The sequence below is a fragment of the Panicum virgatum genome, chromosome 8N (genome assembly GCF_016808335.1).
Source record: "Panicum virgatum strain AP13 chromosome 8N, P.virgatum_v5, whole genome shotgun sequence".
In the NCBI taxonomy this organism is placed as follows: Eukaryota; Viridiplantae; Streptophyta; class Magnoliopsida; order Poales; family Poaceae; genus Panicum; species Panicum virgatum.
Window position 1 is genome coordinate 45365075 of NC_053152.1, and position 140642 is coordinate 45505716.

A 140642-nucleotide genomic window follows, 5' to 3' on the forward strand; every position below is an offset into this window, starting at 1 on the left:
CTATTCGAATTCTTGATCAAGCGGAACGCAAGACTAGAAACAAAACCACCAAATTTGTGAAAGTCCAATGGAGTCGCCATTCCGAGCGAGAAGCGACATGGGAGCAAGAAGATCAATTTCGACAATCCTATCCGGATTTATTCGAAAACGAGTAGGTGCATTCGCAATACTCCCATTCATCTTACTCAATATCTTCTTATTGGTTCTAAGTTGATTGTCATCAAATCTGAGAAATTTCTATGTTGGATGCTCCATACTTTAATAATATATACTCTTAGCTGAGCTATTTCTGGGCATTTTTCGTGATATGCGGACGGTCCGGCCTTCTGCCGCGGACGGTCCGCCGTACAAAACTTCAATCCCAACAGAGAGCCTGCAATCTGTGTCTCCCAGCCAAAAACACCTGCGGACAGTCCGGCTTTCAACCGCAGACAGTCTGTCGTAGATCCCAAAAGTTGTACCAGAACCCTCCCAGAAACTTGTTGTCCCGCTAGTTTTATCGGCGGACAGTCCGCCATTACGTCGCGGACGGTCCGCAGTAGACTCGCCCAATTTTACACAGAACCAACCCAAAACTTACAGTTTTCAGCCTTTTAACTGCGGACGGTCCGCATATCTGGATTGGACAGTCCGCCGTGGATAAATCCCGAACCTCACCGAGCACACCCCTCTCTTGTAACTTTTCTCCTCTGATCTCCGGATAGTCCGCCCCACCTAGCGAACAGTCCGCCCTCTTTTTAGGTCCTTAGCCAAATCTCGGGACGAGATTTTCCCAACGGGGGGAGAATTTGTAACAGCCCTATGTTGATTAGCGAGCTAAATTTGTCATCATGTGCATCATTAAACATTAAACATAATTAGCTCACATTTAAGGAGAGAATCAACACTTAGGATAATCCACTGATTATGGTAGTGGCGGACAGTCCGCCCCTAAACGGCGGACGGTCCGCAGTTATGCCACGTGGCCGACCACAGTTAACCTCGGACACATCGACTTTACTGCCACATCACCCATCCACGGACGGTCCGCTCCTCACTCGCGGACGGTCCGCCAGTGCATCTCTGGTGCATGTCATGCGCGCAGAGTCGGGGCGCCACGTCCCACCCTCGAGCCCCAGTCGTCAGCCCGACCCCTCTTCACCTGGGAACCATCTCCCAGCCCTCTCTCTCTCCCTCCCACTCTCCCCAAGCACTTCTCTCTCTAGCCAAGCCATGGAGGAGCTCCCCTTCCTCCTCTCTTGCCATTGAAGCCCTACCTCGCCGGAGCATCGCCGGAGAATGCCAAGAAACGACGCCGATGAGCTACACCGCCCCGATCTCCTCTTTTTCCTTGGGGAGGAGCTTCCCCCAACGAGTTCTTCTTCTACTCCATCTCCTCCTTCAAGCCCCAAGCAAGGAAGACGACCCCAAGCTACTCCAAGCCTTCCCCGTCGCCTTGAAGCCCTTGCCTGTATCCTACTCGATGCCGGTGAGTGTTTCCCCTCTCCGATCCATTCCCCATTGCCATAGGATGTTAAGCTAAGAACTCACCTAGAGCCCAATCACCATTGTTGACCTAGAGCTTTGAGATCTTAATGCATGTGTGGTTTAGCTACCAAAGTGAACTCCCTAGGCTCCCAGGAACCTCTAGGATGAAACCCCGCCCCAAACCGTGGCCGGAATCGCTGGCGGCGAACTCGCCGTTGAGCCTCGGCCGTTTCACGGAAGGTCCGCCCGACATGGCCGGACGGTCCGCCAGATCCCCCCAAATCAACAATCTCTGCACGATTCCTAGCCTTTCAAAATTTGAGAGGCGGACGGTCCTCTTAACCTACGAGGACGGTCCGCGATTTAGTCAGAGAGTATGTTTTCACCCAACACGGTCCGCACCTGACCAGCGGACGGTCCGCCAAATGGTCCACCGTTTAGAGCCGGACGGTCCACTTCTCCCAAGCCGGACAGTCTGCATTTAGTTGTTCTTTACCCTTACACTTAGCTATAATTAATCCACATATGTACTACATGTCTAGCCCTTTTATCATAGTTTTGCAATGTTAAATCATACCTTCTCATACCATTTGCATACCATGTCAAACATTCATGGCATATTTATTTATCATGCATCATTGCACTCGTGTAGAGACTGTGCTGGGATGGAGCTCACATAGTTAGTCTTGCTTGAACACCTTTCCGTACAAACCACATACTTTATAATGGGACGGTAAGCCAACTAGCATGAGTCACACCTTACATTGATCGGATTCGGTACGAATTGTGATGAAGTGTGATCGGCGGGTCCGGTGCACTTGTCCTTCTCGACCGTTCGCTCATAGCTGGTTGTGTTTGTGTGAAAGGTTGAGGCATGAATCAACACTTATCCTTGGCCGTGAGTATGGTCGTTGGTCTTTTTCTCATGTGGGAAAAGTTGTACACCCCTGCAGGATTTTCGATCTATTGCAATAGCCGCGCTCTCGGACATTGAGCACGCTCTTGTACTTTGACTTTAACGTAGAGTTAACAAGGAAGTTCATGGAAGATTGAGCTTATGATTTATGAACACTTACTTATGTAATTGTTTGATGCATGCTTTAGAGATCATAGATGCTCTGTCTTTTGCTTATTACAACTTGATCAAAGTTAGATGCTTTTATGCAAAAGTTAAGTACCATACCCTATCTTTGCTACTAACCAAATGCATTCTCCTTGAGGTCGGGATAGTATATACCCATATTGGATAAGTCCTGTGAGTACCTTTTGTACTCATGGTGCTATCGTTAAAGTTGTTGCAGGTGATCCGCAGTCAGAGGCTGTCTTTGGTTACTTCTACCCCGTGGATGGAGGTGCGGGTGAGGAGTAGATGGCCGGTGGCTATGAGAAGGGCACTATCGGCATATAGTGTTAACCTTCTATTTTGTACTATGTATGGAATGAGCGCGATGTAGAACTTTCCGCTGCAAAAACTCTGAAACTTGATGTCCGTGTACTTGAACCTCTTTTATTTAATCTAAACTCTATGTACGGTTGTGCTTGTGTGATGATGTCTACATGTTGTGCAAGTGGTGTGTGTTTAAATTCTGGGTGGTGCTCATGATACATTCCAAGGACTACCGGGGTTGGTCCTTTTTAATCTAGTTGATCAATGGACGATTACTTAGTTAAACGGGATCATCTTGGACTGTTTCCTCACATTTCACGTGGACTGTTATTTTCGCTTGTCGTGTTGTTGTAAATTTCTATACACTTTGTCTTTGTAGAACTGTTCAAAAAGAACTGTGCAAGCTGTACGCATCGTGCTGGGCCAACACTAGACTACGGCTATCAGGCAAGACTAGGATAGTGCTGTGTTTTTTTTTTTGAGAGGGATAGTGCTGTGTTTCTCGTGCAGCCGTGCAGTCGATTAGGCCCGGCCCATTTGACCATGCATAGTCTCCTCCCAATTCCCAACCAAGGTTTTGGGGTTTGGACCGAATAGATCGAATTTTACCGAATTTCATCCATTCCGGAAAGACATGAGACAACATTAAACCGGTCAAAAAAATTTGGCCCAATTTGAATTTTGGCCCAACCCAACATCCAACCTAGCCCACTGATATCTCCCAAGGGTATAAAACTATGATCAAATTAGTTAAGAGCTTGATTATACTGGGGGATCCCCACAGTTTTCCTTCAAAAGAAAAATTAGTTAAGAGCTTGATTATCGATTTGTAGTGATAAGTATGGATTTGCTTTCTTGTATGTCAACCTTTCAATCATTCCAACTCATTTTTCAGTGAAAATTAAATTTCATTACCGAATTATATATGAATTATATCTAATTGCAAGCGGAAAAAATATCGTGGGATACCCTCCGTGAAATGCCGCATAGGCTGGAGCGTAGCACTTTGATTGTTTTGTGCCCACCGGAGAATGCAGAAAATTTAGATGACAGTTAAAAATGATTTAGACAGAAACGTAGGGAATTATTTTCATTTATTTTGGTAATGTACGAGGTAAGAAATTTAAGCTAATTTAGAGCTTAGGTAGTTAGCATAGTTAAGATTTCATAATAGCAGAAAATATGTGGTTTATAAGATTTATTGACGATGGTTACTTGAGCCTAATGCTTTGAGAATGGAAAATCGGGTAAGTGTTTAGATTCAAATATTTTTTTGACAATTAATCAGGATTAGTGTCGACCATATTGATGATTAGCTAGATGTTTCTATATTTTTATCTATTTTTAAATTTATTTTCATTTCTAGTGCATCTTGTGAGGGTTGACAATTAGTGTCAAAATGATTCTATAATCTGTAATACTAAGATATGATCAAGTTATGGACCCCCACGTTGATTAACATCCGTGCTTACACTAATGGAATCCCCACCTTTTTGTCGTGTGCCAGAGGCACACGCCAAAGGCACTTATACACATGGAAAATTGTTTGACATGGAAAATTGTTTGCCGTGTGCTGTACATGGCAAACAGCACACGGCAAATAGGCATCGGCAAAGAAGGCCTTTGCCGAGGGTCATTTTTCGGGCATTCGGCAAATAGTGTTTGCAGTGTATCAAGTTGACACTCGGTAAAAAATTTTGGAATAAATAAAAAAAGCCGCGGGTCCGCCACCGCACCGCCGCCGCCCTAGAGCAGCCCCGGCCGCACCCCCGTTGCGCCGCCCGCGGGCCATCGAGGGAAGGCCGGAGCCACACCATCGCCACTACACTCGGGGAGAGGTGGTGCCACCCGCTCCGCTGGGATCCGACGCTCGCCGTGGCCGTGGAGGGAGGGGACAATGCCGCCGTCGGATCCGCCCGTGCCGCCAGGGTCCACAGCTCACCGTGGCCATGGAGGGAAGGGTGGAGGCCGCCACCCGCCGGGGACAGATCCGCCCTCGCCGAGGCCGTATCCGCCCGTGCCGCCCCCTCTGCCGCCACCATTCGCGGCGTGCAGGAGGAGCTCCTCCAGGCGACCATCTTCCGCGGTGGCGTGGATGCAGTGCAGGCGGCCGGTGTGGCGTCAGCTAGATCAGGCGGAGGCCATGGCACTCGCATGTGGCGCGGACGGCCGGGGCATGGCGGCAGCGGCGAGGAGTCACTACAACAGAAATCTTTTCAGAGGCGGTTAAAAACTATTTACAGAGGCGGGCACCTCTAACTGCCTCTAGCACATCATCATAGAAAATAGACATTAACATAGACAGTTTTTTGCCAACCTCTATTAATAGTACAAAAAAACAAAAAAAAATAAAAGCCCACCGTGCCCATCGCCACCCCGCCGCCGCCGCCGCTCCTGGCCCTCCGCGCCCGCCCGCGCCCCCCGCCGCCGCCGGTGCTCGCCTCGTCCACCGCGCTCGCCCCGCAGCCCGCCATGGCACCGCAACGGCACCTTGCCCAGGCACCCCGCGGAGGAGGGGGCGGATCTAGCGGCCGCCGCCCGGCCAGCCCGGACGTGATCGGCCGCCACACCATGGGGAGAGGGACGGTGAGAATAGAGAGAGGGAGGGAGACCCCAGAGGAGGAGGAGGCCGGTGTCTGGAGGCCGCGCGCCGCGGTTTGAAGAGAGAGAGGGAGGGGGGTTGGGTGAGAAGGAAACCCTAAGTGTTATATATATATACTTGGGGCTTTCTATCGGGCCGAGTTGGGCTTGTGGGCTGGGTTTTTTTAACTGAGGCGGTTATATTACAACAACCGCCTCTGAAAATAAACTATTAACAGAGGCGGACAAATTAAAGTTGAACGTCTCTGTTAATCAATTTTGAGAGTCGGTTTCTTTAACCGCCTTAGTTAATAAAAGATGACCGCCTCTGTTAATGGTGGTCATTAACTGAGGTGTTTATTTTCTATGCTCGCCTCAGAGCACTTTCTTAAGTGTCTCGGTTAATCCCAAATTGTAGTAGTGAGTGCCGAGGCATGGCGATGGTTGCGAGGGGTGGTGGGGCGGCATGTGGAGGTGGAGAGCGCACATGACATCCATGGCGAGCGTTGGTGGTGAGCGTATACATTGTGCTTCTTCTGATGCTTCTTTGGTTGCAAATAGTCTCTTTAGCCTAGGTACCAATGGAAAATGCCTCTAACACTTTTTATGTTATCTTCTTTCTTCCTGGGTCTTTCCATCTTGACATACCACAAATGGAGCAATTGTCGTGTTTGGCATATTGCTTTTCTAAACAACACACAATTATTGAAGCACACATGTATTGATTCATATCCAAGACCTAACTCTTTTAGTAGATTCTTTGCTTTATTATATGAAGTGGGGAGTGCATTGCATTCTGTGAAAGCTTCAGAATTTGGCATTCTCTTTTGTGGTACAACTTCTTCATGTGAAATCACTAATTTTCAAGATTCTCTTTTGTGCTACAACTTCTTCATATTAAATCACTGTATAGAATAAGCAATTCTGCCTTTTCAGCAGAATGTGGGCCGAACTGTGACAGATTTGATAAAACATCACTAAGTTCTGGGCCTCACTATCCAGAATGCATATCAATAACAAGAAAACGTCATAGATTTCATGGCGTCCGTGACGTCCTCTAAAAATGTCACAAGAAATCCGTCATAGAAGGTTACATCTCTTGTAGTGGTAGGCGCAGGCGTTGAGGCCCTGCGCGGCGGGGACGGCGGCAGACTGGAGGCCGCGCTGGGGTGAGGTGGAGGCGACGCCGTGGATGCGGCGCCGAGGCAGGTGGACTGGGTGGATGTGCCTGGGTGTGTGGGTGTGGATGTGCCTGTGTGCGAGTGTGCTATTTAAATGTCTGGATATGGTCTTTGCCGTGTGGTATGATCTAGCACTCGTCAAAGTATTCGATTGTCGTGTGTTTCTAGTCCGGCACATGGCAAACAAACTATTTGCCGTGTGCTAGGAATCTGGTACATGACAAACAATCTATTTGCCGTGTGTTTTTTTTACCGTGTTTTTTTCTCAACGGCACATGACAAACGTCCTCTTTGCCATGTGTCCGATATAGTGCACACGACAAAACCGTGGGCACACGGCAACTATGCCGGCCGTTTCCGGTAGTGTTAAAATGTTAAATCATTTTTAACTTTTCCCCCAAAAGTACCGTTACACCCTTTGTTTTACATGGATTGTTATTTCCGTATATGATGAGGTGTCCCATTTAATTCTTTTTACAGTCGTCTTGTTGTAAATTCCTGTACATTTTGGTCTTTGTAAAATTGTGCAACCTGACCCATAATTGTTCTTCTTTTGTTGTGCTCAGCACGAGAGAATCCGAACGGCCCTTGCTCATGCGTGGTGGCGCCTCGGCTTCTGGTCCAGGAAATTTAGAAACCGCGTCTCCTTCTCCCATGTCTCCGAACTTCTCGTCTTCCACGCTTGGGCGCCTCATCGATCCCCGCGGCAACCTCCTTGATGACCGACGCCGCCGCAGTCTCCTCGGCACCTGCGCTGTCACCGTTCCGTTGGCCTCTGAAACGTTTCCGTTCCATCTCGCCTATAAAATCCTCCTCCTTCCTCCTGATTTTTTGCTGCGTCGTTCACATTCCAGTAGCTAGTGTACTAGTAGCATCCCCCTCCCACTACTCAATTCTCCAACTCTCGATCCACAGCATGTCAAGCTCGGCTGCGGCGGCTGGCGGCGAGGAGGCAATGAAGAGTGCGTCGGCCATTGTGGCGGAGGCCGTGCGCGGCTTACACGTGCTCAAGATCGAGGGGTACTCCCGGACCAAGGGACTCGGCAATGGCAACTTCATCGACTCCAGCACATTTGTTGTGGGAGGCCATCGCTGGTTTATCAGATACTACCCCGATGGTTACGGCTCGGATAGCGCTGGTTGGTTATCGTTCTATCTCAAACACCAACATACCAATGCTACGAGCGTGAAGGCAAGCACCAAATTCAGTCTACTCGACGAGATGGGAGAACCAGTCCCATCGCATACCACTAATTGGGGCGCTATAGCCACGCTCACCACGACACGCGAACAATTCGGATGTCAGAGATTCATCGAGAAGAAGGCTCTGGAGGAATCAGCCTATCTGAAAGATGACTGTTTTGCAATCAGGTGCGATGTCATCGTCTCCAAGGAGTTCCGAGCAGAGGCCACCCCACGGTTCGTCGCCGTGCCGCCGTCAGACCTGCACCAGCACCTCAGCCGTCTCCTCTCGTCCGGCGCGGAAGCGGACGTCACGTTCCGGGTCGGCGGCGAGACCTTCACCGCGCACCGGCTCGTGCTCGCCGCCCGGTCCCCGGTGTTCAGGGCGGAGCTCTTCGGCCCGATGAAGGAGAATCACACGACGAGCCGCCCCATCCAGATCGACGACATGGAGCCTGGGGTGTTCGGCGCCATGCTCCACTACATCTACACCGACTCCCTGCCGGAGGCAGCGGCGGACACGGGCGGCGATGCGGCAGCGGTCATGGCCCAGCATGTGCTCGTCGCGGCGGACAGGTACGGCCTGGAGAGGCTGAAGCTCATCTGCGAGGACAGGCTCTGCGACTTCATCAGCACTGGCACGGCGGCGGCGACGCTGGCGCTCGCGGAGCAGCATGGGTGTAGAGGGCTCAAGGAGGCGTGCTTCAGGTTCCTCAGGTCGCCGGGCAATTTGAAGACGATCATGGGTAGCGATGAGTTTCAGCACCTGACAAGCAGTTGCCCCTCTCTTCTCAACGAGCTGCTCGCCAACGTTGCTCCCTGAGCTCTCTACATTCTCTAAGCATCTTACTAGTACTACTATTTCTAGTCTACTGTTATATGGTTTGACTGTTTGGTTAAAGTTGCTTGATCAGTGCCATATGTATCAGACTATCAGTTATCAGAACTTATCATATATATAACTACTACTCGCACTTGTTCATCCACACGCCACGACCACCGGTGAATTAGTATGCGGCCAACCTGGCTTTCAATTTAAACTGTAAAATGATCCGATTTTCATTCGCAAGAAATTGTTTCACTAACACACCGATTGTTTGCTTGTTCTCCTTAAATAGTTCCTTGTTTATCCAAAATTGTTAGCTTCCTTGTACAAAAATTTTATTTCTATAAATTTGTTCCATTAGTTGAGGGACGAAATATGAATATTATGTGGAAAAAAGTACCCAAATCTTATGAATACTAGCAAGGTGGCCCGCATACGATAGGTTGATATGATAATAATTAAAATTTCAATATAATGAGTTGTAGTGATATTTTTATATGAATCTGTCAAAAAAATCACTTGTAACATTAAAATATTTTTGTTTATTCAAGCATATAGACGGGCAAATGTAACAACTGATAATGGTCGTTATGGCCATCTACACATGGCTATAATGGCCTCTTACTAATCTTAACTCCTAGACTCTGTGCTATACTTTCTTAACCAAACCGAAGAAATTAGTGGACTCGACAATTAACACTACAGGTCTTGCTTCCCAAACATGTCAACCTCAACACAGATGCAAACAAGTGCAAATAACTGAAAAATACCATCAAAAAATAGAGGCAATAACAATTTGCTAGGCAGAATCTTGTGGATAAGTGGATGAGGACACTATGCGTGCGCTTCAAGTCACGACCATACCAGCAAGATCTAAATAAATAATGTAAGACGAATCCGAAGGTCAATTACCCATGGGCGTCAAATCCACTCAATTTCTTCAGACTTCTGCTTAATTTTGGTCAGGATATCTCTGTTTTTTCCAATGGCTTCACGGATTCAGTGGGGATAGCTAGCCAAGAGTTTGGGTCGGTTTGACCTATGGATTAAAGTCGTGGCTTTGATTTGCTTATCATGATTATATTTTGTTTACGTAAACTAATCGCTAGTATTTTAAAAAGCTAATCGTGAGCAATCTATCACTATCCAAATCCTAATACTATTTTTTAGGGAGATATTTGTCGAGGACTGTATATATATTGAAGTCCTAATCTTTTCTTTTTTATGATGAGTCCTGACCGATGGAAGCAGCGGCCTTCTCCAGGACTTGAAAGAACTCTGCAAGGAATTGATCGGATAAGACATCTGCAAAGTCTAGAGGGATGCCCTGTGTTGTAGTTAACTTGGGCTGTTAGATTAAAAAAATTGCATGTAAGGTACCACGGGTATAGATGATGGGTATAATCACATATGGTGAAAAAAATTTAGTTTTTGGCAGAAACATTCTCTAACATCCAATTTCTATGAGTCTATACAACCCCTCACACCTCCCTTGGTCCTGACATGCAGATCCAGCATGAGGGGTATGGTGGATCCATTTTGAGTCTTTTACCTGTACACCATTACGAATTCGAAAGTTCGCGGTTATATGTATCCCATTAAAAAGTTCAAAGACACCTGTGTACTATCGAGCGAATTTCTTTTGACGTGTATGCCATTTCATCCACTATGTAAGGAAAATGGCCCCACTAGGCCATAGTTTTGTGATTTCGGTGATTGAGTAACAACGCAATCAATGAGACTAATGAGTTTGTTAAGTGAATATTAATAGATCACAGGGATGAAACAAAAAGGCCAAGCAAAGCAAACTCGAAGAAAGAACTCAAAGAAACGTTGAATTGGACGAGTTCTGCAGAAACAGTGGCACCGGATGCACCAGTCTAACCGGTTGGCATCGGATACACCCGTGCTATATCACCGGTGTAATGGGCTGAGCAATGCCCAGGCCAGGGGAGAAGTGCAAAGTAGCACTGGTTATACCGGTGGTACTAATTTTAGGCATCGGTGCAAGCACCATGCTATCACTCAGAGAGCATGTCAAAGCAGCCGAGGAGAAGTTCTTCAGCATCGGTTACACCAGTGGTCACCGGAGCAAGGCACCGGTGCAATGCCACATCAGCTGCAGGAGAAAGAAGCGGCACCGGTTGCACCGGTGACTAGGCGCCGGTCTATCCGGTGACAGCACGTCAGTTGTCAGAAGGCCAACGGCTAGTGCAGAAGTTGTGAGTGACCGGATACACCGGTGCCCCCTCACCGGTCTATCCGGTGTCCTCGCAGAAAAATGGCCAACGGCTCTATGGACTTGGAGGCCTATATATATGTGATCCCCCGGCCATTTGAAACTTGCTGGAGTTGCTACAAGCCTCAAACACACCTAAGAATATCTCTAAGCCATCCAAGTGCTTAATGATCATATCTTTAGTTCTTAGCACACATTTGAGAGTATTAGTACTAGGTTAGCTCTTTAGAGAGTGAACAAGCAAGGCTTTGTGCCCTTGTGCTCTGGTTCTTGAGTGAACCAAAAGAAGATTTCGATGCGCCGGGCCCTTGGAGCTTGGTGGCTCGCCGGCACATCATCTACCCTCCGACTTGGTGTGGAGCGGCGACGACAACTTTGTGCGGGGGACGTGGAGACCCCCATCCTTTGTGGAGAAGCTCCTTAGTGGAACCCGGGATCAAGATGACCGCGGTTGAGTCCGCGGAAGATACTTGATTTCTGAGAAGTGATACTCTTAGTGAGTGCTTCAACAACGTGGATGTAGATGTGCCTTTGTGGCTAACCGGACCACGGGATAAACACCCGCGTCGAAAGTATGCTTCCCTCTATCCCGCTCTTTAGGCTTCCCCATTTCATACTAGCAATTCTTGTTTGCCTTAACTTTCATAGAGTAGTTTCTTCATAGGAAAGGTTATAGGTTGCTAAACTCTTTTGGGATGGGGGTTTCACACTAGAACAACCTTAGTTGCACATATAGATAGCATGTTTGTTTAATATTGTGAAATTTAGTTGGAGCCATAGGTTAAGGTTTTAAGTTGCCTAATTAACCCTCTCCCCCTCTTAGGCTAGAGCACCCGATCCGGTCTTTCAATTGGAATCAGAGCCAGGACTCACTTCTCTCACAAAGAAACCCAATTCCATTGGCAATTTGTGTTTACCGGCTCACTCGATCGGTTAGGCTTCACTGCCTAGTGAGTTAGCTCTTTGGGAAGGGATGGATTCATTAGGACCTCCTCCACGGTTCGGTGGCACAGGCTTCCAACGTTGGAAGGTTTTAATGGAAGCTCACCTCCAAGCAAAAGGCCTATATTTTTGGAGGGTAACTAGTGAGGGAATGAAGGGTAAAAGTCAACAAGAGAGATATTATGATGCTATAGCCAAATGTTCTATTTTAAACTCTCTTAGTGACAATGTGTTCAACCATGTGTTTTCTTTTAAAAATGCTAAGGATTTATGGAAAACTATTAGTGAGAACCATGAAGGCACAAAAGATGTTGCAAATGAAAAATATCATGTTCTAATTGATAAACTTAATAGTTTCAAGCAACTTGATGAGAATGCCAAAACTATGTACTCACGATTGAATATTCTTGTGAATGAGATTAACTCTTTAGATGTAAAGAAGATTGATGATTTGGAGCACATTCACAAGATACTTCATTCACTACGAAGGCCGGAGTATGATTTGGTGATCACAATTCTTTATGAGAAAGAAATCAATACATTGACACAAAATCAAGTCCTCAACAAGGAGATCGCCCATGAGCTACGTCATAACATCAAGCCAAGAGCGCCACCTTCTTCACCAACTCATAGCGCACTTGCTTGCAAGCAAGTCAAAAAGTTAAAAAAATTGGCTATCAAAGGTAGCTCAAGTGAAGAGGAAGAAGAGGAGGCATGCCAAAGTTCCTTAAATGATGAAAAATAGCCAATGGACCCCAACCTCTACAAGCAAGTCAAGAAGATGAACAAATGCTTGAAGGAAATTAATTTTATGGGGTATATGGTCTTCCTCAAAGATGGGCATCACTATCAACTTATGAAGGTTGAGAAGAGGTTCAAAAAGAAGAAGCAACAAAAGAAGGAGAAGAACCCCAAGCATGAGTCATTTGCCATCTTTGGTGAATGGGTCAGTGGTGGTGAAGAATCAAGTGCCAACTCAAGTGATAAATCAAGCAAAAAATTCACCACCCACACTAATATGAGATCATCATCAAACACTTGCCTTATGCCCAAAGGTATGGAGAGCGATGTAAGTGATGATGACTCCGATTCTCCTTCATATGAAAAACTTCTTGAGCTAGTTCATGAGCACCAAAAAATTATAAAGAAGCAATTAAATGAAATTGAAAACATTAATGCTCTTAATGATCTTAATGCTATTTTCGCTACAAATTATGAAAAATTGTTATGCAAATTCAAATTGCTTAGCGAAGAGCATGAAGAGCTCAAGTTGTAAATTAAGAGCATTAATGATACTAATAGTTCTTCAACTTCTTGTTTCGTTCTAATTGATGAATCTAATCCTTGCAATGAGAAATGCTTTGAGGATATTGTTGTAGAATCATGTGATGATCTCATTGCCAAGAAAAATAATGAACTCAAGCAAAAAGTACAAAGGCTCATGAAGGACTTGGCTAGATTAAAAAAAAAAGGCATAGAGAGCAATGTCCAACCTTCTGAAGATAACTGTGAAAACATGGTGAAAAAGTTTGAGAAGGGGTCCACTGTGATTTGCTCAAACTGCCATAAAAAGGGCCACAAGTCCAACAAGTGCCCTCAACCAAAGAAGAAGCTTTCAGATGAGAAGAACAAGAAGGAGCTTACAATCAAGAGTTCTCTCATCTATACCAAGCCCAACCAGAGGAACAAAAGCATTAGCACCACCTATATGATCAAGAAGAAAACCAATGGCAAGGTGGTTGCTCACAAGGTTGGAAAGCAAAAAAGGAGTTGGAATCACTCTATTTGGGTGCCCAAGGATGTCATCACTAATATGAAGGGGCCTCAAATGGTGTGGGTTCCAAAGGAGACTTGAAGCTCAAGAAAGACTTCGAGGGATTTGGAGGCTTGGCTACCTAGAAGATGAAGGTTTCAAGCTAAAGAAGCCAAGCTCGCATCTTGGACACTTGTTGCCCAAGTCCCCTATAAGGTAATGGTAGCTAGATTTCAATTCAATCATCATGTAGCTCCATTACCCTTGCTAGGATGTTTGCAGTGCATCACCTAGTGTTATATATGGTGGGTTGCTTGTGTTATGTTTTAACTCATAAGCAACCTACATGGTTTGATAAGTGAGTAGAAAGCTACACAATATTATCTTTTATGGTACATGGACTTCATGAGGTATGTGTTTCATTTGTGTACCATGAACACGAGCTATAGGGTAAACTTCCCATTGTCGTCATAAACAATGTGCATACATTTGGTTGGTGATTCAAACACTAAATCTGACTTGGTGTGGAGCGACGACGACAACCTTGTGCGGGTGACGTGGAGACCCCCATCCTTTGTGGAGAAGCTCCTTAGTGGAACCCGGAATCAAGGTGACCGTGGTTGAGCTCGCGGAAGAGACTTGATTTCCGAGAAGCGATACTCTTAGTGAGTGCTTCAACAACGTGGATGTAGGTGTGCCTTTGTGGCAAACCGAACCACGGGATAAACACCCGCGTCGAGGGTTTGGTTCCTTCTATCCCGCTCTTTAAGCTTCCGCATTTCATACTAGCAATTTTTGTTTGTCTTAACTTTCATAAAGTAGTTTCTTGATAGAAAAGACTATAGGTTGCTAAACTCTTTTGGGATAGGAGTTTCACACTATAACAACTTTAGTTGCACATATAGATAGCATGTTTTGTTTAATATTGTGAAATTTAGTAGGAGCCATAGGTTAAGGTTTTAAGTTGCCTAATTCACCTCCTCCTCCTCTTAGGCTAGAGCACCCGATCTGGTTTTTCACACTATCCGTTAGGATTTAACGGTTACACATCCCTGACAGGTGGGAGCCACCAACGGAAATGTCTATTCTACCCTTGGGGTCTGGTCCCATCGATTGCTCCGATTGCTCTAGTCTGCTGACATGGCCTCCTGACGTGTGGGGTCCACTTGTAAGTGACACATGAGAAGAATTATGGACCTTTCTTCTTCCTCTGTTCTCATCCCGTGCGCGAGGCTCATCCATAGATCCACCGCTCTGACCACCTTGCCCCGACACCGCACTGTGCGGCAGCCGCCGGTGCCCTGTGCTTCGCCTGGCTCGGCAACCGCCGGTGCGGCCCTGCGGACTGCGTGCGCGGCCACGCCGGCGGCCATGCCGACCGTGGAGCTTCTGCTTGCCCGCGCTCTCGGGGAGGAGCGGCGGCCCGAGGCGCTTTCCGTCGGGTGAGCGCCCGCGCAGCCTCCGCGGCCGAGGCGCGGATGGTTGGGGCAATCGGGCGGAGTGTGCGGCGGAGCGTGCGGGCGAGCGGCGAGGCATGCGGGCAGAGCAGGCGAGCGGACAAGCAAGCGGATGGTGTGGTGCGCGGGTGTGCAGGCAGATGGCGCGGCGAGCGAGCGCGAGCAGGCCAACTTACAGTTGGCCCGCGCGCAGCGAGCGGTGCTTGCCTCCGATTCGGGACCGCACAAGCCAACGCGGGTAGTGGGATCCCGCCGCGCGGCATGGCGCTGATTGGGGGCGGCTTGCCGCGGCGGTGGCGCGTTGGCAGCGCTCGCCTGGCCGGCGCGGGGGGTAGGATGCTGCCGTAGGGGGCGGAGCTCCGCGTGGTGGCCGTGTCGCCGCAGCGCGGCGTGGTGCTGATTGGGGGCGACGGCACAGAGTTCACGAGGGAGTGCTCCGCGGCAGTGTTCAACCTCGAGCTGAGGCTCGCCGGAGAGGTCAGGTACCGCCCGGTGGATGTCGGCCGGGTAGGTGGCTGGAGGCGAATTGCCCGATAGGCCTGTGGGCGCCGCTGCTGGGCGCATCGCGGTGGAGGCCGGCGCAGTGGCGGCATCCGGGCCGGTGGGGGCGATTGGGAGCGCAGACTGGAGCTCTTGTGGATGGCCCTTGGCAGTGCCGCGGCAGTGCGGAGGAGGAACTCACGGCGCCGGTCTTGGCGCGAGCTGTGGAGGGGATGGAAGGCTGCGAGCGGGAATGTATCATCTACGAGGTTGAAGGAGGTGGCGGTGAGGAGGACGGGATCTCACTGCCGGAGGGTGCGGCGGCCGGCGAGGGAGCGAGCGAGCACAGACGAGTGAGGCAGCAGAGTGAGGAGAAGGGCAAAACTGCTTTTCCCACATCTGTTAATCTCTGTTAGGCCTCATCATCCGTTTAATATGGCATACAAAGTCTGTGTGATGGCACACTGGTGTCTCCGAACTTTTAAATGGTACATATGTAACCGCGAACTCTGGCAATGGTATATAAATAAAAGACTCATCCAGTTTGGGTGAGAAATATTTTTAATTATTTTTTGATCTTTATAGTACAATAATAATCAAGGATTCTGGTAATAGATGACATCCCACACCCAAACTGGCAAAGGAATATAATCAAGGATTCCAATTTTTGGGACCGTCAACATTGCATTCCTAATAATTGGATACAACTTGTATCCGAGTTCCTATCTTTTGCGTACACAAATATAGGTTCACTGCAAAACGTCGTCGATTATGCCGTATTGGATAGATCTCTGGTCAACAATGGCCTCCGCGGCGTCTTCGCCGTCTTTTGTAACCGGCGGTAGCAGCACGTCGGCCATCACCGCGGCGACGGTGACCGGGTCACACGTCCTCAGGATCAACGGCTACTCTGAAACCCTGGGACGCCCCACCGGCAGCTACATCAGCTCCAGCAAGTTCTTGGCCGCAGGCCACACCTGGTACATCCGAAACTACCCCCATGGCTACGACGAGGAGGCCGGCGATTGCATGTCCCTGTTCCTCGTCCTGGACGGCAGCCACACCGCCACGGTACAATTCACCTTCGGCTTGCTCGATCCGGAGGGCAATCAGGTCTACAGAAAAATCTCTCGCTGCCCGGTTGCCCTGCATGAGTCCAGATCAGCCATGGGTTTCCCAAGGTTCATCCGAAGAGAGTACTTCGAGAGATCAAAGTACCTGCAGGACAACTGCTTCAGGATCGTGTGCGGCATCACCGTTGTCAGTGGCTTCTGCAGAGAGGCCAGTAGGAGCTTCTTCGCCGCCCCGGTGCCGCCCTCCGACCTGCATCAGGATCTCGGCAGGCTCCTCGCGTCAGGCAAAGGGGCTGACGTGTAAGTTCAGGGTGCGCGACAAGGTGTTCTTGGCACACAGGAACGTGGTCGCGGCTCGATCACCGGTGTTCATGGCGGAGCTCTTCGGGGCGCTGAAAGAAAAGGCACCGGATCACTGCGTGCAGATCCATGACATGGAACCCAAGGTGTTCATGGCGATGCTCCAGTTTATCTACACTGACTCAGTACCTGAAACGCGAAGGGGAGAAGAAGTTGCCATGGCGCAACACTTGCTTGTTGCGGCGGACAGGTACGACCTCAAGAGGCTCAAGTTCATCGGCGAGGACAAGTTGTGCAGTCGCATTAGAAAATCAACAGCGGCGGTTACATTGGTACTGGCAGAGCAGCATGGCTGCCATGGGCTTAAGAAGGCTTGCTTTGCGTTCCTCTCATCCCTTAGCAATCTAAAGGCGGTCATGGACACTGACGGATATGAACATCTGAAGAGAAGGTGCCCCTCCTTTCATGAACAACTGCTTGCCAAGCTTGACGACTCCAAAAGAAAAAAGATTGGGTCATTCTGGTGTTTCTCTGTTCAATAGATATACTGGTTCAAGAGTTTGCTTTCCTAGGGGTGACATTTGGCTGATGATATCACGGAATACATCATTGCCCCTGATTTCTTTCACTCCTATTATTTGCACTTTTGAACATCCTTTCCCCCAAGCCTTCAAGACTAATGCATGGAAAAGTTCTGCCTATAAACTATCGATTGGTAGTTAAAAATCTTTTCAACTTCCAAATGAGAATATACAATTTACATATAAAATTTGTCTCTGTCCAAGTCCGTACGCTGAACTTACAAATTCCTGAATAACATACAGCCTTGAATAACTATAGAGTCAAATACCCCGGACCTTAAATTTGGCTCGAGGTGTCATCCAGGATTCCAAACTTTCAAATTGAACATTTAGATTCTTAAACTTGCTAATAGTAGCTCATGGGGTCCAAATCATAGTTGTTTAAGCTAAATTGAAAGTTATATTATTTTTTCAGATATGAAATTATATACAAAATATATACATAAAAAATATAACAAAATCTACTTGTACAAATACAAAAGATTTGTATAAAAGTTTTACAGGAAAATAAAACTCAAATGACAAAATTGTAAAAAAATTAAAAATAATAAATTTTGTAGAAAACATTAGAGTAAAATTTGAAACTATAAGAGGTGAGCACAAAAATTTTGAAAATAAAATTTGGACCCACATATAAGTTCCACATCAGCATAAATATTTAAGCTTTATAACTTCAAAATAGTAATTTGGACTTCACGTGACACAACTATTAGTAAGTTTGTAGATCTGGATGGGTAGTTTTAAAGTTTAGGGATCTAGATGATACTACGAGCCAAGTATGTGAACCGGTTGTGCATTTTACTCAAAATTATATGTGTCAGCAGGGGCTAAGCTACATTGTGTTTAGGGGGTGCCAATACACCCATAGAAATAAGCAAATCAGTGATTAAACCTAATTTTTCACCATATATGCACCCACAGCTCAACTCTATGCAGCCACAAGGCAGAGTGCACCCCCTTAAATTTGCTCTAATTTCACCACTATGGCAGCAATAATAATGAAGCCAGCTCTCGCATGGCTGGTGTACACCAAATTTGTTGCACGGGTGACTATTGTTAAAGTAGTGCAGATAAAAAAGATAGGCAATAAAGAACTTGATATCGTCTAATGTTACGGTGTGGTTGCACACCTTTTTTATTGGGCCACCTCTCGAACTTAATAACAAGCAGTCCATGACTACAAACTTCCTTGTTTCCATTTGTACTACTATCATTTTTCGTTGAGATAAGTGATATTTACAGTAGGAGGATGTTGTGATTCGCGCGTGAATGATGAAAGCCGGAACTCCTGCATATTATAAAAAGTGATATTTACAGGTTTCGTGCACTACACGGACAGGTTATACGTTCGACCGATTCATTTCAACAAACTCCATCAATTAAGATAGAGGCCATTTTAAACAGCCTACAGAATACAGATCCCTAACAAACTAGCTCCCAGGTCGCACCAAATTAAAAACCTACCCCGTTTGCAGCTTTGCATCTGCTCCATTGTTCATCGATCAAGTACTCAAGGCGCCGCCAGCTCGCAGAGCGAGCGATCGAGCACAAGTACGCATGGGAAACGCCCCAGCCACCAGCGGCGGCGGCAGCTGCAGCACATCGACGATCATCGCCGAGAAGTCGACCGGGTCGCACATCCTCCGTGTAGACGGCTACTCCGGCACCAAGGGGCTCGGCGTCGGCAAGAGCCTCAACTCCGGCACGTTCACCGCCGGCGGGCACAGCTGGTACATCGCCTACTTCCCCGACGGCGAAGACGAGGAGTGCGCCGATTGGGTCTCCGTCTACCTCTACCTGGATCGTCCTGGTCCTGGTGCCAAGGACAGCGCCGTCAAGGCACGGTTCGAGTTCAGTTTGCAGGACAGGAACGGGAGCCCCCTGTCCCCGTACAGGAACAAGAGCTCCGCCGTGACGACCTTCTCCTTGGCCGACGGCGGTGCACGATGTTCAGGGCACAAAAAGTTCATCCAGATGAAGGATTTCGTGTGGTGGTCGCAGGACAGCTTCCGGATCAGGTGCGACGTCACCGTCGTCAAAAACATCCGCATCGAGACCACCGCCGCGGAGTCCCGTGCAGTGCCGCCGCCGGACTTGGGCCGGAATCTCGGCGAGCTCCTGGACAGCCAGCTCGGAGCCGACGTGGAGTTCGTGGTCGGCGGCGAGGTGTTCATGGCGCATCGGATAGTGCTCGCGGCCCGGTCGTCGGTTTTCAAGGCGGAGCTCTACGGCCAGATGAAGGAGAAGTACAGGATGACCTGCATCCAGATCGACGACATGGACCCGAGGGTGTTCAACGCCATGCTGCACTTCATCTACACCGACTCGTTCCCTAACGTGGACAAGGATGAAAAGATTGCCATGGCGCAGCACCTTCTCGTGGCGGCGGACCGGTACAACCTGGAGAGGCTCAACCGCTCAAGTTGATCTCCGTGGACGTGCTGCGCCGCTACATCGACCCAGCGACGGCGGTGGCGACGATGGTGCTGGCAGAGCCCCACGGCTGCCGTGGGCTCAAGGAGGAGTGCTTCAGGTTCCTCAAGTCCCGCGACAACCTCACGGCTGTCACGGAGTCTGATGACTTTGAGAATCTGATGAGAAGTTGTCCCTCTCTTCTCAAGGAGCTACTTGCCAAGGTAGCTCCCTGATGACCTCCTCAACTTCTTCATTTCAAAGAAGAAATTAGTGACTTTGTATTTTTTTTAATTCTAGATACAGTAACTTGTAAAATTCTACCTCCGGTACTACCTTGGTGGTAGAAATAAGTGACTTGTATTTTGTTTGAATTCTAGATACAGTAGCTAGCTTTGTATTTTGTTTTACAACTGCGTCGAGCTGCTTCGCCGTCGACAAGCTAAGGGAAGCGGCGACTGGGTCAGCGTCTACCTCGCCCGCCGCCCGGTGACCTCTCGGGCCGCCGCCGCCGCCAAGGCGCGGTTCAAGCTCGGCCTGCTCGGCACGAAATAAATCCCATATAAACCAAAGACATCTAAATTGGCGTCACACGTGTGTTGTGTACAAATTAGCTAGGGGAGCAAAGGCACAAGTGCATCCAACATCGTACAAAGAGAATTGGTGTAACATGCTGACACGTGCGGGCGTGCATCCTTGAAACTCGATGTTCTATTTTTGTTTCTATATATGCAACTAGTAATCGTGAGGAAAAAACTTCTATACTAAACACAATCTATTACTTTGATCGACGAGACGATGTTGTTGCAGTGAACCTATATATTTGAGTGCGCAAAAGATAAGAACTCGGATACAAGTTGTATCCAATTATTAGGAACACAATGTTTTCTGACGGTCCCAAAAATTGAAATCTTGATTTCTTTGCCAATTTGGGTATGGGACGTCATCTATTACGGAAATAGATAATTTTTTTGAAACAAAAGATACTATAATACATATGGAAAAATTACTCGCATGCCATTGATTGAACTCTAAATTTCTTATATACCAGTGACTGTGCACGACCGACATGCCATAGATACAACGATGGCATACGAGCGATTACGAGTTTTCTCCTAGCATATATATAAGGAAATTGCCCTTGCACAATCTCACTGCCACCCTGTATCTAACATTTGGGTAATTTTTTTCTGTTCATAGAAAAAGATTTGGGCACTTTTTCCACATAATATTCATATTTCGTCCCTCAACTAACGGAACGAATTTACAGAAAATAAAAATTTTGTACAAGGAAGCTAACAATTTTGGATAAATAAAGCTAACAATTTTGGATAAATAAGGAACTATTTTAAGGCGAACAAGCAATTATTTTGAACAATCAGTGTTTTAGTGAAACGATTTCTTGCGAATGAAAATTTGATCATCTTACCGTTTAAATTGAAAGCCAGGTTGGTCATGGCGTGTGGGTGAATAAGTGCGACTAGTATATAAGACCCCGTTTGGTTTCCTAAAATACTAGGAAATTAACACTTTAACCGTTAATTACGGTATCAAACTAACTTAGTTTACAAAACCAACTCCAGAACCCCTGCGCTAGGAACCCTGAGGAATCTAATGAGGCTTTTAACCCCGTAATTAGATGATGGTTACTATAGCATCACTGTAGCCAATCATCGATTAATTACTATCATTAGATTCGTCGCAAAAAGTTACACCCATCTTTGAAAAAGTTTTGCAAATAAATTTCATTTAGTACTCCATGGATGCAAAATTCTTTTCTCGGTTTGCGTGTTTTAAAAAATGCTAGAAGGAAAAAAGCAGGAGCAAATTCAAATAACTGATAGTCATGGCACTGATATCAAGCGACTTTAACCAAACAGTCAAACCATAACAGTAGACTAGAAATAGTAGTACTAGTAAGATGCTCGGAGAATGTAGAGCTCGATCAGGGAGCAACGTTGGCAAGCAGCTCGTTGAGAAGAGAGGGGCAACTGCTTGTCAGGTACTGAAACTCATCGCTACCCATGATGGTCTTCAGATTGCCCGGCAACCTGAGGAACCTGAAGCACGCCTCCTTGAGCCCTCTGCACCCATGCTGCTCCGCGAGCGCCAGCGTGGTCGCCGCCGTGCCAGTGCTGATGAAGCCGCAGAGCTTGTCCTCGCAGATGAGCTTCAGCCTCTCCAGGCCGTACCTGTCTGCCGCGACGAGCACATGCTGGGCCATGACCGCCGCATCGCTGCCCGTACGTGTCCGCCGTCGCCGCCTCTGGCAGCGAGTCGGTGTAGATGTAGTGGAGCATGGCGCCGAACATCCCTGGCTCCATGTCGTCGATCTGGATGGGGCGGCTCGTCGTGTGCTTCTCCTTCATCGGGCCGAAGAGCTCCTCCATGAACACCGTGGACCGGGCGGCGAGCACGAGCCGGTGCGCCGTGAAGGTCTCGCCGCCGACGCGGAACGCGACGTCTGATTCTGCTCTGGACGAGAGGAGACGGCCGAGGTGCTGGTGCAGGACTGCAGGTCTGACGGCGGCACTGTGACGAACCGGGCCGTGTCCTCTGCTCGGAACCCCTTGGAGACGATGACATCGCACTGGACACTGAAACAATCATCTTTCAGATAGGTTGATTGCTCCAGAGCCTTCTTCTCGATGAATCTTTCATATCCCCAACTACTACCGGATCCTGAAGCCTTGAATGTTTGTCTGACGCCCCAAGGCTGGCTATACGATGGGACTGGTTGTCCCATCTCGTCGAGTAGACTGAATTTGAAGCTTGCCTTCACACTCGTAGCATCTGAATGTTGGAGATTGAGATCCAGATAGAACGATATCCAACCAGCGTTTTCCGAGCCGTTACCATCGGGGTAGTATCTGATAAACCACCGATGGGCCCCCAAAGCAAATGTGCTGGACTTGATGGATTCGCCATTCCCGAGTACCTTGGTCCCGGAGTACCCCTCGATCTTGAGCACGTGAGATCCGGTCACGGCCTCCGCCACAATGGCCGACGCACTCTTCATCGCCCCGCCGCCGACGAGCTTGACATGATGTGGATCGAGAGAGCTGGAGGGATTGAGTAGTGGCCTAGTGGGAGGAGGATTGTACTATATTATATGCTAGCTACTGGAATGTGGACGACGCAGCAAACTCAGGAGGAAGGAGGAGGATTTTATAGGCGAGATGGAACGGAAACGCTTCAGAGGCGAACGGAACGGTCGCAGCGCGCGCGCCAAGGAAGCGTGGAAGACGAGAAGTTCGGAGGGACACGGGAGAAGGAGATTCCTTGAAAAAGAAAGTACCAAACAAAAGTTGGAAATCAATTAATGCAGCCTATATATATATGTAACTAAACTTAGAGCAAATATTTCCTACCAAATATATACGAACTACAGGCCGTGTACATCTTTGTTGCAAAAGCCTATGCGAACCCGCAGACGAATCCGAATATAAAAAGTTTCCGGGCGCTCGATCTCCTCCTCCGTCCAGTGCATCATCGCATCGCCTTCCACGAACACATAATGCGCGTGTACCGGCCGGCCACCGCCATCGCACGTGATGTCGAGCTCTCCGGCGTGTGCCGGCGGCGGCGCGTCGACGACCGTGACGGCGAGAGGGTGGCACGTGCTCAAGGTCGAGGACTACTCCCGACTGAAGGGGATCAGCATCGCCAGGCGCATCAAATCGAGCCCGTTCATCGTCGGAGGCCACAGCTGTTGCGTCTTCTTCCCCGACGGCTCCAGCGAGGAGACCGCCGATTGGGTATGCTTCGGGCTCCGTCTCGAGCGTCGTCGTCGGGACGACAACGACGACGTGCTGGCACGAGCCAAGTACACTTTCCTCGACCAGGTCGGCGAGCCGGTGCCGTCCTCCACGGTCGTCGGACGCGCCAGCGTCCTCGAATTCTCGAGGACGGGCCAGGCATGGGTCCACCCCAAGTTCATCAAGAGCAAGGACATGGAGTCGTCCCGCGTCAGGGGCGACAAGTTCTGCATCAGGTGCGACGTCACGGTCGTCGAGACCACCGGCCGCCAGGTGCCGGCGACGGTGCCGCCGCCGGACCTGCGCCGGCACCTCGGGGACCTCCTGGCCGCCGGGGTCGGCGAGGACGTGGCGTTCGAGGTCGGCGGCGAGACGATCGCCGCGCACAGGGCCGTGCTCGCCGCGCGGTCGCCGGTGTTCAGGGCGGAGTTCTTCGGCGCTCCGTTGAAGGAGAACGCCGCGACTCGTGTGAGGATCCACGGCATGGAGCCGAGGGTGTTGAGGGCCATGCTCCACTTCGTCTACACCGACTCGCTGCCAGAGACCGACGACGGCGGCGAGAGGATGGCGATCGCGCAGCACCTGCTGGTGGCGGCGGACAGGTACGGCATGGAGAGGCTCAGATCGGTGTGCGAGTTCGCCCTCTGCGTGCATGTTAGCGAGGATGTGGCGGTGAGCACACTCGTGCTCGCCGAGCAGCATGGGTGCCACCATCTCAAGGAGGCGTGCTTCAAGATCCTCGGGTCCTCTGGCAAGTGCAGGGAGCTGCTGGTAGGGGATGACTTGGAGCATCTGGCCAGCAGTAGCCCCTCCCTTCTCGCCGAGCTCCGTGCAAGGCTTGGTCTTGATGACCTCTTCGTCGGAAACGTGGAAAGAAGCAGCAGAATAGCTAATTAAGGACCTGTCGCCTTACTACTGTAGAACACAAACAAATAGAAGAATTAATATTTATTGATATTTGTGTTCTAGTAATGATTTGCTCGATTCTCGTGATGTCAGAAAAAGTTTCAAATATGGTAGAAAATTAATCGAATTAGACTAAAGTATTCTTTTTTTAATAAAATTGTACTAAAGTATTCTTTTTTAATCAAATTGGACTACAGTATTCTTTTTTAATCAAATTGACTAAAGTAATAATCAAAAAGGTGGAAAGCATGTAGCTTTAGAAAAATACGACATTAAATATTTCTTAACTGAAGGCATTTGTGTATATTTTTTTTGAAACGATCCGGCAGGAGAGCTCCCGAATATATTATTAAAAAAGGATGAAAGCTCAGATTGAGCAATACAATAAAGAGGAAAATGCAACAGCCTAACACCAAGCCTCTTAACAACACATTTGTGTTTATTTGTGTATAAAAGGATTTTTCCACGAGAGAACAAGTATATACATGCCACGAAGTTCTTTTTGCAATTTAGCCATTTTTTAAAAAAAAATATTCACGTTTGGAACCTGAACGAAGTAATTTCATCTTCAATTTTAGACACTAGGGTCGGCGGAGGACCCTGAACTTTACCTGGGACAATTCTAATAATATTGAAGACAGGTTGTACCGTGCAAGAATAGTTAACGGGCAAGACTTTTTTTGCAGAACCAACGATGATCGCAGCATGGGAGCTCTCGAAGATGAGAAAAGATAAAATTTTTAATAGAGGAAATCCTAGTTTGCCCAGACGGGTATGTAATTTCAAATAGTAGGGTCTTGAGGGATCGAAACTGGCGACCAGAGGGGGGTGAATGGGAGCCGATCAAAATTTATTTCGAAATCGATCCGTCGGCCTATATCCCGAAAATCACCACAAACCCTCAAACCTAGGATATGAGAGAATAGCTATGGACTAGCTACCTCTTTGCAAAACGCCCAAGGAAGCTAAGCGGAGCAATATCGAGAAAACCACAAACAGCAGTGTCACTGGATCTGACCAGTCAAACCGCTTGCTCTTGCCGGTCAGACTGGTCGGGCCCAGACCGGTCAGACCGGTTGCTTCGACCGGTCAGACCAGTTGCTGCGACCGGTCAGACCGCCTCTGTCCAGAGCAGAGTTCCAGCCCACGAACTCGAGGTGATTTCAAAGATTACTCATTCAAATCATCACCAAACGATCTCAAAATTTACAGAGAAGTTCCTGTGATAGAGACGAACGTCTCCACAAAAAGAATCAACCCAAAACGCAAAGGATCACTAGAATTTCGTGGGGGAAAGAAGCAAAAGAGGGTTTTCCAAAAACTCCAAAAAACCTCAATCCGAGGGACTCGTGATTCTCGGGGGTTTAGCTCTAGGCTAGATGGTCGAGAAGCAAATCACGGAGTTCCTAAACCAATCAAAAGAAAGCTTCGAACCCAAAGATCACCAAAAGAGAGGAAATCAATCTATGACCAAAGGATGAACGAGTACACAAGAGAGCTGCTCAAAAAGGGTCCTCGATTTCATTCAAATTCATCGCGATTTACAGAGGACTTTACCTATACAAGAGCTAGACCTCCACCCATTCATCCACCCTCTCAAATTATTGGACTTTCGCCATGGAGACCTCGGCCTAACCCTAGAACAGAGGGAGGAGCAAGGAGAAACAGAAAATGACTCATGGCTTGGAGGCTCACCTATCCAAGGGGGCAGGTGAGATGTATATATACGCCCTCGGGGGTGACCGGCCAGACCGGTTTCCCAAACCGGTCAGACCGGTCCCTCCCAGATTTGACCTCCACCCTGACTCATACACTAAAACGCCCGTAGGGGCAAAACCGGAAAGGGTACAAGATCTCATCCGACGGCGGAGTTTCATTTTTCGACTCGAAGCCTTCTCCGCGATGCCGCCACGTCGATGCAGATTTGATCCGCGGTTTTGAAGGGTCCGCGAAACCCGGTGAGGTGGCCGATTTTGAGAAAACCGCCAAAACTCCACGCGCGGGAAGATTCTCGCCTCCATGTCGTGGCCCTAGACGCCGTTCCCGCCTCGGCCTCCTGACGGCCCTAGACGCCGCCCGACGCCCGTCACCTCCTCACCTGCAGCGAGGCCCTAGACGCCGTCGACGCCCATTCCTCCGCCAATCCCGAGACCGACGCCCGTGCCTCCACGACTTGGTGTCTTCAACCGCCGTCCGCCAACTTGGTTTTGTGGCGCAAACCAAGAAACCCGCCATCCACCGGTGCTTGCGCCCTCGATCCAGGAGTGGACGCCACAGCTGCCGCCCGGCCCGAGCTCCGGTCCCGGCTGCCCTTCACCGCCGTCCACCGCACGGTCCATCGGCCACAGCACCTCCACGGCAGCTCTCCGTCGACACTCGACGCCCGTGTACCTGCAACGAAAGACCAAGCACACGATCACACCGCACGGTTGACAATTCACTCATCACAGCTAGGAGAAGGTACTCAACATTCCTCATCCCAATCTCTTAGATTCAAGGCTGACCTGCGGTCAACCTTTTTCTTTTGGCTTGATGCTTTCAGTTAATTCTTGTATGTAAGAACATTCTAAACTCTCTGTTGTTTTAATATATTTTTGTTGTGGGGATCTCCCCCACAGTCTTCTCTCAAAAAAAAACACATATTGACACCGTGACTCATGGCACCACAAATCTCGGAGCTGAGCTGCCTGCTTGGCGCCACCTTAGATGCTTCAAAACAGGGGGCAGAAAACCTTGGTGCCATAATGAGCCTTGATGAGTTAGATGAGCATATACAGTGACGGAGGCGGTATTGAGCCCTAGTTTTTCGGGGGTGGGGGTGCTCCTGTTTTTCTTCCTCCTCCCGCACCGCTGGATCAGCCCTGAGCATAATAATAAGCAACAGAATCTATAAAAAAACACGTACTTATAGACCAAATTGCAGGCGGTTGTAAGGAAGTCAACATAATTGTCGTACTTAGCCGTAGAGCCTAGAATTGAGTTTAGTTTTTTTTTTTCTGTGAAAGAGAACACTTCTGCCACGATGACATTATATATTGGACTATATATACATATATGAATCATCGGGGAAATTTAATAGAACCTGCCACAAGTTGAAGTCATGTCCAACATGGCAGAGAAACAAGATTCCAAAGGTTGAATTGGTTACCGCAATCTTTCGCCAACAAAAAAAAAAGAATTGGTTACTGAAAAGACGGCAGAAGTCGCTATTCAGTTCGTCTGATGATAAGGAATAGGAGTACACGTGTGCACTTGCATTGCAGTACACGTCTGGGACGACAGCACCTTCGCTGAGTTTAGATCCGTAAAATGGTGGTAAAAAGGGTCACATCGGACACTATAGCACACTGTAGCATTTTTCGTTTGTTTGTGTTAATTGTTGTCCTACCATGACCTAACTAGCCTCAAAAGATTCGTCTCGTCGTGTGCATCAAAACTATGCAATTAGTTTTTTTATTTACCTATATTTAATGCTCCATGCATAAGGCAAAAGATTTGATGTGATAGGTGAATAGTGAAGTTTGGGGAGAGAAATTTTAGAACTAAACACAGCCCTTATCTATTAAAGTCTTCTTTTTAGGGAATTTATCTCGTAAGGTCAATGGAAACTTGTGCATTGGATTTGGTAAAGGTGAACAGACATAGAATCCTGGCCGTTCATGGCCAGTACGACGCATCGACGTCTGCTACAAATACACGACCATCTAGATCTCTCCCTGAACGTCAATCTCTTGTCACGGTTGCCTTCCATTGCCTTGCCTTCTACTCTACTTCGAGATAACAAGAAGGAAAGAGAGCACCTAGTCCACATGCCTTCGTCCTCCAAAGCCGCCGCCGCCGCCGCCATCGCCATGGCCGCCGCCAGCGGCGCCACGTCGACGATCTCCGCCGAGACGGTGTCCGGATGGCACGTCCTCAAGATCAAGAGGTACTCCCAGACCAAGGGCGTGGTCGGCGTCGGCAACGCCTACAGCTCCGCCGCTTTCGCCGTCGGCGGCCACCGCTGGCGCATCGAGTACTACTCGGACGGCTACACCGAGGCCGTCGACGACTGGATCTCCTTCGACCTCGCCCTCGACCACCCCGGCGCCGGCGCCAACGTCGTCAGGGCCAGGTACGTGTTCAGCTTGCTCGACCGGGCCGGCGCGCCGGTGCCGGAGTACTGTGGGACCGAAGCCGGCGACCAGAGGGAGGTGAATGAGAGCCGATTAAAATTTCTTCGAAATTCGAATCGTCGGCCTATATCCCAAAATCTCCCAAACCCTCAAGCGTTCTGACCAAGTTTTGGAATAGCTATTGAAAAGCTAAACAAATACAAAAGGCCTCGAACGAGCGAGCGAAACCACGAAGCAAATCGGAAGCGACTCGGAAAAACAGCCGACCTGATCTGCCTGGACCGGTCTGACCGGTGTACTGGACCGGTCTGACCGGTCTCGGCTGTTCAGGAACTAGCAGACCGGTCTGACCGGTCTTGCCTACCGGTCTGACCGGTGGCACCCAAAAAACCCCCGAAAACTTGGATTCAAACGATGAATCTCGACCAAACGACCATGAAAATCGATGAAACATGGGGGATTGCTTCGCCCCTACCCCGTGAACATATCCCCAAAAGACCTCGTCTTAAAGATCAATGAATCTTGAGAATTATGGGGGGATCAAAAGGGATTGGGGTTTTCTCGAAAACTCAAGAAATCTAATTCACAAGAGCTCGTGATTCTAGATGGTTTGGGACAGGATCAGAAGCACAAGAATCACAACAAAGAGCTCGTAGAAACCTCGCAATCATGTGCACCAAAAACGAAATCAAAATCCATCACACAAGACACAAAATGAGGGGATTGAATCGAATCAAAAGCCCAGAGGGCACGAGGAGGATAGTGCCTCCTTTCCTAATCAAATCCCTTACAATGTCTCAACAATCCATGGACAAAATCTACTCTAAAGAGAGGAACAAAGGGAGGGAGACGCAGGGGCGGCGACCTGGGGAAACAAAGAATTCACGGACAAGTTCTAAAAGCCGCTCTTGACCTAACACAAGTGAAGGGGTATTTATACCCGCGGAACTGGTCAGACCGGTACGCTGGACCGGTCAGACCGGTTGGTTAGACCGGTCAGACCGGTGCCAGGGACTGGTCAGACCGGTTGGCCTGCAGCACCCCCTATACACGATCTCATCCGACGGCCGAGGTTCTTTCTTCGAAACGAAGTCTTCTCCGAGATGCCGCCATCTTGATGAAGATCAGGTCTGCGGTTTTGGAGGGTCCGCGAAACCCGGGTCGGTGGCCGGTTTTGAGAAAACCGCCAAAACCTCATGCGCGGGAAGATTCCCGCCTCCACGCCGTGGCCCTAGACGCCGTTCCCGCCTCGGCTTCCTGACGGCCCTAGACGCCGCCCGACGCCCGTCACCTCCTCGCCCGCAGCGAGGCCCTAGATGCCGTCGACGCCCGTGCCTCCACGACTCGGCGTCTTCAACCGCCGTCCGCCTCCTTGGTTATGTGGCGCAAACCAAGAAACCCGCCTTCCGTCGCCGCTTGCGCCCTCGATCCAGGAGTGGACGCCACAGCTGCCGCCCGGTCTGAGCTCCGGTCCCGGCTGCCCTTCACCGCCGTCCACCGCACGGTCCATCGGTCACAGCACCTCCACGGCAGCTCCCCGTCGACACTCGACGCCCGTGTACCTGCAATCCAAAGACCAAGCGCACGATCACACCGCACGGTTGACAATTCACTCATCACAAGCAGGATAGAGTACTCAACATTCCTCAATCTCCCCCTTGATGAGTGTATTGTCAACACACCACCTGAAAGCAGAGAAGTGATAAAAAGAGAAGCAAGAAAGTGAAGAACTCAAGCAAGTGACACAAAGCTCAGAAAAGCAGAAACCGTCACTTACTCAAGCAGAGATCGATCCCCTAAGACAAGGGCAACGGCTCGACGCAATCGATCAAAAGCCAAAACATGACTCCTCAAAGACAGAGGTAACGCTCGACGCAGTCATGCTGAAAGAGAAGGGAAAATGAGGAAACCAGGTGCCAAATCAAAGCAAAAACTCCCATACCAAAGTTTTTCCCTCTCACATGTGCAACTCTCCCAAAATGATGCACTCTCAAAGCCCTGTGCACAACAAATTTTTCAAAAATCAAACAAGTCTCCCCCTTGTTCGATCACTTCTCTCAAAAAATTCTCCCCCTTGTTGGCACATGCACACATCAAGCCTCAAAAAGACCTAAAGCTCCCCCTGAAGCTGAAACTCCCCCTGAACAGATGCTATGCAATGAATGCAATGCAGGAGGTGTAAGTGAAAGCATTCAGGGATACAAAGATATGAGCAACATCTAGTGACAAGCACGTGTGCATCCATAAACAAGACCTGCATCTAGCTCAACAGGGTATATCAAATCAGTCTAGAGCTAGGCAAGTTCAGTTTAGGAGAAATAAAAGCATCACCCAAGATTGATCCTCCTTATGGCTGATTTGGCCATGCAATTTCTCTGCCCTTTCATTTGGTTTATCTTCACATGTCTATTACATCCACGAAGCATTTTCCAAACATAGAATCGGCCACCGTAGGCATGGACACCCATTTTCCCAACTATTGGAGGAAATGTGTCCGCGAAAGGAGGTTGACACTGGGTGTGGAGTCTGCAAGCACAGTGCATGTTCCCGATCAAGCGAGGAAAAGCATGTTGTGCAGGCACTAACAGTAGCAGAGGGCCAAGGTTAGGTCTACCCTACCATAATATTGGGATTCCTCTATCACTGCTCATCTTATTACCGTGACCTTCCTATGCTAACGTGGATTCACCACAAGATGTAAATGACAATGATAACAAATTTTCTGACAAATCTTGTCATGATCTCATACTAATAATAACACAATGTAAAAATGAACAGTAGTCGTACAACGCTCACCCACTCACACACCAATCATCCTAATACTTGGGCTTCTACCAACACTTTTGCATCAAGGGCTGAGACCTTGTCAATTGTTTCTCCGCAAGGTGTTACTGTGTGACCGCTCAAGGGGCTATGGAGCAAAAGGAAACCATATGTGGAACTAAATGTCTTCATTTTGTGGTATTGGTATCATTAATACATGTTGATGCCTCATCTTCAAGGGTAGACCTCCCAGTAGGCAAGGTAGGGCGACCAACCTACCTACTGCAAACCTTCTTATAGGCATCATTATGGGTCTCTCCTCCTTCACAACCAAAGAAATCTCCAAGCAAATCAAACTCAATTCTAGCAGACGATGGTGATGGCATTTTCAATGTTGCAGTGTGAGGACACAAGGGAGGTTGTCTGTTTGGTGAGTAAAAGCATTGGATTGTCGCTAAGAGTGGATTGAGAGGCAATAATAGACATTGCTTATGACTTTTCCTTTTATTTGTGCACTCTTTTCTCTTTTATTTGTGAACAACCATTGAGCTGAATACATTGTAAGAACTTGGCTATATGATCTGAGGTCACAAAGACTGGATATTTTTTCATTTTCTGAAAAAGCTAGAAATCCACCCAATGTCTTTGTGGCAAGAAATCCTTCAAGGCATCATCCCTTGTATAGATGTGATGTGTCATTAATGAATGAGTCTCGAATAATACAGGGCTAGCCATCTAGATGATTTGCCGTATATAGTGCAAACCTAAATCGTTGTGTGTCTATATTTACACCTCCTATGATGGTATGTCTTCAAGCTGATGTGGACGGATGGTTATCGTGTCCTTCTTTTGTGTCATTTTTTTGAAAAAATAGTTGGCATTACTACCCGACATTCATTGATAGAGAAGGATAAAAAAAAGTTGTACACAAAAGAAACGAAAAAGGAGGCATAAGGCAACAAGAACAAAACAAGACGCTCAATCCGACGGTCCGGGGATGATATCCTGTTTCACTCTTGCAGCACATCATGTTGCTGGCTCCTCCTTCATCTTCGCTAGAAGGCCTTCCACAATTGTGAACTTGTGCCTAAAGATCCTTGCATTGCGCTTGTTCCATATCTCTCATGCAACAAGTTAAATTAGCGATCGGACCGTCCGTATTGGCATGTTATCGGTATTCGCGACTGCACGCCTCCAATGGGAGACTTCATCAAAATGCGCCCACACCCCCATGAAGCGGCCTACTGTCCATTGTCGTACGCCATCCAAATCTTCCTACTATATATAGTAGCAATGGGCAAATAGATGGGTCATCTTACTAATTAGAGGATAGGTATTCATGCCTGACCATTGTAAGATAGGGATATTTCCAAAACTAATGTTTATCAATTTGACCCATTCCAAGGATAGGCGCATGTCCTCCCCAACAGTAGTGATTGCACGTCTTTTTTTCGAGAACACACAGAAGAAATGCGTATTTTTATACTAAGAATAAAAATTATTCTAAAAAGGTTACAACACAAGACACCCCCGTAGGTGCTCGCCAAATCAACAATACAATGTAAGGTGTACTCTATGAAAAATGAGACTAGCAATAAGTTGTAGGTATGCATCCAGCTAGGGATCCTGCTCCCACTATTGCCATAGTTCTTCTTTTTTCACCTGCATAAATCTTCCTCGTTGCCTTGCTAGCACCACTATGCGATGGTTTAGATACAACCATCATATCTCCTGGAATATATACGGCCTGTTTGGTTGGATGTGCAACTGCTGGCCAAGCTCTCAGCATGCAGGATCAGCTTGATTGAATGGCTGCCCAAGCGTCAGGCCAGGCTGGATAATTGCAGCCATACCACCAGAGCCAGGCCTGGAAGGAACGAGGAAATCAACCCTTTCTGTGCAGCCTGGCTAGCGCGGGCGCAGCAAATCGCATGGGTGCGACGTGTCAGTGAGCATGCATATATACAGGCAACATCAAAACAAACAACCAACCAACCAAAGCTTCATGCATGTGTTCAACCTGGCTAACAGGAGGCTGGCTCACTTGGTACGAGCCTGGCTCACCACACTACAGAAAAAGGTGGTTTGCCGAGTGCCTTAAGCACTTGCCGAGTGCCTTAGGCACTCGGCAAAGCCCCCAAAACATTCGGCAAATAGCCGGTTTCCGGTAGTGCCAGAACAAGAAACCAATTAGACCATAACCTCTCCAAGATGGAATTTGTAAATACAACTCCAATGAATGGTGGCCCCTTAATTATCTTGTTACATGTTGAGAGCCAATACTATTTTTGAAGTATAGGGCATTGTATTTTTCTTTGCACGATATGATTATGTGTTTTTCTTTTTTTTTTTAAAAAAAAGAGCAGGCCGGGATCTGATTTCATTGTATTATGGGAAACTGTAGATCTATTGTAGGAAAATTTTCTTTGAGAAGCTTGCCATTCATGTTGGATATGACTCATTATATATAGTACTAAACCGTTGATATTTCCTCCTCAGATTGATCCAAAGGCGTCTACAGCAGCTCAGGGCCAAATGAACAATGCTAAAATGCACACTGTGCCTACTTGTGGTCCTGTCGTCTTAGGCAGCAGTCAGGTTTCAGGTGCCCAGCAGGGAAATGTTGCTGAGCAAGACTGTGAAGAAGAAGCTCCGCTGAGAGAGGAGGATACCATGAAGATACACGAACATTTAATTGGGGTCCATTTGGACTGTTATTGTTCAGCGAATGACCTTGACAGAACCAGTGCAAGGCTCCTTCAGCAGGCTATTCAGGGCATGAACATACACTATGCTCCTGATGCTCCAGAGGCAAATTATGGGGACACTCCAGCAGATGCAGATACTACTGCAATAGTTGTTCGACAACCAAGAGCTTCTTATGTTCACCCTCAAGTCCAGCAGCATCATATACACAGGCACCGGCAGCAGATCATGACAGCTCCAGTGATGAACACTCTCAGTCTCAGGGACATTGAGGGCCAAGTAGCAGAATACTGGTGGGCGCCCTTATTAACTATACAACTCTTTAATTAATTGCATCATCATCTAATCTACTGCAGCTTATTATATGTATATCAACTTGTGATTATTTACCTTCAATTATTCCTTACTGCGACTTGTGAATGCATGCATGCAGTGTTCATCCCAAGGGGAGCCGTCTTGTACAGCAGGCAATTGAGGTGGCCACCCCGGAAGAGATCGACATGGTCTACAGGGAAATCACGCCACATGTCCGTTTGCTGGCCGTCGATGTCTTTGGAAATTACGCGGTCCAAAAGGTTAATTTCTGTGTGTATAGCACATTTACTATACACACTGAGCCTACATGAACAACTCCCATATATAACATTAACTCATCATTTGTTGGCATGGGTTTCACCAGATTCTTGAGTATGGACCGCAGTCCTGCAAGAGCAAGGCCATCAGCAATCTTATTGGGCATGTGTTACCCCTAAGTCTTCACATGTACGGCTGCCGGGTCATACAGAAGGTAAACTAATAACCATGTGCACTGTCTGTGTGTGTGGGCGCGCGCGTGTGAGAGAGAGAGAGAGTAGTGTGTGTGCATGTGTGTGTGAGCGTCTGTATACGAGTTGTGTGTGTGTGTGTGTGTGTGTGTGTGTGTGTGTGTGTGTGTGTGTGTGTGTGTGTGTGTGTGTGTGTGTGTGTGTGTGAATCACATTTCTAGATACATAGTCAGTAAATATGACAACGTTCTTTTACTTATTTGCTGTCTTTGTTTGATCATCAGGCCTTGGAAGTAGCAGAACTCGACGACAAGGTTGCGATGGCCAAAATGCTTGGTGGTGGTCACAAGCAGGTGCTGAGATGTGTTTATGACCAGTTCGCCAACCATGTCATTTAGAAGTGCATAGAGTGTGTGCCTCCAAAGCATATCATGTTCATCTACCGGAGCTTCTGCGGCAAGGCCAAGGACCTGTCCACCAACGTGTACGGCTGCCACGTGATTCAGGTCGGTTTCTCATCAGGTCCATCATCATCGTCTATCAGTTGGTTTCTGTCAGCCAGTGCACTTGGTATGATATTAACAATCTTGCATTGCATTGTGGTGTTTCCACTTCCCAGAGAGTGCTGGCCTACTGCGACAACAGTAAGATCACGTTGGCGGCGGAGATCATCGAGGCCGTCAACAACCTGTCTAAACACGAGTACGCAAACTACGTGGTGAAGTACCTGCTGGAGCATGGCAGCCAAGCCCATCGGTCAGCAATGGTGAAGAAATTCGCTGGGCGAGTGGTGGCCATGAGCTACCAAAAGTACGCCTCCAACATGATCGAGGCGTGCCTGAGCTTCGGGAGCGACGAGGACCAGCGGCTCATCACGAGCGAGATCGTCGACGACGACGCAGGCCAGCACTGCTTGGACATGATGATCAATCCCTACGCCAACTACGCCATCCAGAAGATGGTGTTCATGGTGGAGGAGGAGCAGGTGCGCTTGCTGGCGGACGTGAGCTTGGAGGCGCGTGCTTAGTTCTGCTTTCCAAAAGTTTGCACAAGGAAAATGAAGTAGATAAGTAAATAAGCACGCTCGAGAGAGGGGCGGGCACCTGGTGTGCAGATGCGATGCCGCTGCTGTCCCCCGGCCAAAGGAACCGAAGAGGGCATAGGAGAGGTCGTTGCTTTCCGACGGCCAAAGGAACGGAGATAGGGGCGGAGGCGGAGATCGGCGAGGCCGTGCTGGTGCTGTCTGCTTCCCTTCCCGTGAGGAGAGGCCGTGCTGGGGTTCCCTCCTCCTCGTCAATGACGGACGCCGTCGTGGTGAACGCAGTTGGCGGCGGGCGCCGCGGCTGATCTGGGGCTGGGGGTGGAGGAGGAAGGGCCGCTCGGGGCGGCGGCGGCCGCGGAGGTTGCGGGGCAGGGGCGCGTGGGGCGGAGGAGGTAGGGGCACGAGCGGCCACGGGAACCGTCGTGCAGGAAGAGACCCAATCGGATGAAAGGTGCGAGGGGGCCGCGGGAGGGAGGGCAGGAACGGGGTCCTCGTCGGCGGGGACGAGCGGAGGGTGAAGGCGTTGGGCGCCGCGGCGGGGGCGGCAGCTTGGGCATGGAGATGGGGAGGGCGGAGCGAGGGGGAAGGCGGCGGGGCTGCAGCGAGGGCGTTCGAGGCGTTCGGGGTGGGAGGCGAGTCGGGTGAGGGTCTGGATTTTTTTTATAGTAGTTTTTTTTCGCGGCCGTGCCTGGGCACGTTTTTCATTAAGAAGAGGTTAGAAAAAAAGTTTTACAAAGGGACCAGTATCCGGAGATGGACACCGGTCCTTTGAATCACAGTTTCATACGACTCTATTACCCTGTCCGAATCTCGCGACCGGGTGGGGCTACTAGCGGAGAAAAGAGACTTTCTAACTGCCTAAAACCTGCCTGAGACCACACTGTGATCTCATCATAGACACGAGCTACGACTTCCTAGAGCGTTCGCACAAGGCGATCGAAAGTTCTATCGTTCCTCTCCTTCCACAAAAGCCAAGAGATTAGGACCACTAAAGAATCGAAGCCACGACGTCCAGATTTCGGTATTAGCCTCCGAGCGCGAGACCACCAGTCCAGGAAAAGATCGGACTGGACTTGCTGAAGCACCCCTTCATGGCCAATCCTGCGCATAACCTGGAACCAAACCTCTCGAGAGAAAGGGCATGAAAGTAGAAGGTGATTGACGGTTTCAGAAGATTGATCACAGAGCGCGTAGGCGTCGTCATCTTGCAGTCCATGCCTCTTGCGCCGAGCAGCAGTCCAGCATCTGTCATGGAGGACGAGCCAAATGAAAAATTTGCACTTTGCCGGGGCTCGCACTTTGCGAAGCAGCTTGGCCCCCTCTACCGGATGCTGACCGATGAAGAAAGCCAAGTAAGCCGAAGAAGTGGAAAAGACCCTGTCCGCAGTCCATCGCCAGCAAATCTTGTCCGGTTGATCCTGAAGCAGCCGGGTCTGTCTGACGCGGTCCCAAATTTGGAGGTATTCCAACAGAACCTGCACGGTGAGCGCCCCTGAAATATCAGCAATCCATTGATCGTTGTGCAGAGCCTCCGCGACCGTCCGTTGCTGTTTGACTCGAGTGACAGCAGCATTACATAAGCAGGGCGCCAAATCAAGCAAAGATTGGCCCTGCAGCCAGCGGTCTGACCAGAACAACGCCTTATGACCATCTCCAAGCTCAACAAAAATTGAAGCCTGAAACATGGCCTCCACAATGTGTTCAACCTTGTCAGGAAGCTCAAGCCAAGGCCTCTGGTCGTCAGTTCTCCTTAGCCACAGCCAACGCATCCGCAGGGCGTAACCAAACTTTTGCAAATCAATAATTCCCAAACCTCCGAGCTCTAGCGGTCTGCATACCCGCGGCCAAGCCAGCAAGCAATAACCCCCTTTTGCATCACCATTCCCTTTCCACAGAAAATTCCTTCTACAATTGTCAATGCACTTGATCACCCAAGGAGAAAGATTGATAGCAAGGGCGGTATGTGTGGGAATGGCAGATAGCGTGCTCTTGATTAGCACAGCCCGACCAGCCTTGGTTAGAAACCTAGCCTTCCAGGTTTGAAGACGATTTGCAACTTTGTCCACTAAAGGTTGAAGATCATCCTTCGTGAGACACTTTAAGCCCAAGGGTATGCCTAAATAGCATATAGGAAAGGGCTCAATTTTTGCCGGGAAGTGAGTGAGTAATGTCACCGTAGACTCCAGATTGCAATGGATGGGAGACACCAAACATTTTGACATGTTGGTCTTTAACCCCGACGCTCCCGCAAAAATATCCAGAATTGTTTTTAGCATTGTGAGGTCTTGCTGATTTGCCGCGAGGAAGACCACCACATCATCAGCGTACAAGAATACCCTTTCCTTCATCTTGCAGTGTAGCGACCTTAGAAAGCCCAAGTTGTCAGCAAGCTTGATTAAGGCATTTAAAGCTTCCATGACAATGACAAACAGGAGGGGGGACAAGGGATCTCCCTGTCGTAGGCCCCTTGCATGACAAATCCTTCTACCCAACGATCCATTTAGGATAACCCTCGTGCTTGCCGAGGAGAGCAGAAGAGCAATCCAATCGATCCAACGTCTCGAGAAGCCGAGATGTTGCAGCAGACACAAAAGGAAAGACCAATTTACCGTATCGAAAGCCTTAGCAATATCCACCTTGATAAGTGCACTTGGGATTTTTGCACGTTGTAGCAATTTGGCACTTAACTGGACCGCCCTGTAATTCTTATGAATGAGCCTAGATTGGATGAAAGCGCTCTGATTATGCTTTACGAGTTGTTGCATGTGAGGGCCCAAGCGGCGTGCAAGCACCTTTGCCAGCAGTTTGGCGAAGCTGTGGATGAGGCTGAAGGCCGGTAGTCGCCTATACTTGACGGCGCATGCTTCTTGCGGAGTAGCACCGTATAGGCCTGATTTACGAGATAGAAGCTACGTCCATCGAGCGACCGCAGAGCATGAAACGCTCTTAAAATGTCTTCTTTGACGATCGGCCAGGCTGTTTTATAGAATAAACCCGTGAACCCATCGGGCCCCGGCGCCTTGTCTGATGGCATGTCCGCGATCGCTTGCCAAATCTCATCTTCAGTAAAGCACTGGTCCAGCCTTGAATCCTAAAGAGTTTTTAAATCTAGCTGGTCGAGATTGATGTGGACCGACTGGTCGCCTCTTGTGCCCAGGATAGCATTAAAGTGATTGAAAACAGCTTCCACCATCTCATCGTCCTTGAAGAGGACAGCGTCAGATGTACAAAGCTTGTGTATATAGTTTTTGCGGCTCCTATGACAGGCTTGAAGGTGGAAAAACTTGGTGCTAGCGTCGCCTTCAGCCAGGTAAGTGATGCGAGCTCGTTGGCGGATCAAAGTTCTTTGAAGAGAAGCTAGACCCAGAGAGCAAAGTTTGGCCTTCCTCCGGAGAGCCAACTCGTGCACGGCTAGCTCTCTATGATCCTGGGCGGAGTCCAGGCGGAGAACAATTTCTTTGGCAATCGCAAGCTGCAAGCGTATCGATCCGATTCTTTTCGCGCTCCAGCTTTTCAGAGCCTTTGCCAAGTTCCGCAGTTTAAAATCAAGGCACCTGAAAGCGTCGACCGCGCGTGTGCCCAAGGCAAGGGAGCATTCCAGGTCTCCTCCACCACCTGTAAGAAACCATCACATTTGGTCCAGAAAATTTCAAAACGGAAGCGCTTGAGGTGAGGAAGAGTGCAGTCCGTTCTGAGTAGAAGTGGTGCATGATCAGAGCACTCGGACGCCAAAGCCGAAAGGGCGTGGTCAGGGAAGTCGGCCACCCAGTCCTCGCAAGCAAAAACGCGGTCAAGTCGCTCGAGCGTCGGCCTGGCGCGCTCATTTGACCAGGTGAAATGGCGACCAAAGAGATGTAGTTCCTGGAGGTCCAGGTCATCCAGGAAGCAACGGAAAGCATTCATCATTCGCCGGTTAAGCCGTCCATTGTTTTTGTCCTGGGCCTAATAAATGAGGTTGAAATCGCCGCAAAGGAGCCACATGCCCGGACATGCCGCGCGCACTTCCTTGAGCTCGTCCAGGAAGAGCATTTTCTCCTGATCAGATTATGGTCCGTAGACAGAGGTAAACCACCAGGTCAAGTTGGACTGGAGCAACGTGAGCTTCACCGTCAGACTAAACGACCGAATTACCGGAGAAGTAACAGCCCACGTATCACGTCTCCAGGCAAGAAGGATGCCTCCGCAAGTATTCGCAGCCGGTTTAAACACGAAATCAAAATTGGCACCGCAAGTCTCCAGAACTACAGACTCGGTGCAATCTTGGAGCTTTGTTTCCTGTAGAGAGAGGAGGGAGATATTTTCTAGATCAACTAACTCCCGCACCACGTTGCGCCGTGCACGAGAATTCAAGCCAAGCACATTCCAAATCAAACAGTTTTCACCTAACATGGAGAACAAATTGTGCGACCAGTCATACAGGAACGACAAGGTTAGGACACCATCATTGGTGTAACCACCTCAGTTGCCAAAGCGCCCATTCCAACAGGCAGGAGCGCATCTAGAGCTTCACAATGCGTGGTTGTTAGAGTGGAGGAGAACGTAGCCGTAAACTCCTGGTAGGAGGAAGCATCCGGAGGCCGGCTGTCGGATGTAATGCCCAGCTTTTTCATCATCACATTTTGGGCTTGGACCGCGGGCTTCGTGGCCTGGTGTCGCGATTTCCGGGCGAGCCGCTCACTGCGCCTGATGGTGAAGCCCTGTTGAGGCCGTGATGTCCGGCGCGGCGGGGAGGCCAGCAGCACCGGAGGAGGTGCGGCCCTACAGACAGCACGAGTAAAATTAGCGACAGGCTCATTTGCAGGGCTTTAATCATCAGTTAAGAGATGAAGCGGGAGTGTTTGGCGAGTCCCCCGAGCGACCATTACATTTTGCAGATCAGCAGTTGTGTTGCGGAGTACCGGCGAGGAGTCCTGGACATCGAAGCGCACCGGCACGAACACAAGTGAGGACTCGGCAGCACGGTCGACAGTGGTGGAGGGAACCAGCACATGCAGGCCAGAATCCGGCCTGACCACATTCCGGGCAGGTGAAGAACGACCGACGGCCTCGGCTTCAATGCAGAGAGGGTCGAACTCACGGTGAAGAGCCGTAAAGGGTTGGTGAGTTACAGACGACTCAATCAGCATGGGGTCAGGTCGGCAGGGATTCAGAGACTCATCACGATCGACATAAGCCTGGACAGCAGCACCATCTTGAAACGAATCACCAGAGCAACAATCACGGGGAGCAGATGGATGGCACAAACAGTCGAAAGAACCAAAGTGAAGTGGGCAGGGAGGCGACCTTCCAGAAAAACTGTCGACCGGTATTACAGGAGCATCAGCAACATCACCTGGAGCAGGGTTAGACGCGACAGCATCAGCGCCAGCCCCACTAGGCCCATCACCATAACCAGGGGTCCTGAATATAGTCCACCGAGGCCATGGGCGGGAGCGAAGATTTGGAGTGACACCCGGGTAATCCTCGTCAGAATCAGAGTCACTGAGCACCCGGTCAGGCAAAGTGTCCCCCCCATCGGACGAGTCGGAGTCGTTCCAGCCATGAATTTCCAGGATCTCAATGTCGACCTTGTAGCAAAGAAGGCACTGCTCATGGTATCTAATATCCTCAGGCTGGAGGCAGAGGTTGTTTGGTCCGAAGTCAACCACTTTCTCAGGGATGCGAATCACAGCTTTATTAGGAATCAGATCAGGGTCGCTACACCAAACGACCGTCTGAAAACGACGCAGGTCCGCACGGGCAGCCGTGGTAGGAGTGAGCTCAGGAGCAGCACACGCATCACCAAGGATGGTCTGTGCAGTGGCAACCGACCAAGCATGAGCCGGGAAACCCCTGATTTCGAGCATAACCCTGAAACGCATGACATCGGCGTCAGCGGTGGAGAGGCGATTCCAGTGGCGGAATCGAAGAACCATGTCCGCCCGAGGGAGAGGAAGGGCGTCCAAGACCCGGCGAAGATCTGAAGCATTACGGAAGATGACCAAGAAATCCTCCGGCCAGTACCGATGAAGCGTGAAATCAGCGCCGACGACCCCAAAGTTGTCTTGGATGAACCGGCGCACCTGGTAAGGAGCAAAAGAAGGCCGGGTGCCAAGAACCAATACGACCAGAGCCTTTGCCGCCAGCTCGTCTTCATCATGTTGAAGTTCCTGAGTCCTGGGCACAGTACGGACCACCAGGGGGGGCGGGACGGGTGGCCCCGCGGGAAAGATGGAGGTGGTGAAGAGCATCCCGGATGCGACGTCGGAGAACGGGGGCGACCTGCCGGCGACGGAGAACGAGTCACCAGCGACGCCGCACAGATGGATGGAGGACCGGAATAAGCGCGACCAGTGGAAGCCGACCCTGAAGAAGCGACCCAAACCTCGGCGATTTGCGGCCACCGCCGCATCAGTTTCCGGACCGGCACACCGAACAGGCCGTCCACGACCCCGCAGTGGAGCGCCAGGGAAACGTGGCCGCTTGCAGTTCTTGGCGACATGGCCAGTCTCCTCGCAGCGCAGACATCGTGAAGGATTGTGGCACTGGGAGGCCACATGGTCGGTCGCGAGGCAGTTGAAGCATCGTCCCACCAGATCGGCGGGAACCGGCCGACGAACGCGGGGGGGGGGGGGGGGGGGGGGGGGGGGGGTGATGACGAGCTTGCTCCCGGAGGCGGCGCCGATTGACGATGCGACGGAACCCATCCTCGTCGACCAGAGGAGGGGGGGGGAGAATACGACCTGGGCCCCCTCCTAGCGGCTTGCGCGCCGGCCAAGGGAAGGGAAGACGACCTGGGTCCCCGACCCGCACGACGAGCGTCGGCCATGAATCCCCCCGAGCCGGGCGTTGGAGACGCGGATCTGCGCCTGTCGGCCGCCACAGCAGCCTTCCCCTTGGGAGATGCGTAGGGGGGATCCAGTGTAGCTCGTCATCCTCGTCCACATCCGCCTCCGAATCGGACGAGACGCTGAAGCAGATCCCCTCTGGGGAACCTTCGGACGGCCACGACGGGCCAGCTCCGGGGGAAGGGGAGAAGGGGGCGGCATCAGGGTTGAGCTGACGGCATAGATCTGGAGCAGACCTGGGGTTGGGGCGGAGAGAGGGTGGGGGTGGTGGAGGGGGGGAGGCGGCGGGCTACCCATCGGGGGAGAAGCGAGAGCAGCCCGGGGGAAGGTGGCCGCCAGGACCGGAGCGGTCGCCGGCGCGGGTTGCGGAGGTGGGAACGCCGGGGTCAATTCCTTTTTTATAGTAGTAGAGATAGAGATAGAGATTATTATTATTACTGTTATTATAGATTATTAGATATAGAAAAAAAATTATTATTCCCTAAAATATTACAGATCCCAGATGTACAACTACTCTAATCTCAATCTCATCGATCCAACCAAAGTGTCCTACGCATCCACGGCGCATGCCAATCAATCGATCCATCTATAGCAGCCCTACGCACGATCGCCCGTGAGACCCGGTCCCTCCGCATTGCTCCGGCCGCCGCCACGATCGGGTCCGTCGTGATGCCGATCTCCGCCTCTTCTGCCACCACCGGTGACGGCGGCGGCGGCGGCAGCACGTCGACCATCGTCTCCGAGACCACTTCCGGGTGGCACGAGCTCCGGGTCCCGGGCTACGCCCCGACCAAGGACGGCGTCGGCAAGTTCATCAACTCCGCCGCGTTCGTCGTCGGCGAGCACAGCTGGTACATCCGGTACTACCCCGACGGCAACAACGAGAAGAGCGCGGGCTGGGTATCCGTCTACCTCTGCCTCCACCAGGCTGCCGCCGCCGGCGACGGCAACGTCAAGGCGCGGTACAAGCTCAGCCTGATCGCCGACGACGACGCCGCCGGCGACGGTGAGGACCTCTTTTCCCAGACCAGGACCAGCGGCTACTCCTTCTGGAGCCCCAGCAAACTGCAAACCGCGCGGCTACTACAAGTTCATCAAAGGGACGGCCATGGAGTCCTCCCTCAAAGGCCACGGCTTCCGGATCAGATGCGACGTCACCGTCGTGAAGGAGACCTGCGTGGATCCCGCCGCTGCCGAGACTCTCGCCGTGCCGCCGCCGGAGCTGCACCGGCACCTCGGCGCGCTCCTGGACAGCGGGGTGGGAGCGGACGTGACCTTCGACGTCGGCGGCAAGCAGCTCACGGCGCACAGGTGCGTGCTCGGCGCGCGGTCGCCGGTGCTCATGGCGGAGCTTCTCGGCCCGATGAAGGAGAACACCAAAAGCAGCATACGGATCAGTGATGTCGAGCCGAGGGTGTTCAAGGCCATGCTCCACTTCGTCTACACCGACTCGCTCCCGGAGGTGGACGACGATGAGGACGGCAAGGTGGGGATGGCGCAGCACCTGCTGGTGGCGGCGGACAGATACGGCTTGCCGAGGCTGAAGGTGATGTGTGAGGCGACGCTGCTCGAGCACATCGACACAAGCGTCGTGGCGACGACGCTGACATTGGCAGAGCAGCATGGTTGCCATGGGCTCAAGGAGGGATGCTTCAGGTTCATGAGAACTCCTGGCAACACGAAGGCGGTCATGGCGAGCGAGGGATTCCAACATCTGAGGACCAGTTGCCCGTTTCTTATTGAAGAGATGCTTGCTAAGCTTGCTCCCTGACCTCTTCAATAGTCGAATTACTTGAAGGTGAGCAACTTGTAAGAGGGCTTGTCTGTGATTCTTGCTATATTCATGTAACCATATGTCCATATTATAGGCTTCAGTTTATGAAGCTATTGATCAATACTACAGGAACTCAGAATTAAATGGGATTTTTTTTTTACTTTCATGGTATTTTAATTGTTTTCAAAACAGAAGTTATATAGGATATGGAAGTAGTGGTCGAGTACTGAAAATCAATTATTTTATTTTATTACAAATTTCTAGTCATCATGTCACCTGAGTACAAAGAAAATATAACTCAGCTAATACACTCCCTCCATTTTAAATACAAGGCTTGATTTGACTAACATAGTCTCCTAATCGATTCTTTGACTCTGAGTTTATCACATTACAATATTTGTAGTAATAGAATCATAACCATAACTAAATTCTTTCAAAATGTTAAAGGGCAAAAGTAAATAAGAGACAAATGATTAGAGTGAATTATCATTGTATAATTTGTATTGATTAGAAAATGTGCTGATAAATTTCGCAATGATAGAAATCTTCAACACAACACTATAAAAACCAAAGGAAAACCAAAGGAATACGCAGATAAATTTCGCAGATGAGCTTGCAACTTGGTGGTTGAGCTCGATAGTTGGGAGCCAGCTGCCCGGGGCTTGAACCCCGGTCCTGCATGCCTTCAAGCAAAGCCTGGGACTTCAGTCTTTTCTTTAAAGAAAACATGCAATGATAAATAGATATTGAAGGAAGGTTTTCATGTAGTCCAATAGATTCAGTATCAAAAACAAAAAGAAATAATTTTCCATGATTTGATCAAATGATAGAGAGCCTAGTGAATAGAGAGCCTACTGAATCGTGGAGAAACGAACAGACTATATTTTTCATTCTTCAAAACCCAACTGATCCTTCAATTGTCCCCCTCTACACACACTGATGTGTGGGTCCCATGTGTCATCCCCTTCATTTCCCTTTCTTTATCCTCCCCGGCCTCCCCTCTCCGCCATGGGCTCCATGCTCACTGCGTCGCGCTACCACCGCCGCCTGGCCGCCGTGCTTACATCGCTACCGCGTTGCATCGCCGAGCTTTCAGTCCCAGAGAGGATGGCGGGTCGGTGGTGTCCGACGATGAGAACTCCAACGGCGATTCGAGTTCCCCTCCGTAAACAAGATGCCCGCGGCTGGAGGGGGCGCAGCAGCGAATGAACTCTTCGCAGGCAGCCGCATCCGCACGTTCTGCCCCGGTGTTCGGAGCAGACCTCCTCCATCGCGCCCACGTCCTCCACTTCGTCATCCTTGTAAGCGGCCCGCAGGCGCACCAGCACCAGGTGGTCAGGCTGAAACACCATGATGGTCACCTCATGCCGGACGTCCGTCACGTCCACCGTCATGCAAAGGTGCCGCTTCGAGATGGACTTGCACGCAAGCCGCTCCCGCGTGGTGCGGTCCGTGGTGAGCCGCATGAGGCCGAACTCGTCACGGCCCAGCTCCTGGCCTTGGTGGTGCTTGTCCGTCATGCGCAGGAGCGGGTGGTGCTCACCACGTCGTCTAGCAAGTGCGCCGCCATCGCCCCGCTGCCGCGACACGCCACACACTGCGGAAGGGGAGGGTGACGGGCGTGGTGGGGAGGTGCGCGGAAGGGGAGGAACACGCGTGGGAAGAAGGGATGGCGAGCGGGGAGTGACGGAGATGAGATGGCGAGCGAGAAAGCGAGCCGATCAAGCACTACCGGAGTCTGTCTGTTTACCGTGTGCTAGAGGCACATGGCAAAGGCTTTTTTTCACACGGCAAAGCTTTTGCCGTGTATTGCACACGGCAAACGGCACAAGACAAACAGGCATCGGCAAAGAGGTCTTTTGGTGTGTGCCATTGCCGAGTGCTAAAATGCACTCGGCAAAGAATTTTTCAGAAAACTGATTTTAAAAATAGGAAACAAAAAAGATTTAAAAATGGAGGACCTCACCAGCCAGCCACACACTCGCTCCACCGAAGTTGCAAGTTGCGGCATTTTTCGTGCACTATGCACCCTACGGGATTCGAACCTACGACCTCCTCCTTACTTGTAACCTTCTCTGTCACTGCACTACACACTCACTTGTATTTATACTGCATTTTCTTTCCCCACGTATTATACTAAACCGAGTGTAAATTGCTTGTTTGAGACCCTAAACAAAATCAAATAAAAAAGTTGTCAACTACAAAGTTTCATAACTTTTGAGATCTACAACTTTTATTTTGGGCATTTCCCATCCGAGGTCGTTTACAAAATTTGGATTTAACTTTGTCGTGTGCCAAATCTAGGGCACACGACAAAGCCTGGTCATTTGCCATGTGCCTTGATCTGGCACACGACAAGTTAAATTCAAATTTCGTAAACGACCTCGGATGGCACACGGCAAACGACAAGTTAAATTCAAATTTCGTAAACGACCTCGGATGGCACACGGCAAATTCTGTTTGAAATAATTAATTTTACCTTCAATTTTTACCATTCAATTTGTTTCACTATTTCATGTTCGCATAACTTTGTCATAATTTTTAGCTTATCAAAGTGACTCAACAATTCATGTTTGATGATTCTATGCGAAAAAATTATTATTTCATGCGTTTCAAGCTCAAATTCAAATTATATAGTAATTCTATAATTGCTCTTGTTACATTAAAATTATCAATTGGTTCTAAAAAACTACCAAAATTTTATATGAAACAATTTATATTGTCCATTGGCTATAGAAATTATTTCAAAGTCTAACCCGAATTCGATCGTTACTCTCACTTCAAACCTAACCACATCATTCTCAACTCTCTAATTCTTCTTCGCTGCTGCTTCTATTTGTAAGCATCGTAAATGAAAAAATTGTGAAACCCACTCAAATTTTTACCACAGCCTCCATATATAATATCATAAGATATTGACAAATCTCATAATTTTCAGACCTCATTTGCTTTTTCTAGAATTTTAAAATCATTCAAATACACGTTGATGGTCGTGTTTCCTGAACAAGATGTTCAAAATTTCTTTTTATTTGATGGGTAAGGCCACAAACTAGGTTAAATAACATGAATATCATTTTTCCCTTATTTTATTCTATTATTTGAATCACTTGCGGTTCAAATTTGATTTAATTCAAAAAATAGCTTGAAATGTAATTAATTAGTTAAATATAGCAAACAAATAGGAAAACATACCAAATTTTAACATAGAGTACCATATGTTGTATGTGAAGAGTAGAAAAGGTTTCGAGGTGAGAAGAGAAAAAAATTTACTTTTCCGTGTGCCTAAATGAAACACACATTGCCGTGTGTCAGAAAAAAGCACATGGCAAAGCATGACATTGCCGTGTTCCAAAAAAAGGCACACGGCAAAGCATGACTTTGCCGTGTGTTATTTTTTTGCTATGTGTGCACACGGCCAATAGTTTCTTTACCGTGTGCATGATATAAAGCACATTGCAAACTACCGGACACACGGCAAATACGCGTTTTCCCGTAGTGGAGGATAGCAATTTTGCCGGCTCTTTTCTATTTTTGCCTATCTATCTTCATTTATCTAGTCTCTTGGAGATGCTCTTAAGCATCGTACATGGTGTACCGTGTACCGGCCGGATGCAAGGGCGAATCTAGAGGGTCCCTAAAATTCAGCCCAAAAAGTTTAATCCTCTGATTTTTTATACACTTGATCTTATTTGCTACTAATAGACAAAATAGCTACCAATTGAATTGAGAGGGTAAAAAGTGAGTAATTATATCTTTATAAGATTAGATTGACTTATTCACTAATATATTTAAAAATATTGTTCTACTGGACGACTAACATGAAATGCTAGATTCGCCACTGGCTAGATGGTGTATGTACATATACATCAGGGGCGGATCCAGCGGTGGGTCTGGAGCCCCTCCAGACCAGACCCACCGCTGGATCCATGGAGCCCCTCCTAATAAGCCCCCCGATAGTTTTTTACATGAATACACTACGAGGAGAGGCTAAAGTTATCTAGAGGTAAAAGAAAACCCCTCCTAATAATTATCCTGGATCCGCCACTCCCACTGATATACATGCTACTATAAAAACCCAAAAAACAGAAACAATCTCCTCGTCTTCCTTCATGCACCGTGTTTACACAGCAGCTTAAGCGTCTCGTCTTTTCGTAATCCCAACAAGTCCTCGAACGTACGCACCACGCGCGACGACGGTCAAATCCATCCGTCTCCTCAGCTCCAACGACGCGACCACGCGTTGGCAACTTCATCAGATCCATAAAACCCGGCCGGCCTCCTCCGCTTCTCCATCTCAAACGCATCTGCCATTGCCGTTCACTAGCTACTAGTAGTACTATCCAATCGCATCCTTGCCATTGCCGTTCACTAGCTAGAGCACTAGCCCGTATGGCCACCTCGCCAGCTGCGTCGTCAGCCACAGCCGCGGCCGTCGTCGCCGGCGGCTCCACGGCTACCACCATCACCGAGACGATCGCCGGGTCGTACGTGTTCAGGATCGACGGCTTCTCCGGAACCAAGGATCTCGGCGTCGGCAAGAGCATCAAATCAAGTACGTTCCGCGTCGGCGGGCATGCCTGGTACATCGACTGCTATCCTTGCGGTGAGTTGGAAGAAGACAACGCCGGTTGGGTAACCCTATATCTGTACCTCGATCACCCTGGTCCTAACGACAAAGTCGAGGCAGAATGCTCTTTCACTGTGATGGGCAGTGCTGGAGATCCATTCCAAGAAACCACTGAAAAACACGTCTTCAAGAGTGGAGATACATCAGCAGGCCTATCCATCGAAAGAAAGGAGTTGGAGTCGCTCCTCAGGGACGACGACTGTTTCCAGCTCAGATGTGTTGTGTGCATCTTCAAGGAGTTCCCCGCGGTGCCGCCTCCGGACCTGCACCGGCACCTCGGCGACCTCCTAGCCAGCCGAGTGGGAGGGGATGTGACCTTCGAGGTTGGTGGCGAGCTCTTCACGGCGCACCGGTACATCCTCTCCGCCCGATCCTCGGTCTTCACAGCGGAGCTCTTCGATCCGTCGAAGGAGGCTGCCACGGCTGCTCGCATACGGATCGACGACATGGAACCCAAAGTGTTCAGAGCTTTGCTCCATTTCATCTACGCCGACTCGGTGAATGTCGTTGAAGATGATGATGACAAGGTGATGTTGCATCAGCATCTGCTTGTGGCGGCGGACAGGTACAACTTGGAGCGGTTGAAGTTGATTTGTGAGGAAATGTTGTGCAACTGCATCGACGCGAGCATGGCTGCAACTACTTTGCTGCTCGCAAGCAAGCATGGTTGTCAAAGGCTCAAGAAGGCATGCTCTACGTTCCTGACGGACCTGCTCGCCAGTGTTCAGGAACCTGATCAGCAGAGTTGCCACAGAGCGCCTTTGACTGGAAAGAGGCAAAGATCCTAGTTTTTATACTAAACGCACCTACCATCTAGACTACTGCTATAAAGTTTATTCAGCGATGCTGTGTTTATCAGGATGCTCATTTGGTTATTAACTTGCTTTTCATCCAGTGTTATGTACTACTGCTGTTTTAGGCAATTTTCTATGAATGAATTGGTCAATAATGTTACAAGTCAAATTGCGGTCTAACCTCATTTGAAACTCCATAGGATTATAAATCCAAGTGAATTACTCAGTCTTTAGTTTAGATCAGATTGAAAAAAAAAACACCTTCACAACAAAGACAATGTTATCATCATAGCAACACATCATTCAATTTAAAAGCAGTTCAGGTGTGTGTAGTCTAAAAAATACTGGTAAATCATTCCAACTATCTTTACAACAATATATTTTTGTGATGACATATGCATGTCAACTCCCTTCGTCTAAAACAATTGCACCAAATCAAGATACTCCTAAAAAAAATGCTAGCCAAAGGAAAACACAGAGTACCTGTGAACCAAACGCCCCCATAATTTCTGATTTATAGTAATAAAAGTTCAAATTTTAGACGAAAAGTTTGACAAACAGTAACTTTTTCAGTAGTCAAAAGTGATCAAAACTTTTACTAGAATGATTGGTTGCTACTTGTCCAATTGAACACATGCATTAGAGGAGCTAGTTGAAGAACGCAGAGAGAATAATATTCGTTTTTTATCAACCAGAAGGGCATTAGCTCCAACTTTATAAAAAAAGATGTTCTTCAGCAAAGTACCATCAAAATATACTCAAGGAGGGATCTTTTCTGAAGCTTTTATTGTGAGAAATACAAATGTGCAATCAGAGTTGAGTTTCGACAGTTCGTATAAAAACTATGATTTGTAGACACTTCAAAATTGTGGTACATTGACCTCAGTATTTGTTTTGTTTTACCGCTCGCCGTTAATCCTGTGTAACGATGGCCTCACGCCTGCTTAACTCTGCCCAAAATCAAGGACATGCTCTCAGCGATATTTCAGCCCAGCGTGAAACAGAAACATGAGAAAGTAATAAGGCTAAAGAATAGGAAAAAATTTCATAAGGATTTCTTCCCTTCCATGTAATCCTTGATTATTGGAAAGAATAGTTTCAACAAACTTGATTCCCAGCATTGCACATGTGATGTACAGTCGCCCCAAAAAAAATCCCTATGCGTCTTATGAAAAGTACAATCCTATGTTTGAAAAAAAAAGATCTGACTAATTTACGGCCGGCCATAATATTACCCACCCCTACGGCCGATCAATTTTTGGAAAGTCTATTATATTAGCAATTCCATTTCCGGTTCCCCGTCCTCGACAACTTGCATGTGCGCCAAAACAAAAGCCAAATGCCCCACGGAACTCTCCCGCCCCAACTCCTCTCGCCCCTCCCAAGCTAATTTGCCAGGAATGGTTTCCGCCAAAGGCAGCACAACAACACAGGAAATCATTAAGAAAAACAAAAGCAGACGGCCTGCATGAAACAAACGAGAGGAAAAAGAAGCGGATCAAGCGAGCAGATCAAGAGAGCTTTTTTTACTACTATGTACCCATCATTTGCAGCTTCGTTTTAGGTTTCTAGCAACATAATAGATCCATGGGGAAAATCACATCCTCCAGAGACAAAAACCCACAAATCTTCTTTGTTTTACCCCAACAAATTGCTATACACAGGGAATTTCTAGCAACAGTGAATTTATGGACAGAAGTGCTCAATACCCCCCTGGTTGCTTCCCTATCGTCCACACCATCAAATCCAATGTTATATTTGTTTTAAGTAGATCTATAGATTTGAAACTTGATTAGTTTTTTATGCTGAGTGAACCAGAAACATGCATGATTTGCCTGTGTAAAAAATGCCTTGTACTTCCTACTGAAAGTACAGAATTGCCTAACTGTGGAACCTGATGTCCTTTGGTCCTAACTAATTACTTTGTTTCCAGCTTTCCTGATCTCCCACCACCTCACCAAAAATGAAAAAACTGCAGTTTTTCAATAAAAAAAGGGGCTATTGAACACAGATGAAAATTGCATGGATAATATACTGGTATATGCCATACTCCCAGGAGATGTGGGAGGGGCAGGCACCCAGACCATAGCAGCCTTTTACTCTTTATAGTGAAATTAAAACATTCTAGATTCAGATTATTGCCCGACAAAGTAGCAAACATCAACAAAATTTGGGACCAATCAGACCCTGATTTGGAGGAGGGTGAGCATAGGGTAGCTGCTTCAGTCTTGCCCATACATGTGTGTGTGGTTCACCCATGTAGCAGCGTCTTCTCCTCACATCATTAGACAGAGATTGAGAAATGCTGTGATTTCTTTCTTGCTCCACTTCAGAAAAGAGGTAGGACCAACAGAAAAGAAGAGCAACAAACCTAGAAAGAAATAAAGAAAACTATCAATAACACTGAACCTCATGCTTATGGTAAGGTAGGCAGGATCAAAGAGTTTTGAACCAAACCACACCAATGATCGCTGTCCCCACTGCACGGCATATCTTTGTTGCATTGCAGGTTGTTTAATGCTGATTGCACATAGTAGTAAGGAGGGATCTAGTACAAGTGCTAGTAGTTGCATGTGGCATAATACTTGAGACTTGCCTAACAATTCTCCTTCAAAGCTTATGGCGAAGCTTATTATTCAAGACTTGCCTAACTAAAACTAATAATTTTTCTAATCGATAACAATAATTTGCCTACCTAAAAATACTACTTTGTCTGACTAAAAGCAGTACTTTGTCTGACTAATAACAATACTTTGCCTATCTAAGTACATTACTTTGCCAAAGCGAGAACAGTACTTTGCCTAACCAAGAACAACAATGTGCTAAACCAAAGCTAACAAAACCGATCGTGGCTTTGAAGTACTGTCATGACTTGACAAGGGTAAACTGGTGACAACTCTGCAGATTGGCGAATATGATGCTAGGCATGTGCAAGTCCTATGTCCATACGCCGTTTCAAGTGGTATACTACTTTTGCTACTCATGCTCTGCTCAGTGCTCACACTTCCTGAAAAAGCAGTAGCCTAGTTGATGCATGTGGATCAAATGTAACACCCTAATTGAACCATGACATCCAAACTTCCCACATCAAAAATGCACCCCGTCACTCGCCTATCTAGTAAACAAGACCTGTGTTATTTTCTAGCTAACATATGAATTGCAATATGCACCAAGAACAAATTAAATAAGTTGAAAAATGACAGATAAGCTTAACACAAAAAATGCTAATTAGAACACCCAAAATAGTAAACCAAAATACATAATTTCCATATAGATTTCACAGAAGTTGCCTATGAAAAAGTAAAAAGGCAAAATCATCCAAGGTACGAGAAAAAATGTTAAGGTATCATTATTCTGCAACAGTGGAATTTATTCATTGTCAGTAACCACTAACTAGTATCAAAATAGTTGGAGAAAAAATGTGTATATAATAATTGAAAGTGAGAAGTTCTGAAGAAAAAAATTAGTATATTGATGACTGACCATTGGGAGAACAGTTCGTCCAAGGTAGTTTACATAAACTATTTTGGAGCTTCTTCTGCATAATCATGGTGAATTCTTTGCTGGCCTGCAATATGATAGGAACATGCACACATAAAGCTGAAACTGTTAAATTACAAATTCTTTACTTTTGCATTGTACGTAATTGTAGAATAGTGGCCTAAATTGATCATACAACTAAATTTGCTTATCCATGGTTCCTAAATTTCTAAATTGCACAGCCTATAATGCTTCCTTGTGGATCCTAAATTGTTTAATTTAGAAGCTAATATCTTTACCATTGATTATTTAGAACCGACATATATACAGGTGGTTACCGGATAGCCCAAATGATGAATAATGTCTCAAGAATGATAAGACAAATAACATAGGTGCTTGTGATCTACCGAATGTAGAAGTAAAATATTGGATCTCATAACCATCATATAGAGTTATAGACAACCACAAAACTAGACTACCATATTTGCATAATAAACTAAATTGCCTAAATCCTAAATAGCCTACCCTTATTACATAACCATAACTACATAGTGGTAGTGGCTCATATAAAATTGCTTGTAAATTCAATATAAAATTCTTAGCATGGATAAACTAAATTGCTAAGAAAATGACCAAAATCTAAGCTACCGATCCCATGGCTTCTCGAACACAAGCGGTAGTACATACGAATCTGGTGGTGACAAACAGCACAAACTCCCTCCCACATTCACCATTGCGTCCCTAAATGGCATGGCTCCCACAGCACAAGCTTGCCTACACCCCAATTGCAACGGACAACTACAGCAAAAAAGTTCCATTCCTGAAAACACATCAGACAATGAAAATTGTGTACTCCAAAATCCTAAACACACCCATCCACATCTTTAGTTCTTCACTCACCATCCTCTAACTACAACACATGGATTGGTCTAGCACCAAAACAACAAGCGCAAAATTGATATGTAGAAATGGTAAAACTTAGAACCACGTATATCCATGGGGCCAGCATGCCTAGCCCCTCACCTCTAATCCTCGATGATGGAGAGGTTGAAGCATATCCATGGGGCTCCATGCCTAACCCCCACCATACCCCCAGCTCCAAATCCCCTAATCCTAACCCATCCATGCCTCAATCAGGGAGATGGAAGGGGAAGGGGGAGGAGGACCATTACTCAGTGGTGATAACCATGATCCATGAGGCGAAAACTGCCCTGCGCGCCGCAGCATCGCAGTCCCCCGCCGCAGCCCCGCGGATCCGTGCGCCGGTCCACGCCCCGCTCGCCGCCGCATCCGAGCCACCACACCTCGTCCCGCCCGCTGCCTCATAGTCGCCGCGCCGCGCCGCGCCGGCGTGTCGTCACGCATCACCTCAAAGGGAGTTCCTCACCGCGCGCCGTCGTGTCCTCGCACGCGGGCCCACGCGCCGCCGCGGAGGGAGGAGGCAGGGGGCGAGGGGAGGAGGGGAGGAGGCTGCGGTGGGGTGGGCAGAGAAGGGTAGGATGCGGTGGCATGGAAGATTGGAGGAGGCAATGGCGGGGTGGGAGGAGGAGGGGAAGAGGGAGAGAGAATGGATCGATGATTCGGTTCTGGACAGTGCGGAGGCGTGAGTTAGCGGCTCCAAATCGATAAGGCCGTACAGACAAACAAAAATACGACTGGTTGGTTAGTAGTCTTTACCGAAAAGAAATCCCACAAAAAATAAAAACTTATAAATTGATGTAAACTATTTGCCTAATTAAGTAGTCAGATTTGATTTGCATGTCAAAACTAACTAACTGTATCTGACCGGCCAACAAATAAGGGCATAGTATCATTTTGGCACCATCACTAATCTATTTGAAAAAACTAGAATTGTACTCTTCATGCAACGAAGAGGGGTAACTGTAACTAACATTATATTTTTCCTATCACATGTCAGGCCTCATCCAACAAGGCTATCTCAGCTAGCTCCTAGAGAAAAAAGTGGACAAATCACTTTATTAATGAGATAGGGAGGTTGTGGGCCCGAGATACTTTAAACAATGTGCTATAATCAATGAAGAGGTAATCTTTTTGCTATGACTTGTTGTATGAGGTGGACAAGCTTAGAGCTAGGGCACCTAGCTCAACCATTGGAGGTGGCCTCACAAATATTAGTTGGCTGGAATTTTCAAATAGTTCTAATCAGCAAGATGTGTACTCCTTCCGTCCTGAAATGTAGGTCCTTTTAAGACTCAAAATTTGTCCTCAAATATAAGACATTCTAGGTTGAAAGTAGACCCAACCATCTTAAGTGCATCATTTTCGGGTCTTTCTCAATAGAAAGACGTGCATACAACCATGTATGGAAGATGCATGTGGGGGAGGTGTATGGGGAAATGGCATGCTAGCTTAATTAGCACATATTTAACGACCCAAATAGAGTTCCAATACATAATAATTAGGGGTAGAATAGCCTTTTCTACATAACTATAATCTGTCCTAAAAACTCCAGAATGCTCTACATTTCAGGATGGAGGGAGTATACCACAAGTGAGCTTTCTCATATCTTACTTCCTCCATCAGGCCAGTCTCAGCATACATATATCAAAATTGAGAACTAGCTAGGTAACTGTACCAGCTGAATTTACGAGGATGAAACTCATCTTTCTTCCTATAAAACTCCCTCTTCTCACTATGTCTGCAAAATTGATAATATGATATGGAATTTAGTACCATGAAACCTCTATTAAAGCTCTCTCATATGAAAAGTACTCCACTATAGAAACTAGAGCATTCTTAAGCCAGTCTCAGTGGGAGTTTTATGGGCACAGTTACCTAGACTGGAAACTAAGTAACTGTGCCAGATGAGTTTCATGGTGATGAAACTCCTCTCACATCCCATGAAACTCCATACTTCTTCCTCCTTGCCATGTCAGCAAAAACGATGATATTTAATACCATAAAACTTTCCATGAAACCCTCATTGAGACTGGCCTTAGTGACTGCATTGGGACTTCCCTTGTCCAGAATTTGAAAGAGACGCACTCTTTTCGAAAGGGTGAGAACTCGCCTTTCCAACTCCTTCCCAAGTCCAGCGGATAACGCGCGCAATTATTCCTCTTCCTGCGTGAACGCTCATGTCGCCAGTCAAAGTTAAGGCCGCGTCTCCTGGGCACGCTCGCATTGCCGGTTCGTGTGACTCGCCCACGACCATAAAAGACCTTCTCCATTGCTGCAACCGCAACCTCCCCTCCGCGTCCGGCACATATGGCGGCCACCTCTGCCTCTCACGACGCTGCCGGCGTCGGCATCACGGCAGCAGCGACGGTGGCGGCTGGGTCCCACGTGCTCGAGGTCGAGGGTTACTCCAAAACCAAGGCTGCATTCCGCGTCGGCGAGTCTATTGAATCCGGCGAGTTCCAGGTCGGTGGCCACAGCTGGCTCTTCCGCTTCTACCCATCCGGTGAGGATGTGGGCGACGCTGACTGGGTCGTCGTGTTCCTCCGTCTCGATTGTACTGCTTGTGCTTGCTGGCACCAGGAAATCAAGGCATGGTTCAGCTTCGCCCTGCTGTCGGGCCACGATGGAGAGAGGGCTGATGAATCCATGATGACACGTCAGCACACCTTCGACCGCTGGAAACACCGGCGGACCGGCGGCGGCAAGTTCGTCGAGACGAAGCTGCTGGAGTCCCCGCGGTACCTGAAAGATGGTAGCCTCCGGATCAGGTGCGATGTCACCGTCGTCAGAGAGTTCCGGCCAGATCAGGCCACCACCGCCGTCCGGATTCCCACGGCGCCATCGCCGGATCTGAGCCGGGACCTCGGCGGACTGCTCGCCGGCGGCCAGGTGGGAGGGGACGTGACGTTCGAGGTCGGCGGCGAGCTGTTCACCGCGCACAGGTGCGTGCTCGCCGCTCGGTCCTCGGTCCTCGCGGCGGAGCTCTTCGGCGCCCCGAGGAATGACGGCGGCGGCGCTGCGTCGTCTCGCATCCGCATCGATGACATGGAGCCGGGAGTGTTCAAGGCGCTGCTCCGCTTCATCTACACCGACGCCTCGCCGGAGATGGAGGAAGGCTGCGACAAGGTCGGGATGGCTCGGAGCCTGCTTGCGGCGGCGGAGAGGTACGACATGGAGCGGCTCAAGTTGATCTGCGCGGACATGCTGTGCAGCTACGTCGACGCGAGCACGGCGGCGACGTCGCTGCAGCTGGCGAAGAAGCACGGCTGCCGCAGGCTCGAGGAAGCGTGCGTGAGGTTCCTCAGGGATTTGCTCGCCGGCGTTGATCCATGAGACCATGACTGGATGCTCAGGCATGAATTTACGAACTACTGCTATCTATATTCTAGTCTAGACGACCTAAACTAGACTACTACTATCTTCCTTTGAAGGTTTAGATGCAGATCAAGTCAAATTAAAGTTGATATTATTTTCATATGAATTACGTTAATGTAATGGATCGATGCTGTCATGGTGTGTTTGTCATGCTTGAATGCTTCATACCTGACCACTTTTGATGTTGCCCCTACTAGCTAGCAAATGAATGTTAATCACCAAGTGAGATTCTTCCTTTCAAATTACACCACTTGCCATGCAAAGTTGTCTTTGATGTTGCCCCTAGTATTTGCCATGTCGTATTTGCCGTGTGCAAGACACGGCAAAATTTTTGCCGTGTATTTTAGGACCTTTGTTGTGTGCCTGAGGCACAAGGCAAATTAGGTGAATCCCATAGTGTAAGATGGCGTGTGCACCTCGATTAAACAAAAGAAGATAAAGAACAGAAGAAGAACCGAACTACTGTATCTGCAAAATCCATTCTTCTGTAAGTGTTCGAGTCTTATAAAATGAAACCATCTGAATTGCTTGGAAAAATTAGAAATATTTTTGTAGCTACTTGCACTTCCGTCCCTGTAACGTTGACATCAATTCCTAGCTTTCTTAATAAGCAAAACAAATCGATGGCACATGTCAATCTAGGAGGAGCAAGAGTGAAGCAACATGTGCCTTGATGTTCATGTTTTGATCTTTATTATGTACTAACAATTTGCTTTCACCCATACTTGATATTCAGATCAGCACATGCAGTGGCGGAAGCAGCAGTGGGTCTAGGGGGGCTCCAGCCCCCCCTAGACCCAAAAACACCATGGAGCCCCCCCTTCATTTTGGAGAAGAAAAGATGAGAAAGAAGGAGAGGAAGAAGAGAGGAAAGAAGAAATCAGCCCCCCCTTTAAGAATTTCTGGATTCGCCACTGAGCACATGTGTTCTGATATAAACTCATGGCCTCATGCTACTCTTCATGGATGATTGCTCCTTTATTATCAGTTATTTTTTATAGAGAAACGAACCTGAATACTGGTGTACATGAGTTTTTAGCATGGTTGAACATAATTAGTCATTGGACAGAGTAGGAATATATAGCTTGGTTTGTGCCACCAGGCAGACGGATGGGAAGTGGATTTTGCTTCTCTTTCATTTCTGTACAATCTCTTTCTGAACTCTGATCATCTGTTGCCATGTAGTTACGAGTTGGAGTGGCATGTAGTTAAGGTAGAATAACCAATTTTTTTTTTGCCTCTTCTAGGTTCTCTTTGAACACAAATAAAATGTTCACACACTCGCAATGTACAAAAATACGAACACACAAGGATGAATGGAATGATAGATTTTGCCATTGAGACGAAGCCACAAACACTTAGCTACAGATGATAGATATATGATGCATGACTTAAAACCTCGCTATATGCAGGTTCTCTTGTCACCCTACAGCAGGTGACATTAGACTCGACCAACTTCGTCTAGCACATCCTTGAGAAACTTGGCGCATGCCTCCTCCAGGTTGTGGCAGCCATGCTTGTGAGCCAGCTGCAGTGTAGTCACCGCCGTGGTTGCATCGATGTAGCTGCCCAGCACGTCGCCGCAGGCCGACTTGAGCCCCTCCAACTTGTACCGATCCGCCGCCGCGAGCAGACCCTGAGCCATGGCGACCCTATCGCCGCCGTCGTCGTCTACCTCAGGAAAAGAGTCGGTGTAGATGAAGTGGAGGAACGCCTCGAACACCCTCGGCCCCATGCCGTCGATCCGTATGCGAGAGCCGTCGTCGGCAGCGTTCTGGTGCTGCTTCCCCCCCGGGCCGAAGAGCTCGGCCATGAAGACCGTTGAGCGGGCCGCGAGCACGCACCTGTGCGCCATGAACACCTCGCCGCCGACCTCGAAAGTCACGTCCCGGCCTGCCGGCTGGCCGGCGAGGAGGTCGCCGAGGCCGAGACGCGGTTGCGCTTGAGGAGCCTCCGCCCTGACGATGGCAACGTCACACCTGACCCGGAAGTAGTCGTTGTCCGTGAGAAGCGATGATTGCAACTCCGTGATCCGGATGATCTCGTCGACGCCCCATGAGTCGTCTGTGCTGGAGAAGGTGTTGGTGAAGGTCTGCAACTGCCTAGACCGGGCGGATAGAAATGCCTCTCCTGCACGGTCCAGCAGAACGAACTTGTACCTCGCCGTCACCGCCTCGACCTCGGCGCCATGGTGGTCGAGGCAGAGGAAGACGGACACGTCCTCGCTGCACGGGAAGCACTCGATGTACCAGCTGTGCCCTCCGACGCTGAACCGGCCGGATTCGACGCTGCCGCCGACGCCGACGGCTTCCATGGTTTTGGCGTACCCGTCGATGGTCAGCACGTGCGACCCGGCCACCGTCTTGCCGACGACCATGCCGGCCGATGATCGCGAGGGGGCGGCCATGCGGCGGCGGGCTCGTCCCTCTCAGGAACGTTGAGGGGGTATGGATAGCGATGAGGGGGCACGTGATCGTCGGCGCGTGGTTGGCAGTCGTACGTCGCGGACCCAAGGTGTAGAATGCGGTGGGTTTTTATGCAGGGCAAGGTCGGCGCGCCGATCGAGGAGACGCCGAGACGCGCGGTTGGCCGGCCTGCGGGTCGGCGGCGGCGCCGTGTTTAGGATGGGTTTAGATCCAAAATTTTAGACAAAAATTTAATGTAGCAGTTTTCAACCAAAGTTTAGAAGGACTAAATATGATATAATTATAAAACTAATTACACAGATGGATAGAAAATCACGAGACAAATTTATTAAGCCTAAGGTGGTGTTTGGTTGCCAAAAGTCCGTAGACTAATTTTAGTTCCTACCTGTTTGGTTCTAAGGACTAAAAAGACTAGAGGTTATTAAATGAGTGCACAAAATATAATATTACCCCTAATTTGAATGCATCCAGGAGGTGGGGACTGCTGGTAGGGGGTAGAATAGTAGGTCTCATGTAGGCTTTTAATTCCAAAAAACTCTTCAAGAGGGACTTCTGATTTTTTAGCCCCAACTACTAGTTTAGCCTCAAAAAGTCTCTCCTATTTGGTTCTTTAGCCCCAAAAATCCTGCATATAAGTCCCATAAATCAAACACCCTCTAATTAATTCATCATTAAAGATTGTTTACTGTAGCACGACATTATCTATTTTGGAAAAAAATAATTTCATTCCTCCTACTCTTCTTCTTGTGTCGTTGTTTCTCCTACTCGTCGAGTCATCGTGTCAAGAAACCATTCCGCCTTCATTTGAAAGAGCATATACTCCATCTATTCACTTTTGATAGCTATATTTCAAAAACTTAAATGTTCAAAAATGATAGCTATATTTACTATTAGCATGGGTATTGGCAATAAATAGCACTAGTTACAAAGAGTTCCTAGTTAAAACATTGGAGGACCAACAAAAAAGTCTGTGACATTTATTAGATTGATAAGCACACTTGTGGTGCACTTGGTCATTGTGTCATATGGAAATATATCTATCAAAACTGAATGGAGGCAGTATCTACGAGTAATTATCTTTTCCAAAGTTTCAAGAACAGTGTCTCCTCGTCTTCCCGAGACAGCATGATTATTAGCTCCTCGTCTTCCCCTTTTCCCCGTGTGCCCATCCGCGTGCCGCACGCGCACGATGGTCAAGCTAAAGCCTCTCCTCGGCCGGCGCGCGCGCGCCGCGACGGCTCGTGTAACGCCGACGCCGGCCACCACCCACATGGCGACGTTGCTATAAAACTACCCTATCCTACCCTACCCTGCGGCGCATCTCGTCTCTCCCAAGTCCCCATCGCCTTCAGCCCTTCACTAGAGCGCCGCCAGCTCATCTGCCACGAATGACCACCTCCCCAGCATCGGCCGCCGCCGCCGGCGGCCGCTTGACCACCGCCGTCACCGAGACCATAGCCGGGTGGCGCGTGCTGATGACGGTCGACGGGTACTCCAAACTCATAGAGGCCGGCATGGGCATTGAATCCGACTGGTTCAGCGCCGGAGGCCACAGATGGTGCATGTACATCCCGTAAGGCGAAGAGGAGCTTGCTGCCGCCGACTCGGTGACCGTCAGGTTTGGTCTCGACGACGACTGCGACGAAGTGAAGGTGCAGCACAAGATGACCCTGCTCAATCGTGCTGGAGACATAATCGCCTCGACCCAAGGCTTCGGCACCTTCCGAGGCACAGTCTATGGCAACTACATAGAAATGGACAAGATAAACACCCAGCATCTCCTCGAGGACAGCTTCAAGATAAGGTGCGAAGTCACCTTCGTCAACGAGATCACCGCGGCGCGGCCGCCGGACCTGCGCCGTCACCTCGCCGGCCTCCTGGAGAGCCAGGTCGGGGCGGACGTGGCGTTCCAGGTCGGCGGCGAGCGCTTCGCGGCGCACCGGTGCGTGCTCGCCGCCCGCTCCGCGGTCTTCATGGCCGAGCTCTTCGGCCCGGGGAAGGTGGCGAGCGCGCCCCCGTGCGGATCGACGGCGTGGAGCCGAGGCTGTTCCGGGTGAAAGTGATTGGGTGCTCTAGCCTAAGAGGGGGAGGGGGTGAATTAGGCACTAATAAAATCTTAGACCTATGGCTCCAACTAGTTTGCACAAAACTTAAACTAAAATATGCTATCTAAATGTGCAACTAGGTTGTTCTAGTGTGAAACCCCTATCCCAAAAGAGTTTAGCAACCTATAGCCTTTCCTATCAAGAAACTACTTTATAAAAGTAAAGGCATACAAATTGATAGTATGAAATGTGGAAGCTTAAAGAGCGGGATATGAGATAGCAAACTCTTGACGCGGGTGTTTATCCCGTGGTTCGGTTAGCCACAAAGGCACACCTACATCCACGTTGTTGTAGCACTCACTAAGAGTATTATTACTCGGCCACCAAGTCTCTTCCGTGAACACAATCACGATCACCTTGGCCCGGGTTCCACTAAGGAGCTTCTACACAAAGGATGGGGGTCTCCACGTCCCCCGCACAAAGATGTCGTCGCCGCTCCACACCAAGTCAGAGGGTCGATGACGTTGCCGGCGAGTTTCACGCTCCAAGGTGCCGGCACACCAAGCTCTTGTTTTGGTTCGCTAATGAACCATAGCATAAAGGCTCGAAGCCTTGCAATCTCACTCACTAAGAGCTAATCCTTTACACAACACTCTCAAAGTGTACTAAGGGCTAAGGATATGATTTTAATGCTTTTGTATGGCTTGGAGATGTTCTTGGGTGTGTGTGGGATGTCCAGCAACTGCAGCAATCTTCAAATGGCCGGGGTGAGGCGTATATATAGGCCACCAAGTCTTGTAACCGTTACTCCAACGGTCACCAAAATTCTACGTACCATCGGATGAACCGATGCCTCTGGAAGGGGTAGCGTCGGTTCATCCGGTCACTCATAATCCGAAGTAGCCGTTGAACTCCTGACAGCTGACACAGTGACCACCGGTTGAACCGATGCTTAGCCGTCCGTTAAACCGGTCACTCACAGCACTCAACTCTTCTACTGACATCATTACACCGATGGTATGCACCGATACTTCACCGGTTCAACCGGTGCTAAAGACTTGGCTCTTACGCGACTTGCATCGTCTCTGGAACATAGTACGCCCAATGCACTGATGCCCCTTTTTGACCCATCGGTTCATCCGGTACCCATAAGCTGACTTGGCTTCGATTCCCTTCTGGCATGGCGTCGGATCTTCTGCACTTCGTCTACACCGAGTCCCTGCCTGAGGTGGACGAAGGCGCCGACAAGGTCGCCATGGCCCGGGGTCTCCTCGCGGCGGCCGACAGGTTCGGCGTGGAGAGCCTCAAGCTGATCTGCGGCGACGTACTGTGCAACCACATCGACGCGCGCACGGCCATGGACTTGCTGGAGCTGGCTGACAAGCATGGCTGCCCTAGGCTCAAGGCGGCGTGCATCAAGGTCATCAAGGACCTGCTCGCCAAGGTTGCGCCATGATGGTCTCTAGTAATAATCTGGAAGAGGCAAAGGAGAGACGCTTCTAATTCTACTATTTCTATTCCAAGTACTGCTACTACTATAGTATGTTTAGGCCCTGTTTGAAACAGGGCCTTAGTCTCAGTATTACCGTTGGCTTAGGTTATTATCGATGCTATAAACTTTGTGATCAAATCCAAATGCAAATCAACTTGAGTTTGGGATATTTCTTAATGTGTTGCATTCATGTACCGGATCAGTGTTTTGCTTGACAATCTTGCTGATTCAACTGTTTGGTAATAGTGTAGTGGTACTCCAACTCGACAAACCAAGTTAGAGTTGCATTTGCTGAAGTTGGCAAGGCACGAAAGTTTTCATGAAGTCATGTCAAACTCCACCAGAGTAACATAACATGACTTGAATAAGCAAGATTCCAATGCACAAATCAATACATTCTCCATCAAGAGAAATTCCCAATTCTGTTCAATGACATGTTATGCTCAGCTATGCTCAAAATTCATACACCTCAACTTACATGAATCAATCAGGTATTCAGGTTCTGTTCTCACCAAAATCACTGACGGTAAAGTTACAACCCAAACAGTTGCACAAAAATTTGTATCAGAACATGTGCTGATTGGGTTTCGGTATGGCAACTTTAATTGTTACACATTAAACATCAAAACATGGGATATCAAGATACACTCTGCTTCACTATAAAACTGTGCCATGATAGATCAAAGCTTCCAGAAGTCAAGGGCCCAGCAGTTGCATACAAGTCTCTTGACATCTGCAATAGTAGGGATACATCTACTCTAGAGAAAACAAAAAGAAAGTTAGCACAAATGAATATTAGCGAGAGCCAGGTATTTTTTAAAAAAAAACAAAACTTACCTTTATTGAGACTGATTTGAATCAATCGAACCAAAACCCTCCAGTGGCCATACCTATGATTAGAAAATCACTGTCAATGCTCGTTTTCACATAGATGGCAAACATGCAGTGCTAATGTTCTGGGATGATGGATCATATGATTGATTTGGTAGCAATGTAGCAGTTAGATTTGTACTCCAGGAACATCAAAAAACAACAAGTTCAAGCAGGTAAATCTCCTGAACCCATAGGGAATGAAAAAAATAAGCTCCAAATTCTATGTCAAGAAAATGCACATTTGGATTTATATAAGCTTCAAACGAAGAAAGCTAGGCCTATCAATATCAGCCAAATGAATATTTCTTCCAGTTCAAACCAATACCCTGTTTTGTCCTATTTTTATCCTGGCACTGGGGACACCTGATGCCCAACACTCGGGGCATTTAGTGACCCTGCTGAAGTGCTGAACCTAGAGCAGTTACATTTATCGCCTAATATACGCCAGCAAATTGTATTTCTCCAGATTAGTATCATTTGAGAAAAAAACCTCAACACTTAAGAGGATTTAGTGACCCTGCTGAAGTGCTGAACCTGGAACAGTTACATTTATCGCTTAATATAAGCAAGCAAAATGTATTGCTCAAGATTATTATCGTTTGAGAAAAATTGAGGAGTAAATAATTCTGGGATTAAAACACGGGTTCATAACTTCATAAGATATTGAAGCGCTTGAACTCAATGCTTCACAAAAACTTAACATTAGTAACCAAGCAGTAGCAGAATGGAGTAATGGTGCAAATTTGTCCTTTTCTGAAAAATTATGGCAATTGCTAGTTGCTTGTGCCCTAGGCCCTAGCTCATGGAACCATAATTCTGCAAACAAAATTAATGAGGATGCAAAAGAAATAACTTTACCCGGCAAAAGATCTTCCCTGTAATGAGACCATAAGGCACCGCTCCAAATTGCCGTGAATCTCTAGAAGCATAAATATTATCTCCCTGCACCCAAACATGACCTTGTGGTACCTAGAATTATAGATCATCCAGGGTCAGAACATGAGGTTATTATACAATTGTTGAAGAAAATGATCATAACTGAGAAAGGAAAGAATTGGAAGCTAAACAACCATGGAACTCATCATGTCCCAACATTACACCTGGAACACACTGAAGCAGCAATAAATATGAACATAAAAAGATGGCAGAAGTTGAAGACAAGGACATTATTGTGGTAGCTATTTGAAGACCAAGACTTCAATAAGTCAAATTTTCTGCTATTGATTGCAGTCATTTGAAACACGACAGTAGGAATTGCATCTTCTGATATGGTATAATAGACTTCACAGACACACTAGCTTTTACCAACACATAATCCTAATGCAGCAAGTATGAAATATGAATGCAGTAGGGACTGTTTCAGGGTTAATAACACCATATCGCATACTGAACCAATACCAGTGGTTCAGACAAAATATAACCCAAAGACCATGCACAATTTTGAAGCGGAGCTCATAGAAATCCTCTCTCTAACTTCGGTGCCTAGAGTCTCTGAGTACCAATTACCAAAAACAGAATTCGCCACTTCAGCAAATGATGCAAAAAAGACTCCCCTTTCATGTAGGACTGGGCATAATTAACCGAGGACCGAAGACCGAACCGAAAAGACCGGGACCGAGACCGAAAAGACCGAGACCGAAATGTTCGGTCAGCAGTTCGGTCCTGGCCTCCAGGTAACCGAACTTTCTACGGTTAGTTCGGTCTTTGGGCTCGGTTAACCGAACTGAAAGAACTGACCGAACTATGTATAAGGTCCATTACGTAGCCCAAAAACAACCCAGTCCAATAGAAGTGTTAACCCTAGATATACCCTAGATATATAAACAATTGTAATTCTATGTTGGTCTTTTCATCTATAATGTACTGCTTGTGATTTGCGCTTTGGAAAGAGGCAAAATGCTGTCAAAATTTCTAATTAATTCTACTATCACATGATGGATAACTCTTGTGTCCTCTTGGTCTTTGTGGGGCTGCAGCACATGGTCCTTGGATGGACCATAGCAGCACTATTTAGCATCTTGGACTAGCTTTAGTGTCCTCTCTAGGACAGCCGTTAGTGTCCTCCCCAGGACAGCAGTTAAACTAGCTTTAGACTAGCATTATTGGCTTAGTCGTTGGCTGCCCAGCAGCCTGTTGTATAAATGTGTAGCCTCCTCTCCCGTGGAGAGCATGGCATTGTGAGCGTGAATGAGAAAAAAACCAGAAAACTTCTCCAGCTCGAGTGTCATTCTCTCATCCATGAGAGTAACCATTGAATTGCTAACATCTGATATCAGAGTCGTACTTTCCTGTAGGTTGGATATCTCTTGCTCCTCCCCTTCCCAAGCTCTAGTAGCAGCCCAGCCACCACCAGCAGCAGCACCAGTCACAGCAGCAGCACCGGCTGCTTCTCCTTCCCCGTTCCCTTCCCCCTCTCCACGCAGCAGCCCCTTGGAGGCGCGCCATGTCCGACGCACCGTCTCAGCATTCGGTCACCTCGAGCGCACGGCGTCAGCGAGAAGACCGAGCTCGCCGCGGCAGAGGAGCGCAAGCGAGCGACGGCTCGAGCCGCTGCAGCAGCGGCGAGGGCGGCCAGGCTGGCTGCAGCGGAGCTGGCGGCGGCCAGGGCGGAGGTGGAAGAAGAGGAGGCGGAAGATGCAGCACGTGCGGCGGAGGTTGAGGTTGAGACCTTGCGCGGCAACCTCAGCGGCTCCATCGCCGGCGACACCACCGCCGACGGTGACCTTGAGGAGCTGGAGAGGGAGAGGGCGCGGGAGCGGACCGCGCGGTGGGCAGCAGCCCACCCCGGCTACCACGGCATCCAGGCAGTGGTCCGAGACGTTGGTCCCGGTGGCGGGTGGCCAACCCTCACCAAGTCCAACTACATCGAGTGGGCCGCGGTGATGAGGGTGAGGCTCCAGGTGCGGCACATGTGGGATGCCGTCCAGTACGACGACGTCGACTACGACGGGGACCGTCGGGCGCTGGATGCGCTCATCGCCGCAGTCCCTCCCGAGATGCAGTTCTCGCTTTCCCAGAAGGAGACTGCCAAGGAGGCCTGGGACGCCATCGCGGCGGCTCGCATCGGCAGCGACCGCACCCGCAAGTCCACACTGCAGGCACTTCGCAAGGAGTGGGCGAACCTGGCCTTCAAGCCATGTGAAGACGTCGATGACTTTGCTCTCCGTCTTAACACTCTGTTGCAGAAGATGGTGACGTTCGGCGATGACACCTACGACGAGGAGAGAGCTGTTGAGAAGCTCTTCCGGTGCGTCCCCGAGAGGTACAGGCAGACCGCTCGCTCGATCGAGTCTCTGCTGGACCTCTCCACCATGACGATCGAGGAGGCGATTGGTCGCCTCAAGGTCGTCGATAGCGACGAGCCACAACCTCCCACGGGAGGAATCTCCATCGGCGGGAAGCTCCGCCTCACTCAGGAGCAGTGGGAGGCCCGGCGCGATGACAGGAAGAAGGGGTAGCCCTCTTCCTCGACTGGTGGCCGCAAGCCGCGCAAGGGGCGCGGAGGTGCCCAAGCCGGAGCACGAGGGCAGCGCCCGCGGAGGCGCTCAGGGCGGCGCCGCCGATAGGCCCAAGGCAGCACGAGACGACGCCTGCCACAACTGTGGCAGGCCCGGCCACTGGGCCAGGGACTGCCCGCAGCGGAGGCGTGGGGTCCAAGCCCACGTCGCGGAGGCCCAGCCGGATGACGAGTCGGCTCTGTTCCTGCTCCACGGGGCCATGGACCTGCACCCGGCGGCACCATCCGCCACTACCCTACTCCACCTCGACGAGCCGCGTGCCCGAGTCCTTCTCGGCAACGGCTCCGACGACGACAGGATCGACGGCTGGTACCTCGACTCCGGCGCCACGCACCACATGACCGGGCGGCAGGAGTTCTTCTCCGACCTGGACACCGACGTAGGTGGCTCCGTCAGGTTTGGGGACTCCTTCGCCGTGGAGATCAAGGGAGTGGGCTCCGTGATCTTCACCGCCAAGTCCGGAGAGCATCGGATGCTCACCGGAGTCTACTACATCCCAGCGCTGCGGAACTCCATCATCAGCCTTGGGCAGCTCGATGAGAGTAGCTCACGCGTGGTGATCGACAGCGGGGTCCTCCGCATCTGGGACCATCGTCGCCAGCTTCTCGCCAGGGTGGTTCGAGGGAAGAACCGCCTCTACATCCTCCACGTAGGGGTGGCGCAGCCTCTTTGTCTTGCAGCTCGCAGGGACGACGAGGCATGGCAGTGGCACGAGCACTTTGGGCACCTCCACTTTGAGGCCCTGAAGCGGCTCGGCGCCAAGGAGATGGTGCGAGGCCTCTCGTGCCTCGACCACGTGGAGCAGCTCTGCGACGTCTGCGTGCTGACGAAGCAGAGGCGGCACCCCTTCCCCCAACAGGCGAGCTTCCGAGCCAGGGAGCGGCTCGAGCTCGTACACGGGACTTGTGCGGCCCGGTGACACCGGTCACACCAGGAGGACGGCGCTACTTCCTGCTGCTCGCCGACGATCTCTCCCGCTACATGTGGGTGATGATCCTCGGCAGCAAGGGAGAGGCGGCGGACGCCATCAGGCGTGCTCAGGCTGCTGCGGAGGCGGAGAGCGGCCGCAAGTTGCGCGTGCTACGCACCGACAACGGCGGCGAGTTCGCGGCGTACTGCGCGGATGAGGGCATCCAGCGCCACTACTCTGCGCCGTACAGCCCGCAGCAGAATGGCGTCGTCGAGCGGCGCAACCAGACGGTTGTGGGGATGGCCCGGGCCCTCCTCAAGCAGAGGGGGATGCCGGCTGTCTTCTGGGGAGAGGCGGTGGTGACGGCCGTCTACATTCTCAACCGCTCGCCCACCAAGGCACTCGACGGCATGACGCCGTATGAGGCTTGGCATGGGCGTAAGCCGGCGGTCTCCCACCTGCTAGTCTTCGCCTGCCTCGCGTTTGTCAAGGAGCTTGGCCACATCGGCAAGCTCGACGACAGGAGCACTCCGGGAGTGTTCATCGGCTACGCGGAAGGCTCGAAGGCCTACCGCATTCTCGACCCGGAGACAACGTGTGTGCACGGCGCGCAATGTTGTGTTCGACGAAGGGCTAGGATGGGCGTGGGACAAGGCGGTGGACGATGGCTCGGCTCCGACGTACGACGACTTCACCGTCGAGTACGTCCACTTCGAGGGAGCTAGGGGAGTAGGCAGCCCTTCTTCGCCGAGCGTGCCTGCCCCGGTCCCCGAGCCTCCACCGACTCCGGCGCCTGCTACACCGGCGGCACCACGCTCTCCAGCCACGACTCCGGCTGCGCCGAGTTCCTCGTCAGCACCACCACAGCCGGCGACGCCACGTACTCCAGCACCAACAGCCACTCCTCCGGGCACGTCTACTCCAACACCTGCTCATGCTGAGCACAGCCTGGTGGAGTTCGCTACTCCGCTCTCTCACGACGAGGAGCGCATCGACGCGTACCACGACGGCGAGCCGTTGCGGTACCGCACGATGGAGGACCTTCTCGGCGATCAGCCGACGCCGGGTCTGGTGCCTCACGACCTGGAGGCGCAGTTGCACCTCGCGTGCGACGACGGCGAGCCTCGGTCTTTCGCAGAGGCCGAGGGACACGCGGCATGGCGTGCCGCGATGCAGTCGGAGATGGACGCGGTTGAGAAGAACCGCACTTGGGAGCTTGCTGATCTCCCTCGCGGTCACCGCGCGATCACCCTTAAGTGGGTGTTCAAGCTGAAGAGGGATGAAGCCGGCGCCATCGTCAAGCACAAGGTTCGCCTGGTGGCACGAGGTTTCGTGCAGCAGGAGGGGGTCGACTTCGACGATGCTTTTGCTCCCGTGGCAAGGATGGAGTCCGTGCGACTTCTCCTTGCGCTGGCCGCCCAGGAGGGCTAGCGCGTCCATCACATGGACGTCAAGTCGGCGTTTCTTAATGGCAACTTGAAGGAGGAGGTCTACGTGCACTAGCCGCCGGGGTTTGCGATCCCCGGCAAGGAGGGCAAGGTGCTACGCCTGCGCAAGGCCCTCTATGGCTTGCGGCAGGCCCCGAGGGCGTGGAACGCCAAGCTGGACTCCAGGCTCAAGGGGATGGGCTTCGAGCAAAGCCCGCACGAGGCGGCCATCTACCGTCGGGGCAATGGAGGAAACGCCCTGCTGGTGGGTGTCTACATCGACGACTTGGTGATCACCGGCACCAAGGATGTGGAGGTGGTGGCGTTCAAGGAAGAGATGAAGGCCACCTTCCAGATGAGCGACCTGGGGCCTCTCTCCTTCTACCTGGGGATCGAGGTGCACCAGGACGACTCCGGGATCACGCTTCGACAGACCGCCTACGCCAAGCGCGTCGTTGAGCTAGCTGGGTTCACCAACTGCAACCCAGCCCTCACTCCGATGGAGGAGAGGCTGAAGCTGAGCCGTGACAGCACGGCGGAGGAGGTGGACGCTACGCTGTACTAGCGCCTTGTGGGGAGCCTCCGCTACCTCGCCCACACACGGCCGGAGTTGGCGTTCTCCGTCGGCTACGTTAGTCGGTTCATGCAGCGACCGACGACGGAGCACCAGCAGGCCGTGAAGAGGATCATCCGCTATGTTGCGGGGACTCTCGACCACGGTCTCCACTACCCGAGGTGCCCCGGGGCGGCACACTTCGTCGGGTACAGCGACAGCGACCACGCCGGCGACATAAACACCAGCAAGAGTACGAGCGGGATCCTCTTCTTCCTCGGCGAGTGCCTCGTTAGCTGGCAGTCGGTCAAGCAGCAGGTGGTGGCCTTGTCCAGCTGCGAGGCCGAGTACATAACGGCCTCCACTGCGTCGACTCAGGCGCTCTGGCTCGATCGACTGCTTGGTGATATCCTCGGCAGAGACACTGGAGCGGTGGAGCTCAGGGTGGACAGCAAGTCCGCTCTTGCGCTGGCCAAGAATCCCGTGTTCCATGAGAGGAGCAAGCGCATCCGGGTGAGGTATCACTTCATCCGAGGCTGCTTGGAAAAAGGAAGCATCCAGGCGAGCTACATCAACACCAAGGATCAGCTTGCGGATCTGCTCACCAAGCCTCTTGGGAGGATCAAGTTCCTTGAGCTCTGCTCCAGGACCGAGATGGTCCAACCTTCCCACAAGACAACGCACAAGACTTAGGGGGAGAATGATGGATAACTCTTGTGTCCTCTTGGTCTTTGTGGGGCTGCAGCACATGGTCCTTGCATGGACCATAGCAGCACTCTTTAGCATCTTGGACTAGCTTTAGTGTCCTCTCTAGGACAGCAGTTAGTGTCCTCTCCAGGACAGCAGTCAGACTAGCTTTAGACTAGCATTATTGGTTTAGTCGTTGGCTGCCCAGCAGCCTGCTGTATAAATGTGTAGCCTCCTCTCCCATGGAGAGCATGGCATTGTGAGTGTGAATGAGAAAAAAACCAGAAAACTTCCCCAGCTCGAGTGTCATCCTCTCATCCATAAGAGTAACCATTGAATTGCTAACATCACATGCCTTTTTTTACTGGTTCCTGCAGTGGTCGGTTAGTTCGACTAACCGAGACCGAAATGTCTCGGTCCTGTGTTTTGCAAAAGACCGATCAGTCTTAAGTTTCTGAAGACCGAACTTTGAAAAAGACCGATGAACCGAACCAATCGGTTCGGTCTGACCGATTGCCCACCCCTACTTTCATGCATCTCAAATCGAATAGTTAAATGTACTAGCAAGTATGAAGCTATATTTCTACTAAAAAAAATCTGACACTTCTGCAAATTAACAATGCTCTCAAACAAAAACAAGCAAAAACAGATTGCCCAGAAACCTTTGGAAGCATAACAGAGAATAATAAATAATCACTAATCAGAAGCTGCTGTCGACAATAGCATGCCACCCTCTAGCGTAGCGTCAGTGCAGTACACCCCACAACACAACCAAATTGCAATCTTTACAGCACCAAGAGACTGAGAGAGTCGATTCAATTGAGACCCCCCCAATCCCATCACGGAGGTAGCATAGCTAGTAGCCCGAGCACAGAACACCCCCCAGCCAACCAAGTGACCACTCACCACGACGGTCTTGGCGGCGTCGCTGTTCCCGGGGTCGACGAGGTAGGTGACGGAGTCGCCCCCCATCCCGACGACGCGCTTGGCGACCGCCTTGCGCGGGTCCTCGGGGGAGATCATCAGCACGACGTCCCCGGGCCCCACCCGCCCGAGCCTCACGCTCACCCTGTCCACCGCCACCACGTCCCCCGCCAGGTTCATCGCCGGCAGCATGCTGGGGCCCCGCACGATGGCGAGCGAGCAGAGGTGGTGGTCCACGACGTGGACGGCGCAGAAGGCCTGCGCCACCAGGAACGAGCGGGAGAAGGCCTCGCCGGCGATGCTCCGCCACGGGATGGCCCCCAGGCGCCGGAAGAAGCCCGACATCGCCGCTGCGGCGGCGGCGGCGGTGGCGAGGGAGGAGAACTCGGAAGAAGAAGCTAGTCGTGTTCAGTGGGAGCACCCAGATGGCCAGATTCGAAAGGCCGCTGATTTCTCATGGGCTTATGCGTTTCTTGGGCCCAGAAAAGACCTGCTGGGCTTCAAGCCATGGGCCGGAACCCAAGCGTGTCCGAATCTGCCCAAATAAAAAACGAATACACAAACTACGAGTAACACGTTGCTCGTCAATTGCCGGCCATGGCACAGAAATAAAAGATGATCCAAGCACAGAAAATTATACTAGGATGTCGAGGCGCCACCCACCCAGACTTTTTCCATGTCTCTGGAGATACATTATATATGTCTTACGTTGGTGAATATATAGAGCCGGCATACAGGACAAGTTAGGCCGTGTTTAGTTCGCGAAAAATTTTGGATTTTGGTACTGTAGCACTTTCGTGGTTATTTGACAATTAATGTCCAATTATAGATTAATTAGACTTAAAATATTCGTCTCGTCAATTACAGTTAAACTGTATAATTAGTTATTTTTTTTCAACTACATTTAATGCTCCATGCATGTGTCTAAAGATTCGATGTGATGGGTACTGTAGAAAAAATTTTGGGAACTAAACAGGGCCTTAGATGATGTAACGAAAGATTAACGGCAAGTAAAAGAAGGTCCTGGTAAGGCTTCATCTACTATGATACTACTAGTATATGTATATGGGGGTGTAACTGGGGCTTCATCCTCGCCTTCCTCTTGCGGAGAGACAGGTATCAGGCGTCTCATGCGGTAGTCGTCAATCTAGAACTCTAGAAGTACATGAGCTGCTGCTGCTGCTGGGCGGCAGTGGCAGAGTTGGCCCCGGCGTCCATCCCCAGTGCGGCCTGCTTCAGGCCATGCTGGCCCATTAGGGCTGGGTTCGCGGCAATCTTGCTCAGGGCCAGGCGCTGGTAAGCCAAGAAGTCAGTTGCGGGCATGCCGGTGGGGAATGGAGACGGTGCGGGAGTGGGGAGCGGCGAAGATGCTCCCCGGTGGAGTTGGCTTGTTTCCCCAGGAGCACTGCAAAAATTCCAGGCAAAGATTGCAATTCAGCAAAAGTCTGAATTCAATGTATTTGTAATTTCTAGTGGATAAACAAATTTGATTTTGTTGCATTTGTTTTTTTTTTTGATAAATTGTTCCGATTATTGGCGTAATACCATGTATGCACCAAAACCATTAGTCTCTTAAAAAAAATCAAGGGGTTGTTTACTGGATTGTGCTCTAGGTACTTTAAACATTTCACCAAATCTACTGACGATGCAACTGTCTACAGAATTTTCAATAGAAAGGGAGCCTGAAAAGTCCAAACGAGATATACCCTTATCGGCCTCCCGCCAATCAGTTGGCCATTGCCCATCTGAATTGCCAGCGCAGCTTCCTCATGGGTGCTGTACCTCACAAAGCCAAAGCACTTGTCACGTGTTACACGGACCTCCTCGATTGAGCCAACCCCAAGTGAATGAAAAAACAGGTGCACATCATTGTTGGTGGCCTGATGACGTAATCAAGAAATAGGAGGGCATTTATAAGAGCAAATAGAAAAGGCTATGTATAGTCAAGATAAACAGCAGACATTCCATTGGAACAGTATTACCTCATGAGGAATACCACCAACATAAACAGTGGTAAAAAGTGGGTTATTTTCAGGACCATCTTCATTTGAATTCTCCTTTCCAGCTTTTGCATAACATGACAAGATTGAACGAATACTGTTAGTAGTTTCAATCCGTAACGGGGACAAGTACAGCATTATAAAAATTCCCATCTTACATACAAACTGGAAATTGCAAAAACTAAGGTTAGAATGCAGTAGACAACTAAAATCTCCAGAATACTTCGAATTTAATTATTTTTAAGGGAATAATTTAATTATAATTATTTAAACTTACTAGTGAAAGTTGAACAGAGCTTTACTCGGTTGTTACACATTATACCACAACATACAGACTAAGGAAAAAGAGATGCTGAAGTCAAAGCGCATGTACCTGAGGAACCATTTGTTTGGTCCACCTTGGTGTCCACACTTTGTTTCTCTTCACCAGAATTAGCACCTTTCGTCGCCCAATTGCAACGAATTTGACGGTTGCCAAGCCACTTCCCTGCCAGTAGGAAGAAAAAGGTGTAATACTGTAATCACTTTGGGAAAGCTAACAACTCCAAAATGGAACAAAGACTAGAAACGTAGAAATAGGGAACTCACAATTTAATTCATTTATCGCATTTTGAGCATCCTGTTAATGAATAATGACACAGCAAAATGAAAAGGTAGGTCCAAAAGTTTTAAACAAATGCACAAAGGGTTTAAAGATCATGGTGAAACTACCTGCTGATTCCTGAAAGAAACAAAACCGAACCCTCTGGATCGTCCTGTTTTTTGGTCCCACATAACCCTAGCATCTCTGCAAAATTTACCAAGCTAAAACGGTAAGCAGATATTTCGTGTACTCAACACTAGCAAACTATTCTGCTAATAGCGTCACAGTGGACAAGCAAAATGGAGGGGAGATAAGAGTTAGCCTAAATCATTAATAATTAACAGATTAAACATAGGAAATGTGCATCTGGAATTGTAATTTTATGTTAAAAAAAACAGTGAAAGAGTGTGTATTGACAGCGCTAGAAATATCGTAATTGAATCATTTCTATTTGATCCATTCAAAATTGATTTACCGGTAAAATGAAGATGTCCAACATTCAAAATAAAATGCTGCATCTACTAGTTTTTCACGACAGCACTCTTGTATCTTGCTGAAACAACATGCCAATCCAAAGGTGGCAAAAGAAGTACAATGTGTCGGTTATTTAGCAATCTGAAAAGGCAAGTTGGGGTTTTTTTTTTCGGGGTGCTACATTCAGTTATTTTTTAAAGAAATAAAGATCCACCTTTTCTTTTCTGATGAGCTTGCAACCTTCTACTGGACCAATGATTTGGAAGACTTCCTGCAGTAATGTGTCAGTCACTTGAAGATGGATATTGCCAACATACCTGTCCAGAATATGATTCAATGAGCACAATAAATAAATAACATAGAACAGCTAGTTAACATTAATTTGAAGGTGTGCAGCATGAAGTGGACAATTTGACTGTCTCTGGCAAAACATTCCGCACGAAGGACATACATTTTTTCCAAAATATTTTGGAAACTAAGGAAGCAAGGCTATATTTTTATGGAAACGTTCTTTTGGAATCAGCTTTTAGCAGTACAGCAGACCCTAAGGCAACGCTCCCAACACTTACACGCTGCGGCACGTACTTGAATCAAACCCAGGAGGAAGGTTTCGTCTAACTATGGGCTTTATCTACAAATAAGAACATACGAGTGTAAGCAAAAGATTTCCACGAAGAACACAGATACAATATGATTTCAGAACTCAGTTGATATTCATCTTAGAAAATGAAGAGCACTGGAGTTAGGCAAACAGATAAGTAAAGCTGTATGCAAGACGAAGACATGAAAAACATACGGAGAACACAGATTCACGGTTTCATGAAGGATTTCCCGTATTAATGCTCATAAGAAAATAGAATGTACCATTTCATTATTTCTTTGCTCAGGTACTCTTGTACTAACGACGGGCCTCAAGGCCTGCGCCACCTGGGACGCGCGGGAGAAGGCCTCGCCCGCGATGCTCCGCCACGGGATGGCCCCCAGGCGCCGGAAGAAGTCCGACATCGCCGCTCCGGCGGCGGCGCGGGGGGGGGGGGGGGGGTGTGAGGGTAGGGGTGTGGGGTGGGGGGAGGGTTGAACTCGGAAGAAGCTAGTCGTGTTTAGGGAGAGCACCCACATGGCCCAGATTCGGAAGCCACTAGAAACACAAGCGCGGCTTTGCCGCGCCCACCGTAGAGCTGAGCAGTTTAGGCTTGTGAATTGTGATCCATTTCCAAATGGATTACCAGCTCAATGTACTATTCTTTGTCTTTAGTATAATCAGATTCAGCATTATTGATAAAAGATTAAGGTGAGCAGGAATAGTAATTTTTTATTTGCTGTATTCATCTGTACAACGTCAGTACACATCTTTTCCATAATTTTGTGATGCTACTTGTTCTGCTCGTTGGACGTGTGTGAATATGAATGACTTTTCATGAACAAAGCTATATAATTCATACTGATTTATATGAACTCTTAGACTCAAAGATTACATAAATTATTAGATATCGTAGTATAGATGCAGCACATTCTTCGTGCTTACATATAGATTGTGTTGGGGCTTAAGAGGTCCTGTCTTTGCCATCTATGCTCTGTGATCTGCCGTCTGTGACACCGTGCATTGAGAAATAGCGACAGCTCCGCAAGTGAATTGCAACATTAGTGAATATAAGTAGAGATTAAAAAAAGGAGAGCCAGGCGGAGATGGAAGGCCAGCGCTCGAATTACAGAAATATACATAACTCTGAATATAGTGATACTTGAACCAAATTAAATCTTAGTGACCTGCATTGACTATTTTGCTTTGTTGAATAAACTGGCTACAGAGGAAGCTGTAGATAGCAGCAATATAAATTCTTTCTTGGATACTTTAGTTTAAATTATTATTTGAATAAGTAATAATTTGTTTGTACTGTAGTTCAATGCTTGAACCCCATCCTCTTGTGGCCGGAATCGTCAGGATCGGAGCTCCCAGTGGTGAAGCCATTCTGCAGAAACGAAAAGCTTCAGAATTTGAAAATAAATTTGTACCTCTGAAACATTGCAACAGCACATGGTGGTCAAGCGAATTGGAAAACATATTGATCCATATATAGAAACTTTTAATAAAGATGCTCTGAACAGCTTACTATACAGCTTAAAGTACATGTTTTATTTTCTACCTGAAAAGAAATTAGCAGAGATGTTAGCCAGAAATTAAACATGCCCGTGATAGCAGATAGATTGGAAGAAGTAAGTAATCTATACCTATTGCTAAAGCAAGTAAGCTTTAGGTTTGGTCCATCTTGTATCATTGATAGGTGGGCCTTAGATCCATCCCGTATGCTAGTTGGACAATCCGTCGACTATTTTGCTTTGTTGAATAAACTGGCTACTGAGGAGCAGGCCAAAGTTGGGGCCAGAGACAATATACTCAAGATCAAGAAGACTGCGTGCTGGAAATTGAAGAAATGGATGAAAAGTAAAGTAATTGCTGACAAAACAATTAGATAATTTGTTTATCAATTTTCAGTTATTTTAGCATAAGGAGCAACCTCAATGAGTGCTCTGGCACAATATGCATTGTTCCTGCACAATTAAGTTTAGGGATTGTGTTTTCCACTCAGGACTCAGTCTTAATAAAAAATGTATATGCTACATTGACATTTTAATTTTCAACTTGTAATCAAGGGGCATGGAAGCAAATGAAGAAGAGCATGTAAGGAGATTCTTCCTCTTCTACTTAAACTGTAACACAGGAAAAGCATATCCAGGGTGGGGTTGCGGAAGGATGAGAGGAATGAATGGAGAGAAAGGCCAACAATCATCACAGTTTGGCAACTTTTATTAATTTGGCTGATCATCTACAGATTGTCTATCGAGATGCATGTACTTTAGGAAAAAAATTAGAGCCATTGCAGTTAGGAAGTGCCATGAGGTGCCCGCTATGTTGTTGAGCATTACTGATGCTTAATTTCATCCATTAAGTGACACAAATCGATTCCACAAGTATACCAATCCCTTGCATCAATTAAGGCGTTAACAAACAATTCAGTTTAGGTGTCATGCAATGAGGAAAATCCAAACAACAACAGCTGAGTACTCACCCAAGAAATTTGGAAATGTACTGACCATAGAGGCATTTCCTCGAGCAGCTGCTGGACATCAGCCATGTCAATGGCCACTGGAGCTCCTGGGGCAGTAACCGACGGACTCTGCTGCATGGGACATTGCACAAGGGCGCGGGGGAGCTGCACAGCACCAGAGCCGGTCACCTTCTTGCTCGAGGATCCCTTCGCTTTGGTACTTGCTTGCAGGTGGCTGGCTGCAGTTTGCGAAGCGGGAATGTCTGCGCGGAGCGCGCGGCGCCCATACTCGGAGCGCACGGTGGATGACGGGAGGAGCACCAGTGCTAGGGACCCAAGCCACAGCTGCCGCTTGGACGAGCGCCACCGGTGAGCCCATCAGGTCATCACGTGGAGGTGTGGCTGCAAGGCGGGGAAGCGGTGATGGGTCGACCTGTCGAGGGAGACTACGTTTCTAGAAGCTGCCCGAGGGATGGAGCGTGAGCCGCGGCCCAGGCGCGGCAGCCGCTGCCGGCGCAAGACCACGGCCGCGCCACCAGGCTGCGCCACCGAGGGAGATCTGGCGGCTCGGCGCGGCTGCCTGGCAGGTGGCTCGACGCGACGGTTTCTCCGCGGCGCCTCCTCGTCTTCCATTCTCCTCCTCCGCAGCCCGGCAGGCAGCTCGGCACGGCGCAGCGTAGGGGCCCGGCCGGCCGCCGCCGGGCCAGGCCGCCGAGGGAGGCCTGACGGCTCGACGCGGCTAGCTAGCGGGCAGCTCGATGCGGCGGTTCCTCTTCCGTTATCCTCCTCCGCGGCCTAGCAGGCAGCTCGGCACGGCGCGGCGTGGCGGCCCAGCGGGAGGCGTGGCGGCCCGGCGGCGCATGGTGGCCCGGCAGGAGGTGCTGCGGCACGGTGGCTCGGCGCGGCTGCCCGGCGGGCAGGTCGATGCGGCGGCTCGTCCGCCGAGAGGAGGGGACGTGCAGGTTCGCGAGTGTTCGGGTCCGTGGCTTAACGGGCAGAGAGAGGCTTGCGCTGGCACGATCCAACAGTCGACATCACGAGTTGGGCGAATCCGACGGCTCGTGGGCTAACGGGCGATGTGGACCTGCTACCCGCCCGCGGAATAGACCCAGCTTTCGATATTAGAAGATATGCTTATCTCTCGTGGGCCTCTGCGTTTCTTGGGCCCACAAATAACATGCTGGGCCCGAACCCATGGGTTCAAGCCCAGGTGTGTCTGATTCCGCCGCGATTTTTTCTTTTATATATTTAAAAAAAAATCAAAATTTCAAAAATATATGGCCGTTCCAGAAAATTGCGAAAATAGGCCCATGTCGCCCCCTGCCTGGGCGATAGACTTTTTTGTAAAAAAAAATTTACAAGGAGGTCCCTGGGCAGCGCAGCGCAGGGCTTGGTGGCAGGGGGGCCGGTCGCCTCCCCCCCCAACGGGCGACAGGGCCCCCTGTCGCCCCTCCCTCGGGCGACAGGGTCCCCCCTCTATATAAGGCCTCCACCACCATTCCTTCCTCATTTGAACCTAGAAATTCCACCAAAAATCTAGACAAAAAGAGAGGGGTGAGGAGGAGGGATGCGGCGAAGCCCTGCTGGATTGCGCACTTGTGATCTGCATGTAATTATATTTAACTTATGTATTTTTCCATTGCTATTATAGAGTAATTAAATTTAATTAGTGCTATAGTAGAACCATTTAAGTAGTAGTTTAAGGATACGCATTTATTATTAGTTTAGGAAATTAAGACTACGCGTTTATTATTACAATTGTAGTACTATTAGAGACGTATTTATAAATTAATTACAATTTAGAATAAAATTTCGCATATGCAGTATAGAATTTGAGTGTCATCACATAGTTATGAATATTTATATATTGTAGTTGAAATCCATACTTAGTTTTTACGGATTATTGAATAAGGTAGTGAAGTAAAGAGTATGACTCGATAAGTATTCTGTGATATACAGATATGTCGAGCAAGATGCAGTTTCAAGTATTTTTTGGTGACTACAATGTTTTGTATGGGCCAAATGGAGTAGACCTTTCTGCCTTTAAGTGCACATCTAGCGCCATAGATAAATCTTTGGAGAGGAGTTTTGGTTCCATATATAAGTGGCTGCAGCGTGGGTTCAGTGTTGATCCGGAGACACATGTGATGACCGCCCAATCTCTTGTTAATTGGGAGGTAGAAAGTGATTTATGGGAATTGATGATAATACACAACACTAATGACTGGCGGAAGTACATGCAAGCAGCTCTAGCGCGTGGGTGGTCTCTGGCCATTTTTGTTCAAACTTGGGAGAATACACAAAATGAAATCCAACATGGTGCAGATCAAGCAACTCCGAGTATTCGAAGAGAGACCAACTATGTTGAGCAAGATGAGTCAGAAGAGATAGATAACCAAAACATCGGACCACAGGGCCTTGCTGATGAGGGAGAGAGGATACATAGCATCGTGGATGAGATGGAGGCAGAAGATCAAGCCGCAATGGAGATGGAAGAATATGAGGGCTCATCTGATGACGAGCAGTACTCATTGCCAAAAGAGTGGAAGGAGCATGGTTTGGCAATCATGTCGTAGAAGACGTACGAAATCAGGAGTGGGAGTACAAAGGGAATGAGGTAGTGCAAGGTGCAACATATCCAAACATTAAAGTCGTAAAAGATGCTGTGAGGCTATGGGCAATATCATTGAAGCGAGAATTTAAAGTCGTGAAGTCTGGCAGTAAAGAATATGAGGTGAAGTGTGTGAATGATGGATGTCCGTGGCGAGTACATGCATTCAAGGGAAAGTGGAAGTTGAACTGGAAATGTTCCATTGTGACAGAGCACACTTGTTTGCTGTCAGAAGTTCAGCCCTCGCATCGCAATATATCATGTGACTTTGTTGCAAAGCAAATATATGGGTTGATTATGGACAACCTAAATTATGAGCCAAAAATGATTGTTCAACACATTGAGCAGACTTACCAGTACACCATTAGTTATTTGAAGGCATGGCGGGCTAAACAAAATGTGTTCGAGATACGGTTCGGCACATACGAGGCATCTTATGATAACCTACCTCGTATGTTATCCCAGGTTGCTGCTAGAAATCCTAGAAGCTTTTATGACACATATCTCGTACCAGCCGTGGCTAGGGGGCAAAGCATTCTGCAACGAGCCTTCTTTTGCCTAGGTGCCTGTGTTAAGGCATTTCGGTGTTGTCTTCCGGTGATCTGCATTGATGGCACATTTCTGACTGGAAGGTATAAAGGTCAGATACTCACCGCAATCAGGGTAGATTGCAACAACAAAATAGTTCCGCTCGCATTTGCATTTGTTGAGAATGAGAACTTAGACAGTTGGTATTGGTTCCTTGAACGAGTGAAGGTTCATGTTGTTGCTGCATGTCCAGATGTGTGCCTTATTAGTGATAGGCATGCAGGTCTGCTACAATCAATAATGAAATTGCAACGCGGAACTACGTCAACCCCTCTGTAAGGATCGATGGACCAAGAGGGGGGGTGAATTGGGCCTTTTTTCAAATTTCTCTAAGGTCAAGCACATGGATAATTGCATGAAAGTAAGTGCTTGAAAGTAAAGAGTGGGCAAGAGACGACCGAATTTTTTCCCGTGGTGTCGATGTGTTGGCACACACCCCAAATCCACGTTGTGACACTCACTAAGAGTCTTGTCACCTCCCAAGTCACCGAGACGAGGGTGCTCACTAAGAGTCTCAGTTCACCATCCCGGCGTGGTGGAGCTCAAGCCACGTACAAACTTCTTCGGGCTCCCACAATCAACTTGGCAAGCTCCGGAAGAAACACCTCAATCACCAAGATCGTCTAGGTGCTGCCAATCACCAAGAGTAACAAGCTAGGGCCTTCACTTGAGCAAGAACCGATCACCAAGAACGGATGCACACAAGTTTCTCTCTACTCAAGTCCTTAGTCTTGCTTCTTTGATGATTGAATGATCAAATGTGTGGAATATGAAGCTCAAGGTGGCTCTCAACAATAGTATGAGTGTATGAATGTTGCCTGGTGTCAAGAGACCTCAAAATGACCCATTGGAGGGGTATATATAGGCAGCTCACGCGGATAGAGCCGTTGGAGAAAAGCTGCCAGAAAAGTACGCAACGCCGGTTAATCCGACGGTCCTCCAAAAGTCATCGTCGGTTTAACCAATGAATGTAAACTGCCCATTTGCAAAACTAGCCGTTACAACTGGGGCAATTTAACCGACGTATCATTGGTTTAACCGACGTATCATTGGTTTAACCGACGTTAATTTCAAATATTGTCGGTATAACCGGTGTATGTACTTGTCCAGACTCTAATAACTGCGTTTAATCGACGTATAGAAAATTGGAGTCGTCGGTTAAACCGGTGTATAGACTTTTTCTGATTTTGCCTTTTCTGATTTGAGTCTTGAATGAAATCCAAATATTCTTGAGATATAAGTTGAAAACCACTTATTTGAACTTCTAAGAACCTGAGTGACCATAGTGTCCATCCATTTTTGATTGACCACGTCCATGCTCAAGTTACTTGGCCTTAACCCCTCTTAATAGTGCGACCTCTACAAAACTATAAAACCTATACTAACCTAAGTGTCCTTCTCAACCTTGCAACACTTAGGACTAGAAAGATCCTTAGTCTTGTTATATACTTGAGTTGAATACCGAGATCGCCTTTTTGAATAATGAAATTGAGGGGCCTCTTTAACATATGAACCAATGAGCGATAAGATTTCATTAAACTGCACAAACTCATTAGTCACAATAATGATTGTCATTAATCACCGAAACAAGCCTTAAGGGCCTAGATGCTTACAATCTCCCACTTTTTGGTGATTGATGACAACACAAACATAAAAAATAATGAGAGAGCGAGAAAGGTAAACAGGAGAAACTCAAGCAAACTCGAAAGAGAACCAAAGAGCTCAATGGCTCAAACGGAATCCATAGATATGTCTCAAAACACAGCATACGCAAGAGTCAAATGTACATATCCATAAACTAACATCAAATGAGTTATAAAACATCAAAGTCCTGTAACTACGAGCTCTCTCTAGCTCTACCCTCCCCCTGACTCCAACTCCCCCTAACTCTCTCGCCCTTTGGCATCAAAGCACCAAAAAGGCGAGCTACGGGTCCTGCTGTCGCGGCACGGCGAGGAAGCGGTCCAGGTCGTCATCGTCATCGTCATCGGACGGAGAACCCTCGGTGACGGACGGGAGCTGCGGGTCTGAGCTGACTGAAGGTGTAGCTGTCATGGAGGCTCTCGTGCTGGCACTGCCTGGGAGAGGGTCCGTAGAAATGGTAACCGGGTCAGCAGAAGAGGTGTCAACATCTGAAGTCGTGACTGCTGTGGCTGCCGGCTTCGTCGACTGCGGAAGTATAGACTCCTCTCCTCCCCCCCTGAAGGTGCTACCTGAGGTATGAGGGGGAGTGCGACTGACTGAACTGCTGACAGTGAGTCCTGAAAGAGTGTAGTCGCTGGCAGTGGCGAGAAGAGCGGACGACCGGCAGACCCAAGAAGTGCGGACATCAAGAATGTGGTCTCCGGTGTCGTCGAAGAAGCTGGAGCTGCAGTAGGGGCTGGAGCTAGAGTGACTGCAAGCTGAGGTGCTCCAACACCCTGAAGTCCTGGCTACTGCGGGGCGAGTCCGGTGTGAGTGTAAAGCTGTGTGATCATCCCGAACATCGCCATCATGCCCTACTGTATCTGCTGGAACTGAGCGTCTGTCCTCTGAGAGACTCGGTCAATGAGCCCGACAAAACGCTCCTCGGCTGCAACACGCTCTCGGGCAGCCTCCCTCTGAATAGCTGCAAGCTGAGCCTCATGGGCTCTCCTGGCCTCCTCCTGTGCGATCCAATCCTCTCTCTACTGAGTGACAAGCTACTGAAGGAGAGAGGTGAGCTCGGACGGCTGAGTCACATGGGACTCTGAGACAGTAGCAGCTGCTGGTGACGATGGAGGTGGCTCTCTGGACCCTCCTGCCTCGTGGTCATGACTGGCTGGTGCTGCAGGAAAGTACTCATCATCCTCGGAGGAGTCTGTCTCAAGCTCAGACCAGTGAATCTCATCATCTCCTCCGGGAAGCTGTGCCTCTGCTGCTAGTAGTGCCTCATCCTCCTCTGCCACTCGGGCCTGCACCTCAGCTGACAGTCGTGCCATAGCAGCTCTGTCTGCCCCTCCTCCGGTCCTGTGGTGCAGTGGGACGGTAGACTGGGAACCTTGGAGCCTCATCCTGACGGTAGACACTACTGATGGGTGACTCAGCTGGCATGATCATAGAGCAGATGTAACTAATCCAGTGAGCATAAGGAAACTGGCGCACAACACCCATCCCGTCAGTGATCACATCCTCTATCTCAGCCAGAATAAAATCCACTATGTCAAATGGCTCGTGAGTGAGGATGTATAGAAGCAGTAACTGCTGCAGACTTGTGAACCCCTCTGGGTAGCCACTCCTCGGTAACAAGGTCCTCCGGAGTGCCATGTGAACTGCGTACGCCTCTGGGGTCAGCAAGCTGGGGACTCTGGCATACGATGCTGGAAATGGCTGGCGGAAGCACTGAGAGATCGCCTCGTGAGAAGGTGCAATCTTGCCAATCATCGCCCTGCGGGGTGGATCTGCATCTCAGTATACTCTCTCGTGCAAGGAGACATCGACCAAGTCGACTCTAAGGATCCCTGCAATCGTTGCCCTCGACAAACCAAAGACCTGGCCTCCAAACATGAAGTGCACGGCTCTGCGCTCAGGAGCAATCCAGGCTGTGGCATAGAACACTCTGACCCAGTCCTCAATGTATCTGTTCTGCTCCATCTCAAGTAGCCTGGGTAGACCTCTGAAGTGTGCAAAGTGCTCTCTGACATCTGCTCCCCCTGCGGGTGTCCTCAGTGAAACCCAGTCGAGCACTCTGTGCAGAAAGATCCGATGTCCCCGCCTTTGATAGGTCTCATAGAAACTGGCCTAAAGAAGCGTCCAGAACCTACGGTCAACCCTACTGTCACATGTCACGGGGAACCAGTCCTCCTCTGCTACACTCCACCTGAGCCTCTTGACCTTCGCCGCATTGGCCTTGGTCAAGTTCTGGAGCAGCACACCTAGCTCCAGACGCACAATAGTGTCCATACGGAACTCTGCACGCTCAGCCTCTAGGGCCTTGGCTCTGCGAGCTGCTGCTGCTGCAGCTGTGGACCTGCGAGGCTCCTGTGGCTGGTGACCTCCTCGCGTCCTCGGTCCAGTGCGACGCTCGATCGCTGGTGGAGACTCTGCTGCTGGGGATGTCTGCCGAGTGCGGCCAGAACGTCATGGAGTCGGTGACCCCTGAGTACTCTGCCCCTGAGACTGCTCTGACTGCGCTGCATCTGAATCTACATCTGAATCTGAGCGATCTGACTCTACAGCTGCCTCAGACGTGGCCCTGTTGGCCCTGCCCCCTCTGGCTCTGCCCCTGCCTCTGCGTCTAGCTGGCTGCTCCCGGATCCCGAACGGACGAGCACGGCCGGACGCCTGCTCCTCGGCGGCCTTGGCCACCATCTCGGCCCTCTCGGCCTCCCTCTCTGCACGGGTCCGTTTGCGGACCGGCTTCTTGACCACAATCTCCTTGCCCTTCCTCTTCTCGCGACCCATCACGGTTCAGGCAAACTGTCGAACACCTCGTGAGCACTGAGCGAGTGTGTGGGCTGCGGCGCGAAGTGAACGGCATGCAAGCGCCGCTGCGTGGGCGGCGTGAGGTGTACGCAGTGGCGGCTCTGAGCGTGTGGCGGCGGCGCGGAGGCGCACGGCAGCGCGTGGCGGCGGCGGTGGTGGCGTGGAGCGGCGCGGGCGCAAGCTGCGCGTGAGCGGAGCACGGGCGGCATGGATGGCGCGTGGTGGTGCGAGGCGCGGTGGCTGCGGCTCGGCGGTGTGCAGGCGGGCGGTGTGGAATCGGCGATGGCGGCGTGGCGGAACAAGCGGCGGCGCTCGAGTCGGGAGAAAACGGGTGGAAACGAACGAGGAAGGGAGGCCGGCGATGCGAGCCAGAAACATATATGACATGTGGGCCCCATGATTTTTCTTAACGCCGATTAATCTGATGTTTAGGTTTAGAACGCTGGTTAAATGCATCGGTTCAGTTCACCAGAGACTCCAGCAAAAACTCATCTGAACGCCGGTTGAACCGATGATGTGAAGTTTGAACTCGCCGGTTGAACACTGCTATCATCGGTTGATTCCTAGGTCAGATCTGTGTTATGTTCACCGGTTGATCCGATGTTCTGACATTTGCATACGCCGGTTGAACGCCTGGATTTGACTGAGCTGAGACAGAACTTAGTAACGCCGGTTAAACCGATGGTGTAGATCCATTAAGCATCGGTTTAACCGGTGAACCCGAAAAACCTTCACTCAGCTCACTCTTCTATGATAAGTCCAATAAACTTATAAAATTCAACTAAACTCAAGTTAATGGACTTGCATAGGCGACTTTACCCCTCAAAATACTTAGGATAGCATGCTAGCTTAGTAGGTTTTCTTTTCAAACACAAGGAAAAGCCGCAAAGCGAGACAAAGCGCCAAATAAAATGTATGAGCCATGTCATAGGAATATTTAAGATAGAGAGCTTCAAACTTATCTTGACATGACTCACTAGGAAATAACGCATCTAACACTTTGCTCTATTCACTTCTCATGAATTGAGATCTTGCATATGAAACAAGTCTCTTTTTCATCAAGTGATCTCCTTTGTGACCCTTACGCATGCAATGATAGTGCAAGCTACAACCACATGCGAGAGATGGGTAAACATGAAGTGCACATCTACATGACAAGAAATGCATAACAAGAATTTAAGTTCTACTTGTCAAGTTTGAACCCACGGGAAGCTTCTTCATGATGAGCCTTTCTACAAGCCTAGAGGAAAACAAGTGGACCACCACCTCTAGCTAAACCCATGCTCATCACTATCTTACCATGGTTAGACAAGTGTCCTATATATATGCATTTTTCTATATGACATGGCAACTTACATGACATTTGCCGCATCTAATACATTAAGCTCATTCCTTAGCCTAAAAAATGTACTCTCGTCTAATGGTTTTGTGAATATATCCGCCAATTGCTCCTCGGATCTCACACCTTGAAGAGATATGTCTCCTTTAGCTTCGTGATCACGCAAGAAGTGATGGTGAATATCAATGTGCTTTGTGCTTGAGTGTTGAACAGGATTTTTGGCAATTTTTACGGCACTTTCATTGTCACAAAGGAGTGGAATCCTATCTAGTTTCACACCAAAGTCCAAAAGAGTTTGCTTCATATATAGGATTTGGGCACAACATGCACCGGCCGCTATATATTCCGCTTCCGCGGTGGACAAAGCCACGGAATTTTGCTTCTTACTTGACCAAGAAACTAGAGAACGCCTAAGCAAGTGGCAACCCCCGGAGGTACTCTTGCGATCCACACGGCTTCCAGAAAAATCCGAATCCGAGTATCCCAAGAAATCTAAGCTAGCGCCCTTGGGGTACCACAAGCCTATGCTTGGGGTGTGATTGAGATACCGAAAGATCCTATTCCAGCCGAGAGGTGTGATTCCTTTGGGTTTGCTTAAAAGCGGGCACACAAGCACACACTAAACATTATATCGGGCCTAGATGCGGTAAGGTAAAGCAAAGACCCTATCATAGAACGACAGAGGGATTGATTAACTGGTTTACCGTCCACATCCAAGTCGAGATGCCCATTGGTTGCCATGGGTGTCTTGATCGGCTTGCATTCATCCATCTTGAACTTCTTCAAGATATCTTTAGTATATTTTTCTTGATGGATGAATGTCCCTTCCTTCAATTGTTTGACTTGAAAACCAAGGAAGAAGGTCAATTCGCCGATCATGGACATCTCGAATTCCCTAGACATCATGGTAGCAAACTCATGGCTTAGTAAATCATTAGTTGAGCCAAAGATAATATCGTCAACATAGATTTGACAAATGAAAAGATCCGCGTTGACGTCTTTTGTGAACAATGTGGTGTCCACCCTCCCGATTTTGAAGCCTTGCATGATTAGGAAGTCACGAAGCCTCTCATACCAAGCCCTTGGAGCTTGTTTGAGCCCATAGAGTGCCTTGTGCAACCTATAAACATGGTTAGGATTCCTCGGATCTTCAAACCGAGAGGTTGCTCAACATAAACAAGTTTGTTAATAACGCCATTTAAGAATGCACTTTTCACATCCATTTGATATAAATTGATATTATGATGTGAAGAGTAAGCAAGAAGAATGCGGATAGCTTCAAGTCTTGCAACCGGAGCAAAAGTTTCACCAAAATCCAAACCTTCGACATGAGAAAACCCTTTTGCCACAAGTCTTACTTTATTGCGTACCATCACCCCATGTTCATCTTGCTTGTTTCGGAAGACCCACTTAGTGCCGATGATGTTCTTATTTTTCAGAGGAGCTTCGAGGACCCAAACTTCATTGCGGGTGAAGTTGTTCAATTCTTCTTGCATGGCCATCACCCAATCCGAGTCCTCAAGTGCTTCCTCTATGCTAGTGGGTTCAATACAAGAAACAAACAAGTAATGTTCGCAAAATGAAGCATGCTTAGAATGAGTTCTTACTCCCTTGGAAGGACTACCAATGATTTGATCAATTGGATGATCCTTGGAGATACGACCATGCTTCACTAGCGGTACATGCGTGGATGTTTGTTGAGGTGGATCTTGGATGACTTGTGCTTGTGGTGGAACATTTTGCTCTTCTTGTTCTTGGACTTGGGGTGTTGGCGTTGGAACACTTTCTTGAGATTGTGGATCATCTTTTTCTTTATCTTCATCCACTTGGGGTGCCATGGAGGTGCTTGGTGTAGAAGAGGAAGGTCCTCCCCCTTGATCATTGCCTTCATGCACCTCTTCCGGCTTGATATCCCCAATAGACATCTTCTTCAAAGCTTCTTCCATCTCCTCATCACCTACATTGTCATAGCCAATAACCTCCTCTTGGGAGCCATTAGATTCATCAAACTCCACATCACATGTTTCTTCAACTAACCCGGAGGTTTGATTGAATACTCTATATGCTTTGGAGTTTGATGCATAACCAAGAAAGAATCCTTCATCACATCTACTCTCAAACTTACCGAGCCTTTTCTTCTTATAAATGAAGCATTTGCAACCAAAGACTCGAAAGTAGGATATGTTTGGTTTCTTCCTGGTGATGAGTTCATATGGCGTTTTCTTGAGGAATCGGTGGGGATACACTCGGTTGGATGCATGGCAAGCCGTATTGATTGCTTCCGCCCAAAACTTCTCGGACGTGCCATAATCATCCAACATTGCTCTTGCTAGAGTGATTAGTGTTGCTCTTGTATGTGGTTGGACCAAAAAGATCCATGTGTAGTAGCTCGAGCGGTTTGGAGGTAGACCACATCGTCTTGATGGGATGATGTGTTGCAACTTGCTTTCCGGCTTGACATTCTCTACATAGTTTGTTCTTGTCAAAGTTGACATCCTTCAAGCCGGTGATCATCCCTCTTTTGTGGGCTTTCTTGAGGTTGCTCATGACAATATGAGCAATTCTTCTATGCCAAAGCCACCCAAGAGACGATTTGGTGAAGAGGCATGTCATGGAGCTTGTTTGCTTTGAAGAGAAATCCACCAAGTAAATGTTGCCATGCCTAAACCCCGTGAATACCAATGACTTGTCTTCTTCAAAGGTTACTACAACACCATTCTTGTCAAAGGTACACGTTAGTTCAAGATCACATAATTGAGCAATTGAAATAAGATTAAAACTAAGTGATTCTACAAACAAGACATTAGAAATAGATAAATCTTTAGAAATAGTTATTCTACCCAAACCTAAAACTTTTCCCCTTGAGTTATCACCATAGGTGACATGTTCATGATCGCCGGGGTCTTTAAGAGAGGTGAACATGCTATCATTGCCGGTCATGTGTTGAGAGCAACCGCTATCAAGTACCCAATGTTTTCCATGGGCTTTGTAGTTCACCTACACACATGAGAATCAATTTTGAGTTTTTGGAACCCAAGCGAGCTTTGGGCCTTGCACATGTGTGACAAGAGCTTTGGGGACCCAAAGTTGCTTGGGGAGCTTCTTCTTTACTTCCTTTGTGATTTTGCCAATGAATTTGGCCTTCACCTTGCCCTTTATCTTACTCAAAAGAAAATGGTTATTTTGATGCATAGATGAGTAATTTTTTGGTAAAGTAGGGAAATGACGTGATGGCAAGGGACACTCCCTAGTGTGGTGTCCGGTGACTTGGCAATGTTGACAATATGATCCAACTTCTTTTATGAAGCTAGTCTTGATCTCCGGAGAAGGAGTAGTGCCTTGATTTAGCTCCGGAAATGAACCAAGACCTCTCTTGCCATAGTCACGAGCATTGTTGAAGAGAATTTCCTTGTGGATGTATTCTCCTCGTGAGAGCTTCTCCACACTACTCTTGAGGCTTGCCACTTGATCCATCAATTCCTTTTCCCTAGAAGGAGCAAGCTCGGGCACAACATTAGTAGCATGTGCATCATTGAGTAGGTCATCACATGAAGTAGAAGCATTGACCTTTTCAATATTTTCATTGATAGAGTTCTCAAGACTCGGGTCAATTGCTTCATAGGCAAACTCAAGCTCTTGATATTTGTGAGCTAACTCTCTATGCCCGTGCTTGAGCTTTTTGTGACTCTCTTCAACTTGCTTAGTAAGTGCAAGTGACTCATGGTGCTTTTTGAGCAAGTCATTGTACTTGCCAAGCAAATCGGAGTGAGTTAGCTCTAGCTTGGCATGAGTGCTCTCAAGAAGCTTGACCTTGCCCTTTTCCCTCTTGATGACGGATGTATACTCATTGATGAGGTTAGCAAATTCATTAGGATCAAGTTCATCATCACTATCACTATCACTATCCTCCTCACATACCTTTGTGTTACCTTTTGCCATGAGGCACAAGGGAGGTGGAGGTAGCGATGGTTCTTCATTGGTGAGAGCAATGGTGACGATGTCTTCTTCATCACTTGATTCTTCACTTGATGAGACATCGGTCACCCATTCTTGTTTTTCTACCAAGAAGCTTCTCTTGGTGTTGCCTTTCTTCTTTGGGAAGAGCTTGGTCTTCTTGTCATGGCTCTTCTTCTTCCCAAGTTTCTTGTTCTTGTTATTCTTTTCATCTTCATCATCATCGCTTGAGTCATGGTGATGCTTGCTCTTGTTATCCTTCTTTCCCTTGTCCGGCTTGGGTCAATCCGGAGAGATGTGACCTTTTTCTCCACAATTGTAGCATGTTTTGTTCTTGACATCTTTCCTTGGCCGGAACATTCTTCTTTTAGGGTCAAAGTTGTAACCCTTCTTGTTGATCTTGTCACTTAAGCGTGTGAACTTTCTCATCATGAGAGCAAGTTCTCCATCATCTTCATCATCGGATGAGCTTTCATGATGATCATCTTCTTCATTGCTTGAGTTTGATTCTTGCTTGATCATCTTGAGCTTGCGGTTCTTGTTGGCCTTAGTTTTGAGAGCGATTGATTTGCTTGTAGTTGGCTCTTCGGACATACCAAGAATACCCATTTCATGAGCGCGAATTTCGCCCACAAGTTCTCCCACTTTCTTCGTATCAAGATTCTCCTTTTGAAGCATAGCATTGATGATGTTGTACTTAGACTTCGGAAGGAGCATGAGTATCTTGCGGTTGATGGAGCCACTGTCAATTTTGGATACTTCAAGAGCATTAATGTCCTTGACAATGACATTCAAGCGAGAATACATATCATTTCAATTTTCATGGGCTAGCATTTTAAAAGAATCATATTTAGTTCTAAACAAGTGATATTTTTGCTCACGAACTTTGGTGGAGCCTTCATGAATTTCAATTAGCTCTTTCCAAATATCACTTGCCAAGTCCATGCCATTAACTCTAGCAAAGACTTCCTCACTAATGGCTTCGAAAATTGCATTTCTAGCCTTAGCATTCCACTTTAGTTGTTCGGGGGTGGGATTTCCGGTGAACCCGGTCTTAGTCACTAACCACACTTCGGGGGCAATTGCATCAAGATATGCGGCCATGTGAACTTTCCAATAAGCAAAGTTCTTGGCCTCGAAGTGAGGAGGCGATCCACCCATCTTGGCCATAGCTCTAGGCGGTGAAGAATGATCCAAATGAGCAACGAGGCTCTGAAACCAATTGTAAGGATCGATGGACCAAGAGGGGGGGTGAATTGGGCCTTTTTCAAATTTCTAAAACAAAATAAAGCAACCTTAACCTATGCAATACTAGTAAGGCTCAATTCACCAACCGGCTAACTAAGCTAACTACACAAGCTATAAAGGATACTACAAGATATGAAACTAAGCAAGGTAGAGCTAAGTTATGATCTCTAAGGTCAAGCACATGGATAATTGCATGAAAGTAAGTGCTTGAAAGTAAAGAGTGGGCAAGAGACGACCGTATTTTTCCCGTGGTGTCGATGTGTTGGCACACACCCCTAATCCACGTTGTGACACTCACTAAGAGTCTTGTCACCTCCCAAGTCACCGAGACGAGGGTGCTCACTAAGAGTCTCCATTCACCATCCCGGCGTGGTGGAGCTCAAGTCACATACAAACTTCTTCGGGCTCCCACAATCAACTTGGCAAGCTCCGGAAGAAACACCTCAATCACCAAGATCGCCTAGATGCTGTCAATCACCAAGAGTAACAAGCTAGGGCCTTCACTTGAGCAAGAACCGATCACCAAGAACGGATGCACACAAGCTTCTCTCTACTCAAGTCCTTAGTCTTGCTTCTTGGATGATTGAATGATCAAATGTGTGGAATATGAAGCTCAAGGTGGCTCTCAACAATAGTATGAGTGTATGAATGTTGCCTGGTGTCAAGAGATCTCAAAATGACCCATTGGAGGGGTATATATAGGCAGCTCACGCGGATAGAGCCGTTGGAGAAAAGCTACCAGAAAAGTACGCAACGCCGATTAATCCGACGGTCCTCCAAAAGTCATCGTCGGTTTAACCGAAGAATGTAAACTGCCCATTTGCAAAACTAGCTGTTACAACTGGGGCAATTTAACCGACGTATCATCGGTTTAACCGGTGAGTGTAGTTGTCCACTGATCAACTGAAAAACCAACTCTCTGGACAACTGCACCGACGCTAACTCAAATCCATCGTCGGTTTAACTGGTGAGTATAACCTTAGAAATCCCTAGAAAAACCAACGTTCTGGACAACTGCACCGACGTTAATTTCAAATATCGTCAGTTTAACCGGTGAGTATAGCCTTAGAAATCCCTGGAAAAACCATCGTTCTGGACAACTGCACCGACGTTAATTTCAAATATCGTCGGTTTAACCGGTGTATGTACTTTTCCAGACTCTAATAACTGTGTTTAACCGACGTATAGAAAATTGGAGTCGTCGGTTAAAACGGTGTATAGACTTTTTCTGATTTTGCCTTTTCTGATTTGAGTCTTGAATGAAATCCAAATATTCTTGAGATATAAGTTGAAAACCGCTTTTTTGAACTTCTAAGAACCTGAGTGACCATAGTGTGCATCCATTTTTGTTTGACCATGTCCATGCTCAAGTTACTTGGCCTTAACCCCTCTTAATAGTGCGACCTCTACAAAACTATAAAACCTATACTAACCTAAGTCTCCTTCTCAGCCTTGCGACACTTAGGACTAGAAAGATCCTTAGTCTTGTTATATACTTGAGTTGAATACTGAGATCGCCTTTTTGAATAATGAAATTGAGGGGCCTCTTTAACATATGATCCAATGAGCGATAAGATTTCATTAAGCTGCACAAACTCATTAGTCACAATAATGGTTGTCATTAATCACCGAAATAAGCCTTAAGGGCCTAGATGGTTACACCCTCCATTATGGCCCGATGTCCACAACAGGTGGTGCATTAGACATATGGGTGCAAATTTCTATGACCACTTCAAGAACAAGGATCTTAAGAACATGTTTAATTGGTTGTGCATTCAAAATCAATAGAGAAAATTTAATGCTTTTGTGGCAGATGCTTGATCAGTTGACTGCAGAGCAAGTGAAGGTAAGGGCATCAGGAACTAGCACGAGTCAGGCTGCAGAGGCTAGGAATTCAATTGAGAAGCCATTTTCACACTGGATTCGAGATGCACCTAAGGAGAAATAGTCATTCCTTTATGATACTAACGGAATGCGGCATGGTATTCAGACAACGAACCATGCAGACTGTTTCAATATGGTTATGCGTTGTTGTCGTGCCTTTCCTCTTAGGGGAATTGTTGAGTTCATCATGTATGGGTGCATGAAGTATTTCAGAGAGCGTTACATGGCTGCAAGCATAAACATCAGCAACCCCCAAATTCAGTTTTGCACAAGAGTGACACAATATATGCAACAGAAGATAGAAAAAGGCCAAACTACACCGCATCATATCGACAGGTACAATGGAGCATAGATTTGAGGTTCTATGCAAGAATAGAACTGGTCGTGGTATCCATAGAGATAGGGTGGTACAGGAGAGTTTGATTACAGTAGATGGCAAAGCCTTCTGCTCCTGCATGAAGCCTAAGTTATTGTATTTGCCATGCTCGCATCTCATTGTGGCATGTGCAGAGTCTGTGTTGCAGCCATGAGTATTTGTTTCACCTTACTTCAGCAAGGAAGCAGCTATATCCACCCTGGGACATGAGGTATATGGAATTGGAATAGTGGGACCTTTCATTCAGGATAATGAGGATAAGATGTTTATTCCTGATCCAGCCACTAAGAAAGGCAAAGGCCGTCATCAGACACATCGCATTCGGAATGGTATGGACGAGTCCGAGGCAAGCAAGCCACAAAAGCGTTGCAACCAATGTGGAGCATTGTGTCACAACTACAAGAAGTGTCCTCAGAATGCACTTCACGATGTTGCTGACGCCGGTCCTTCCAGAAATCCCAGAGATGGAGCACCTCCTATGTTCAGACGACTATCGGCGAGAATTGCTCGTGGAAGGCACTCGGTGTCATGATCCACCAGTGTGCAGTTTGTACCTATATACTAATCGTGCGTGGAGTTTGTATCGAACCTATCTGTAATATGTAGTAATCGTGTGTCCAGTTTGTATGGAACATATATGTACCTATGTATCAATCATGCGTCCAGTTTGTATCGAACCTATCTGTAATATATAAATATCGTGCGTCTAGTTTGTATGGAACATATATGTACCTATGTGTTCTCATATATTTTTGAATGTAGGTATGGAGATGGACTCCTTGCTAGACCCAGTTATCGACTCGAGCCACAGGTCTTTCTTTGCAGCAGTTGACCACCGAGCCCTAGAGGTGCTACATCCTCATCCACCTGGAGAGCAGATCTCTATACACCACGATTGGGTTGATAGGTATATAATGAAATATTATTGTTTATCACTTATGTATTCGTTGGTATTCCTTTGTTTCAACAATTTTGTTTATTGCAGGTTACGTGAGTCCGGTCTACTGACTCTGGGCCGTCTTGTCGAGGGTGGGATTGTTCAGCTCGACCGATCCCTCATGACGGCGCTCGTTGACAGATGGAGGCCGGAGACAAACACGTTCCACCTCCCGTGTGGGGAGATGACTCCTACGCTGTAGGACGTGGCCTACCTCCTCGGCCTCCCTATCGTCGGGGAGGCTGTAGGTCCGCGTGTGGTGGTGGCCTCGTGGAAGGATGACCTGGAGGCCCGTTTTGCCCTGGTTCACCGCGTGGAAGAAGCAGGTCCGATCAACCCGCTCCCGCGAGCAGCAGGTCCTTCGAAGACCCGGTTCCTACAGTTTACAGTATGTATTCATTGCATATTTAAGTTTAATTGTTATAATTCACATGTTGCATTGACAGTTGAAACCATTAATCTTAATTGTTTATGCAGCCTACCCTGTTGCCTGCGGATGCCGACGAATACAGTGTGACCAGATCGCTGGAGGCATACCTGCTTTGGTTGTTTGGTTACATCATGTTCAATAACACTCATGGCAACTCGGTCGATAGGATTCTCCTTCCGTATGCATGGGAGATTGCGGATGGGGACGAGGACGTACCGTCCTACAGCTGGGGTGAGGCGGTACATGCAGCCACTTACCGTGGACTCTGCGACAGCTGCAGGAAGACACATGGGAACGCTATCCTGTCGGGGTGCCCACTACTGCTGCAACTTTGGTCGTACGAGAGGCTAGCCATTGGTCGGCCCATCGTCAGCCACGAGCCTTACCACGAGGCCATGTACGGCGACGAGGAGGACGACAGGCCCACTATGGGAACTCTCTGGAACTGGCGTCAGGTACGTTCGCAACAAATCTAATTTTATTATTCATTGTTACACTATGCATTAGCGTACTTTTAATTTTACTTATTCGGACTGCAGAGGTTCTGGGCGCATGCGCAGGTTAGACGCGCATATCCTGAGTTTGTTTCGGAGCTCGACATGCTGACGCCCGAGGACGTTGTCTGGGAGCCTTACAGCCCAGAGGTTGTGGCTACCCGTGCACCAGCAGGCCTGTCTTCGCACTGCTCCGCGAATGCGAGCCTGTGGCTTACTACAGCCGTCCTGGTTTACGACATCGCGGTTGAGGCATATTGCCCGTGGAGAGTCATGAGACAGTTTGGGCAGCGCCAGGAGTTTCCGGTGCCCACCGCGTTGGAGCGTGTCAGTCGCAAGAACCATAGGTAATTATGAATGAACTTGGCTCATACATTCGTGTCGAATCTAACGATTCTTCGTCGTCCACTTTTGTAGGTTGTCAAGGAGTGGCTTACCGTGCTCAGCTGATTGGCTCACCAAGATGCAGCCATGGGTGGACCAATGGGAACAGGCAGACGAGCACTTGGTCCATCCAACAGGACCACACACAGACAGCTCCTTTAGGGCTTAACTCACCTGGTACTTACCCCGGACTCGGGCTCGTCTAGTTTATGGTGACACTCACCCGCAAGCACACCAGGCGAGGCCTCAGGATGGCTATGCTCGGCACCACATGGAGGCACTAGCTGGCGCGGTGAGTCTCTTGATTATATTTGCATATATATTAATATTCATAAGATAATTCATGTGTTACTAATTGTTCCTTTACTCAATGAATGCAGTTTCGCCTTTGCAACATGATGGAGACGGACTGCTCGACTTAACTGACGAGGGTACGTGCCGGATCCCCAATGACCCAGTTTGAGCAGACAGAGGCATGGTCGAGGCAGCGTGACCAGTTGCGTTCAGTATTGCACAACTTGGGAAGTCGTGTGCAGTATGGAGACAGCCGCGGGTCGTCCCATGCATCGTCGTCGTTCCCGTGTCCGGCGACCGCGCACCAGCCGACGTCTCAGTACTACACAACTGCAGGTAACGTAGATATCTCTTTAAAATTATATCAAGTGTTGCTACATATTTACTAATATCACAAACAGGATACGATCCAGCTACTGCGTTCGGCCATACTGGAATGTTTAGAGGGGCACCACCAGTTGGCAGACCGTATCCAGGGATGGTACCGGGGCCACAGATACCTACCTACATAGGTGTAGCGAAAATGACCTCTCATGCCATATTTCAATATAATGTTTTGGTGATTAATGACACACACAACACTTGGACTAATGTGATTGTTAAGATGAATATTCCCAGGCTTTTAGGTTCAAGTGATGACAAAGAGAAGATAGGCGTAGCTAGGCCTGAAGGGCACCCTGAAAGCTCTTCGGTCCAAGGGACAAGAATTGAAGAGACCGTGAAGAAATCCAAGTCAAAGAAATCAAAACAGAGGCATTTTGCTTTCATCGGTTAAACCGACGTAGGGCAAAATGAACTCACCGATGCAATCACAAAGAAGGCCTGCGGGTTAGGGTTTGGCACCGGATTAACTGGCGTTGGGTGTTTTACACTCGTCGGTGCATTGACTTGGAGTACACCAGGCTAGGGTTTTACACCGGATAAACCGATGCTAAAGAAATTGCATACGTCGGTGCATTGAGAGATGAAGACAGAGGAAATTCTATACACCGGTTAAACCGACGATTGGGTCTTGGTGAACATCGGAGCAGTTGTCCAGAGAGTTAGTTTTTCAGCAACTACACTCACCAGTTAAACCGACGCTACATTGGTTGATTACGTCGGTCGATTGAGGTAGCCGTTGAAGTATAACGGCTAGTTGGAAAATGCACTCACCGGTTAAACCGGTGATGACAAAAATGGGAGCATCGGTTTAACCGGTGATAGCACTTTTTGTCAGCCTTTTTCCAATGGCTAGTTTGGGGTGTGTGGGTTATATATATGCCACCCACGGCTCATTTGAGGCTACTGGAGACTAAGGAAGTATACAAGAGCCAAAGATCATCTCCAACCAACTTAGAGCTTCATTGTACATCATATAGGCTTAAGCACACTTGTGAGAGTGCTTAGTGCTTGTAATAGGGACTAGTTCTTGCGAGAGCTCCCTTGAGAGAAGTCTTGCTGCGGTAAGCAATCCTTGTGATCCATCGTGTGACCCTCCGACTTGGTGTGAAGTGGCAACGACACTTTGTGCGGGGGAAGAGGAGACCCCCTCCTTGGTGGAGAAGCTCCGTAGTGGATTTCGGCCGGGTGACCGAGAGAGACGGTGGCGGTGCACGAGACTCGGTGTCTTGTGGGCACTTGCCTTTGCTTGCCGGCATCGCCTTGGTGGCGTAGTGCAAGACGGTGATCGGAAGAGCCTCGGTGTCCCGTGGACATAGGCGTTTGTGCCGAACCACATTACATGACCGTGTCTACTCGGGAGTTTGCATCCCTCTTGCACTTATCTCTTTACTTACCGTATTACGTTTCCGCATTTACTCTTTCTTGTGTACCTTTACTTTCCTAGTTAGTTTGATTAGCATTGGTTATAGGTTGCAAGTCTTTTAGGGGTAAGTAGAGAGTAGCATAGATAAACCTTAGTCATAACTAGCATGTGTAGGACGTTTTAGATTTATCTTATGCAAATAGTTTGAGCCCTAGGATAGAAAGCGATTAGTGACCCTATTCATCCCCTCCCCCTCTAGGGTCGGACACCCCGGTGATCCTTACAACAGGTTACTTTATGTTTCGTATTTCGGTTTCTATATATCATGACGAAAGACACGAGCGTACGCTAACATCCGCATTTTATGCGTAGGATTCTACATATCATGACGAAAGACACGAGCGTACGCTAACATCCGCATTTTATGCGTCGGACCTTCTTCCTCCTTTCGACCTGGTACAAAACACTCTCTCAATACACTCACTAATTTACCACGCAACATATGTTGGTTTATGTTTATATGTTACGCAGGGTTTGTTTCGAGTACGTTCGTTCCAGATAACGAGGGCGTCACCTTAGACGAACTCGACAGCTTGACTCCAGACTCACCTGGCGCGCACGGTGACCCCGATGTCTTGGGGTATTCACAGCTAGGAGGAGCACCACTTGGGATCTCTCAGCAGCAGACACCGCAACCCCCTTTGCGTCCTGAGCAACAGGTGAGGTCTCCGGATCGTCACACCTACTCCGAGGGCCATGTCCATGCCCAGCAGAGGGCTAAGAGGGTCCGACGGCATAGGGGTGGTTAGATATATCCGATGTTTGTATCTCTGATGTTTATTTGTAATGAGATAGTTGTGGACCGTTTATTTATACACTTCAACGTTCGTCTCTATTCACTCTCGTATTTTCCATTACATACGATAGATGGTATGTTTATGCTTCGATGCTCCATTAGGACTAACTACGATTCAAACTCGACATTATGTACATGTCCAGTGAATGCAAGTTAGGTACGAGACATACATACAAGTATAATACAACATTAACAATACTAAATACGAATACATCTTAAACCGATGAACATCATATGTTATAGATCATGACATAAAATCATCTAGGTCGTCATCCCAGTTGACAGATGGTGGTGCTGCAGGTGGTGTAGTATGGCTCGACGAAACTCTTGCCTTTCCCTTTCTCTCTTTTCTAGATCTACGTTCATGTACATGGGGAGGAACATCATGTGTTGGAGGCCATGGTTTGGGGGGCATGAAGTCATCCATGTCGTCATCCCAGTTAACACAAGTTTGTCCTGCAGGTGGTGCAGCATGACTTGACGAACCTCTTGCCTTTCCCTTTGTCTCTTTTCTGGTTCTAGGTTCATGTACAGAGAGAGGAACATCATGTGTTGGAGGCCATGGTTTGGGGGGCATGAAGTCATCCATGTCGTCATCCCAGTTAACACAAGTCGGTGCTTGAGGTGCTGCAGCATGACTCGACGAACTTCCGGTCACCTGTTCTTGCGGAGGCCAAGTATTATCACCCGAAGATCTTATCCACCTCCTTCGTCTAGTTTGCGGCATAAGTCCACCGAAGATACATACCAATTTACGGAAATTTGGTATCGATTTGTTAATCAACTCCGTGTCCTCGGGGTAATCCTAACATATAATTAAATAATAATTTAACTATTTCATAAATATGGATTCCAGATGACGGACGGGATTAGAACTGAATGAGAGTTACCTTAATGTGCATCTCATACACCTCTGGCCGCATCCATATCTTACAAGAACTTTGTAAGAATCCAATGATATTAGGATGATTCGCTAGTTCTCATACCCTTATGTATATCTTCTGATGTTCTAGCAGGTGTCCTTTTACATCTTGCGTTGTAATACCTCGAAATAATGTGAAATCTTTAAACTCAACTACTTTGGACAACACCATCTCTATCGTACCATCCGCTAACGGATCCAACTTCTTACTGATAACAAGATGGGTCATGATATCAAATATTATACTAGATTTTTCTTCGGTCCATGAAAATCCTCCACAATTGGAGGCAGCCATTGCCTTATGCTGCAATATCAATAAGGTATTGCCTTATGCTCGCCCCGCCCCACGCTGCCGCCGTCGTCCGCCCGTGCCGCCGCCCGCACGCGCCGTTGGCACACCTCCCGCTATGCTGCTGCCGCGCGTGCTGCTTGCTCTGCCACCGCCACCACCACCCGCCGACGCCGGAGAAGAAAGTGGAGAAGCGCCACCGCCGTTTGATTAACATTTTCAAAATTTTGGTTCAACATTTTTTAAATGCTGGTTCAACATTTTCTAAATATTAGTCTAATATTTTTGAAATACTAGTTCAACATTTTCAAAATGTTAGTTCAAACATTTTTTTGGGAATGGACCATCAGCTGGACCTTAGTAGACGTTATAGATAAATTGTTTAATCATCTTCCAGAAGATATATAGGAACCCCCCACAATTCAGCTGTGGCTGTTTCTTTCTTCAAGGCTCGAATTAAAAAAAAAAAGAGAAAAGTTTTCCTGAGGTATACGTATACCACTCTACTAAAATAATTTTGAATACAACTCAGCCCAAAGAAACTACGAATACAGCGTAAACTACGAGTAGACGTTGCTTGTCAACTGTGCACAGGTATAAACGATGATCCAAACACAGAAAATACAATGATCTAAACACAGAAAATACGATGATCTAAACACAGAAAATTATACTAGAATGCCGGGGTGACACCCACCCAGACTTGGTTTCCATGTCTCTCAAATACATATGTTCTACGGTGGTGAAAATATATATAGCTGACATACAGGGCAAGTTACTTAGATGGTGTAACAAAAGATTAGGTAAATAAAAAAAGATCCTGGTAAGGCGTCATCTACTATGATACTCTAGTATATGTATATGGGGGGCTGTAACTGGGGATCATCCTCGCCTTCCTCTTGCAGAGACAGGTAGCTGGCTTATCATGCGCCAGTCGTCACTCTAGAAGTACATGAGCTGCTGCTGCTGCTGCTGCTGCTGGGCAGCGGCAGTGGCAGCAGCATTGACACCTGGGAAGCCGCCATTGTAGATAGCCTGGCTGGCCCCAGCGTCCATCCCCAGCGCAGCCTGCTTCAGGGCGTGCTGGCCCATTAAGGCTGGGTTCGCGGCAATCTTGCTCAGGGCCAGGCGCTGGTAGGCCAGGAAGTCAGTTGCCGACACGCCGGTGGGGAATGCAGATGGTGCAGGAGGGGGGAGCGGCGAAGATGCTGTCCCCGGTGGAGTTGGTTTGTTTCCCCAGGAGCACTGCAAAAATTCCAGGAAAAAGATGGCAATTCAGCAAAAGACAGAAATCAATGTGGTCGTAGATTGCTAGTGGATAAACAAATTTAATCTTCCTCCATTTACTGGTGTAATACCACGTAAGCACCAAAACCATGAGTCTTTTGAAAACAATTAAGGAATACTTTTAAGATTTCACTAGATACTGATGATGCAACTGTCTAGGGAGTTTTCAATAGAAAGGAAGCCTGAAAAGTCTGAACAAGATATACCCTTATGGGCCTCCCGCCAATCAGTTGGCCATTGCCCATCTGAATTGCCAATGCAGCTTCCTCATGGGTGCTGTACCTCACAAAGCCAAAGCCTTTGTCACGTGTTACACGGACCTCCTCAATTGAGCCAACCCCAAGTGAATGAAAAAACAGGTGCACATCATTGTTGGTGGCCTGATAAGTTTAATCAAGAAACAGGAAAGCATTTACAAGAGCAAATAGAAAAAGCTATGTATAATCAAGATAAACAGCAGACATTCCATTGGAAGAGCATTACCTCATGAGGAAGACCACCAACATAAACAGTGGTAAAAAGTGGGTTATTTTCAGGACCATCTTCATTTAAATTCTCCTTTCCAGCTTCTGCATAACATGACAAAAGATTGAAACAATATTGTTAGTCAGTAGTTTCAACCCGTAACTAGGACAAGTACAGCATTATAAAAAATCCCATCTTACCTACAAATTGGAAATTGCAAAAACTAAAGTTAGAATGCAGTAGACAAATAAATCTCCAGAACAATTCTAATTAATTATATTTTTTGTTGAAGGGAATAATTTAATTATAATTATTTAAACTTATTAGTAAAAATTGAACATGAGAGATTTACTCCGTTGGTTGTTACACATTATATCATAACATACAGACTAAGGAAGAAGAAACGTTGAAATCAAAGCACATGTATTCACCTGATGAACCATTTGTCTGGTCCACCTTGGTGTCCACACTTTGTTTCTCTTCACCAGCATTAGCACCTTTTGTCGCCCAATTGCAACGAATTTGACGGTTGCCAAGCCACTTCCCTGCCGGTAGGAAAAAGACAGCTTAATCACTTTGGGAAAGTTAACGACTCCAAAATGGAACATAGACTAGAAACATGGAAATAGGAACTCACCATTTAAGTCATTTATTGCATTTTGAGCATCCTGTTAATGAATAATGGCACAGCAAAATGAAACAGGTCCAAAAGTTCTAAACAAATGCACAAAGGGTTTAAATATCATGGTGAAACTACCTGCTGATTCCTGAAAGAAACAAAACCGAACCCTCTGGATCGTCCTGTTTTCTGGTCCCACATAACCCTAGCATCTCTGCAAAAGTTACCAAGCTAAAACGGTGAACAGATATTTCATGTACTCATCAGTCAACACTACCAAACTATTCTGCTAACAATGTCACGGTGGACAAGCAAAATGATGGAGGGGAGATAAGAGTGAGGCAATGCTTACGAGCAGGTAGAGTATCCAGAGAAAAAGGCAAATAGAGCAGCATCAGTGATTTCTGGGCAAAGATCCCCAACAAAAATATTAAAATGGCCTGCAGAGATGAAGATTCAACACCACAGCTTACCAATAGAATTCAGAAACCATATATTGAATATATTCATATATATGTACCTCCATGACACTTGAAAGAACAAGCAAAATACAAATATAGAATATAATATAAACATCATTCAGTTCCAAACCTGATGTGTCCTCCCTCTGAGTACTTGTATATGCCCAATTGACTTTTATTGGCTGACCATACCTGATTTTTGGGGGAGTCCTTAGCAATTTGAGCCAAAAGCAGGAGAATGTTCGCAGAAATTAGCACGCAACAAACCCAAAATACTTACAGTTGTTTGCCGTTGAGAGATAAAATTGCTAGTGCAGCAGATCGGCGGTCATAGTAGTCGATGAAACCAAAAGATGACTGCAACATCAGAAGGGAAAGTGTGAAGATCGCATTGTCACAAACAATCTATCTAGCAAATACTCCCTCCGTCCCAAATTATTAGTCGTTTTGGCTTTTCTAGATTCATAGACTTCGCTATGCATCTACGTATATATTATGTCTAGGTGCATAGCAAAGTCTATGAATCTAGAAAAGCCAAAATGAGTAATAATTAGGGACGGAGGGAGTATCTGATAAGCAAACCTGTAAATCATTAATAATTAACAGATTAAACATAGGAAATGTGGCATCTCAAATTGTAATTTTATGTTAAAAAATAGTGATCAGAAAGAGTGTGTATTGACAGCGCTAGAAATTTCATAATTTAAGCATTTATATTTTGATCCATTCAAAATTTATTTACCAATAAAATGAATATGTATAACATTCAAAAAAAATGTTGCATCTCCTAGCTTCTCACCATGGCACTCTTGCATCTCGCTGAAACAATATGCCAATCCAAAGGTGCCAAAAAACTACGTCTGGATCAGTTCTAAGTCTAACCACAATCAATAAACTCTAGTATGTTTTGAACAGATATTACAGCATAATTAATTTAGATATTGGTATAGAAGCACCATGTGATTCCACAAGTAAAACCACAGCAACATACCACGTTCAAGTCTTGACATCATTCCAATTTACGATATTGCACTCATCAAGTTTTCAAAAGCTAATGGACATGCCACATACCTAGCTAAGTAAGCTAGGGCGCAAGGAGCATATGTACTTTCAAGTAAAAGAATGTTGGCACACAGCTGCACTGTATTGTAGTGAACTAGCTGGAATTAGACAACTAAAAACCCTAGTATTCAATATCTATAACTAAAAAAGGGGGTGACTCACCCTTCTCCCTGGTAAGTGAATTTCCATATTGCGCTCTATGGCACATTTTCATTTATTTTGCCCCTTAAGTTGAACTAGCAACAAGTGCGCGATAATGACACGTTTTAGCACTTTTCTCATACTATTTTAAAGTATATACCTAATAAGTATTTCAGCGATTTTAATACTTAAAATGCTAATATTATTAACTACCAAAATAATTGAAACTTTTTAAATAAGTATTGAAATCATTAAAGCGGGTATTAAATTCATCGGAACAAGTTCCAAATGCAATGAAAAATATGACAAATAGCGCAAGAGCATGTTACTGTGTGTATTTCCATGGTAACAAGACTCATGGAGGAAAGCAAACAAAAAAAATGAGATGCAGAAGGCAAGCCGGGTTTTTTGGGGTGCTTTATTCAGTTACTTTTTAGAAGAAAGAAAGATCCACCTTTTCTTTTCTGATGAGCTTGCAACCTTCTACTGGACCAATACTTTGGAAGACTTCCTGCAGTAACGTGTCCGTCACTTGAAGATGGATATTGCCAACATACCTTTCCAGAATATGATTAATGAGCGCAGAATAAATAAATAATATATAACAGCTAGTCTGCATTAATTTGCAGGTTTGCAGCACGAAGGACATTTTTTTTTTGGAACGCTTGAAAAGTAAGGAAGCAAGGCAATATTTTTATGGAGATGTTTTTTGAAATCAACTTTTAGCGGTACAGCGAGGCAAAGAAACGCTCCCAACACTTACACGCTGCGGCATGTACTTGAATCAAACCCAGGAGGAAGGTTTCCGCTAACTATGGGTTCTATCTGCAAAAAAAAATATACAAGTGTAAGCAAAAGATTTCCATGAAGAACACACGTACATATATGATTTGAGAACACGATTGACATTCGTCTTAAAAAGTGAAGAACACTGGGGTCAACCAAATAAGTAAAGCTGTATGCAAGAACAAAACATGAAAAACGTATGCAAGAACAAAACATGAAAACATACAGGGAACATGGTCGGTCATGGATTCACCGGTTTCATGGAGGATTTCCCATATTAGTTCTCATACAAAATTATTATGTACCATTACATGATTTTTGTATGACTGGTGAATGAAAACAGCACATTTAAGATTCTAGAAGGAAGTGCAAGTACACTTCTTTATGATCAAATAGAGCAAAAGTACAAAATATATCTTTAACTGGTGGCACATTTAGCATTCAAAATTCAGGTGACCCTACAGGAACTCATATAGACTTCACACTAACAATCTGCAATAATCAAATTAAAACGCAAAATGTATTTTGCACTAGAAATCCCTTTCCGCATCAGATACAGCTCCACAAAATTTTAGGTTCAGTTTGTAACCAGAAAATGTTGCAGTTTGTGAAGCTAAGTAGTGCCTCCTTTACTACAAAAAAGGACTTTCACTCATCAAACGTTACTAATCCAACAAGTAAATATCAACCATGTTTAGCACAACTAGGAACTAATTTGCTAGTATTACACTATCGCAAGACCTCAAGAAGGGAGCACAATGATCGTCTGGGCAGTCTTAGTTAGGAGGGGAGGTTAAACTAATAAAAGGTGGAAAAAAACACACAGATGGTCACAATAACCAATCCATGTACTCTGATGCTATAACATGGGTCACGAAATCACCATAGACAGATTCAATCCGACGAAAACCCTTAACCCCGCAAACCCTACCAGAAATCTAAATTCTCTTTCCCTGCACGGGCTCGCACCGGCGTTGAGGATCCCAGAATCCTGAGGAATGGCGAGGAAATTGAGAAGCAGAAACCCCGACCGCGGAAACCCCCCGAATCCCCACAATTCCACCTTAAACCCCCCGACCCAATCCCCGCAATTCCACCTGAAAATCCCCCCGAATCCCTACAATTCCACCGGAAAACCCCATCCAACCGGCTACCGCCCGTCCACCACTCCGTGAGAACCGAAACCCCCCCGATCGATCCCCCGCGCACGCGCCCCCAAAACCACTAGCCCACGCCCGCCGCATCGATCGAACCGGACAAACAGGCGAAAAAAAAGTTAGCGCGGATGAGAAACCGAGGAGAGAGCCTTCCCCACCTGCGGCGCGTCGAGGAGGCCGGGGTGCGGGTGGTGCCCCGGGAACAAGGGCGGCTGCGCCTGCTGCTGCTGCTGCAGGAGCAGCGCCTGCTGCATCAGCTGCTGCTGCTGCTGCGCCGCCACGGCGGCCGCCGCCGCCGCCTGCTTGATCCGCTGCTGGTGCATGCCGCCGGCGATCGCCCCCCGCCGGTTATTAGGGTTTCGTCGGGGCGGAAAACCCCAACGGGGAGGAGGAACCAAAAAAAAGGAAAAGAAAAAAAGAAAAATAAAATTAAAAAAGGAAAGAAACAAAGAGGAAAAAACCCCTCGAAGCCGAGAGGGGAAGAGAAGAAGAAGGGAGGAGCCGCGCCGGTTCGGAGGGGGGCGAGAGGATATTTCCACGGGCGCGGCGCGCGGCGTTTTCGACCAGCCCCCCTGGTTTGTCTAAATTCTGAATGAGCCCGTGGTGTCGGTGGGCGGGTTGGGGACCTGGTCGCGGTAGCAGAGAAGTGGGAGGGACGGGCTGCTGGTGCCGCGCGCTTGCTGCCGGATCGGAGTAAAAAAAGCACCACAACCTCACGGGAGGAGTCCAAAGCCTAGGCGCACGACTATGCACGTTGTCGACAAGTTCCATTTCATTTTTACGGATCGGAAAAGTTGGGGCAATATAATGGAGCCGTGGTGGTTACGGTTATGCTTCAAATATGGAGTTCCTTTTTCCTGCTTATTGCCATGTCCGGTTGTAGATTCTTCCAAAACTTCGAGCCGTTATATAATTTGTCTCTGTCTAATTTCCCTATTGTCCAATTTTTCTCCTCCCGTTAATCAGAACCTGGTCTCCACCGGCAGGGCCACTCCGGGCCGTTGATCCGCTAACGGACGGCCGGGTCGCAGGCTCGCAGCCCAGCGGATCTGACGGACCGAGCCGTGGGGTTAGGCTGGCCTCACCTCACTAATGCCACCCCATTCCCTTCGCTCTTCAGTCTTCCCCCCTTCCTCAGCTAATCTAATCATCTCATCATCGTCACCGCCTGTCTCCCCCCCGCCGTCGCGCCTCCACCCGGGTCCCGTCCCGGCCCCTCCTCTCCACCCGGCCCGGCGCGCGGCGGCGACCAGGCTCCGCCACTGCCGCCCCCCCGCGTGGCCGCGTACCTCCCGCGGCTGACTCCGCCCCGTCAATCAGTCCGCGCGGCGCCCGCGGGTGAGGATTTCGTCTCCCGCCTCTCGCGTCGTTTCGGGGTGGGGGGATGGGGGTCGGAGGGTCGCGGGGTGATCTTCCGCGGTTGGTGCGGCGGGGATGGGGGAGCGCGGGAGTGGAATTGCGCGCTGTGTCTCGCGGGCCAGTGCGGGGGTGACGGCTGCCCAGTCCGTGCCTGCTAGCGCTAGTGTGTGCCGGCGGGTGTCTCCACCCTAAAATTCCGACCTTTTCTTTTCCTGTTGTTGGATGTGGTTATAGATGATTAGTGAAATTGGTATGAGACTGGGCTTGCTGCTGCAGTTGATGAAATGGTCATGTATCGTGGCGTGGATTGTATGCAGGTATGGGTTGGCTTCTGGGGGCTGCCTCTGCCTGCATTGGTAAAACTAGGTGGCCACTGTTGCTATTAGATAGATTTTTATGACGTGTAATGGCCTGGGGTTGCTTCGGATCGGGGAACGTAACATGTTTTCATGAGTATCGGGCATTGGTACCCACTGCGTCTATTACGTTTGTCGACTTGTGCATGTCGTGCTGCCGTTCACTTCCGCCGCCATTGATGGAACGAGATGGTGGAACCCCAGTACCTCTCTCAGAGGCATGGTTTGTCATGTCATGCGTTTAGGCTAGGGCCGAAAACTGCACAAGTTCGAGATGAGCAGAGCGGCTAACGTTAGCTGTATGGCTTGGACTGGGTTTCCTAGGTGTTTCCGGACCGTCGGTTACTAGTTTCAATTCCCCCCTCAAATTTTTGGCAGGGTACTTTGATTTTTTTTTGTGGGTAACTACTGTCTTAATGCGCTGTCGTCTTATTGACTTGATTGATGTAAAGACCATGCACTTATAATCATAGAGAGATGGGAGCTGGTTAAAGCATTATTTGTGTGGACAATACTGATGGCTGCTATTTGCAGTACAACTGATAGCACGTTAATTAGAAAAGCTACTTGATTATGGAGTGATTTTACCAAACCCCTATTATTGGAAGGCCATGCCTTTCCACTAATCGTCTCGGGGTCCTGTACTTCCATCTTTTGACTTCTGACAGGAAAGGAGGTGTTCTATACATCCATAAATAGACAAAATTTATCTCATTCCAAAAATGTTTCTACCCGAGATTGCACATTTCTCTTGCCTTTTTTTAGGCATACCTCCACAAATATCCATTTACCCACATTTTGCATGGCATGCTTGGTAGGGTCAGTCAGTTCAACGGCTTCTTACCAGCTACTATCAGCTGCAAATCTTCCATGTTTACATTAGCATTCTTGAGTGAAGGGTCAATTCATTATAAAGAAGAGGGGAGAATAGATTACCATAAATAAAAAGTTTACATGCAAGTTTTTTTGTCCACCTATTGTCTCCTAAGCAGTATATTTACGCAGCTGTTAGCCTAATTTTAGCCCTAGAAATGAAGGATGCCCATATATTTTGTCGGTACCCTGTAGCAGGGATACTCACTCTTACTGCTGCAAGGCAGGACCCGCGTAGTTATCCGTAACTGCGCGGAAAGGACGGAGTAGCCAGGCCCCACGGGTCAGGCTCTTCCCTCACCAGGCCAACGGCCCCGGACCCGTTCCCCGCCTGGGGATGGGTCCGGAGATGCCACGTGTCTCTAAGGAAGGGAAGCTCCGAGCTGACAACCGAGGCCTCGGACCCCCCATAGGGGACCGGGACCTCCTGCGTCCGTACGGACTCCCCTTACCGCGTGGGGGTCCGGAGCCGCCACGTGTCCCGGAGGTGCGGGCTCATGCGCGAGCCTTCCGCTGGGAGCTCGCCACCCACCGCATTTAATGTGGATGGTGAGGCGTGCTCTGTCGCCGCGGCACGCGGGACAACCTTTATCAGGCCTCACTGTGCACCGCGTATTACCAAGGTGCACAGTGCAGCCGCCTGTGCCGCACCCGCGCAGAGCCCGTCTGCAGCATTAAATGGATACGACGGCACGGCACTTTTCCATCATGCCGCCTACGCCGCAAGCTACACAGCCCGTGTAGCTACATGGCAGGCGACGCCACTGGCTACGTCTGGCATCGTCCTCGACAAGACAGCGCCTGGACATGAGGAGCGAGAGATCCCCTTTGCATGCGACGCCATAATGTATGAACAGTATGTTATTTTATACTACATCGTTGGGCCCACCTGTCGGGGACCCAACAGCCATGTACGCGCCTCCCTTGAGATATAAAAGGGAGGCGCTCGCTGTGCACGGGGAGCTCTCCAGGGACACACAAGCTCTCGCGAACTCTCTCTCGAGGGAAGGCAATGCAACACACAGTGGACGTAGGGTATTACGCTCCGGCGGCCCGAACCACTCTAATCCCGCTGTGTTCATCATGTTCTTGAGAGAGATCGAACTAGGACTAGCTAACCCCCGAGTACACACCCTCTGGGCTAGGGCGGGTGCCTTCCGCCACCCGGCTGTGGTTTGCAGCACCACGACATATTTTTTTCACTTATATTCCTCTTTTATCGCTTTAGTGCTGCCTTTCAGAGTGACTTTCTTATTACCAACCAGATATGCTTTCTCTCAGTGACTTTCTAAGTAGTTTCCTGTAAAAAATACACTGGAGTTAATGACATAACTAATGGATTAAACGAATAATATAACAACGAATAAGAGTTTCATATATTGCAATGTAACTGTACGGACGTATGTATAGAGGACTGGCATTCAGGTTTTAACCATGTAGCTGTTTGTCTAACTCTGGGGGCAAAAGTTCGATTTGTCGCCCTCAACAAAGTAATTTGATAGGATTATGTTTTTAATCAAGTATTTCTCATAAATGTTCATATTTTCAGTATATAAAATATTTGAAGAAGGGCCATAGTACTTGATGAAATGAAGTCAACAGTGTTTTCTGCAGTTGTCGTTTCAATTGGTTATGCATTACTTGGATGGGATTTTGCAGCATTGTTTGGTAATGTTTTTCCTTTGCTGCTATTTTTTTTGTCCTTATAGGTTAATTATCTTCAATAGAACACTATACTGTCTTATCATACTAACCTTGATTTTATCATCTGACAGAGGCTAACCGTCATATGGAAAAGGAATTTGAATTGGAGAATGGACATTCTATTGACGGTATAACCATATCAGTATCAGCATTTGGGGCTATTGTGATAACAATATTCTCTGGATCACTATTAGATTGGCTTGGAAGACGTGCCATACTGGTCCATTCATCTCTGCTATTATTTTTAGGTGGTCTCCTGATGCTATGGTCTCCTAACATCTATATTCTACTTCTAGCTAGGTTATTTGTTGGATCAGCAAGTGGTTTGGTTTTCACCTGTGTCCCTATTTATATATCCGAAACATCTCCTCCAAATATAAGGGGATTACTAGTAACTATGCCACAGTTTATGTTCTTCATTGGAACTATCTTTTCCTATTGCTTTATATTATGGTTAACACTAATGTCTTCACCTAAGTGGAGAATTATGATTGGTGCAATCTTTGCTCCTTCCATCCTCTACTTGGCTTTGTTAGCGTACTACTTGCCAGAGTCACCTAGGTGGCTTGTAAATGATGGAAAGATTAGTGAGGCCAGAGATTCCCTGCAGTGGCTTAGAGGGAAGAAGCATGATATTTCAGGTGAGAATGATGCCAGTTGCCAACTGCTTCTGATTTATTCACATGTTTTCCATCCAAAGGTGATTAGTTCAGAATTGATAGGGAGCAGACTAAACAGATGCAGTCATGAGGACTAGATAAATGTACAGTTGCAACTGATATCTGACGGCATGACCATACACATCATTTGCAATTTTGGAAATAGTACTGTTATGAGTCAAATTGTGGGATAATGAACCAAGATTTTAACCATCACCTGTTTCCTTGCTTGGTGTTCATGGAGCCAGGGCTATGAGAAATGAATAGGCATAATCTTCTGATTTTCAACTTGCCTTTGGAAATGCTAATTGAACTGTGATTCTGTGAAGAACCTCTTAATATAGAAAGTGTTAAAAATTAGGGTAAAGTCCATTTTTGGCCATCGAACTATTGCCCGAGTTTGGTTTTGGCCATCGAACTCCAAAACCGGGTATCCTTGACCACTCAACTCTCAAAACCGTTCATTTTTAGCCATCGGACGGTTTTGGTGAGTGGTTTTTGCTGATGTGGACACCACGTGGCGGTGGGGCCCACATGTCAGCTTAATTTTTTCTCTCTCTTGTTTCTCTCTTCCCCGCTCTCTCTCTCTCTTCCCCGCTCTCTCTCCCCGGCGGCGCCGCCCTCCCTGGCTCCCTGCCCGTCCCCACCTCTCTCTCCAAGGCCATCGCGCGCGGAGCAGAAGCCCGCGGGCGGGGGAGCTCCGCGCCGCCGCGGCCTGGGGCGGGCGAGCGCCGCCGCGGCCCGTGGGCAGGGGAGCTCTGCTGGCGGGCCTCCTCCCCAACTCAACTGCAGGGGTGGCGGGGCGCGGCCGCGGCCCCGGCGGTCTGGCGAGAGCACAGCGAACGCGCCCCGGCAGCCGCGCGGTTGAACGGAGGCGGCTGGCGAGCGGCGGCGGCCCTTCGCTCCCTCTGTAGGCGGCGGCGGCGAGTCCCCTGGTCGAGGATGCGGACGGCGGCGAGTGGCGGGCGAGGCGAGCGTGGCGAGGGCCTGCAGGGCCCCCACTCCGCCGGCCTCGCCTTGCTCTGTGTGGCCGCGGGACGGCGGCGAGGGCGCGGCTCGGCGTCGAGCGAGTGGCGCGGCCGCGGCGAGCGCGCGCGGTGCCGTGGGACGGCTGTTCGTCGGGCCATCCTCCCCCGCCGGGCCGCCCCTCCTGCTGCGGCGGATCAGGAGCTCGAGCTCCGCCGCGCCTCCCTTGGCGGTCGAGCTCCGTGGAGACTCGGCGGCGACGGCGAGCTCCGCCGGCCTCCCTCCTTCCTCCTCTGTCCTCGTCGCCTCGGGGTGCCGCCGCCGGATCACCTCGCCGCACCGCAGCTCCCTCCTCGGCGTCGCGCCGCAGCTCTGCTCCCTCTGCCGGCAGGCGGAGCTTGACGCGGCACCAGGAGGCGCCGCGGCCCCTCGCGCGGAGCTCGGTTGCGGCCCCCTGGCGGCGCGGCGGGCGGATCTCGGCGCGGACCCAGGCGACGCTGTGGACGGAGACCGGGCGGAGCAGGCCGTCATCGTAAGTGCCCATCTCCCCGCCGCCGCCGTACGACTCGCCGCCGGCGGGAACACGCCGGGCGAGCTCCGCCATGAGCCAGAGCTGCCGGCCGGGTGAGCTGGAGAGGCGTGCGCGGGAAGGGCGGCGGCCGACGCAGGGTCAACAGAGTTGGATAGGAGAGAGGAGAGGTAGAGGGAGAGAGAAAGAGGAGAGAGGAGGGAGAGGAGGGGCTGACAGGTGGGTCCCACCGCCACGTGGCGTCCAACTCAGCAAAACCACCCAGCAAAACAGCTCAATTTCCAAACATGAATGGTTTTGAGAGTTGGATGGCTGCGGATGTCCGGTTTTAGAGTTGCATTGCCAAATCCGGACGCAGTCGATAGTTGGATGGTCAAAAATGGACTTTACTCTAAAAATTATAACTATGCAAGTAACTAGTAGTCTATTACATGATTTCAGATCCAAGCATCTGAATGGAAGCCAATCCAGTTCTTTTTACCATATCTGCTGTAAAATTACACATAAGGAGCATTTGGCTGCTATTCACTTAACATAAGAGATAGAACAGGTCAATAAGGGGATTTGTATAACGATTATAGGTTGTGAGGCAATATTGATAAAGTGTTAATGGTGCTTTGATTATGCATGTTGCATTAACCGAGGTTTCTTATTTATTGTAAATCTAGCCAACCAATGATTATTGTTCATTTATAATTTTTGTCTAAAGAAGCACAAATGCGCCATGACATCACATAGACCTGCAGGAGAAATTGAAACTATTGTGGAAAGTGTGGACTTTATCTTGGACACAGCCCTTGGGACTGATCAGGGTCAAAGTTTCGCTGGACTCATTTCTAGCCAGATTTGGCCCCAGAATACTTTTTATTGGAACCTTTCAGATCCACTAGTTGGTCTTCTTGGAAGCATTCATGAAACTATGTCGGAAGCAACAGGAAGCAGAAGGAATAGTTTCTTCCCAGTCTTCAACAGTTTTTCTTTTCTGGAACATGAACATATGAATGAGCACAGGGATGATAGCAGTGATCAACAAACTAGGGATGTTTATTCTGCTGGAGAAGCTAATAATGGAGATGGTTTGCGGACTTCTCTGCTTTCTCAGACAGCAAGTGTTGAAGTTAACGAAACAAATACATCTTTTACTTCTGAGGGGAGCTCTTCATATTTAAGAAGGCATGGTACTTCAGCATTTACGCAAGAGTTTATGGCATCTTTACATGATCATGACATTGAAGAAGAAGATGAAGAAACCAGTGGGATGGCATTGCCTCACCAGCCTGCATATCGGTATATGGGAAACTCAAGGAGACATCCATACAGATATCGAATCCTCCGGCTGTCTGAAACAGCTGATATGAAGTCTAAATGGCGGGTGCTTCTTCAGCCAGGAATCAGGCATGCCTTGTGCTATGGCATGTTACTTCAAGCTCTCCAGCAGGTATGTTTCAATGTCACTTGTAGCTTTTGTCCAAATTTCAGCATGGACTTGAGTTCACAATCCTTTTCTAATGGCAACTAATATAATGCTAGTTAGTCTGCTGACAAGGTTCTATTTGCTTGTCTCCTCTCCTGTTTTCTCTCTCAAAAATACAGTCAGCAGGGATCAGTATGCTTCTCCGCTACACTCCTGAAATACTTAAACAGGTTGGAGTGGTTAGTTTGTTTTCAGACATTGGACTTTCTCCTCATTCAACATCAATTCTCATAAGTTCCCTTAATGCTTTGCTGATGCTCCCTTGTATAACTGCTGCAATGCTGCTGATGGATGTCTGCGGGAGAAGGTAAACTCTGAGACAACAAAATGATGTTAGTTTACGATTAGTAGAAATGCATCCACAAGATCAAGAGAAAAACGTCTATGCATCATCACATGGTCTCAATATAGCTTTTGGCTGCCTTAACGGATCACCTTTATATGTTGTATGATTTTTGAACTCCAATACTTCTCTGACATTTGCATAGTTGTGATTCCAGCATTCGCTCCTGAGATTTCATTTGCATTGAGAACCCTATAAAATTATTGTTGAAATTCTCTACAAGTATTTCGTTTTGCCAAAGTTTTGAGCAGCAAGTTTGTCATGTAGTGATTGTGATATTTTGAGTTAAACATTCAGTTTTTAGTCAAGAAAACATTATTTACATTCGCACATCCCCAAGGAATGCTCATGTTAATCTGTGTCTACATTTGTGCAGGGCTCTTATACTGGCATCCACTCCAATCCTGATATTATCATTGAGTGTTATGTCTTTGTCCACCCTGGTGGATATGGGATCGTTGGAGCGTGCCATCCTCTTCCACCTCGCATTAACCATTTGCTTCTGCTCCTACGTCATCGGTTTGGGGCCGATACCCAATGTTCTCTGCTCTGAGATGTTCCCAACCAAGGCCCGTGCAACCTGCGTAAGCTTCTGTTCTCTTTCCTTCTGGTTTGGAGGGCTGCTTTCAGCATACTGCTTCCCTGTGATGCTGAGTACCATCGGGCTCGGGGGAGCATGTGGGATCTATGCACTTGTGTGCTGCATAGCTCTTTGTCTCGTCTACTATAGAATACCGGAGATGAGTACGCTTAACTTGGAGTTCATTGCCGACCTCTTCAAACATTCAAGGCAGTCGCGGTATGTAGCTTAGTTTGCTCAGGACTGAAGGTATCTCCGGCTGGGAGCTGATGGATGATGCGTGTACATATAACAAGTATAGCTTGGATGTTGAAACTTTGTGCTAGTTTTAGGAGGATTGGTGATACTGTATCTAGTGCTTAATTCTTTTTGTTCTTTTCAGATTGGTAGCAATGTTTGTAGTGTTTACAGCAAGAAATTATTCACTGCATGTATCCTTTCTGAGATCGAAATAATATTTCTGGGGTTATACAGATTAAATTACCTGTCATTCTTCCAAGAATGATTTTGTTTGCTGTAAAAGCCCAGTCGTCGTTGTTTACCAGAACTAGAAGCATGTGCCTAATAATTTCTAAACAAAGGTAAACATTTTTCAGACATTACCTCTGCCTCATTTTCCGAAATGGTAAATCTGCATTTGCTTTATAGCATGTTGTATACATGCAATGCAGCAATGATCAGGGATCTGTTTTGAGTTTTACTAATTTAATCACTGCTTATTTTACGTCCAGACTATATTTAGTCCCATCTACAGAACCAGGAACCATTTTACCTGGCAGGGAGGGGCAGAGGTTTAGCCGTTTAGGCCATCCTCTGCTGCTATCCAGCCAGCCTTCATTGCATCCCATTGCACACCTGACCTGATCTCAAGAAGCTGGAACACCTTGCTGATTGTGGCATTGGATCATCATCACCATCATCATCGTCTTCTCCGTCGGTCACTCGCCGCGGCACCCGGCCTATTTTTGGTTCCGGAAACCGCCTGCGCAACCACTGGAGCAGCAGAAGAGGCGTTGACAAAAGCCAGGGCGGAGCATCATCGCCACGAAAGGCAGGGATCATCCATCCGAGAAGAGAGCTGGAAGAAAGGCGGAGGACGGGCTCTGACCACCACCAAACCCGGTCATGGTCGCCCTCCTCGCCTTCCGGCTCCTCCTCCCTCTCCTCGCCCTCCTCCGCTCGACCGCGCTTGCCGAGGATGGCTCCGACGCGGCGGCGCTCCTCCGGCTCAAGCAGTCGTTCTCGGACCCGACCGGCAGGCTGGAGGCGTGGTCGGCGTCCTCGCCGTCGCCGCCGTGCGACGCCAGGAGCCCCTGGCCCGGCGTCCAGTGCTTCAACGGCAACCTCGCCGGCCTCCGGCTGACGCACATGAACCTGTCCGGCTCGTTCGACTTCGGCGCGGTGGCCAAGCTCCCGGGCCTCCACTCCATCAACCTCAAGCACAACAACTTCTCCGGCCCGCTGCCGGCGAGCCTCGGCGACGTGCGCAGCCTCCGCGCGCTGTACCTGTCCTTCAACGCCTTCTCCGGGCCGCTCCCCGCCAACGTGTTCGTCAACATGCGGTGGCTCAAGAAGCTCTACCTCGAAGGCAACAACATCTCGGGCCCGCTGCCGGCCGACGCCATCGCCGCCGCGCCGCGCCTCATCGAGCTCCACCTCGACCGCAACCAGATCGACGGGCCCGTCCCGCCCAAGCTTCCCGCGTCGCTCAAGCTCTTCAACGTCTCCCACAACCGCCTCACCGGCTCGATCCCGCCGGACATCGCCAGGCGCTTCGACAAGTCGGCGTTCGCCGGGAACGCCGGCCTGTGCGGCTCGCCGGGGAGCGACAGCGCGGTGTGCGTGGCCGCCGGGCCCGCGCCCCCGCCGAGGATGCCGCCGCCCACGGCGGCGGACTTCATGGCCGTCCAGGAGGAGACCAGCGTGTTCGTGGTCATCGGCATCATCCTGCTCGTCATCCTGCTGGTCAGCGGCGCCATGGTGCTGATGCTGCGGCAGGACGAGCGGAACAGCGCCGCGCCCGCGTACGACTACTACGCCGCCGCTGGCTCGAACAAGCCCGGCGAGATGGTGTCCGTGGACGTGGCCGGCGGCGGGTCGTCCAGCCACGGCGGCAGCGGCGCCGGCGGGCGGCGGATGGGCGAGTTCGTCCTCCTGACCGGCGACATCCCCGCCTTCGGCCTGCCGGACCTGATGAAGGCCTCCGCCGAGGTGCTCGGCAACGGCACCCTCGGGTCGGCGTACAAGGCCGCCATGCGCAACGGCGTCACCGTCGCCGTGAAGCGCATGCGCGACATGAACCGCGTCGGCCGCGACGAGTTCGAGCACCACGTCCACATGCTCGGCGAGCTCCGCCACCCCAACGTCCTCCCCCCCGTCGGCTACCATTACCGCAAGGAGGAGAAGCTCATCGTCTCCGAGTACATGCCCCGCGGCAGCCTCCTCTACATGCTGCACGGTAACCAATTAATTAAGCAGCTGATTAATCATCATTAGGCATGCAGCTAATTAATCGATTGTAATTAACGTGGCTAATTAATCGATTGATCAGGCGACCAGAGCCCGAACCGGGTGGTCCTGGACTGGGCGGCGCGGGCGAGGATCGCCGTCGGCATGGCGCGCGGGCTGGCGTTCCTCCACGAGAAGCTGGCGATCCCGGCGGGGCGGCTGGTGAGCATGGACGGCGCGGACTTCGACGCGCCGCCGCCGCCGCCGCCGCACGGGAACCTCAAGTCGGGCAACGTCCTGCTGGACGCGGAGCTGGAGCCCCGGCTGGTGGACTACGGCTTCTTCCCGCTGGTGAACGCGGCGCAGGCGCCGCAGGCCATGTTCGCGTTCCGGTCGCCGGAGGGCACCACGCGGGCGGTCGTGTCGGCGCGCTCCGACGTCTACTGCCTCGGCGTCGTGCTGCTCGAGCTCGTCACGGGCCGGTTCCCGTCGCAGTACCTCCTCACCGCGCGCGGCGGCACCGACGTCGTGCACTGGGCGGCGGGCGCCGTGGCGGAGGGCGGCGAGCGGGACCTCGTCGACCCCGCCATCGCCGCGGGCGGCGGGGATGCCGCCGTCAGGCTGCTCCGGGTCGGCGTGCACTGCGCCAAGCCCGAGCCGGAGTGCCGGCCAAGCGTGGCGGAGGCGGCCCGGATGGTGGAGGAGATCGCCGCCGCCGGCGCGTCGTGATCGCGGCACGTCATGCACGGTTGCGCCGTGGATGCTTTCATTTCTTGTGGAGCTCGATCGTCGAATCCTGGCCGTCGACCACCGATGATGGGAAGAATGTGGGAGGAGGGTATGGTTGCGGTGCGTGGACATTGGAGGTCTGAATTTGTAAAAAGGGGAGTAGAGAGAAAGAGAAAGGGAAAAAGTCTAGGGGCCTCTGAGCAAATATTCCTTCTAATGGAGGGGGGATGATGAATTCACGACCTGCGTATACTTGGACTTGGACACTTGGTGAATCTGTGATGAGGAACAAAGATCATCTGTCCCTGTTGTGTGAATGTAAAAGGCAATTGTGTTCGTCTTAGGATCCTATGTATGTATTTTGTTGTAATTAAGGATGTATTGTAGCTTTGAATCTATGTCTTACTTTAGTAAATTTCATTCATGAGGAGATGCTATCTTTGGGTAAAACTATAATTTTATAGTGAATGTAAACCTCCGCCCTTTACATCTAATTTACCTTTTAATCAGAATGGGACACCATTCCTTTACCATGCCATAGATGCTTACCATGTAGTGGTAGTAACCAGTTTTCAGTGAACTAGTAGTAGACCTTACCTAATGTTTCAGAAGATACAAATTGAACCATTCATATTTCAGGAGAATGAGACGGAAGATTATGCAAAGCAGAAGTATGGTCATTTACTGATCTGATACACAAATAGTATTTTGGTTTAGAGCATCTGTAAACATTCAAGGCGGTATGAGATTATTGCTTAAAGTGCAGTTTTTTTATGACTGTATGAGCATAGTTTGAACACTACGGTGAAATCTGAAATTGTAGCCTTTTGCATCGTTTTCTATAAACCAGCATGCATCAAGCGACGTTTTGGCCGAGTGGTTAAGGCGTGTGCCTGCTAAGTACATGGGGTTTCCCCGCGAGAGCTCGAATCTCTCAGGCGTCGTACTTTTCTTCAAAGTCATTTTTTAGCAATAAACTTATTTTATCGGCCTTTCCTGTAATGCTCTCCTAATAACGCCTCTCCTAATATTCCGAGGGGGATGATGAATTTACGACCCGCATACACTTGGACTTGGACACTTGGTGAATCAATACATACTTCTCCGTTAATCCTACTTGTAGCAGCAACGAAATCACATAAACATATATTTTAGGAGTCGCCATTATTCCGCACTGTATATGGTCTGATAACTCGTCGACTCATCGCAATGGCAAACCACTAAATAACTTTTTTGCCCATCTCTGCAGTCGAAGCTTCATACCAACAAACGTTACAAGAAGAGCACCATGCAGAAGCTGAGCAAGTGACTTTGTTTCCTTGGACCATCAAGAAAACAAACAACATAATCACTTGGCAGCTGAAAAGTCCAGTGAAATCGAACAACTGTACTCAACAGGAGCACAACCTGGAATGGAACCATCAATAGGTGTTGCAGGTTGCAGAATCATTCCTGTTTTTACCACCGGATCGAACCGCCGCTGCGATGGTAGCTATTGATTTTTTTTTTGTCACAGAATCACAAGTAAATGATAGTAATTTGTAATGACAAGCATCACTATCTCTTCACTGACTGATTCACAAGAAGATCAAGGTGACAAGGTCAACCTGGAACCACGACAGTAGCTTCTTTTGCTTTGGAACTTCACAACTCCAATAAATCCTGACAACTATGGGCGTATGTATTGCATGATGCAAAAGGTCAGAACTTTATCCCTTTTCTAAAAATAAATCTCAACAACTTTGCATCCGACGATGAATCTCCTAGGTCTGCTGGGAGGCATTTGGGGGAAAGTTGGTTCTTTTTCACTACAATCCATATGTATTGGAATGATTTAGTTTTATCTAAACGAGCCCCTATGGATCTTGAGATTTCTACGGCCTACCTTCAAATACAGGTTGCAGGGAGCTAGCAACCTCCCAAATTAATGTTGTCCTGACCAACATCAATCTGAATGTGAGAAAGAAACAGAGGAAAATTAATGCTAATCAACCAGCGAAAAAGAAGAAAGAAGAAAAGATAACCAGGTCTAGATAACATTCAACCCCATATGTCATAGTTGAGTTGATTGGGATGAACCTCAAATGCATGACTTAGTGCAGCCTTTGCCTCCTCCACTTCCATCTCGCTGGCTCCTCTGGATCGGAAGTAAACGAGGACATCCTGGAGTGACATCAGGTTCTCCAAGCCCAAGTTGAATCTACCGTCGCTGCTCGTAATTTCTCTCACTTCCCGTGCATGGAACGTTAAGGCAAGGTTTGTAAGCATCATCATAGCACCTCGCTGGAACATCACGGCTCCTAAAAATCCCAACAACCTGCATCCTACGAGGCATGGGAATGAAGAAGTACCAATGACAAATCTCCGAGAGATTTTGAGATTCTCATGGTCCAACATCAGATACAGATGACGGAGAGCTGGCAACCTCCCGAGAATTTCGAGATCATCCTGATGCAGCTCCCTCACAGAGATCTGTATGATGGTGAGGTCCAGCAGTGATGGAGCCATCCAATCTGGCAGCCTTGAGAACCAGCAGCATTGTAGTAGTAGGCTACGGAGATGTCGAGGGGCGACCCATGCATCGAAGTTGCATTCACCACCAGAGACCCAGATAGTTAGACTCTGCATTTTTTTCAACTTGCATAATGACATCACCAGAGAGTTCCCCAAGGTGTCGTTCCTTCCAGGGAACAAGGTAATTTCTAGCACCCTGAGTTCCGTTAGATGGCATAGCTCTTCTGTAATATTCGAGGAGTCACAGATGTATAAGGTTGAGAGGTCTTCAAGGGACGTTAGTCTTCCAATCCCATTTGGCACTATAGTATGCTGGTCAATACATAGGCACTTCAAATTTCTTAGCTGAACAACAGTTGATGGCAAACTACCAAAATGAGTTCCCACTAAATCCAATGTTTGTAGATATCGCAGGTTTCCAACATCATCAGGGAGCTGAGCACAAGATGTCTTTCCTAATCCCAAGTACCTCAAGTGAAATAAATTTCCAAGATGCTTAAGATCACAATCTTGTGGAAGATAACAATTGCCCAAATCCAGTACACGCAAAACTCTGAAGCTCCCAAGGGCGAGCATTAGATTATAAGTTAGTGAAAAGGCAACAATTGACCTCACTTGCTGCATGCTCGTACTAGCCCAAGGAATATCATGATCTACCATGTTGCTCTGAAGCAATAACCTACGTACCTTTTTCGCCTGAGATGTGCTGTGCTCATTGTTGAACATGGTAACAAAATTTTCTTCACTTGAAATGGAACGGATAAGATCAAGAACCATATCATGTACACGACATGCCTCTATTACGGCATCATACCTGTCATACACGGGTTGGATCAAACTTTTGTTTATGAGCTCATTGAAATAACACTCTCCAATTTCATATAGGCCTTTCCCTTGAACTTCATGTTGTACAAAACCTTCAGCTATCCACATCCATATCAGTCGAAATTTTGTAACTGCATAATCTTCTGGAAACACACTTAAATATAGTAAGCAAGTCCGTAGATGGGATGGCAGATCATAATAGCTGTACGCTAAAATCTTTCTCATATTCTCTATATCTAGACCATACTCCAGTCCAGTACCAATAGAGTTGCACACCTCATACCACTCCATTTTATTTCTTCCTCTATTAGCCAACAAACTAGCTATTGTAATTAGAACTAATGGTACACCAGCACATTTCTTTAAAATCATATCAGATACTTCTGCTAGGTGCTCATCAGGACATTTGTATTTTTCATCATTGCCAAATATTCTTCTGTACAATAATTTTCTGGAACTGTCAAGACAGAGGGGTCTCATCTTGTATGCACCACCAACTTGTTCAGCTACCTTGAAAATACGGGTAGTTGTGATAATTATATATGCACAAATATCATCGGGCAAAGCACATCTAATCATATGCCAAATTGAGACATTCCATATGTCATCAATAACAATGCAATACCTGCACGCATAATATAGAAACCATATCATAATAAGCAAACTAATTACTTATTGAGTTAGTGTCAATGTGACCTCATCTGAAGAAATATATGGACTGTAACTGTTGTGTGATCATTTAATACCTTTTCATCTGAAGAAATTTCCTGACTTGATCGATGAGCTGCCTCTCATCCAATGTTTCATCATTGACATTCTTTCCAAGTTCATAGAGCAATCCCTTGAAAAATTTCCTCATGTCTGGAGTTTGAGACACCGAAACAAAAGCCCAACAATCGAATTTTTCCTTCAGCTTTTCATACACTGCATTAGCAAGAGTCGTCTTTCCCAACCCTCCAAATCCAACAATGGAAACTATCTTGCCGTGCTGGTTGGACACCTGATCATCCCCTTCCATCAGAATGCTGATCACCTCATCTCTAGCCTCATCAATCCCAACAAGCTCTGTCGCCTTCTTGTAATGAGCCAACAAACGAGGATCGACAGCAGCAGGCTTAGCCACATCGATCCTGTAGCTCTCGTGCCGCTTGCCGGCCTCTATGACACGCCTCTTGATGTCTCTGATGTCGGTAGCAACCTGACGGCGGATCCGGAGCCTCGTCAGCAGATCCAGGCTCCTACCGATGAACCCCCTCATGCCGTCCGGCCCTGCCGGCGCGCCGCCCGTGCAACGCACCACGAAGGTGTCGATGCTGTCCTCGATGTCGTAGCAGAGCTCCCGCACCTCGCTGGACCAGATCTTGTCCTGCTTGTCGAGCTGGTCCGGAGGAGCACTGGCTATCTCCTCGAGGGCTGCCTGCATGCTCTCGAGCTCAGATTGGAGGAACATGATCTCCCCCTTCACCCCCGTTTGCAGCTTGTACTCGCCGACGAGCAGATCCCCAACCTTGAGGATGAGCCTCGACAGCAACCCCATCGCGACCTCCATGAATCCGTCCCTGCGAGAGGGCGAGCAATGGCGAGGTGCTGCTCTCTCTCTCTCAAAAAAAAAAAAAATCATGGCTTTACGAACTCGAACTTGACTGGCACAAAGAACTGGAGCAATAGCGAACTAGAAGTTTACCAGTCGCCGCCGGTGCGTATCGCGCAGCTGCTCTTCGGCGGACCGGCCGCCGCCGCCCGCTTTAATCGAAGCCGGAGCTCGCTGGCTGCCGCCGTTGACTTGGAACAGGACCAAGTCTGGATCCCTTGAAGGCTTGCCTTTTTAGATGCAACCTGTAGAGTTTTTGAAAAAAAAAATTCAGCCTTTTTAGATGCAACCTGTAGAGTTTTTGGAAAAAAAAATCACATTTGAACTTAGAGGCAATTTCCAACGAGCTATTAAAAAAAAGTTTCCAATTCCCTCCACGGAAAAACTTCTCGCTACCTACCAACCACTCACCTAATTTTGCTTGGACTCACATATCACTACCGTTAGATTTTGGTGGAACAACACCTAACAATAACTTCAAATATCTCTTTTACCCCTCCTACAAGTGGATCCTGCATGTCAGTCTTCTCCCTCAACTTCCAACCTCTCCCTCTATCTCTCTCTCGCCTTCTACCTCGCCGGCGCCCCCTGCCCGCCGTGAGCACGCGTCGGCCTCCCTCCTCCTCCTCCGGCTCCCCTCGCCACTGGCCCCGCACCACCACAGACCCTGCTAGCCACTGCCGTTGTGCCCTGCTTCGGCACGGGCGGGCCCCCCACAGTTGCGTCGTGCATGAGTGGGTGCTGCAGTGGTGGGCGACGGTGCTGCAGCGGTGGTCGTCGTCCCATCCCCCGCCTCCGCCTCGTCTCCCACCACCGCCTGCCCGCGCCGATCCATCCACCCCCCAATCCCCTCTCTCATCTTCGCACTCCATCTAGTGCCGTCCGCCGCCCTCCTTTCCCTCCCTCCCGCTCCCGGAGGCCGCCGCCACTGCCGCGCTCACCGCCCTGATCCTCCTCCGAGCCGCGTGCGCGCTCGCGTCCCACTGCATCTAATGCCTCAAGGTGGTTCCCAGACGGGGTTGTGTCGCCGTCGTCTCCACCAGTGGCGGGGCGCTCACCGCGACCATGGGCGCGTGGCACAGGGACTCGTCCTCGAGCCGCGCCCATGAGGCAAGTGGTTGTGGCGAGGTACTCCTCGGCGTCCTCCCGCGAACCGTCCTGTCGCCGACGGAGGGGGACTCCCAGTGCTCGATCACCTCCGCTATGGCATCCCACTCCTCCTCGGCCCGCACTGCGCCGCCGCCGTCGGGGTCGGGCCCATCCTCTGTCGGCGTCCCACCCCTTTTCCTCTGGTGCGGCGCTCTCATGCGGTGGCTGGCGTGGCGGGTTCTGCGGGGGAGGGCCTCAGCCGCTGCGCCAAAGAGGAGGAGCAGGAGGATCTTGGCGGTGGTGGTGGCCGGGGCCGGGACCGGGACCGGAGCTGAGGTGATGGTGGCCTGATGGGGCGGTGGCGGTGGTGTAGGGCCAGTGGCGAGGGGAGTAGGCGGAGGAGGGAGGCCGGCGCACGCTCATGGTGGGCTGCTAAGGTGAGCGGGCAGCGCTAGCAAGGTACAAGGCGAAAAGAGGAAGAAGACTAACATGCGGGGTCTACCTGTAAGAGGGGCAAAATGGACACTTGAAGCTGGTGTGAACTGCCACGACAACTTTTCTAGTGGTATATAGGGAATTGAGAACTTTTATAATGGTTCACAGAGAATTGCCTCTTGAATTTATTACGGAACTCAGCTGTAAACTACGAGATGAATTTATTAAAATTAATTAATCTATTATTAACACATTTTATTATCTAATCATGATCTAATTAGGCTTATTAAATTCATCTCGTAATTTACAAACAAACTATGCAATTAATTTTTTATTTTATTTAGATTTAATACTCCATACATGTGCTGCACATATTTAATGTGATAGTTTTGAAATTTTAAATTTTGCATTTAAACCAGACCTGAACCGTGTGTCTGGAACTGGCGACAAAGAAAGGTGCGGCCAAAACATATCCTAAAGGTAGTCGTGGATTTTTTTTAAATCTGCAAACGTTTTAACAAGTATTCAAGAATAATCATATATCAACTAAATTTCCAACCAAACCCCGGCCCTATAAGCAAGATCCATGAATCAACAGTCCCTAAATAATTTTTTTAGCATTAGTCAAAATACTTAAATCCGACATGCCCTTAAAAGAGACTTCATTTTAGAGAGGCACATGATTCCCCTTCACATACCCGTTCTACGGCTCCACTCATCCATGGTTTTTTAGGGGTAGGAGCAAATTTCCGTTCAAGGCACAATTTTCTAAAACAAAACTACCTCATGAAGAAAAAGGAGTTAAAGTAGTACTGTAAGCTAGATTAATTATTTCTCAAGTATTAAAATCTAAAGTTAAAAATACAACCTTTTTTGCATATACAATCAGAAAAACTGGAATTTCTTGCATCTGGATCTTGGTCTAATGAGTAAAGAAACGAAACACTGCCATTGAGAAAATGTACTTGTTCAATCAAGTAGATTTTTTTTCTTCTAAATTACTCCCCCCTTTCCAAATTATAGGTTGTTTTACTTTTTTTTTACCCCAACTTTTACCACTCATTTTATTCAAAAATTTATACAAAATAGCACTTCTTTTATTGTGGCTTGCTTTATTAATACAAGTTCTTCCAGAATGATTTAAATTTGACTATGTTTGTATAATTTTTTTGAATAAGATGAGTGATCAAACTTGATGTAAAAATGTTAAACGACCTCTAATTTGGAACAGAGGGAGTATACATGTATTCTTGCTTTAACAGGTCCGTTTGCCCAGTACTGTCCATCATTAATCTGAACAAACAACATCTTCTATCTTAATCACCATTTACTCAAGGGCGGGATGATTGGGATGGATAATCTGAGATAAGAGCAGAGAATTTTTTTTTTGTTTAGACGAGCAGGCCGAATTAATGGTAGGAGAAAGGGGAAACAGGAGAGAGACCGACTTTCACCTTATAAGATCCTGACTTTTTCATTCTTCACCTTATTATAAGATCCTGACTTCTTCATTCTTCATTTACAAATAATGTTTTCTCCGGTCCATTTTCAGCAGTTTATCCTGTATTTCAGTCCATCAACTAAGGAAAAACAGAAGAAATTAAGGTCCGATGAAACGTGAAAACTCTATTCCTCTTATAAATATACACCGGAAATCTGTCCGGGTCTTTCAAAAAAAAAAAAGGTGAAAAGATGAATGGAGGAAAAAAAATCACCGGGGATCACGCACCTTCATATTCATCCGCATATCAAGTTCAATTCATCAGTATATGTGGAGCCTGGGATGATTGGGTTTGATTTCAACCGAGTGCTTCAACGCAATCTTCAAATCTTCACTTCCTCATTGCTAGCGCCTTCACAGTTCAAATAAACCCAGACATCCAGGAGCGATGGCAGGTTCCCCAGGCCTTAGTAGCCATGTTCCCGGAACCGTTCCCGGAACGAGGAACAACGTTTATGAAGGATTTTTACACTAAATTATTCCCGGAACGTTCCCGTTCCCGAACGAGGAACATGGAACGAGGAACGTGGCCATGTTCCACGTTCCCGGCTTCTATGCCCCAGGCCCATGCCAAAGCCAGCATCGCTGCTGGGAATTTCTCTCGCCTCCCTCACAGAGAATTGAACTTGAAGGGTTCTGAGGCTCGGCATTGCCCCATGCTCAAACGCTACCGGCCCGACAAATCATCCCCCGAACCCGCAGCGTACCAGACATGGTAACGAACCAGCACCGACAACAAATCCTCCAAGGGTTCCGAGATCCTCATGGTCTACCTCCAGATCAAGATACCGGAGAGTTGGCAACCTTCCGAGGATGTCTAGATCAGCCTGTTCTAGCTCCCTCAAGGCGATTGATAGGAAGGAGAGGTCCGGGAGAAGCAACGGGTTCATCCACGTTTGCACAGTTGAGAACCAGCAGCCCCATCTTGTATTCAGTACGCGGAGATGTCGAGGGGCTACCCAGGCATCCAATCCACCAATGTTCCGGCGACCATTGCGGACCTCGATATACAAATTTTGGATCTTTTGCAGCTTGCATAGGCACTCCACCAGCTTGTCATTCTAATCGCTGAAGAGCACAATACTCAGCACCCTCAGTCCTGTAAGCTGGCCTAACTCATCTGTAATGTCTGCGATGGAGTCATCGATGCGTAAGAATTATAGCTCCTCAAGGCTTGTTTGGCTCCCAATACCATTTGGCAATCTTGTATATGATTCAATGTAGAGACACATCAAATGTCTGAGCTGAACAACAGTTGATGGCAAGCTACAAACATTGGTGCCCATCAGGTCCAATGTTTGTAGAAATAGTATATTCCCTATTTCTTCAGGGAGCTGAGAAATGCGTGTGTCACCTAATCCCAGGTACCTCAAGTGAAATAACTTCTCAACATACTTAAGGCTGTAACCTTGTGAAAGATAACAACCTTGTAAATCCAGTACACGTAAAACTCGGAAGCTCCTAAGGGTTGGCAATAGACTAATGGCAGAAGGAAACACAACTTTGCAAGCTCCTAGTTGCCAAAGCATCTCCAAGAGTTTGCCAAAATTTGGTTGGCAAAACGTGGAGTTTAGCAACTTGGCAAAAGATATGACAAATGAAAAAATAGTTCATCTCCAAGAGTTTCCCATATTTCACTTCCCAAATCACAAATTTGTAAACCTTGTAGTTATTTTTTTGACGCGGCTGTTAACCTCCTCTCCTCTCACCGTCTTTTCCTCTCCTTCGTCTTTGTCCAGGAACACACAAACGTGCGTACCAACAAGGGCGAGCAACGATGGGGCAGCAAGAAGAATTAGCGGCCGTGCTGAAGGCGCCAGCCGCCGTGGTCTTCTCGTGGGAGCCAACCGCCGTGGTCTGCCCGCGGAAGGCCGCGGGGACACCATCGTCATCATGCCGCTGGGGAGCCGCCGGAAGGAGGCGGCAGGGGTAACGCCGGCGGCGCGACGGCTCTGGGTGTCGCCGCTGCCGGGCCGCGCCGTGATGAGGAGCCTGTCGTCGAGGGCCATGCGGCCGGAGGATGACCCGTCCCTAGCCGCGTGCACCAAGAGCAGTAGTGGCGGCAGCAGGGACGCCGCCGGCGTATGCCTGATCCACTGCAGAGAAGAATACCGTGAATCGCGGCGGCGCCAAGACCGCGATGCCAAGCTGCTTGCGCGCACGCATATATGCGCGTGGGAGAGGTTCAATTTGCCAAGTTGTCAAAAATGCCAAGTTAATTGCCAAATTGTTGGAGGCTGTTTTTTCTCCATTTGCCAAAAAAAGAAGTATGCCAAGCTGAGATACCAAACTCTTGGAGATGCTCATCATCATCATATTCCTTTCCATTTTGAAGGGACAACCTCCGAATAATATTTGAAGAAGATATGTGCTCCATTCCATTTAATGTAGTAATAAAATTTTCTTCAGTCGACAAGGAGCAGATGAGATCAAGCACCATATCATGTACATGACATCCATATATCATGTCAGCATAGTCATATATAGGTTGTATAATACTTCTGTTTATGAGCTCATTGAAGTAACTCTCTCCAAGGTCAATAGGTTCTTCTCTCCTTTCTCACATTGGATAAAGCCTTCAATAATCCACATCCATATGAAACGATCTTTATTAATTTCATAATCTTATGGGAACACACTTAAGTATAACAAGCAAGTCCTTAAATGGGATGGCAGATCATAATAGCTAAATGACAAAACCTTTCTCATATTCTCTACATCTAGACTGTTCTCAAGACCAGTACCCATAGAGTTGTACACCTCATACCAGTCCATTTTATTTCTTACATTACCCGCCAGCACACTAGCCATCATAATAATAGCCAAGGGTACACCAGCACATTTCTTCAGTATTCTATCGCAAACTTCAGCCAGGTCCTTATCGGGACATTTCTCTATGTCATCATTGTTATTGTCTTTGTTTTCATTACCAAAAGTTCTTCTATAAAGTAGTTTTCTAGAGTTGTTAAGAGAAAGTGGTTTCATCCTGTAAGTGCAACCAGCATGTTCAGCGACATGTGTTGAGTTGTGATCCAAATTCAGAGCATAAAGGCCGGCTTTGGACTTGGCCGGTGTTGACAGTATCAATCGGTCAGTTCACGGTATAAGTCGGTCAGCTGACGGTATCAATCATCGGGTTCACCGATACGTCGGTCAATTGACCATATTAGTCAGTCAATTGATGTGGCCGTATGGATTATGGATTGTATGACCCGTTAGGGTTTCACCTTTATAAATACTTCTTGTAAGCCACCGTTCGGGACAAGAAAGTATTGTAAATCCCCGGTGTTGTAACCGCACTCGATATAGTGAAGATTTGCTGGTTGGCGCCCATGGTTTTTCTCTTCCTCCTTGGGAGGGTTTTACACATTAAATCTCGTGTCCTCTGTGATCGGTTTTGCTTTTCTTCATCATTTCTTTGTCATCCATTTGTATCAAGTGGTACCAGAGCTTTGGTTTCACATTAGGGCTTCGCGATGGCGTTGATGAAGTATGATCTACCACTGTTGGATTTCAAGACAAGGTTCTCGCTGTGGCAAGTCAAGATGAGGGCTGTTCTGGTGCTGGAAGCTTTCGAGAAGAAGAAGAAGACTGAGTGGACCGATGAGGAGAAGTGCAAGGACTGTAAGGCTCTATCCCTAATTCAGCTTCATCTATCTAATGATATCTGCAAGAAGTTCTGTAGGAAAACATTGCTGTAGAATTATGGCTGAAACTGGAATCGATCTGCATATCGAAGTATCTTACCAGTAAGATGCATATGAAGTTGAAGTTGTTCACGCTTAAGATGCAGGAGGGTGATTCGGTGCTGAGTCACCTATCTGTCTTCAAAGAGATCATTGTCGACCTAGTGTCGATGGAGGTTAATTATGAAGATGAGGACTTAGGTCTTCTCTTATTATGCTCTTTGCCCAGTTCTTATGCAAGTTTTCGTGACACCATACTTTTAAGACGTGATGAACTAACCCCTATGGAAGTTTGTGAGGCACTCCAGTCTAGGGAGAAGATGAAAGGCATGGTGCAGGATGATGGATCGTCCTCAAGGGGCGATGCTTTGCATGTTAGAGGCAGATCTGAGCATAGATCACCGAGTGACAACAACGATCGTAATAAGAGCAATTACGGTAGAAGCCGCTCCCAGTCCAAAGGTCCCAAGAAGAAATTATGTAAGTATGCAAGAAGAAATCTCATATGATTGAAGATTGTTGGAAACTGCAGGATAAGGAGAAGAGGAAAAATAAATCTGATGGTAAGGGTAGTGTTGCTTCTGCTGGTGATAACTCTGATCAGATTGCCTGGTTGTCTTTACTGGTTGTGTTGCTGGTCATGACGAGTGGATACTTGATTATGCATGTTCTCTTCATATCTACACTAACAGAGATTGGTTTAGTTCCTATGAGCCTTTGCAGAATGGTGATTTCGTGCATATGGGAGATGATAACCCGTGTGAGATTGTGGGTACTGGCTCTATTCAGATCAAGACCCATGATGGCATAATTCGCACACTGAAGAATGTGAGGCATATACCAGAGATGAAAAGAAATCTGATCTCATTGAGCACACTTGATAAAGAAGGACTCAAATACACTGGTTCAGGTGGAGTTGTAAAGGTATCAAAAGGTTCTCTTGTATGTTTGCTGGGTGATCTCAATCCTTCAAGTTTATATGTTCTCAGAAATAGTACTTTGCATGGTTCTGTTTCTACTGCTACTATTACTAATGCTGAACCTAGTAAGACTAACCTTTGGCATATGCGTCTTGGACACATGAGTGAACTCGGTATGGCGGAATTGATGAAGAAAAACCTGTTGGATGGCTGTATTTTGAGTGGCAAGAAGTTCTGCAAGCATTGTGTATTTGGTGAGCATAAGAGGGTCAAATTCAATACCTCTGTTCATACCACAAAAGGTATACTTGATTATGTTCATGCTGATTTATGGGGTCCTTATAAGCCTTCAAATGGTGGTGCTCGTTACATGCTTACCATTATTAATGATTACTCTCGAAGAGTCTGGCCTTATATTCTGAAAAGCAAAGATGATACTTTTACTGCTTTTATAGAGTGAAAAGTCATGATAGAAAGGCAAACTGAGAACAAGGTCAAAGTGCTTCGGACTGATAATGGTGGAGAGTTCTGTTCTGATTATTGCAGAAAAGAAGGCATTGTCAGGCATCACACCATCCCACACACTCCGCAACAGAATGGTGTGGCAGAGTGCATGAATAGGACCATCATCTCGAAGGCTCGTTGCATGCTGTCCAATGCCCGCATGAACAAGCATTTTTGGGCTGAGGCTGCTAACACTGCAAGCTATTTGATCAACAGGCCGCCTTCTTTTCCACTCAACAAGAAAACTCCTATTGAGGTATGGTCTGGTACACCTGCAGATTACTCACACTTGAGAGTTTTTGGCTGCACTGCTTATGCTCATGTTGACAATAGAAAATTAGAGCCTAGAGCTATTAAATGTCTGTTTCTTGGTTATGGTTCAGGAGTCAAAGGATATAAATTGTGGAATCATAAAACTAGAAAGACTTTCATGAGCAGAAGTGTTGTTTTCAATGAGTCTGTGATATTTACTGACAGCTTGTCCACAGATGATGTTTTAGTTGAAAAGGAGAAGCCACATGTTAGTGTGCAGGTGGAGCTTATGGATGACCAGGAAAATAAAGTTGTTGGTAATGATGTTCCAGATAATGTTCCTGATACTGTTCAGCACTCAATCTGTTTTGCAGCAAGAGGAGGATCTAGATGTATCTATTGCTCTTTATAGATTAAAGAGGAGTTGTGGACCTCCAAATCGTTTAATTGAGGAGTGTAATCTGATTCATTATGCTTTGAGTTGTGCTGAACAGGTAGAGGATGCTAGTGAGCCAGCAACATATACTGAAGCCATTCATTCTGTTGATAAGGAGAAGTGGATCTCAGCTATGTAGGAGGAGATGCAGTCTCTTGAGAAGAATGTCACATGGGATATTGTACGCTTGCCTAAACAAAAGAAGCCTGCCTGCTGCAAATGGGTCTTCAAAAGAAAGGAGGGTTTATCTCCTAGTGAGCCTCCAAGATTTAAGGCAAGGTTAGTCTCAAAACGCTTCAATTAGATTCCTGGTGTTGATTATAATGATGTGTTCTCTCCAATTCTGAAGCATAGTTCAATTCACACATTCTTTAGTATTTTTGCTATGCATGATCGTGAGCTTGAGCAGTTAGGTGTGAAGACTGCATTTTTATATGGAAAGCTTGAAGAGGAAATATACATGGATCAGCCAGAAGGATTCATAGTGCCAGGCAAGGAGAATTATATTTGCAAATTGAAGAGGTCCTTGTATGGATTGAAATAGTCCCCTCGTTAGTGGTATAAAAGGTTTGATTCATTTATGTTGTCACATGGCTTTAAAAGATCTGAATATGATAGCCGTGTATACATTAAGATTGTGGATGGATCAACTATATACTTGCTGTTATTTGTTGGTGACATGCTTATTGTTGCCAAGAGCATAGATGAAATCACTACGTTGAAGAAATTGTTGAGTAGTGAGTTTGACATGAAGGATCTTGGTGCTGCTAAGAAAATTCTAGGTATGGAGATTACTAGAGATAGAAAATCTAGTTTATTATTTCTTAGTCAGCATAATTATATTAAGAAGGTTCTTCATCGCTTCAATATGCATGATTCAAAGACAGTTAGTACTCCTATTGCACCTCATTTTAAATTGTCAGCCACTCAGTGTTCTAGTTCTGATGAGGATGTTGAATACATGTCAAAAAGTTTTGTATTCTAGTACTGTTGGTTCTTTGATGTATGCCATGGTTTGTCTCGCCCAGATTTATCATATGCTATGAGTTTGGTTAGCAGATACATGTCTAATCCTGGTAAAGAACACTGGAAGGCAGTTCAGTGGATTTTCAGGTACCTCAGAGGAACAACAGATTCTTGTTTGAAGTTTGGGAGAACTGATAAGGGACTTATTGGTTATGTGGATTCAAATTATGCTGCTAATTTGGATAGGCGCAGGTCACTCACAGGATATGTGTTCACTGTTGGGAGTTGTGCTGTGAGTTGGAACGCTACTTTGCAGCCTGTTGTTGCTATGTCTACAACAGAAGCAGAATATATGGCTATTGCTGAAGCGTGCAAGAAGTTAGTTTGGCTGAAAGGTTTGTTTGCTGAGCTTTGTGGAGTTGATTCTTGGATTGATCTATTCCGTGACAGTCAAAGTGCTATATGTCTCACTAAAGATCAGATGTTCTATGAGAGAACTAAGCATATTGATGTCAAGTACCATTATGTTCGTGGTGTTATCACACAAGGTAAATTGAAGGTTTGCAAGATCAGTACTCATGATAATCCTGCTGATATGATGACAAAATCAGTTCCTGTTACTAAGTTTGAGCTCTGCTCAAGCTTAGTTGGTATAATGATTTAGCCCAAGAGGCCGTTTGGCGCCGAAAGTATTTTCTTTGTTGTGTTAAGGGTGAAGCTTTTGGTTTATGCTACAAGAAGGAATTTTTCTAAAGATGGAGTTTGTTGAGTTGTGATCCAAATTCAGAGCATAAAGGCCGACTTCGAACTTGGCCAGCATTGACGGTATCAATCGGTCAGTTCACGGTATAAGTCGGTCAGCTGAGGGTTCATCGATACGTCGGTTGTCACACCCAGTTTCGAAAAGAACACCAGATGTATCGTGTATGTGCGCCAGGATTAAGTTTCACACATATGGAAGATGTCATCAGTGAACATATCAAAGACAATGTTCAACAACGTAAACAAAAGGATATAAGTACTTTATTACACACTTCGATAGATAGACACGAAGGTCTTAAACGTTTCACCGATAACCTATTCGAAATCTTCAGCATATCTTCAAGAACTCCCACAGGAACGTTGACTGGTGAATGCTCCTAGAACTCCTCAAAGTCACTGAAGTGCTCCACTTCATTGTTCTCTTCTGAACAGCAATTAGGCAAGGGCGAGTACACTTATGGTTGGTACTCAGCAAGTGGGATGAAGATGCAAGGCCATCAAGAAAAGGCTAAGGTTTATTGCAGTTAGCATTTTAGTTGGTCAAATTTTATTAGCAGCACCTAATTACTAGGTATAAGTTTATACCAACCCACTTAAGCATAAAAATCATAAAAGAACCAACATTATAAACCAAGAACCACAATTTAATTAATCTTCAAGTTCAATTATCATGTGAGGGTCGAAGCCGCTCATGACCGTGAGCACGGCTGATATATCAGTTTTACACTCTGTAGAGGTTGTACACTTTCCCCACAATTCGTGTCCCCCTGTGTCGCCCGGGTTTGCAAGGCCCTTAAACACTTCCTTTGGTGAGTGGCGAGGGGTCCACTACGAGGCCTTTATAAAGATTCCCTAACAAGTGACAACCCGCTAAGGTTTCAAGTCAAAGCAGAGCATAACCCTGCCTAATGGTTAGCTCCTTAGCAAAGGCCACTACCCCAAGAGGACCGGGCTATACCCCATCGATGCTTCCTCTCCTGCCCTTTCGGTAAGACTGTCACAAGCTAGAGTTTCCAATTAATCAGCCAAGATGAGAGCCATGTGGTATTGTGGTTGTACTGTTTTCTTGGGTGGTTCTCCATGTTCCAATTAAACAACATGATCTTATAATTGAAACAACTATAACAACATAAATAAAGTCATGTTTAATATTCCAAAGATTTTAACCATAACCAACCCAAGATAAAGCATCTAAGCAATTCTACCCAACAAAATTATTATAGCGGGTGTTCCAAGGTTTGGGTAAAAAGACTAGGTAATGTCCTTAGTGGCTATCCCATCAAGTTTATACAATCCAATAATAAAGTAAAGTGAATTAACATGATATTACTGGGACAAAACAGAATATGCAGAGGGGGAAGGCCACTTGCCTTCCTTGCCAAATTGCTGTTGCTCTTCCTCGTTCACTTGTTCTTGATCCTCCATGTACGACACGTCATCTACACGATCACACAAGCAAAAACATGCACAAAATAAGAAACAGTACAAAACTAGTGTAAACAGAACTGAATAAGCTGAAAAAGATGTAGAGCATGTTGCAAGGATCGCGTGAGCGCAAGAATCGCTGAAATCGGAGTTAAAACGAAGAAGATATGGCCAAAACAAGGTTATAATGACTTATTTGCAAGAAACCAGGGGCTAGATCAAAATTATGCATATAAACAGAGGGGTTAGAATGAAAAACTTGAGCCCAGGGATGGGGGAACAAAATTACAAGAGCTTAGGGGCTAGAACGAAAGAAACTGGGCCTTCTTGGAATTTCTTTTGAACTGAAGCGGAGGACGGGTTGATTTCCACAAAAGCCAGGGTCTCTTTAGCAAAACGACCATGTGTTGACCGGTATTGACCCGGCTGGAACGGATCTGGTCTGTTGGATCGTGATCCGATGGCGCGGAAGGAGTTGGGGCGGCTCGGCTCGGCATGACAGCTCGGGTACTCGGCTCGGCTTGGCGGCGACGCGGCTCAGGCGAGCTGGCGGCTCTGGCGGGCGGCGAGCGGTGGCGCAGTCGCCAGAGTAAGCCGAGAACGGCACTCCGGTGCTTTGTTCGACGCGCAAGAGGTCCGGGGAAGTAGAGGAGGTGACGCCGAGGTCGATGGAGGCGTCGGGGCGGCGAGTTGACGGCCGGGAGATGGGGCTTGGCGGCGAGGGGCGGCCGAGGAGCTCCGGTGAGCTATTGCCAGCGTGGGAAGGTGCGAGAGGATGGGGAAAAGGGTCGGCGAGGATCCCCACCGCGCAGCGAAGCTTCGGCGGCGGTTGATGTCAACGGGGAAATAGCGACGCGGCGGAACGACGACCGCGGTGGCGCTGAGCAGAGCTTGCTCGACGGCATTGCGCGAGCGGGGAGCGAGGAGCGGGAGCTGGAAATGGGAGAAGCAAGGGCTCGGGGTTGCTCTTTACAGGGGATAGAAGGGAGGGGAGGATCCGGCAGAGGAAACACTAGTTCATGGTGGCCGGCCATGAAGGCCGAGATGGTGGCGACCGTTACTGACGGAAAAGGAAGAGGAAAGGCGGCAAGGTGGGGGAGGAACGTTCCACTGAGCCTTGATGGCAAGCCAGAGTGGAGAGAAGGAGAAGCACGTGGGGAGGGGAAGCGCAGCCGGCGACGTTCAGCATAGGGAGGTGAGGCGCTGGAGGGAGGAGAAGCTGATGGGCGGGGCCCGCAAGTCAGTGAGACAGAGAGAGGGGTGGAGAGGGGAGGCTGGCTGGGCCAGCTTGGTGGATTGGGCCGAGCAGAAGGTTTTGGGCCGTGTCAGGAAAGAGAGAGAGAAGGAGAGGGGTATGTTGGGCTGGGTTGGAAAGGAAAAGAGAGAATCTTTGTTTGTTTTTTTTCAAACACAAACACCATTTGAATTATTATTTTGAATTCAAACAAAATTTAAATTTTGGGTGTTACAAATCCTACCCCCTTAAGATGAATCTCGTCCTTGAGATTCAGATAGGTTGGAGAACAATTGAGGGAATTCTGCCATAAGCTCATCTTCTCTTTCCCATGTTGCCTCATCCTCTGAATGGTGACTCCATTGTATTTTGCACATTTTGATTACTTAGCTCTGAGTGATTCTCTGGGACGTTTCCAATATCTTGGTTGGATGCTCTGAATATGTCAAATCATCTTGCACATTGAGCTCTTCTAGTGGTAACTGTTCTTCAGGCACTCTCAGACACTTTTTCAACTGAGATACATGGAACACATTGTGAACATCTGACTATCGTTCCGGGAGTACCAACTGATATGCTCCTTCACCTTTCCTTTCCAGAATCTAAAAAGGACCAATATACCAAGGTGACAACTTTCCTTTCACCTTGAATCTGTGGAGAACTCTGATAGGCAATACTTTAAGGTACACATAATCTCCGACTTCGAACGTCAATTCCCTTCTTTGGGTATCGGCATAACTCTTCTGTCATGACTGTGCAGTCCTGAGGTTATCTCGAATTATCTGAACTTGTCTTTCAGCTTCCTAAAGAATTTCTGGACCAAATACTTGACTTTCTCCTATCTGACTCTAGTACAATAGTGTTCTGCACTTTCTCCCATACAAAGCTTCAAACGGGGCCATTTTGAGACTAGCTTGATAACTATTGTTATAAGAGAATTATGCATATGGCAAACTTTTATCCCAACTGCCTCCATGCTTCAAAGCACAAGCTCTTAACATATCTTCTAGAACTTGATTTGTTCTTTCAATCTGACCATCTGTCTGCGGATGATATGCAGAACTGAAATTGAGCTTTGTACCCATTGATTCATGTAACTTCTGCCAGAAATGTGATGTGAATTAAGTACCACGATCAGACACTATTTTCTTCGGAACACCATGTAAGCATACTATCCGTGACATGTATAACTCTGCTAGTTTGGCTCTGGTATAAGTTGTTTTGACCGGTATGAAATGAGCTGACTTAGTTAACCTGTCCACAATAACCCATATGGAATCGTAGCCATCACGAGTGCGAGGTAACCCTACAATGAAATCCATACCAATTTCTTCCCATTTCCATTTAGGCACTTTCAATGGTTGTAACAAACCTGCTGGTCATTGGTGTTCTTCTTTCACCCTCTGGCACACATCACACAAAGCAACATGGGTTGCTACATCTCTTTTCAAACCATACCACCAGTACTTCTCTTTCAAATCTTGATACATCTTAGTGCTACCAGGGTGGATGGAATAAGCTGAATCATGCGCCTCTTTCAGAATGAGTTCACGTAGGCGATCAACGTCAGGTACACAGATTCTATTTCTGAACCAAATAGTTCCTTGTTCATCTTCTGTGAAGTCCGGGGCTTTGCCTAAACCAATTAAGATCTTGATTTCCTTGATTTTAGCATCTGTTAGTTGCCCTTTTCTGATCTCTTGTTCCAGTGTAGGTTCAATTTCCATGGTCACTGCTTCAGTATGATAAACAATTCCTAAGTTGAGTCGTTCCATTTCCCAACACAATTCTTGGGGCATCAAACGAGCTATAGCCATATTTGCTTGACCCTTTCGACTTAGTGCATCTGCTACAACATTTGCTTTGCCTGGATGATACTGAATATCTAGATCATAATCTTTGATCAACTCTAACCATCTACGTTGTCTCATATTAAGATCCCTCTGAGTTGAATATATACTTCAAACTTTTGTGATCAGTGAAGATCTGACATTTATTCCCGATCATATAATGTCTCCAAATCTTTAGTGAGTGCACTACGGCAGCTAATTCCAAATCATGGGTAGGATAATTCTTCTCATGCTTTCTCAACTATTTAGAGGCATATGCTACCACTTTGCCATCTTGCATTGAAACACATCCGAGACCAAGACATGAAGCATCACAATAAACATCAAACCCTTTGTGAATATCAGGCATTATCAACACAGGTGTGGTGGTTAGCCTCGTTTTTAGTTCCTCAAAACAAAACTGGCATGCTGCATCCCATTTGAATTCTTTCCCTTTTTCCAACAGTGAAGTGAGAGGTTTCACAATCTTTGAGAATCCTTCAATAAATCTGTGGTAGTAGCCTGCAAGTCCGAGGAAACTTTTGTTTTCTGACACATTCTTGGGCGGATTCCAATTCAGAACATCCTGAACTTTACTGGGGTCTACTGCAATTCCTCCATCTGAGATGACATGTCCAAGGAAGGATACTTATCTCAACAAAAAATCACATTTACTCAACTTGGCATACAACTGATTTTCTCGAAGCTTATGTAACACCAATCTTAAGTGTCCCGCACATTTTTCTTCATTCTTGGAAAATACCAAGTTATCGACTATAAACACAACCACAAACTTGTCGAGATACTCCATGAACACCTTGTTCATCAAGTACATGAAGTATGTTGGAGTGTTTGCCAATCCAAACGACATAACGGGGAACTCATACAGACCATATCTAGTTGTGAATGCCGTTTTGGGAATATCTTTCAATTCAATCCTTAACTGATGGTAGCCCGATCTCAGATCGATCTTAGAGAATATCATAGCACCTCTCATCTGATCGAACAAGTCCTCAATTCTAGGTAGCGGGTACTTATTCTTGATGGTCACATCATTAAGTGCTCTATAATCTACACACATTCTTCTACTGCCATCCTTTTTATCAACAAAGATAACTGGTGCTCCCCAAGGTGACGAGCTAGGATGGATAAATCCTTTCTTTAATAATTCTTCTATTTGTTTCTTTAATTCACTCAAATCCTTAACA

At 48.0% G+C, this 140642-nt stretch overlaps 12 protein-coding genes, 2 long non-coding RNA genes, 1 other non-coding gene and 5 pseudogenes across 20 annotated transcripts; 12 read left to right on the plus strand and 8 right to left on the minus strand.

Moving 5' to 3' along the window:
- The first annotated feature begins 7570 nt into the window (after positions 1-7570).
- On the plus strand, positions 7571-8620 carry LOC120685127 (BTB/POZ and MATH domain-containing protein 1-like). Its single transcript, XM_039966961.1, has one exon. The coding sequence runs from the start codon at positions 7571-7573 to the stop codon at positions 8618-8620; it is 1050 nt and encodes a 349-aa protein (XP_039822895.1).
- Positions 8621-16295: 7675 nt separating this feature from the next.
- Positions 16296-16871, plus strand: LOC120685128 (BTB/POZ and MATH domain-containing protein 1-like). The gene has a single exon (XM_039966962.1). It carries the CDS (start codon positions 16296-16298, stop codon positions 16869-16871), a length of 576 nt encoding a protein of 191 aa, XP_039822896.1.
- Positions 16872-16938: 67 nt separating this feature from the next.
- LOC120685129 (BTB/POZ and MATH domain-containing protein 2-like) lies at positions 16939-17409 on the plus strand. Its single transcript, XM_039966963.1, has one exon. The coding sequence runs from the start codon at positions 16939-16941 to the stop codon at positions 17407-17409; it is 471 nt and encodes a 156-aa protein (XP_039822897.1).
- Positions 17410-19005: 1596 nt separating this feature from the next.
- On the plus strand, positions 19006-20096 carry LOC120685130 (annotated as a pseudogene).
- A 1709-nt stretch (positions 20097-21805) lies between these two features.
- LOC120685131 lies at positions 21806-22879 on the minus strand (annotated as a pseudogene).
- A 535-nt stretch (positions 22880-23414) lies between these two features.
- On the plus strand, positions 23415-24515 carry LOC120685132 (BTB/POZ and MATH domain-containing protein 1-like). The gene has a single exon (XM_039966964.1). The coding sequence runs from the start codon at positions 23415-23417 to the stop codon at positions 24513-24515; it is 1101 nt and encodes a 366-aa protein (XP_039822898.1).
- Positions 24516-28333: 3818 nt separating this feature from the next.
- Positions 28334-35899, plus strand: LOC120685133 (annotated as a pseudogene).
- Positions 35900-43410: 7511 nt separating this feature from the next.
- LOC120686722 lies at positions 43411-44512 on the plus strand (annotated as a pseudogene).
- A 4392-nt stretch (positions 44513-48904) lies between these two features.
- On the plus strand, positions 48905-49930 carry LOC120685134 (BTB/POZ and MATH domain-containing protein 2-like). Its single transcript, XM_039966966.1, has one exon. The coding sequence runs from the start codon at positions 48905-48907 to the stop codon at positions 49928-49930; it is 1026 nt and encodes a 341-aa protein (XP_039822900.1).
- Positions 49931-51944: 2014 nt separating this feature from the next.
- Positions 51945-54549, minus strand: LOC120686723. The gene is made up of 2 exons (XR_005680343.1): positions 53420-54549; positions 51945-52307 (listed from the first exon to the last, which is right to left on the minus strand). It is a non-coding gene; the product is annotated as an uncharacterized LOC120686723 (long non-coding RNA).
- Positions 54550-56644: 2095 nt separating this feature from the next.
- LOC120685135 (BTB/POZ and MATH domain-containing protein 2-like) lies at positions 56645-57670 on the plus strand. Its single transcript, XM_039966967.1, has one exon. It carries the CDS (start codon positions 56645-56647, stop codon positions 57668-57670), a length of 1026 nt encoding a protein of 341 aa, XP_039822901.1.
- A 1483-nt stretch (positions 57671-59153) lies between these two features.
- LOC120685136 (BTB/POZ and MATH domain-containing protein 2-like) lies at positions 59154-60089 on the minus strand. Its single transcript, XM_039966968.1, has one exon. It carries the CDS (start codon positions 60087-60089, stop codon positions 59154-59156), a length of 936 nt encoding a protein of 311 aa, XP_039822902.1.
- Positions 60090-64040: 3951 nt separating this feature from the next.
- On the minus strand, positions 64041-72992 carry LOC120686074 (mitochondrial inner membrane protease subunit 1-like). Of its 2 annotated transcripts, none has more exons than XM_039968235.1 (4): positions 72550-72992; positions 65407-65517; positions 64513-64565; positions 64041-64428 (listed from the first exon to the last, which is right to left on the minus strand). In XM_039968235.1, exons 1-3 carry the CDS (start codon positions 72910-72912, stop codon positions 64515-64517), a joined length of 525 nt encoding a protein of 174 aa, XP_039824169.1. In that variant the 5' UTR covers positions 72913-72992; the 3' UTR covers positions 64041-64428; positions 64513-64514. The 2 variants fall into 2 exon arrangements, with proteins under 2 accessions (XP_039824169.1, XP_039824167.1); XM_039968233.1 differs by having other exon boundaries at positions 64041-64433; positions 72550-72991.
- Positions 72993-73488: 496 nt separating this feature from the next.
- Positions 73489-76659, minus strand: LOC120684552 (annotated as a pseudogene).
- A 682-nt stretch (positions 76660-77341) lies between these two features.
- On the minus strand, positions 77342-79564 carry LOC120684553. Of its 2 annotated transcripts, XR_005679348.1 has the most exons (3): positions 78693-79564; positions 77854-78041; positions 77342-77768 (listed from the first exon to the last, which is right to left on the minus strand). It is a non-coding gene; the product is annotated as an uncharacterized LOC120684553 (long non-coding RNA). The 2 variants fall into 2 exon arrangements; XR_005679347.1 differs by having other exon boundaries at positions 77342-78041.
- A 22548-nt stretch (positions 79565-102112) lies between these two features.
- Positions 102113-107945, minus strand: LOC120684551 (oligouridylate-binding protein 1-like). Its single transcript, XM_039966404.1, has 12 exons — positions 107604-107945; positions 106266-106327; positions 105957-106059; positions 104580-104656; positions 104430-104491; positions 104191-104278; positions 103977-104052; positions 103857-103887; positions 103651-103764; positions 103238-103323; positions 102961-103134; positions 102113-102712 (listed from the first exon to the last, which is right to left on the minus strand). The coding sequence occupies exons 1-12, from the start codon at positions 107766-107768 to the stop codon at positions 102410-102412; spliced, it is 1341 nt and encodes a 446-aa protein (XP_039822338.1). The 5' UTR covers positions 107769-107945; the 3' UTR covers positions 102113-102409.
- Positions 107946-108568: 623 nt separating this feature from the next.
- Positions 108569-116778, plus strand: LOC120686793 (monosaccharide-sensing protein 2-like). 2 transcript variants are annotated; one of them, XM_039969000.1, is made up of 6 exons: positions 108569-108783; positions 111583-111701; positions 111809-112378; positions 114638-115329; positions 115485-115672; positions 116085-116778. In XM_039969000.1, the coding sequence occupies exons 2-6, from the start codon at positions 111623-111625 to the stop codon at positions 116518-116520; spliced, it is 1965 nt and encodes a 654-aa protein (XP_039824934.1). In that variant the 5' UTR covers positions 108569-108783; positions 111583-111622; the 3' UTR covers positions 116521-116778. The 2 variants fall into 2 exon arrangements, with proteins under 2 accessions (XP_039824934.1, XP_039824935.1); XM_039969001.1 differs by lacking the exon at positions 111583-111701 and having other exon boundaries at positions 108582-108783.
- A 113-nt stretch (positions 116779-116891) lies between these two features.
- Positions 116892-119933, plus strand: LOC120686794 (pollen receptor-like kinase 3). The gene is made up of 2 exons (XM_039969002.1): positions 116892-118746; positions 118840-119933. The coding sequence occupies exons 1-2, from the start codon at positions 117414-117416 to the stop codon at positions 119463-119465; spliced, it is 1959 nt and encodes a 652-aa protein (XP_039824936.1). The 5' UTR covers positions 116892-117413; the 3' UTR covers positions 119466-119933.
- Positions 119934-120327: 394 nt separating this feature from the next.
- On the plus strand, positions 120328-120409 carry TRNAS-GCU. Its single transcript has one exon. It is a non-coding gene; the product is annotated as a tRNA-Ser (tRNA).
- A 740-nt stretch (positions 120410-121149) lies between these two features.
- LOC120685398 (disease resistance protein RGA5-like) lies at positions 121150-124653 on the minus strand. 3 transcript variants are annotated; one of them, XM_039967296.1, is made up of 3 exons: positions 124489-124653; positions 123551-124402; positions 121150-123429 (listed from the first exon to the last, which is right to left on the minus strand). In XM_039967296.1, exons 2-3 carry the CDS (start codon positions 124351-124353, stop codon positions 121506-121508), a joined length of 2727 nt encoding a protein of 908 aa, XP_039823230.1. In that variant the 5' UTR covers positions 124354-124402; positions 124489-124653; the 3' UTR covers positions 121150-121505. The 3 variants fall into 3 exon arrangements, with proteins under 3 accessions (XP_039823230.1, XP_039823231.1, XP_039823229.1); XM_039967297.1 differs by having other exon boundaries at positions 123551-124391; positions 124489-124645; XM_039967295.1 differs by having other exon boundaries at positions 123551-124646.
- Between the last annotated feature and the right edge of the window lie 15989 nt (positions 124654-140642).

What these genes read in the sequence shown, in the direction of transcription:
- LOC120685127 (XM_039966961.1), top strand. Translation starts at nt 7,571, where the DNA reads ATGAAGAGTGCGTCGGCCATTGTGGCGGAGGCCGTGCGCGGCTTACAC.
- LOC120685128 (XM_039966962.1), top strand. Translation starts at nt 16,296, where the DNA reads ATGGCCTCCGCGGCGTCTTCGCCGTCTTTTGTAACCGGCGGTAGCAGC.
- LOC120685129 (XM_039966963.1), top strand. Translation starts at nt 16,939, where the DNA reads ATGGCGGAGCTCTTCGGGGCGCTGAAAGAAAAGGCACCGGATCACTGC.
- LOC120685132 (XM_039966964.1), top strand. Translation starts at nt 23,415, where the DNA reads ATGTCGAGCTCTCCGGCGTGTGCCGGCGGCGGCGCGTCGACGACCGTG.
- LOC120685134 (XM_039966966.1), top strand. Translation starts at nt 48,905, where the DNA reads ATGGCCACCTCGCCAGCTGCGTCGTCAGCCACAGCCGCGGCCGTCGTC.
- LOC120685135 (XM_039966967.1), top strand. Translation starts at nt 56,645, where the DNA reads ATGGCGGCCACCTCTGCCTCTCACGACGCTGCCGGCGTCGGCATCACG.
- LOC120685136 (XM_039966968.1), bottom strand. Translation starts at nt 60,089, where the DNA reads ATGGTCGTCGGCAAGACGGTGGCCGGGTCGCACGTGCTGACCATCGAC.
- LOC120686074 (XM_039968235.1), bottom strand. Translation starts at nt 72,912, where the DNA reads ATGTCGGGCTTCTTCCGGCGCCTGGGGGCCATCCCGTGGCGGAGCATC. An exon ending in ACGCCGCCAAGACCGTCGTG is followed by an intron (nt 65,518 to 72,549) that starts GTGAGTGGTCAC and finishes CTATAATTCTAG; the next exon opens with GTACCACAAGGTCATGTTTG. An exon ending in CAGGGAAGATCTTTTGCCGG is followed by an intron (nt 64,566 to 65,406) that starts GTAAAGTTATTT and finishes TTCTAATCATAG; the next exon opens with GTATGGCCACTGGAGGGTTT.
- LOC120684551 (XM_039966404.1), bottom strand. Translation starts at nt 107,768, where the DNA reads ATGCACCAGCAGCGGATCAAGCAGGCGGCGGCGGCGGCCGCCGTGGCG. An exon ending in TCTCTCAACGGCAAACAACT is followed by an intron (nt 104,492 to 104,579) that starts GTAAGTATTTTG and finishes CCCAAAAATCAG; the next exon opens with GTATGGTCAGCCAATAAAAG. An exon ending in TCAGAGGGAGGACACATCAG is followed by an intron (nt 104,279 to 104,429) that starts GTTTGGAACTGA and finishes TCATCTCTGCAG; the next exon opens with GCCATTTTAATATTTTTGTT.
- LOC120686793 (XM_039969000.1), top strand. Translation starts at nt 111,623, where the DNA reads ATGAAGTCAACAGTGTTTTCTGCAGTTGTCGTTTCAATTGGTTATGCA. An exon ending in TACTTCAAGCTCTCCAGCAG is followed by an intron (nt 115,330 to 115,484) that starts GTATGTTTCAAT and finishes TCAAAAATACAG; the next exon opens with TCAGCAGGGATCAGTATGCT. An exon ending in ATGGATGTCTGCGGGAGAAG is followed by an intron (nt 115,673 to 116,084) that starts GTAAACTCTGAG and finishes ACATTTGTGCAG; the next exon opens with GGCTCTTATACTGGCATCCA.
- LOC120686794 (XM_039969002.1), top strand. Translation starts at nt 117,414, where the DNA reads ATGGTCGCCCTCCTCGCCTTCCGGCTCCTCCTCCCTCTCCTCGCCCTC. An exon ending in CCTCCTCTACATGCTGCACG is followed by an intron (nt 118,747 to 118,839) that starts GTAACCAATTAA and finishes TCGATTGATCAG; the next exon opens with GCGACCAGAGCCCGAACCGG.
- LOC120685398 (XM_039967295.1), bottom strand. Translation starts at nt 124,425, where the DNA reads ATGATTTTTTTTTTTTTTGAGAGAGAGAGAGCAGCACCTCGCCATTGC. An exon ending in AAATTTCTTCAGATGAAAAG is followed by an intron (nt 123,430 to 123,550) that starts GTATTAAATGAT and finishes TTATGCGTGCAG; the next exon opens with GTATTGCATTGTTATTGATG.